This window comes from Quercus suber, unplaced genomic scaffold, assembly GCF_002906115.3.
Source record: "Quercus suber isolate HL8 unplaced genomic scaffold, Cork oak 2.0 scaffold_850, whole genome shotgun sequence".
Lineage (NCBI taxonomy): Eukaryota > Viridiplantae > Streptophyta > Magnoliopsida > Fagales > Fagaceae > Quercus > Quercus suber.
This window is the reverse complement of record NW_027070280.1, coordinates 65,842-210,020: the sequence shown is the minus strand read 5'-3', so window position 1 is coordinate 210,020 and position 144,179 is coordinate 65,842. Positions and strand designations below refer to the sequence as shown.

Sequence of the window (144,179 nt, the reverse complement as noted above, 5' to 3'; positions counted from 1 at the left end):
GAAAAGGTGATCCTATGGAAACTGAAGCAGAAGTTGAAGGACAATTAGTCACACCCAGAAGCAGAAGCAAGAGGAGCAGAGCCTCAACCTCATCAGCTACACCTCCAGATGCACTTCAGATCATTCTGGAGAGGATTGATGGAATTAGAGAAGTTCAGAATGAGCATACTGAAAGGATGTCAGCAATTTAGGATCTACTCAACATTCTTTCAGCCAAGTTTGACAGCCTTATCTCCCAACAGTGACCCTTTGGCCATTTCGATCAAAAAGGGGGAGAATGTTTGAGGGGGCAGCTCTTGAAGGGGGGTGCCATTTTGAGGGGGAGCATGTTACAAACAGTGTTTTACTTTATGTTTAATGCTTTTTGATACACGATGGTTTATATGTTGTTTTTATGGTAGTTTAAAACTCATAGTCTTGTTTGTTTTTGAATCTTTGGTTTATTAGTTAATGATGTTTATTCAGTGTTTATTTACTGGTTTGTACCTGTTGCTTTTGTAAGCTTTTAAGGTTTTTAGGAGTTTGTACCCATTTTGCTTTTGTAATCTTTTAGGGTTTGTTTCCTTGCATTTGTAGGCTTTTATGGTTTGTACCATGCTTATGCAGCCTTTATGCTTTATTGCCTAGTACTTCTAGCTAAATGTCATGCATTTTCTTTAAGTACTCTCACTTTTGTGCCCTATTAGGATTTTATTCTTAGATGCATATACTTCATGTACTGTGCATTGGTTGAGTGTTGGTCATTCAAGTGATTTGCTTTGTACTTGTCAGCTTGAATGCCCGGATGTTCATTCCAAGTGTGAATGAACATTGTGATCACTATCTTACAGTGATTGCTTGTTTGGTCAAGCCATAGTTTATTACTTTATTTCTTTTTGCTTGATTGCATTGTGCTTGCTCCATATGCATTACAAGTTTTCTGCATACAATGAACTTATTGTGTTATTGTGTTTCAGGAGATTTTTTTGGTCTTATGGTTCAAGAGTTAATGGAAGGTTATAAGCAATTTGTGGTAAAAGTTTTTATGATCATATTGATGGCATTCTTAGCTTTTATTGGAAGCATAAAAGGGCAACCAACTTGTTGCTTTCGTGACCCTTGTTGCTACTATACTTGTCCCTTTCCCCTGCCCCCTCCCCCATTCAAATTGGAAAAAAACATATAAAATGTATGAGTGAAGTATGCAATAACATATGAAATGTATAAGAAAAGTATTTTAACATTTGGTTGATTTGCTTCATTTTTATATGTTGCCCCCCCCCCCCCCTTTCTCTCTTGAAGTATCTGTTTCTGTTGTGGTCAGAGAGATTAAACGGTTGGAAGTCAGGTTCATAAATAGATACCACCTTTTTAAAAATTTTGCCCATGGAACTTCATATTCCAGCATTGATGGCATTAAATCAAGAGAAATTATACCGTTCTTAAGATGGAGTACGTCATTTGTCCACCATCCCAATAAAAAACTCTTATATATTTAAAATTGTTGAGTCAACTTATGATAAAAAAAAGTTTGTTAAATAGATTTAGTTAAGAGTTTTTTAGTAGAATGATAGGCAAGTGACATTGTTTGCTATGAAGACTATATACTTTCGAGAGTCTCACTGCTCAAAGCCTGAAACAACTTTTTAAACACATATCAACTGCACATTGCCATCATTTTCTGATCATTGTTCGCGGATTCACTAGGAAAAGCAGAGAAAAAGTTAGACCTTTCGTCAACACACAACAGTTCATGCCAATTTGGACCAAAAACTTACTAATTTGGTCAAATCTTCCTCACCCTGACTGTCATTAACATGAACATGTTTAGTAGAATGAACATCTTTCTTACTTTATCACGTATGGTAATTACTTGCCCCCAAGGCCCTAACAGTCAACAGCTAATAGAAAGCACCTGCACAAATATGGGCACAGGTACGGATAGAGATATAGTATGCCGATATTGTTATTTTTGAAAAAGTAGAACATGGGTACGACAAAAATACGTATATTAATTAATTATTAAATATATTTTTATTTTTATTTTGATATATTTTTAAGCATTTTTTTTTCATATAATATTAAACATATATTAATTTAAGAGAAATAATGAATATTTTATTTCTATATATTATTAATCATTTTTTTTTAATTAAGAGTAACTATATATATGAAAATTTTTATGAAAATTAAGAGGGAAGAGGAATGGTTGTGAAAAGAAAAAGGTTAGGGTGAGATATATAGGGGGAAGAAGAAGAGTTTACAATGAGAGAAAAGGTTAAAAAATAATGTAATTCAAGAATTTAAGAAGTCAAGAAGGTTAAAATTGAAGAAGGCATTAAAAGATAGAATGTGAGAAGCCATATTTTGCCCCAAAAAAGTATTGCTGCTGATGTGGACGATTATGTGGCGCATTAGAAGTATAGCAATATTAAATGTTGCACTTCCATTTTCATATGTTATTAATATAGAGATATAGATATAGATTAATTACGCTACCCACATTATGAATCTTGCCCCCAAGACCCCCAAGCACTTTGTGCTATGAGAGGTATCAACTAGCCCAAGAAGTGTGTTGGTATGATTATGTACTAGTTGATGAATGAAAACATGTTCTTTACAATATTGAGTAATGAAATTAGCATTCAAATTAAATGAAAAAAAAATTAATATTTGTTATAATGGTGTACCATTTGTTATTTATGTTTGATAGAGCTATTATTTTCTACTTTTATTTTTTTGATTTATTAAATAAAAATGAAGTTGGAATTTTTTTTTAGTATAAAAAAGTTGTGAAGAAGAACAATCATTGGACTAAGCAAAAACCATAAACCCCTAGCCTTAGTGTAGTTTTATCACGGGGTTTGATCCATAAGCAACTTCCAATCAACCTAAAGCCCATAAAATGACAAAAAGAAAAAAATTAACAATTTAAAAGAAAACCCAATTCCATGAAAACCCAATTCCATTCAATTCCAGTTTTTATTTTCGCTAAGTTGAAGCTCCAAAATTCCTAATTTGAGACATTTGTTATGTCGACAACTGTTGCTATTGTGGTGTTTCACCATGCTATCCTGTAAGTATCTTTGGGCTTTTAATTTTTTTTTTTTAAATGGTGAATATATATATATATATATATATATATAGAGAGAGAGAGAGAGAGAGAGAGAGAGAGAGAGAGAGAGAGAGAGAGAGATCCCAAAAAAGAAAAGAAAAAAAAAAAAAGAAAAAGAAAAATGGTAGAAGAATGATGTTGGAAATATATTGGCAATTGAGGGCTGAAAGAAACACAGTTGCTCAAAAAACAAACTCATCTGTTAAGGGAAAAATAATTTTAACAAACCATAATTGCCACATCTCTACAACGTCATCAAAGGTGTAGGCAACTCAACTGGCGAGATATGCTACAAAACTATAAATAAAGTGAAAAAGCAATGGTTACATGATATTTCTATCTTGTAATTACACAGCCAAGTGACAAATGAATTTAAACCCTAGATGTCCCAAGCTTCCGTTCAAACAAGCATCGAAGAAGGCAGACTTGGAGAATGCTAGCCCCAGTGAGTGCTGCTGATTCAAACGCTGCCTTATGTATTGCTCTCCGGCTCATTGCATCATTAACTACAACATCAAAATAAAAAAATAAATTAAAATAAAAACCCACTAATTTGAAGATCTTAAGGAGGTGTTTGGTATATGCACTTAAAAATTGAAAATTGTTATTTGAAAACATGTGTAGAAATACGTGTAGATGAAAAAGTGTGTAAAAATACGTGTAATGTTATTTAAAAACTGAAAATTGTTGTTTAAAAACATGTACCAAACGCCCCCAAATTACTAAATACAACTTAACAAGTCCAAACATGATTAACTTTTTGTTTGTGCGTGTGCATACGTGCATGCCTATGAGCTCGGATACATTATTGATTGAGGAGACGCATCGTACATTCAATTTCAACATAGAAAGGAAACCTGGTTCCCCAAACTTTACCTATTGACTTTCAAACTAGATGTTCTGTCTTCCTCCATTTTTGCTATCTGTTCTAGCAAGGGGGAGAAATACTCTGCATAGATCAACAACAATTTCAGAGATCATTCTTCAATGTTGTAAAAAATTTAAAAAGGAAGAGGGATTATTAAGGGGTAAAAAGAAATGAAGCCTCTCACCATCCTCATGCTGATCAAAGTATGTGAAGTGATCAAGGAAAACAAATCAATAAAATAACAGAACAAAAATGTGCAAAAAATTTAAAGTCCAGTAATATCGAGTTTCTAACATGATTAAAAAATATACGTCTTTTATGTATTGCTCTCCGGCTCATTTCATCATTAACTACAACATGAAAAAAAAAAATTAAAAAAAAAAAAAAAAACCCACTAATTTGAAGATCTTAAGGAGGTATTTGGTATATGCACTTAAAAATTGAAAGGCGTAAATGCACTTTTAGTCCCTACATTTTGACGTTTTTCCATTTTAGTCCCTACATTTTATTTTTTCCACTTTTAGTACCTAAAACCAATTTACACATTCCATTTTAGTCCTTTCCGTCAGTCAACCGATAGAAATAGCTGAGGTGGCAGCCAGAGCAATTAAAATATTATAAAAATGTCACGTCACCCATGACACATCAGCATTTAAATTTAAAAAATTAATTTATTAATTTTAACTAAATAATAAAAATAAAAACAAAATTAAAAACTAAAATTCATAGAATTAAAACCGAATTTAAAAATCATATCAAACTCAAACTCTATTCTCTCGTCTCAACCAACTCAAAAAAAAATTTATCATTAGATCATTTTGACTTTAAGTGTATTTACTATTCTTTAAGTGAGCTCACTCTAAAATCATGCTTTGATTTTAGAGAGAGCTCTGCCCAAAAAAAAAAGAGTTTAGAGAGAGGGAGAGAATGAGATGAGATGAGGTTTGGAGCAAATCTAGAGGAAGGGGGTTGGTGGTTTGGAGCAGATCTGAGGAAGGTGGTCGACGGTTTGGAGCAGATCTGAGGAAGGTGGTCGACGGTCTGAGGAAGGTGGTCGACGGTTTGGAGCAGATCTGAGGAAGGGGGCCGGCGGTTTGGAGCAAATCTAGAGGAAAGGGGCCGGCGGTTTGGAGTAGATCTAGAGGAAGGTCTCGGTCTCGACCCTAGTCTCGGCTCCAGCCTCCGTCCTGGTCTCGATCTCGGCCTCCGTTTTGGTCTCGGCCTCCGTCTCGGCCATAATGGAGCTCGCTGGTCTCGGCCTTCGTCCCGATCTTGGCCACAATGGAGCTCGCCGATCTTTGCCACCGTCTTGGCGTGGGTTTGTTGACTGATCGGTGGGGTGGTGGTGGCTTGATTGTGTTGGTCATTGATGGTCGGATCTGGGTTTGGTTGTGTTGGTTTGGGTTTGATTGTGTTGATCTGGGTTTGTTGTGATTGGTTTCTCGATCTGGGTTTAATCTGGGTTGGTTTTTTAACTGGGTTTATGGGTTTGATTTGTTCAGAACTCAGTGTTGATTGTGTTAGAATTTGGGGAAGAACATGAAGAATTCGATGAACTTGATTTGTGGTAGATCTGATGATGTTGGGTTTGACGATCTCTAAGGTGTTAAGTTTGGGTTTTTTCTTCTTGTTTTCATTTATGTCCTAGTGATCTGGGTTTGAGTTCTTAGGTTGCTGGGTTTGTGTTCTTGTGATGGGTTTGAGTTCTTGGTTGCTGGGTTTGATTTGGGAAGAATATGAAGAACAATCTGAAGAACATGAAGAACAATCTTGGTTGCTGGGTTTAATTCTGTTTTTATTTTTATTATTTAGTTAAAATTAATAAATTAATTTTTTAAATTTATATGCTGATGTGTCATGGGTACATGGCATTTTTATAATATTTTAATTGCTCCGGCTGCCACCTCAGCTATTTCCGTCGGTTGACTGACGGAAAGGACTAAAATGGAACGCGTAAATTGGTTTTAGGGACTAAAAGTGGAAAAAATAAAATGTAGGGACTAAAATGGAAAAACGTCAAAATGTAGGGACTAAAAGTGCATTTACGCCAAATTGAAAATTCTTGTTTGAAAACATGTGTAGAAATACGTGTAGATAAAAAAGTGTGTGAAAATACGTGTAATATTGTTTAAAAACTGAAAATTGTTGTTTGAAAACATGTACCAAACGCCCCTAAATTACTAAATACAACTTAACAAGTCCAAACATGATTAACCTTTTGTTTGTGCGTGTGCGTACGTGCACGCCCATGAGCTCGGATACATTGATTGAGGCGACGCATCGTACATTCAATTTCAACATAAAAAGGAAACCTGATTCCCCAAACTTTACCTATTGACTTTCAAACTAGATGTTCTGTCTTCCTCCATATTTGCTATCTGTTCTAGCAAGGGGGAGAAATACTCTGCATAGATCAACAACAATTTCAGAGATCATTCTTCAATGTTGTTAAAAATTTAAAAAGGAAGAGGGATTATTAAGGGGTAAAAAGAAATGAAGCCTCTCACCATCCTCATGCTGATCAAAGTATGTGAAGTGATCAAGGAAAACAAATCAATAAAATAACAGAACAAAAATGTGCAAAAAATTTAAAGTCCAGTAATATCGAGTTTCTAACATGATTAAAAAATATACGTCTTTGTCCATCCAAAAGTGTGCTACAAAAAAAGTCCCAGTCAATCAATTGAATCTTTTGAGCATAAATAAATCATCTGTTAGGCTTCACATAAGTAGGAACTAGTAAGTATGTATATGTAATCAAAGCTCTTGTGAGATTACTATTTACTAGTGGATTTAGTAATCATCAATTCCCCTAAATTCTTGAAAACAAAACTTTAATACCTTTTGTGGACGCCCCAAAAAAAGGGCTGGTGAGGGTTCTTTTCTTGGGTTATCACATGCTAAGTCCTTGGCGATGCGACTCTTTGTGTGCATGTGTTTCTAGGTTGAGTTGTGTAAACTTAAATCTTGAAAGTGCAACCTTTATGGATTTAATGAAGATGCCCAGTGTTATAAAGTATGAATTTTTTATACATTTTCTTGATTTTAACCACAGTTCATGAACTTTGTTTGTTCGGTCATATCATAACTCATAAGAATAGTTTGGTTATAGTGTTTCCTCTATTTCTAAGGATGGTTTGAAATTTTGAATAGAAAAGTTAGTATGATTTTTTTTTTTTTTTTTTGGCAGAGTGCCTAATTCTTCTTCGTACATAGAATTTCAGTAGTAGGGTTATTCGGCCAATAACATGGCCTTTCCGAAATAAAACTGGATTGGTCCCTTTTTCTTGACAAGGAATTGTTATCTTTTCTCTTTATGCCACATTTTGTACCCAGCCGGCTGTCAGTACAGATTGTTTACTCTCCGATGATTTTTTTATAAAATTTTCTTTTTTCTTGAGATTATTAATTTGATTTCATGGTTTTCTTCTTACTTTGTGACACTGTTAATAACACATGAAACTCCAGCCGTTGAGGTACTGTTTTCACTTAAACAAACCAATCATATTGATATGTGTTTCTTACCATATGATGTGATATATAGATCCTGCATATGGAAATTGGTTAAGTATTGGCTGTCACTGTCAACCTATGAATCTTTTTCTTAACAATTGAAAAAAGAAAAAGAAAAAAAGGATGTAGTTTTATGATCAATCTCCCCCTCCCTGTCTCTTTTCCCAATTATAGTAGGCCTCCATTGTCACTACGGTATTGGGTCTTTCTCTCACTTTCCTTGCCTGCCATCATACCAGCTTATCGTCGTCCAAGAAGCTGCTTCTTTTTGTGGTAAGACCTCTTGATTTTTTTTCATCAATGTTCCTGTTTTGTATCCTGTTCCATATGTACATATTTTCTTAGAAGAATTTAATATCACCTTAAGGATCAAAATAGTACAATTATTTTGGTTGCTTCATTAAGTGCATGTGAAGCACCCATCCTTCTACATCTTATTCATTTGTTGTATCATATTTTCCTTTTTATATGATCATGGAAGAAGATTTCATTAATCATGCATATCATACAAATTTTTAATGTCTACAGTAATCATCAACAAGGCTCGGAACGAGAAAAAGACGGGTGGAAAGCCTGACTCACCACCAAAGGATGACTCAAAATATAACCACAGAGCAGTTCTTGGAAAGCCTCACTCTGTAATTTCCAATCTTGCATATTTCTTATATTGGCTTCCACTCTGATTTGTTTAGAGCCTTGTTCAAATTTATGGTTTGAGTCTTTTCATTTCACACAGCCATTCCTTGTTACTTCAATTGAGATCATAAAATATTATTCATCATTTAGTTTGAACTAAGGGTTTTTCTGGGTAAGAAGTAGAGAAAATGCCTTAATCCAATGTTTGAGGGCCTTGATTCCCAATAAAAGTAGGAGGTTTGTGTTAGGTTGACAAAATAAAATATATAGAACCTTCATTATCAGAAGAATGTTCAAGTACTTACAACTGTTTTTGTTCATATATCAGTATCAAAATCAAATTTACACTATTCACTATTTCCTGAGTTGCGGCCAAGATACTGTGATGTTTCTCAAAAAATATGTTGAATTAATGAATACTGCTTGTTCAAACATATATATTACATCTCAAACGATTACTAATCTTGCTCTCAAGATTTTGTTAGAATTACTTTCAATATACCCAATAAAGTTTTTGTCACCTCCCACATTTTCATTATACTCTATAGTTCTGGAGTCCAAAATTTTTCTGTGCTGTTAAATCTTATGGTTGACAATATGTGGAATTCTCTTTACTCAGTGTAAAGAAATGTGGGTGGCCTTAGTTCATCTACAAAGCCATTACTGCTACAACTGGGGTTAAATCTGTTCCACCATTAGACTTCATTTTAAGCCATGTATCATCCAATCAATCCTCAGGATATATTAGTTTTGGTCCTCCTATTGCCTTTCTGCTCTTACTGTTTCAAATCAGTCCATCTTTAGTATTTCTGCACTCATTGTTTCTTCTTGATGCCACGTCTAGTTTACACTACTACTACATTCATGTTATTCTTACATGTATAATCAAATTTCATTTAGGTTTATAGCCCATATTGCCAAATGATTGATGTCCCAAATGATCCATATTTATGCCATTATTTGAGGCTGGTTAATGGTTATGAATGTCAATGAAGATATGCATGAGAAAAAAAGTCTCAGAGTGTATCAATGGGACTACCATGTTGCTTTATAATGACATTTATTGGTTAATATATTGCTATCACTTGATGTTTACAGCAGAAGAAATGGTGTTGTTGCATACAATCTGCTTAGGCAGAATCATGAGGCTGCCCTTAGCCTATAATTGCATGAAGAGGAAACCATTGTTTGTTGATGCCCCAAAATGTATTCCAGAGGACTGGAGCTGTATACAGAAGCAATGATGGATCCTACTGGAATCTGTTTGTTGTGTCCTAAACGTGGTGATGAAATAATGATGTTATATTATGTTCGGTTTTCTGGGGTAATTACTGTGGTGCTTCTCTCCTTTATCTGAATTCAATGATTTGACCCTTCTATATGTGACAATTTGTTTCTATATTGTTTTGAGTGGATTTGGTTTTCTTCTGGTAATTGCATATTTGTACCTAAGTCCTATTTCTTTGATAAGAAATGATGGTTTGTCACTGAATCGATATGAGTGCCTTACTAGATCCGCTGGGTCTGCTAAGTTTGCTATTTAAATATCTGGGCAAAGAACTAGATTGTCTTTACAACTAGCTGATGAACAACAGATATTTCTTTGAGAAGGAAAAATTTTAAACAGAACTTTGTTAACAATATTGAGCATAATGATGATTGTATGTCATCATCTGGTTCACTTGCCATATGGGATAAAGTAAGAAATGTGTTTGATAGGGGTATTTTTTACTAAGGCTCAATAATCCTAGACATGCCATGCAAGGAAACTCACGCGCCTACGGGTTTGTTAGTCCCACAGAAGTGGAGGGAGGATCTAGAATGACGACATGAAAAGCGATGGAGCCACACTAAAACCCAACAAGATGAAAGGCTGATGGGTGAATGAAAGGCCGACAGAGTGGATGAAAAAGCCGAGGGGTCCAGCATGGCCTTGCTTGGTCCTTACGAATGTTCATATAAGGAAACATCTTGCATATCACGCAAGATGAACCTACTACTAATTCATATCTCCCTCATATGGAAAGACACCCTACAATCTTAGGAACCCTAGTACCAGATCTTCTCCATAAGGAAAACTCTCCACTTTCAAGGGATCATGGTTCATCACTCGCCACTATATAAGCACCAGACCCTTTCTTTTCTTAGGTACATAGAAATTCCCTAGCTCTCTGACTATAGAGTCCTTAGAGGTTTCTCGTTGACTGACTTGACTTTCGGAGGGTTGTTGGTCGGTACCACACCAGTGTCTTTTGTTTGATCCTACTGTTCTTATTCCACAGATACCCATTGGAGTGATTTGGAGCCTACAACTCACTAACGATTTTGGCACATCATTAGTGTTGATTCTACTAAACATGTTCATGTCAATTGTATGGGTCATATTATTGTATGTTGGCAATAATATTTTATGAGTTCAAAAAAAATCAAAGCTTAAGTGTGTCATATTTTGTCTAAAAAAGTTCAAATAGCATTGAAAACACTATGAACGTTTAGACCCCTAAACAATAAATTACCAATTCAAGCTTTATATCAAACAATGTATGTGCGGAAAATGATACCAAGCTTGTAACAGAATTGATAAACAATCTAAACCAATCAAAATCACATCTACAATAGAAATTAAATGGTAAAGATTAAGGGAAGAGAGATGCAAATACAAAGACAACACGGCGATGTGTTATCGAAGAGGAAACCGAGGCCCTCAGCGTAAAACCTCTCTGCTGCCCTCCAAGCGGTCAATAATCCACTATAAAATGTAGTTGAGATACATGAATAGTAATAGACCCTCTAAGTCTAATCTACCCAGGTACCTAAGCCCTCCAAGCTTCTAGCTTCTTGCTCCAACGAGGTTGCGCCGAACCTTTTTCTTCTCTAACTTACTGGATTCCACTATAGCCCATAGTATCAACCAATAACTATTGGTCCCTTCCAAACTACTTCCCTTAGCACCAAAAGAACCTTCTCACAGACGTGGGTATGGTGAGAAAAGGATTTGGTCAAGAACCTCTCAAGGATGTATCAATGGAGAGAAAGAGAGTAGAGGAATTTGAAGAGTCTCTTAGGTAAAGATTGTGGATGAATTAATCTTGTTTTTCCCTAGGGTTTCTCTCTCAAAATTCTCTCTGAAAGCTCTCTACTTTTCGTGGGTTTAAGGGGTATTTATACTAGGGTGAGACAGGAATGTGAAGAGTCAGATTTTTCAAAATAGGGCTAGTTGGCAGCTTGGCCTCGCAACTTGGCTGAGTCGCGAGTTCAAGCCGCGAGCTAATGGCCTGATCAGCTTGGGACTTTTGTCTTGTAGTGCAACAGTTGGCGTGATTCTTCAGCTCCCTTGCATACTTCACACATGTGCCAACTTTGGGGGCTTGCCAGTCATGAGTCACCCGCGAGTCTCTGCATCCTTGCATAATCTTGAGCAATTATTCACACTCTCTTACTCACTACCTTACATGATTCTTACCTAAATATAGGGTTACTAATTGCTAAAATACAAGCAAATTTGGCACGGAATAAAGCCAACAAGATGGTTGATTAAATTCAACCTTACAATCTCCCCCTTTGGCTATTCCGTGACAAAACTTACAACAAACTCTAGACTTAACGCGTGAATTGGGAATAGTTGGAAAACTCACTCACACATAACTCTAGAATTTGTGAAGCTCTTGAACCATAAGACCAAAAAAATCTCCTGAAATACAATAACACAATAAGTTCATTGTATGCAGAAAACTTGTAATGCATATGGAGCAAGCACAATGCGATCAAGCAAAAAGGAATAAAGTAATAAACTATGGCTTGACCAAACAAGCAATCATTGTAAGATAGTGATCACAATGTTCATTCACACTTGGAATGAACATCCGGGCATTCAAGCTGACAAGTACAAAGCAAATCACTTGAATGACCAACACTCAACCAATGCACAGTACATGAAGTATATGCATCTAGGAATAAAATCCTAATAGGGCACAAGAGTGAGAGTACTTAAAGAAAATACATAACATTTAGCTAGAAGTACTAGGCAATAAAGCATAAAGGCTGCATAAGCATGGTACAAACCATAAAAGCCTACAAATGCAAGGAAACAAACCCTAAAAGATTACAAAAGCAAAATGGCTACAAACTCCTAAAAACCTTAAAAGCTTACAAAAGCAACAGGTACAAACCAGTAAATAAACACTGAATAAACATCATTAACTAATAAACCAAAGATTCAAAAACAAACAAGACTATGAGTTTTAAACTACCATAAAACAACATATAAACCATAGTGTATCAAAAAGCATTAAACATAAAGTAAAACACTGTTTGTAACATGCTCCCCCTCAAAATGGCACCCCCCCTCAAGAGCTGCCCCCTCAAACATTCTCCCCCTTTTTGATCGAAATGGCTAAAGGGTCACTGTTGGGAGATAAGGCTGTCAAACTTGGCTAAAAGAATGTTGAGTAAATCCTAAATTGCTGACATCCTTTCAGTATGCTCATTCTGAACTTCTCTAATTCCATCAATCCTCTCCAGAATGATCTGAAGTGCATCTGGAGGTGTAGCTGATGAGGTTGAGGCTCTGCTCCTCTTGCTTTTGCTTCTGGATGTGACTAATTGTCCTACAACTTCTACTTCAGTTTCCATAGGATCACCTTCTCCTTGGTCACCCTCTTCTTCATCACATGGGAGACAAACTTGAATTCTGACAATGGTTAGCTTGTTGATGGTTAAAGAAGTAGGCATGAGGCTGATATCTTGAGGGATCTCAACACCTTTTAATCTAAAAAGCCTCACAAGAAGGCTAGGAAAGATTAGCTTGGGCCTAGAAGTGGTTTTAGTCTCATCCACTATAATATCAAAGATGTGAAAGTTGATGTCAATGAAGGTTTTCTCCTTAAGTTCCATGAGGAAGATAGCTTTGGCATTGTTTATTGTAGTCAGTTTCTTTACTGGATACAAATTGAACATCATGATGGTGGTTAGGCACCTCATGTCAGTTGAAAATGCTGTAGTGTTGAGGCATCTCCCTTCTCTTTGACCACCAATGCGAGTTTGGACAGTTTCAATAAAGAGCATCCTGTCCTTGTAGTTGATGAAGTCAGAGTCTTCTAATTCTTCAAGACCTAGCACCTCATCAATGTCATATACATCTATGTTGAATTCCTTTCTTCTAACCCAAAAACTCAAGTCCTTCTCCCTTATCACAGCATTTGCATAAAATTCTCTGATTAAAGGCTCACAGATAGCAGGTAGGTCACTCAACAATTTTTCCCAACCTCTACCCTCAAAACAACTTGGAATGAAGGTGTCCTTCAAATCCCTTAAGTCAACAAATCTTTCTTGAATGATGGTTCCCTTCAAGAGAGAATCCTTATATCTCTCAAAGTGTTGAACATACCTAAATAGGTTAGGGTCCATTTTCAACCTTTTGTCAGATTTCTTAGTAGGAGTCTTCTTCTTTGTAGGAGATGGGGCCATCTGTAAACAAGCAGAAACGGCCACAACAAGACATAGCACAATGGATGAAATTCAAACATTAGCAACAGTTAAGTAATAAGTGTTTTGTTATCACCATTCAGTCCATATACAGTTGAGATTTAGACAGTAAAAGATGTATCACAGATCAGAAAAGGATAGATCACATTATTAACAATATAATGCATATCTTATAATGACAAAGAGCACAGTTTAAACAACCAAGAGCTCTTTAGAGCACATTCCCAACCACATACTTCAACAAGTAGTAAACAGTTGAACAGAAGCAGTGAAAACCAGATTAAATCAAAACAAATCATATGACAATGAGATATAACTTCATGAAAATGAAATGATTAAACCAACTCAGAGCAGACAATAACCACAAGGCAGAAGCAACACACTATATTTATTGATAAAGGAAAATATCAACCATATAAAACCAGCCAAACACACACACACACACAGAAAGACCCAATAAATCCGAACCAATAACAACATGGGTAATATAAAAAAATCACCTCTGATAAACTAAAACATGAAAACACACATGTTTAGAAAACTAGAAACAAAATTTTGCCAAGGCCAAAACACCAAATCTCAACAAACATTAATTCAACCCAAGTTCGAATACATTAAATCTCAAAACTCAAAAACACCTCTCAAAACAAGAAAATTAAGCAAAATCAAGAAATAAAAGGTGAGAATAAGAAAAACCCATACCTTTTTTTGAAGATTGGAGTAAAAATGATGCAAAAAATGGATGCTTTGTGAAGAGATACACGGAGTGTTTGAGAGAGAGAAATGAGGAAGACAATGAACAGTCACAAAAATTCGAGGAAAAACTGTAAAGTTTTTGAAAAACTGACCTTGAAACGTAAAACACGCGTTTTTTGTGACTGGGTCAAGTTGCCAGTCAGTCGCTAGGTAAGCCACAAAACACATTGAAGTAAAGATTCCTGAAAATTTTACTAAGTGTTTTTCGCGACTGGAAGGTCTACCCGCGAGACAGTTGCCAGGGGAGCCGTGAAAATCTCTGTGTATCCCTCGCGACTAGACCTTCCACCCATGAACAAGTCGCTACACTGAGTCGTGAAAATCATAAAAGCTCAAATTTTGAAAAATTTTCTAAGTATTTTTCGTGACTAAGACCTTGACTCGCCAATGAGTTGCGAAAAATCTCAGAGTGAGCTCGCAACTGGGGCATGCGACGGGCATGCGACTGGACCAACTCGCCACTGAGTCGCCAAAATAGGGCAACACTGTTTTTGAAATTTTTGACATTTTTTGTAAAAAAACAAAATACTTTCCAAAAACAAGTTAAAACACTCAAAAAAAAATTTTTTTGTGTTTGATCAACAAAAATTGAGCTTGTGAAAATACATTTAAACAAGTACAATCACACAAATGAATGTGGCATTCATTGAACATAGACTTGTGTGTTGTGTGTGAATATCAAAAATGAAATAGTCTTTAGTCTAATGTGAAGTTTCAATGATCAATTCAATCAAGGCATACACAACTAGCACTAGATAATGTGACTCATCTCAATTATAGAAATATGCATATATGACCTCCCACATAATCTTAAGTACATTTCTTTAAAACTTTTCATTTGGCTCCATATACATCATATCATTTGATCATTTTGAATCAAAACATCTTATTGTGAGATCGATACCTGAAATTTTCAATATTTCAAATTGATGAGTTAGCCTTTGGCTTTTTGGGCATCATACATTTTATTTTGGTCGCTTTCCCTTTTTTCTAGCTAAATACTAATATGTCGACAGGCTTTTGCAGTTCAATACCTCTTTTCATTTGGAGATTTACATTTGGTGAGCTCTTTAATTAAAAGCAATAAAATAAAAGTGGGAAGATACATAGGCACAAGTTTATGCATGTCTCAAGATCAACAAAACCATTCACTAACTATACATGACAAGGTTGAAGATCTATTTACAACAGTCACATAGATTTTAAGATTTCTCCCACAAAAATATAACTGCATATGAGACAAGCTAAGCTCATAGATGCACAAAGCCATTAGTACAAAAGTACAAGGCAAAACATGCTTTGAGACAATGCTCAACAAAGTAGATCAAACTTTTTGGATTTTTTACTTTATATGTGTTTTTGGATTTTTGACGTAAAAGCAAGAAAAGATTGATCAAAAACAATGTAAAAACAATTTTAAAGCGATACAAATACACAAACAACTGTTCAACACTCAAAAGCAAAAAGCATACAACCAAACATAATCACAAAGTATAGGAAGAATTGATGCATGGACATGTTATAATGCTTAGGCATAAGTACCCTTCGTCACCCACACGTCACGTGCGTTTGGGGTCATATCTTTGACGGATTGGGTATGAAAGTTAGGACTGTCAAACTTTCTTATGAAGCTTTCCAAGCAACTTGTAAAGGCATCGATCATCTTCATCATATTTATCATTCCGGGATCACGGTTTTGACTTTTTGGTTGCTCACCACTGCAAGACTTCTTGTCATTTCTTCTTCCTTGTGATCAAGGAGTGCTCGCATTGTTTAACACTCCCAGCTTATGACAGTTGGGTCAGGTATGTCCTTACAAACCGCAATAGTGACAAATATGATTCGTTCTAGGACCCCGTTGTAATCTTGGAAGTGATATTCCTCTAACTTCATGTCTGGATTCTGATAGATTGCGGACTGTATTGAACACCCGTTGATCAACCACATTTTTCATCTTTTCAGTCTTAACTTTATTAGGAATAGACTTTTCTACAATTGGCTCTTTGGCCTTCACAAACCTCACTTCTTTGGTGACATTAGCTGATGAGCTACTCCCTCCGGTATATCCTACTCCAAACTTGTCTAAGACTGATTTTTGATGAGCAAGCATTTCATTGAATTTTTTGGAGGAGACACGGTCTACCTTAGCATTTGCTTGAATCACTTCATGCTCAAGGAATCGAATTTTTGAGTAAGCTTCTAACAGCTCTCCATTCATTTTCTCCACTTCACATTTTGTCTTCTTGTATTGCACTAGAAGAATTCTGTAGTCTTCCTCGGCCCTCTTCATCTTTTTACTGGTTGCATTAGCCACCTTAGCATATTCATTGGTCTTCTCAAGAAGTTAATTGTAGGTCTCTTGCAGTCCCACTACTTCTTCAACTTCCTCATCTTCAGATTCCTCAACTATTCCAATAGACTCCAAATCAGAGTGCTTACCAAGCTCCTTCACAAGTATACCCAAATCATCTGAGGATTCCACATGTGCAATGGTAATAAATGCAGAGTAGTTTCCTTCTCCGTCACAGCTTTCCTCAGAATTAGAATTTGATGTATCTGAGTCACTTAGAGTAGTGGCATAGACCTTCCCCTTTGATTTCAAATAATTTGGACATTCTTTCTTGAAATGTCCGTGTCCGTTGCATTCAAAGCACATGATTCCCTGTGAAGATTAGGATTTTCTACTATCTTTACTTCGGAATTCCTTTTTCTCCTTCCCGAAATTCTGAAATTTCCCTTTGTCACTAGATTTCCCACTGTTCTTAAGTTTTAAGAACTTTCGAAAGTTTTTCACAAGGTACGCCACATCTTTATCTACAGCATCTTCTTCTGAAGAATCATGAGATACTACCCTCTTATCAATTGTCTTAAGAGCAAGAGATTTGCTCTTCTTTTGCGTAGGCAGTGACAATTCATATGTCTGCAATAAACCAACCAGCTCTTGAACTTTAATGTCGTCAAGATCTTTACTCTCTTCAATAGCTGTTACTTTGGTACAAAAGCTTTCAGGCAGTGACTGAAGGATCTTCCTTACAATTTTAGAATCCTCCGTCTTTTCTCCCAAATTAAATTTGCCAACGACCACCTCGTTCAACTTGTTATAAAATAGTCGAAAGACTCATCGTCGCTCATCTTGAGCTCCTCAAAGCGAGTGGTTAACATCTGTACTTTGGTGTCTTTCACTTTCTTTGTTCCTTCATAAGTAGCCCCTAGAATCTCCCATGCTTCCTTAGCAATAGTGATATGTGAAATCTTGTGAAATTCTTCTGAAGAGACACCACAGAAAATGGCATTCAAGGCTTTACTATTAGCATTAGCCGCCGCAAGAGCTGCCTTATCCCAAGTGGATTTGGCAGCTTTCGGCTTAGTCTAACTCACTTCAACTACATCCCACACAACATCATCAATAGAACACAAAAATGGCCTCATACGAACTTTCCAAAAAGCATAATTGTTACCAAAAAAAAATGGTGGCGCATTTAGAGATTGAGACCTATCCATCTCAATATGGGGTCAAGGATCGCACTATGGTGTTTAAACCATAATAAGTGCACCCACTCTGATACTAATTGAAATTTCAAATAGCATTGAAAACACTATGAACGTTTAAACCCTCAAACAACAAATTACCAATTCAAGCTTTATATCAAACAATATATGTGCAGAAAATGATACCAAGCTTATAACATAATTGATAAACAATCTAAACCAATTAAAATCACATCCACAACAGAAATTAAATGGTAAAGATTAAGGGAAGAGAGATGCAAACACAAAGACAACACGGCGATGTGTTATCAAAGAGGAAACCAAAGCCTTCAGCGTAAAACCTCTCCGCCGCTCTCCAAGCAGTCAATAATCCATTAAAAAATGTAGTTGGGATACATGAACAGCAATAGACCTTCCAAGCCTAATCTACCCAAGTACCTAAGCACTCTAAGCTTCTTGCTCCAACGAGGTTGCGCTGAACCTTTTGCTTCTCTAGCTTACTGAATTCCGCTATAGCCCATAACATCAACCAATAACTATTAGTCTCTTCCAAACTGCTTCCCTTAGTACCAAAAGAACTTTCTCACAGATGTGGGTATGGTAAGAAAAGGATTTAGTCAAGAACCTCTCAAGGATGTATTAATGGAGAGGAAGAGAGTAGAAGAATTTGAAGAGTCTCTTAGGTGAAGATTGTAGATGAATCAATCTTGTTTTTCTCTAGGATTTCTCTCTCAAAATTCTTTCTGGAAGCTCTCTACATTTCGTGGGTTTAAGGGGTATTTATACTAGGGTGAGATAGGAATGTGAAGAGTCAGGTTTTTCAAAACAGGGCTGGTTGGCGACTTGGCTGAGTCGCGAGTTCAAGTCGCGAGCTAATGGCCTGGCCAACCTAGGACTTTTGTCCTGTAATGCAATAGCTGGCGTGACTCTTTAGCTCCCTTGCATGCTCCACACGTGTGCCAACTTTGGCGGGTTGCCAGTCGTGAGTCACCCGCGAGTCCAGCCGCGAGTCTCTACATCCTTGCACAATCTTGAGCAATTCTTCACACTCTCTTACTCACTACCCTTACATAATTCCCACCTAAATACAGGGTTACTAATTGCTAAAATACAAGCAAATTTGGCACGGAATAAAGCCAACAAGATGTTTGATTAAATTCAACCTTACAGTCTACAAGTTCTATAAATTGAAGACATAAGATTGCTCTAGAAACTATTGAAACTACTATCTCGATATCTGACTCAATTGCACTCGACTGATAGAGCATTAGTAAATCTTGGTAGTACCTCAATACCTCTCAATCTATTGAGACTCAAGATTTTTGATTTAACAAGCAACATTCTATTTTAAGTGGGATATATTTTATGGGTTTTCATAGACTTAGTTGGAGAACCTATTTTAACGCCCACTAAACCCCTATTTAAATAAGTGGTGGGGACAGAACACCAAAGATTTTTCATATTGAAACACTAACCTCCACCTATTGAACCGGTGAGTTCATAAAATAAAATGAGATATTGGCACCAACAGTTGAAAATCTTATTCGTGTTTTGTGCGAAGCTATTACAAAAATCAACTGCAACAATCAAAAGGGTTTCTATGGTGTGTTAGTCACGAATAGTAGATTTGTGCAAAGGAGAAGTCAATTGCAAGAAGCCAAGAAGTAGTCCAATTGGGGGATTGAAGTTGAATTTCCTTCTAAATCAGTAGGTTATACTATAAGAAGGTACTTCGGAATAGGATAAGATTCCTTACACTCGTAACATCTACTCTTGTTAGAGGATTCTTTGGGAGTGTAGCTTCAAATTCACCAACTGGGATTTTGCTTGCGAGAATTTTCTCTATCGTGATCAAATCGTTATTTCAAACTTATTTCCCATTTCACTTAATTTAGTTTGACGATTTGATTGTACCTTAATTGGTTTTGCATGTGATTTGATCTAATTAATCAACTTAGGTAATTGTTTAATTTAATTAACTGGGTCAATCAAGGTAGTTCTTGGTCCAAATTGGCATGGATTCTTGTGTGTAGACTAAAAGGTTAACTTCTTTTCCGTTTGTCCTAGTGAATCCATGAACAATGATCCCAAAATGTTGGCAATGTGCAATTGATGTGTGATGGAACAAGGAAGGTTCCATGTAAGTTGTTTAAAAAGGTGTTATTGCAGCGAGACTTTTTAATATCATGCTGTTAATGCTGAAACAGACACCGTTGTTAAAAATAAAATAAAATAAAATCACATATTAAGGGAAAAATTCTTTTAACAAACCGTGGTTGCTTCATTATCCAAAACTAAAAAAGAAAAAAGTGAACAAACAATGGTTACATGATTGTAATTACACATCCAATAAATAAGCCACGAACAAATCTAAACCCTGGGTGTGCCAAGCTTCCTTTCAAACAAGCGCAAGGGTAGACTTGGAGGATGCTAGCCCCAATGAAAGCTGTTGATTCAAACACTGCCTTATGTATTGCTATCTAGCTGATTGCATCATTAGCCGCAACATTATATTGAAGAAGAATCACAAGTTTATAGCTATTGAAGAAGAATCACAAGTTTATAGCGAAAGTACAAATTAAAAAGTCTGAACCAGAATGAACCCATCAGCTTTTTTTTTCAAATAAAAAGAGTAAGCATTGTCTGTTTGGAGCCTCAACTCCAACCACCAATAAGAAAATGAAATTTGTCTTTATAATATTCATTGCACATGACTCATTTGGTTGGTTGAATTAAGGGAAGAATTAGAAGGAAAATAAATCCAGAAAACAGCAGGGCAAAGATTTGCAAAAAATCTAAAGTTCATTAATATTAAATTTCCCGCATGAATAAGCAATATACTTTTCTGTCCATCCAAATTGTGTCACAAAAAAGGCCCAGTCAATCAATTGAATCTTTTGAGCATAAATAAGTCATCTGTTGGGCCTCATTTACATAAGTTATGTAATCAGTGTTCTCATGAGATCACTATTTACTTGTAAATTTAGGATTTGTTTGGGATCCACTTATTTTACTGAAACTGAAAACTTTTTGTTAAAAGTACTGTAGATAAAGGTAAATGTTAGTTGAAATAGTACAGTGGAGCCCATGAATAGTACCAAAAAGTGTAGTGAGACCCATGAATAGTATCAAAAATAAGCTGAATAGTCTCAAAAATAAGCTGAATAGTAAAATAAGTTGGCAAAAAATAATCTAGCCAAACAAACACTAATTAGTAATCAACCATTCCCCTCAATTCTTGCAAAAAAAAAATTTTAATACATTCATTGTCAAAGGACATACGTTTTGTTTTGTATTTTTTTTCACCCAATAATCAAAGCACATAAGTTACCTAAGGAGAAAATTAATATTTGAGTTTTTTTTTTTTTTTTTTGATACAAAATAGAAATTTTACTCTAGTCTAATCTAAGAGTATATGTGTGTGAAGCTCCTTTCTAGAGACTTGAGTCCCAACCCTTAAACCCCCCCCTCCCCCCCCAACATCCCACAGGCACTTATATTTGTAAAATGACCATCGCACTAAGGGTGAGCAATGGTTAATATTTGGGTTTCTTAATCACATTTAAACCAGGCATTGCTACCCTAGAAAAATATAAATAAATAATTATTAAATAAGATAATGGCTAGCGTTAAGGGATTTGGAAACGGCAATTAAGTGGAGAGAGAGGAAACATTCGATAGGGGAGAGGGGACAATGGAGGGAAACGACAATTTAATAAATGAGCTCTTTAGTGTTTTCCCAACAGTTTTCATGTCAAAAAATTTTATTTTTCCACCTATTTATGAACACAATCTCTGTCATTCTACAACTCAAGACGACTAACACTTGCCATTTGAAGAACTCCAGGAGCAAGTGTTAATGGAAGGCTACAAGCAATTTGTGGTGAAGGTTTTTATGATTGTATTGATGGTATTCTTAGCTTCTATTGGACGCACACAAGGGACAATGTGTTGTTTTCGTGACCCTTGTTGCTGTCAATTTTGTTCCGACGGAGGCCGTTTCCATTACCATCATATCCCTCATGGCATTGGCCTTCCCACAAACACCCCTATTGAAACTAGCCTTCCCCCAAATAGCCCTATTGAAATTGGCAAAAACATATAAAATGTATTAGTGAATTGGCAAAAAAACATATAAAATGTATTTGTGAAGTATGCAATAACATATAAAATGAATAAGTAAAGTGAGTATATATATATATATATATTCAACCTTATAAAAAAATAAATAAATAAAAGATCAACAATTGTCGACATGGCAAACATCTCAAATAAGGAATCTTAGTGCTCCAATTTAGCAAAAATAACAATTGGAATTGAATGAAACTTGTCTTTATTTTAAAGCGTTATTACTATTATTAACTAGTCACGAACCCGTGCGTTATGCGTGATAATTATTTTTCTGGTGGTTTTATTAAAAGAAATTTTACAATTTAAACTAATATAATAATGAGTAATATATTTCATAATTATATTTTTATTTATTATAGGAACAATCATAAATGTAATATAGGAACAATCCAAAACACCAAAAAGACGTAAACTAAAAAAAATTAATAAAACTTAACAATGATTAATTGAACCAATATTAGGATAAAATTTTGTTTTTGATAATTTATTAAGGTTATTTTCTTTGTAGAAATTATAATTTCGGCCCCCCAAAACATATTTTCAAATAAACAATTATTAGCAAAATATAATAATTAAATTTCTATACATATATTGTTATAAAATAATAATAATTAAAATAAAATTGCAAAAGTTAAAATTTCTCACCTATCCAATTATTTTTGTTTGGCTAACCTTTGCTTTTCTTTAAATGAATGGCATTATAGAGTACTTCTAATACAACTATTAAGAGTGCTTTGTCCACCACAAGGGATTAGAAAATAAACAAAAATTAGTAAAGTCTCATAATTTAACATCTAAATTGAGCACTATAAAAAATCATGCTATGTAACAAAGTAAATACCAAATTATCCAAATCATGCTATATAATAAAATAATATTATATTTTTAGATGCTATATTTAATTCTTTAGAACGTAATAGGATAACATTTAACAATAAAAGAGAATAAAAAATAAAATAAAACAACAACAACAACAATTAAAAAAACAAAACTAAATTGCATTAACGTAAAATAGAGTTTTAAACAACAATAAAAAATTATCAACCTAAAGTAGAGACACAAGAAAAATAAAAAAAAAATCCACCAAAAAATTTAGAGAGAGAGAGAGGGAGGGAGGGAGGGAGAGAGAGAGAGAACCATTTTTTTGTAAGGGAAAACTGTGCATAAAATAGAAGAGATAGTAACAAATTTATAGTAAGAATGTGTGAATAAGAAGAGACAAAAATAAGAAAGATGAAGGGATAGAGGAAGAATGATATTAATGTAGAGGGTAGTGAGGAGATGAAAAGGTAAGGGAAGGAGAAAGATTGAAGAAGTAGTGGGAAGATGAAATGGTAAGGGCGAGAGAAAGGTTTGAGAAGTGTAAATATTAAAAAATAAATGTTAAAAACAAATTTAGGAAAAAAAAAAAAAAAAACCTAAAGCTTGAAAGGCTTCAACGTTTGTTTTTTTTTTTTTTTTTTTTTTACAAGGTATAATTCTACTCTAACCTAATCTAAATGTATATGTGTGTGAAACTCCCTCACACCCCACAAGAACTTATACCTGGAGATTTGGGTTGAGCTTGATAGTGGAACTAAATAAATAAGAGGTAAGCTGAATTAATTATACAAATTTATTATAGGATGATAGTAGAAGTAAATAAATAAGTAGTGGGCTGGATTTATTAGAGGATAATAGTGAAAGTAAATAAATAAGTAGTGGGCTGCATTTATAGGGCTGAAAATTGTAAAAATCATTTTAAAATTGTAGGAAAAATTATATTTAAAAAAAAAATGATGTGGCTGCTGATGTGGCGCAACGTGAGAGCAGCAGCATTAAACACTACGCTTCAGCTTTAGTAATATATATATATATATATATATATGATTTTTGGGTCATTTTATGTGCTTTAGGTTAATTGGAAGTAGCTTAAGGATCAGACACAGTGATGAAACTAAACTAAGGCCAGTAATACCAGGGAGTTATGACTTTTGTTTAGACCAATGATTGTGCTTTTACACAACTTTGTTCGGACTAACAAAAGATGGCTCCAAATTCATTTAATTTGAAAACTAATTTTTTTTTTTTCTTTTTTTTAGAATTCAGTACTTTCATATAACAAAAAAAAACGTTATGCTCTAATCTTACATTTAGCCATTTTAACCTCTTTTCATTAACTCTTTTTAACGGTTACCCAAAATATCACGTCAACTTTTTCTTAGTGTTATCTAAAAGATGAGCTATTGTTGAATATTAAACCAATTCAGACAAAACCTTAAAACTTCTCTCTCTCTCTCTCTCTCTCTCTCTCTCTCTCTCTCTCTCTCTCTCTCTCTCTCTCTCATTGAGTGGTTTATTAGGATTCCCCAAATTGAAGATAATATTCAATCTTACCAATAGGCTACTCATTAAAAGGATTGTCTTCTAAGATTACAAGTACTTCTATTGCTATGTTACAAAAAATGCCAAATGGTATGTGATATGACATGGTCACTGTAGTCATATTACATTCAACTATATTCATATTAAATTTTGAGTTGTCAATGATGCTATGGTACTAGTTATGAAGACCAATTTGTTGATATGACTTTTGATATGCTCCTACAACTGATTAAGAAATTCACAAGTTGGACCAAATTGTTTGTGATGCCTTCAAATTGCAAGTGTTTCTTTTAAAAGCAAATGCATGAAAGTGGTAAGTCTATCATAAGCATATAGATGATCATAAGTTTAGATATTGACAAACAACTGAGATACTGTGGTCATAAATTCTGATAGCATTTTTCCCTTCTGAAAATCTAATCAATTTATAGGATTCTAGCCAAAAATATATGGCATATAATCTATGATGCAATGAAAATTTTGGTATACCACATGGTAGAAACTACAGAGGACTACATAAACTTTTAGTTAAATGTATACCATTTTTTTAAAAAGTCTTCCCGTAGTATTTACATGGTTCGGCATAAAGCAAAATTTCATTGGCAAAATTAATGATACGTTCATTCAATCAAATCCATGAGCAACAAGGGTATGCCATATATGATCTTTTTATTGTAATGTTACTTTAATTATTTAATTATATATGTACTATTTTTTTTTTTGTTAGTTCCTAATTTATATTATTTTTAAAATTTAAAAAAATATATATATTGTGGCTAACAATATGAACTTATTTTACTTATTGTAGCAAATCAATGTTTATTTTGATGTTCATTTCTATGAACCCTCTTCAAACTTTTCTTGCTTACTCAATTCCTATTTATGTAAATAGTGAAGATCAAAATCCTATAGAAATCAAGTTTATTGTTTCAGTTTAAGACCAATATAATTTAATTATACTTCTATGCAAAACTTGAGACCAACATACTTTTTGGCAAAATTTTCTAGTGCATCGCATAGGTTTTCAACTAGTTGGCCATAAGAGCTACTAGCATAAAAGAAATATGCTCAGGTAACAAGGTGCAAGCAGCATGCCCCATATGTGATAGATTGTGGCCCACAAGACCATTTTGCAGAATGTAGGTCTAAAACCTTTTCCCTTTAGATTAGTCACTCCCCATTGGACAATTTCATTCTAAATGATAGGAACATCAATTACTAGGAAAAGCCCCGTCACATGCTTCCAATATCCTCTTGGTAAAGTAGCACACAAAATACAAATGTTCCCTACTCTCTATATTATTTATACATAATGCACAATGACCATCCCTAGAAAAACCCCACTGCATCAGTCTATTTTTTATGGTTAACCTATTTTTCAAAGTAAGTCACCCCATAAAAGCATGTTTTTGTATTGCTAGAGGAAACCATACTAATTTCCACCATACCACTTCCATCTCTTAATTCTTTATCTGGTTCCAAGTAGCAGCAAAAGTGAACTTGCCATTTGGAGAAGCAGTCCAAATAGGTTTGTCTTGGTTACCAATATAAATGAGGTTGAGCATACTTAGAATTCTCACCAAATCTTCTGATCTAGCAGGAGGCCAACACCATTCTCCTTGTTTCAAGACACTATTAACCTTAGCCTCAGTGGAGCTTGCTGCATCATATATATTGGTCTCTACCCATAAGTCTAAATTAGACTACCATCAGGATGCCAATTATCTTGCATAAGAAGACCTGGCTGCCATCCCCAATCTCATGTTTTAGAAATTCTCTTTTTTTAACTCTTTGCTTCGGAAGAGTTCTCCAACCCCATGTACTATTCTGTGGGAGTCTCACAGACCAAAAACTCATGCCCCTTGGTAGATTCTTATGAACCTAAGCAACCCATAATGAACCCGCTTGTGTGAATAAAGCCCAAATATGCTTCACGACAGCAGAAATGTTCCCATCGTCAATCCTTTTTGAGTCCTAAGCCATCCTCTTTTTCTTGGATACATACCTTAGCCCAAGATACCTTGTAATTTCCCCTCCCCTTTTCCAAACCCCTCCACAGAAAGTGGTTAAATTTATGTCTATAGCTTTAATTGCTTTCCTAGGAAGGATAAAAATGCTAGACCAAGATCTTTGAATACTATAGAGTACAGATTGAATAAGGAGTAGTCTACCTGCAAATGAAAGCTTTCTGGCAGTCCAAGAATTGATCCTTGCTGTGATTTTTTCAATAAGAGGGATACAATCTGCCATAGAAAGTTTACCAGTGATCCGAGGCATTGAAATGCAGTGAGGATAGTATTTGCTGCTGCAATACAGGTTTAACAACCAAGCAAGATATTTCACTTTTGCTGTGATTTACTGAAAGGCCTGACGACATTTTAAATTCTTCTAGATCTTCCTGAAATAGTGTCAAGGATGGAATGTCTACTGCTGCAAAGAGCAATAGGTCATCTGCAAAGCATAAGTGAGTGATTTGGAGACTTTCGCATACTGGATGAAATTTAAACTTTCTTTTAGCACTTATTTTCTCCTTAGCTATCTAATTAAATCCTTCCATTGCCAAGACAGAGAGATATGGGGATAGGGTATCCCCTTGTCTAATCCCTTACCACCTTTGAAATACCCTATCAAGCTTCCATTGAAAGCAATCGAGTATCTTGGAGAGGTGATACAGATCCTAACCCAATTTACAAACTTAGGAGGACAGCCCACTGCCAAAAGACACATTAATATGAAATTCCAATTAGTGAAATCATAAGCCTTCCTCAAATCCACCTTTATAGCACATCTACCAAAACCCTTATTTCTATGATATCCCTTTACTAGCTCATGAGCAAGGAGGATATTTTCAGACATGTTTCTGCCTTTTACAAATGCAGTTTGATTAGAGCTAACCATATCCCCAAGATGATCTCGTAGTCTAGAAGCCAGGATTTTTGTCATTGCAGTGAAACTTTTTAATATTGTGCTGTTAATGCTGAAACAGACACCTATGTTTAAAAAAAACAAAGAAAAAAACAACTCATATCTTAAGGGAAATATTCTTCTAACAAACCATGGTTGCTACATTATCCAAAACTAAAAAAGAAAAAAGTGAACAAACAATGGTTACGTGATTGTAATTACACATCCAATAAATAAGCCACAAACAAATCTAAAAACCCTGGATGTCCCAAGCTTCCGTTCAAACAAGCGCAGAAGGTAGACTTGGAGGATGCTAGCCCCAATGAATGCTGCTGATTCAAACACTGCCTTATGTATTGCTATCCGGCTCATTGCGTCATTAACCACAACATTATATAGAAGAACCACGATTTTGTAGCTATTACATCACTAAGTACAAATTAAAAGGTCTAACCCAGGATGACCCCAACGGCTTTTTTTTCAAATAAAAAGAGTACGCATTGTATGTTTGGAGACTTCAACTCCAACTGCTAATAAAAATATGAAAATTTTCTTTATAATGTTCATTGCACATAATTTATTTGGTTGGTTTGGTTAAGTGAAGGATTACACGGAAAATAAATCCAAAAAATAACAGGGCAAAGATGTGCAAAAAATCTAAAGTTCATTAATTATTGAATTTCCCACATAAATAAGCAATGTAATTTTTTGTCCATCCAAAGTGTCACGAAAGAAACGGGTTTTTTTAGAAAATAACCATAAAACCCAAACAATAGCATAAGTTAGGCAACGTACGAAAGTATTTTGGTTTATAGCAATTCAAGTCTAGAGGACTCGTTTTCGCTATTGATATTCTCCTGTTTTGCCCGCAGCTGAGGTGGAAACGTATCCACGTAGGCCAAGAAATCGAGTTCACTGGCCTCGTTTCTTATGTACAAAAATCGAATTCACTGGACTCGATTTTTATACATGGAAATCGAGTCCCGTGAACTCGTTTTCTATGTATGAAAAATCGAGTCCAGTGAACTTGATTTCCTAGTCACATCAGTCCATCTCACAGCATCATCAGTCTCATCCCATAACATCAACGGTCACGTGGGTAGCTGGAAATCGAGTCCAATGGACTCGATTTTCATGAATGGTCCCCAGCCCTCCACGTGTTGCTGTGGGTCCCAGCTGGTTGCTCCTTACCGTGCGGTCTCACACCCCTTCAGTTCCACTCTTCAGAAACTCTTCAGCTCCACCCTTCAGAAACTCTTCAGCTCCATACTCAGAAGCTTATTTCCTAAATTCTCTCACTTGCACTCACAGAACACTCATCTCACACAACACTCTCAGGTAATGTTTTTACAATATTGTGATTATTTGCTAGTTTTTTTTTTTTTTTTTTTTTGGTATCTACACACCCTAGTATCCTAAATACGTTCACAGCACACTGAGTAGGAGCCAGGCGGAAATGCCTAAGGTAATTGAGGGTCACCGGCCTCATAGGGATTCTCATCCCTCCTTCTACAAAAGCGACCATTGGGATCACGACCTCACCCTCTCTCCTCCTAAGGTACCACTCTCCCTCTTCGCAGTACTTCAAGTTCACATTATTGGGTATTCCATAGTCAACAATGAATTTGTTCATCATCTCATCGGACTCGACCAACTTCTTAAACTTACCCATTCCCCAAAGACAACTAAAAGCTCTAAAAGAGAAAAGAAAGAATGAAATCAAGGAAATTTGGGGTCACTAGAAAAAGAAAACTTACAGAAGTATGATGATACCCTTCAGATAGTATGCAAGTCGAACCAGATTCAAACTATATGCATCAATAATTATAAGCGCGAAAATGATGAAACCAGGCGATTCAAACAGGTATTTATACTCTCCCTTAAGTTCCCCAAATGAAACCGTTTGCTCATAAAAGCAAAAGATCATGCCGTTGAAAGTGGGAAACGTGGTGCCGCCAAAATTTAATGTGGGCACCCATTAAGTCTTGAAACGCTAAAAACGCGCATCGGGCAGTCGAAAAGCCGCCAGCATCAGTATAAACCGAAATGGGGCAATTCGTCCAATGGACCCGCATGTATCAAAACCCTCCTCCCCGTTCGAGGGAACGTGCAGTAGAGTTTTGAGGGGCTATTGTGGGGCCCATAGGCCTGATAGCCTCAGCCCATCATGTAGCAGGCCCAAGGCCCATGCCGAGGAGCACAAGCTATTTTGGACTGAAGAGGGGGAAAGCCTATTTTCCCAATCCACGCTGAGGACTACCTTATCCTCGGCCTGACAAAGGTGATTTTGGGGAGAGGCTAACACCAAAGTAAGCTGTCACTCTCGCATTTAATGCACTCAACTAACCCCTCTGGCCGCATTAATGGGGAGGTAACCCCTTGGCAGGATAACGTTGATTAGAGTGAACCACTTGAGTACCGATAAGGCCGCTGATGGGATGGAAGACCAAAAGAAAAGCAAATAGATAATCAACAGATGGAAGCAGGAGAGAGGAAGATGAAAACTATAAAAGAAAAGCTAGTGAAGCAAAAAGAGAGAGAAGGAGGAAGAAGGAACATTAAGGCCTCCTCGGCCACAGGCCGAAGAGCATCCTCCCATTTGTAAAGAAACTCTTAGCATTTTTTATAAAAAAAGTTCATGCATGGTGATTGACGGCCAGCACCTAAACCTGTCAACCCACTCTCTATAAATTTATTGTTTGGGCTTATTGGGCTGAAAACCCATCACTCAGGGTCAATCCAAATTGAGTCCCTATAGTTAGGAATATTTAGTACTTTTTAGGTCTTTATCATGGATATGAAATGGATCATGAGTTTGATACCTAAGATAGTATTTGTAGTCTTTTTACCATAAATTATTTCAAAATATATCTGTTTAAGATTTGTAACAAAGATTTCAATGGAGAACTGGTTGGTATATAATATTTTTGTTTATTATAACTTATTTGAATGGGTTTTGAAAGTCATGCCTCTAGAATGATTTGGAATTTTTAAAGAATATGAAATTGGCAATGACTATTTTTGTAAGATTACTAAAGGTCAGTATATGCAAATTTGGTTGAGGTTAGTACTGTTGGCATTTCATACGCAAAGTTGTGTGACTGATGTTGATTGAACGTTATAAATTTGTCACTAACACAATTGCATTTGATGATTTATAGGTTGACAATGATCCATATAAATATATACTACAGTGGACCCCTTAGCAATGCCAACCCTTATGACGGATGCTCATTTCAAGGTCCGGGTATCCAGTGCTACTATATGATGATACGCCATAAGTTAAAGACCTTGAATGAGCTAAACGTAAAAATTATGGAAGAGTTGCAAGTGAACCCTACTTTACATGACATACATATTACTTTCCGTTCTCCATATGAAGTCCTTAATCAATGCATTAATTACAGAAATATGGCGATAACAGAGGACAAACATGTGAAATTCATGTTTAGTAAGATGCAAAAATGGGAACAAGCAGCAAATTTTGAGTTGTACGTCACTTTGGAGCCACATGCGAAAGTCGGCATATAGGAAGAAATTGTACAAACAACTACATCTCTACAGTTTGCAATCCTAGATGATCGATGCACCACATTGGGAGGCTATACACCCCCTTTTCAAGAGACACTAGCAACAATTGAGAGCGATCCTGGAAATAGATATAAAGATCAATTTTGTACACATTGAGGTAAATCCTCTACAGTTCCAGTAGTTGAAGATGAAGACGAAGACCGTGTTGGGGAAGATGTTGACAATAGAGATGAGTACGAAGAGAGGATTGACAATGGTGATTTTGACAGGGGTCTTGATGACCATGAAATTGCTCCCATTCTTCATGTTGATGATATGGCTGAATGTGATGAAGATGATGTGGACGCTAATGTTAGAGTTCAGCATGTTACAAATATGACCCCTGTTTATGAACCTCCTGCCTCATCATTTTATGAAAATACTTGGGAAAATATGGTTGATCCTAAAGTTGTTTAGCAAGCATTTGGTTCTTCTTGGAATGCAGACATGAATTTTGCGAAAGGGTTGATTTTTGCAAATAAAGAGGCGGTGAAATATGCATTAACAATTTACACCGCAAAGCATAACAAAAACATTATCACTAGTAGGCCAACCAAAAGTAGACTGGCTGTGAAATGCGTCGATGAGTCATGCATATGGTATGTTGGGGCAGTCGAGAAGCCTGAACATGGACTATAGATGGTCACATCTTATAGGGGTCCTCACAGTTGTATACCCCTTACCACGGCCCTTGATGGTAGAATGATGGATTGTAATTTTCTTGCAGCAGAATTTGTTCCATTGTTGCAAGAAAAACACACGACAACAATTTATCACCTCAGAGATTTCATTAAAGGGAAGTATTATGGGCATAAGCTTTCTTACTATAAGATATGAGATGCAAAACAACGAGCTATTGCAAAGATATTTGGGGGAGAAGGTACTGCATCTCCTTGGTGAGGCTCCTTACGTTGCTGCAAAGATGGAGTTACAACCAAACAATGGATTGCATGAATTCTAATACCAACCATAACAAAAATTACTCAATATTCATTACATTAAATAAGTTTTCATACCGTGGGGCCAGCCTTATGTCCTGCTTTGTGACCACCTGTCCCACAAGGAGGTGCTTTTGTTGTGTGTTTATGTCGACCTTGTGGGGGTGACTGTAACCCAACAACTACCTGCTCATTCTCAACATGCACATCTGGTTGTTTTGCTTGACTCCCAACAACTGAAGATCCTACAACTGCGGGGGAGGATGGTGTAGCAAATGAAATGTGAGTGAGGCCCATAGTCATGGGATCTATATGCAGTCCAGGAGTGGGCATGAATGACATGGAGTGACTATGGGGTGGTGCATGCTCTATATGACCAATGCTGTATGAGGGGGATTAAGTGTGCATGACAGGAGGGGTCTGATTGAAATCATAGCCGAGATCAAAGGATGGCAAAGTAAATGAAAGATGAGCGGGGTCAAAAAATGTACGTGGGGTATGTGAAGGGATCTCGGGGTGAGAAGATGCATGAGCAATGGGTAAAGGGATCTCTAGGTCAGGAACTGCATGAGCAGTACGTAGAGGGATCTCTGGGGAAGGAGATGCATGTGGAGGTGGAGGGAACTCTGGCGCAGGAGATGCATGTGGGCATGGAGGGGGATCCGGCTTACTAACAACCTGATAGGGTGCAGCCCGCTGACCATGGTTATGGCTAGCACAAGTTGAGCTCGTGCTTGGTCGTCCAATATCTTCTGGCGCATCTGGATTTGCCCCATCCCAAGGGAAGTTGGGTAGTTATACGGTAAAGGCGTTCCACTGTCTTAATTACAGCTGAAATATGCTTGTACTCAGGACTGCCTACTGTATGACGCATCAACATCTGCTTATGACTGGCAACCTATAAGTAAATGAATACAATTAATACATCCAACACAAAAATGGTGATATGCAAAAAAAATTGAAAAGAAAGGTCGAAACGATTACCATAATAAGAAGTGAAGCGCTAGTGTGGTTGACGAACCTCCAAGTCACCCTACCGTACCAATCGAAGTATGGATAAGCAGGCGACATAGCACCCTCTAGTCGTGCTCCATGACATAGAGATCGTGCTCGACTATTCCATACTTGGATATGGCCATAATGTTTGCTCCTCCAATTCACCGCTATCTTCCCCCTCAGGTCTATGTCATGAAGGGCGTCATCAGTATCAACATATAAGGGGATTTCTTGTACCATCCCAAAATGACGAAGAACATGGTCCGATGTATGTTTCTCTACTAGCCAGAAACATACAAGCGACACCCTCGCCGTCCATACATCCTTTCTTGCGACACAGAACGGAGGCAGGTGGGCTAATTCATCTTGATATGGTTCCCACACCACCTGAAATAGCCAAATAAAAGGGTAGCACATTATGCAATGTTCCTTTATTTTTTAGTATGAGCTATTTTAGAAGCAGTAAATACAATAGTCATAAACAATAGAAGAAACACAATTTCAGTACTTGGTTGGGACACATACAATCTAACAGCTGATGGTACCGGACCAGACAGATTTCATGGGTGCTATTCTTTGTGGTCATGACCCACACAGTCCTACAATTAAGAAAGAGGGAATCAATACTTGGAATTGAGAATTTGAAGTAATCAACAACAATAAATGATGGGCAATCGTAAATTTAACATTACATACTACTAAGTTTATACCAATAAATAATTATCTAAACATATGATTAGTGGTGGAGCTAGAAATTAATAACACTTGTATTATACATCAATAATAACATATGACCTCAGTGGTTGTAAAACAGTATATAAAAATAAATAAAAATCCTATTAATTTTCAAAATTTGGGGAATATCAAGGTTAAAATTTTATTTTCTATTTCTAACAATGTGTCATGTCGTTTAAAATTATGGATCTATTTCCAATAGAGAGAATCAGTCAAGGTAGAGACTTACTTAATGGATAGGGAAGAAGGTGCAAATGGTGGGCCATATGCATCATTTGGTGGGAGCTCCTCCTTCCTTGGGCACAAAAAAGGGAATCTAAACCATGCCTAATACTGAACCAGTAGCAACACCCCACCAATATGACTGGCACCTCTGTTGGTTGCCCTGCATAACTCTCTGTACAACCATGCGAAGCAAGCGCTCCCCCAACTGTACTGAGGTGGATTGCGAAGGTCCCTCAACATCTGCAAATTGTGTCTGCCAGGAGTGCTAGAATATAACACCGTGCATATTGATGCACAACCACCTCTGTTGCATCATTGGGCAACCCATGGTCAATTTTTTCTAGTAGCTTGTTAATTTGGATCCTTTGTCCTTTAAGCACCATTCCATTAGTAGCAATTCCAAGCATACTCTGACATTCAGCCCCCCATTTTCAATTCAGCTGTTCCAACAATTGCCTCACCATCGATTGGAATCCCGAAAAGAATTTCCACATCTTGTAATGTGATTGTTGTCTCACCACATGGTAGGTGGAAGGTGTGGGTTTCAGGCCGCCATCGCTCAACCAAGGCCGTTATCAAGTTATGATCAATCTCTGTACATGGGGTCCTATACAGCCCAATTAATCCAACTCTCTGGACAATGTCGAGGACGCGATCATCCACCACTATGGAGCGCCGTTTTCGCAACTCGTCATTACGACCATGGCATTTCAGTGGCCCCAGATCCTGCACATGATAGAACCATGGTGATGAGATGCAATATGCCATAACCTTTGTATATATGATTGTAGCTATTGATCCCGAAAAACAAAAATAAAGCAGTTATCAAGGGAAATTAAAATATCAAACAACAAACACATTTGATACAGAGTATTCCATCAAACAACAAACACATTTTCATATACCCATAACTTCAAAAATATTACTTAACCCAACTAACGGGTATGACTATGCATTCAAAGCTACTAATATCATTGACAAACTTAGAATTTTAGAAATGGGAAGAAAAAAAAATCAACGTAATCTAAAAGGATAAGAAGAGAATATTCAGCAGGTGGTCGGTTTTAATTTTACCTTGCCTTCCCAAACAACGCACGATCGATGTTCTTTTAGAAACATTAACACCGAATCCTCAATGGGACCATGACCGAACTCATCAAGGATCTAAGCAAGAATAACAGCCATCTTGCATGAAGTTTAGGGAGTCAAGAGTAATATAAGCACATGTTGAAGATAAATTGGCAAGAATCTCAATGTATAGCCTAATTTCTTGCACAAACGACAAGTATGACAATCAACCATAGGGAATAAAGATACATATAAAAAACTCAATATGCTACCAAAAACTTAGTATGAGCTAATTAATTAAGCCTTCTACATTTCTTCATTATAAGCTTTGGGCCTGATGTAAAACAAAATGTAACCTTTTTTTTAAGGCAAGAAAAAGAAAATGTAACTTTGAGACAAATTGGGATAATCCTAATTCTTTGGGATTTGTAGTGTCGAATTGGTTTATTTTTAAGTGGTAATTTAGTATAATTTAATTTATTTCTATTAGTTATTTTGTTAAAAATATAAGCAGAACAAAAATATAACTATCTAAGGTGGCAAGTTGTTAATAGTGGATAATAAAATAGTATTTAATGATGAACTCTTATGAGATTCAATAATAATATGCAAACTCAACAGGTGTGAAATTTGTTGTAAAAAATGTTGTATCAATAACATTGCTCAATTTTATCACACAAGACAAGTTTCTCTATGTAAATTCCTATAATTACACGAGGGTTCAAAATTAAGACAGCCATCATATATATAATTTCTTCATAGAAAGAATCCCTATGGTTTGGGTTTTTTTTTTTTTTTTTCACATCCTAAATTTGAAAATAACATTATTTTCAAAGAAAATAAATAGCCAATGCTCTAACCTAACCCTCACTGATTGGGGTAGCAAAAAATCCATTTTAACTTATCCCAAGAAACAACAACAACAAACAAAAAAAAAAAAAAAAATCCACTCTAAAACCACACACTGAAGTAAACCAAATTGTACTTGGAATTAGACAATGGAAAAACAAATGATTCACAATTTTTCAGGCAACGGAAGAATTAAAATGTACAAGCAAAATCTTTTAGCTTACATAGATTACATTTGACTGAATGAGAAACTTTTTGAATAAATAATACAAGTAAAACATGAAGAAAATTTAGTATAAGTGTAAAAAAAAAAGCTCGAGCACATTTTATTAAAGGCCAGCTAGATGGCCATAATCAAAACCCTACATTTTCCTTGAATTGAACAAATCATTTTCCTTGAATTGAACAAAATCCTACGTGCCAATCATCCATTACCAATAAACCAAAAAAAAAAGAGAGTCCTTACTTTTTGTGAGGTAGTCGGAGCCAACCACTGAGGGAGAAAGACTGAGCGAGGCGAAGACGGAGCGAGGCGAAGACGGAGCGACGGCGATGGAGCAACGGAGCGGAGGGGGCGACGGTGACGAAGCGAGAGGGAATGAGAGTGAGACTGTGAGAGGGAATGAGAGTGAGAGAGCGAGAGGAAATGAGAGTGAGACTAAGGAGACTGAGAGTGAGAGGGCAGTGTCAGAGTGAGGGAATGAGAGTGAGAGTGAGACTGAGGAGAGTGAGAGTGAGAGGGTAGTGTCAGAGTGAGAGGGACTGAGAGTGAGAGTGAGAGTACTGTGTTTTGAACGTTTGAACTTGAGTTTTTTAGGTCTCAAACAAAAAAAGAACTTGAATTTTTTTGTGCGATGATTGACATGTGGATTAAAGGAAACCAAGTACACTGGAATCAATTTCCTTTTAACCAAACCGAGTACACTATAATCAGTTTCTGGGCTTGCAAACCGAGTCCAATTAACTCGGTTTCTTAGCCTACAAACCAAGTCCAACGAACTCGGTTTTTGGGCTTACAAACCAAGTCCAATGAACTCGATTTCTGGCCTACGTGGCCACCACTCTGGCCACCTCAGTTGCTGGCAAAACAGGAAACTTAAATGCAGTATACTCGATTTTATAACCCAAAAATCGACTCCTCTGAACTCAAATTGTTATAAACCAAATATGTTTGAAATGTTTCCTAACTAATGATATTGTTTGGGTTTTATAGTTATTTTCTAAAAAAAATCCCGAAAGAAACAAATTGACCCTGTCAAAACCCCATTTAGCCATTCCCCATTTGATTCTAAGATGCATGAGAGAGAGAGAGAAGGTGGCCTAGTCCTAGATGCCGCTGTGATGCCGCCTTCCTCCACTGAAAACGGTGACCTCCTGCCTCACACTTCCTCCAAGTGACAGCCACTGCCACGTTAACCTCCTCCTTCACACTGCTTGCACAGCCTTACCGGTCCTTCCTTCTCCCATCTTAGGTATTACACTTTTTCCTCTTTGCAACCCAGTTAAGCGCAACCCTTTGCAACCCTTTATGAATTCATACCACAGGAGGTTTTGAACGACATATTGTTTATGTTTAAATCTGTTTTGAGATAAACTCATAAAAGAAGGTTTGGCTTTTTTTTTTTTTTTTTTGGGGGTTGTTTTGCTTGGTGGGAAAGTTGGAGGAAATTGAAAATAACAGAATTTTTATACTTTGCACATAAGCCCAATTACTTTAAGATGAACAGTTCAAAGAAAACAATTTGGTGCTACTCTTCTGGTTGCTGCTTCTTCAAAGTATTTCCAACAATACAAAATATGAACATAATCTGTCTTTCCACCAGCCCTTACAGCCCACACAAAAACAGAATATGTACAATGGACAATGGTGGTAACTACTTCAGTTGTATACTAGTTTTAAGATGGTGGCAAATGCTTACATTAGTAAAAGAGTATCATATGAAACCCTTTAATTACACAATATACATTCCCAAAACCATATGTTATATTAAGCAATAAGCATTGAATGCTTAAATATCATCATGAATTCTAGTATTCCTTTTCCCCTTTCTGCCCTGCACTAGGGGCAGAGGGCACTCTAGTTATATTTTCAGAAAAAACATGTTAGTCAAAGCAGTAAAAAACAACCTATGAGTGATTGTCTCATATGAAAACAAGTACATATTTACTAGTTGTTAATGTACTAAAATGAAAGTATAATGCATTTCAATTTAGGAAAGGGGATGTCACAGCACAAAGTAAGCCATCACCCCAATGTCAAGTAGCACAGACTGGTGGAGTACATCGAAGTCAACCATCACCACAAGTTATTATTTTTTTGATAAGTAACAACAAAATTGCCTTCATTGTTTTTACTAGATTAATATTTTCACGCACTTTCTCAGGTTAGAGACACAAAGAGTTACAAGAAGTTACAGCTTTGGAGTGTTAGCAGAAATAATGGCTGTTGCGAGACATCCAAAAGAATTACAAGTTTTATATGAATGGACAAGAGCATAAATGAATAAGATTTCTTGTGAATTAATGTGCAAAAGTGAAGGCTCTTATGGAGATAGATGTGTATTTTGAAGTGGATGGAATACTTAGATATTTTTTGTTATTTTTTAAACAATTCGAGGGTTACCACTGTTTGGAACAAATTTTCGTTATTGTCTGACACTGTTTGATGATTACTACTATTTGGAACATTTTGAATGGTGGAATTTATTGAGGTTTGTTGAAACCTTGTCAAATGATGCAATTGGCTAGTCTCTCTTTTAAAATTATATTGTTATGTTGTTAAAGGCAAAATCAACATAACACTCTAAAAAAGGCGAAGTAGTGGGACCTTTTGGAGACTTAGTACTGAATCTTATGTGTAGCCATTGTGCTATGCTTTTGCATAAGTTGACGTCACCCTAATTAACATTAAGCTAGGTGCAATAACATGGATGTGAAAAATTTTCCATTAGCTTTGATAGATTAAATGCAGCTGGAGACAATGGTACCAGACTACTAGTGAAGCTACTGCATCTGCCAACTCCATGTCAATAACATTGCATGATTTAAGTATTTCAGTTCGTCGCCTCACACTTTTCCATCCTCCAATTGACAATAAGAATATTTTACACTGTATAACAAAATTACTTTGTTATTGATTTATTTATTGAAAAAAGTAATAATCCAGTAGACAATACATAATTGATTTGAGATGAACCAGATAAATGAGCAACACTTTATTTATAAGACGTTATTATTAAACCTTCTCTCTTGTAAAATTCCTAAGAAGAACAACTTTAAAAATCCATATCTTCAAGCCTTGTAAACTACTCCAGAATAATTTTTTTGTCTTCTTCTTCTACAGACGTCTTCCTCCATAGCCTAATAGCAACAATCCTGGCTTAGCTGCATGACATATACCAATTCGGGTATCCATGTCCTTCCTCTCCACATCATGCTGTAAAGTCATGGAGGCATAATTAAAATTCAATTCAAGAATTGAGTAATATATTGGTCTTAAAGGTTAACAAAGTAAGACTCACAAGACATATTACTTTGGGGGAATTTCTCACCAAACTTCATTTGGCTTTAGCTCCTTATAGATGCCCATTAGGTTAAGTTAATTTTTAGCCTCTTCCATTTCTTGTTCTTGCAATTTATTGATTATTTCCAGGAGCTCTTTCGTGTAATCAATGGTGTCTCCGAGAATAGATGTTCTGTCCATCTGGTAACATTCACATGATTCTATTTAATCTTAAACCATCATTGTTGAAAGCTCGAAAATGTGTTGAAAACACAAGAGCAATTTAGACCCCCAATTAAAATTACGGCTCAATAGATTTTACACTAACTTAATACTAAGTGCGGAATAGTGTAAATACAAGCGGATGAACAAATAAGCTACTCTAATCCATAAACTAAGCAACACAGTAGTATAATGGAATATAAAAGAGTAAGGAAGAAGGATGCAAACACAGAAAACACCGAGACGTGTTTTCGAAGAGAAAACCGAAAAACTCGGTGAAAAACCTCTCCGTCACCCTCCAAGCGGAAATCGATCCACTAGACAATCAGTTGGGATACATGGGTTAGCAAAAGACCCTCCAAGCCTAATCTACCCGATGCACCTAAGTCCTCCAAGCTCCTACTCCAACAAGGCTTCTCGGAACCGTGTCTTGTCCAGCACCCCGGATCCCGCAACAAGCTCCATGTTGCATCTGCCATTCCAGGCTTCTTCCAATGCTTCCCAGCAGCACCAAAATGTCACATAGCACTCTCAAAGGGTGTGGAAAGTGTTTGGGCTATCAACCTCTCAATGGTGTGGAAATGGAGAGGGAAGGGTTGAGGAGATACCACAAGCAAGTGTATAAAGAAAGGTGGGGATGACAATCTCTAATTCACAATGTGTTTGGCTAGAGTTTTTCTCTCTGAAGCATTCCTCAACATTTATGGATAATGAGGATATATATAGGATAGGTACAGAAAGTGTGAGTCATTCAGTACAGGCTGGCAGAACAGATTGCCTTGCGGGTGTCTCGCGGGAAGGCCTTACTCGCGAGATATAGCTATCTCCACCTGGCCTGACTCTTCGCATTCCAGCATGTGCATGGCACATGATTCATTTCGCGGGAAGCTAGGTCGCGACATACCCGTGAGAATTCTTCAGCCTTCAAATGCTTGAGTCTTCACACTCTCTCTCTATCACACATCCCTTACAACAAATCCTACAATAAATACAGGGAATAAACGATTGATAATGATTACAATCAAATTTGGCACGAAATAAAAGCCAACAAAATACATAGTTATAAATAACAACTTTACAATCTCCTCCTTTGGCTATTTTGTGACAAAACCCTAAAACAGACTCTAAACATAAATGTGAGTTTGGGAACAAAGGCAAAACTCACTCACACCTAATTTTAGATTTTGATAAGCTCTTGAAACATATGAACAAGTATCTCCTAAAACACAACAACACAATAACATCATTGTATGCAGAAAAACTTGAAAAGCATATGGAGCAATAAAAGCATGATCAAGCAAATTGAAATAGAAACACTAGATCATGGCAAGATCAAACAAGCAATCACTATACAAAAGCGATCACTATGCTCATTCACACAAGGAATGAACATCCAAACATGCAAGATGATAAGCTCATTTGAAGAGTATCATTTGCAAATCCAACACTCAACCAATGTGAAATACACGAAGTATTTGCATCTGGTAACAATCCTACAAGGGCACAAGAGTGTTATACTGAAGTAAAATGTATGACATTAAATATCAAGTACACAAGCAAAAGGCTGCAAAAATAAGGTACTGCAAATGCATGGCACAAACCATAAAAGCCTACAAACATGCATGGAAACAAACCCTAAAAGCTTACAAAAGCTTCATGGGCACAAACAAGGCATGCTACAAAGCATAAAGAATATCACCAAAAAAAAACTATAGAAATTATACTGAAATAATACTAGAGTATCAAAGCTTTAAACCAAAAGCCGTAAAACAGTTATAAAAACTAAAAGAAACTGAATTAAACTGTCTGTAAGACCAATAACCAATGTTACTATGTTTCTAAGCTATGCTCCCCCTAACGCTGTGCAAGCTCTTCTCCAGCTCTCCCTCAAAATTTTCTCCCCCTTTTTGACCAGAATGGCCAAAGGGCTAGAACTGATCTGACTCTGAATCCGAGCCTTGCTCCATAGACAAGTCTTGTATTTGTGAAGATAGCGCGGTGATCTGTCCTTGAAGATATGCAAACTGGTCCACGGTGTGCTGAACATGAGAATCCAGCACTGTAGACATTTGATCCATTTTAGCTAGTAATAGATCAAGTTTGCTCAAGCCTTGTGGTGGAGCCGAAGATGATGGCTGTGCAAATGGCTCTGGAGTCGAGGTGAACCTATCAATCTCCTCCTCTATATCTCCACCCTTATCTTGCTCAACATGAGGCTGTGGGATGGTATGCACACCAGTCTTGGAACCTTTGATGTGTGTGGTGCTCCTAGTCAGTGTATGACCACCAATGAGGTAGTCCCTCTGAACAACTGTGAGGCCACTGGGTAGCTTGAGCTTTGCTTTGGCAATCAATCCCATGATTAAAGAGGGGAACGGCATTACAGTACGTGTATTCTGCTTTGTAATGCTCTTCTTCAGGACATGCATGATATGGCCACAAATGTCAATCTCCTTATGAGTAAAGAGATCATACAAGAATCTTATTCTTGGAGCAGATACTGTGTTGAGATTGGTGACTAGATACAAATTATGAATCATCACATAACTTAGTGTCCTCATTTTCGGAGAAAATTTGATGGTGTTCATGGATGATTTCTTCGGTTCACCACCAAGAGCTATAATCATCACAGTAGTAGAGCCCAATCTGTCCTCATATGCAACTATGATTGGTTAAGATGGAGGACGAATTTCCAAAAATTCTTGGATGATCTCTCTCGTAATCACAAATTCCTTGTGTCTTACCCAGCACTCAATACAATCTCCGTTAACAGAGGCATTTGAAAAGAACTCCCTGATTATCTCTGAATAAACAACCCCAGTCGGGTTTAGCAGCTTGGTCCAAGTTCTATCTTTGAACACTTCAGGGATGAAAGTGTCCTCAAGAGTTTCTAACTGAGCCACTCTCTCCATGATGATCGTCTTGTCCTTGTAGCAGTCATTGTACTTCATATCTGCTTCCATGGACTTGAAATGATCAGAATCAGTGCATGCACGCTTTGAAGTTGGTTTCTTCTTAGCTGCATGCTTGGTGGGAGACATCTGCACAATTTCACAAAGCAAAAAGGGAACAAGTGCACAAACACCAAAACAGAACACACAAACAGAAACTTGATTAGATTCAAGTTAATCCCAAAGCACATGAAAGCAATCCTAAAGCAGATCATAGCCAACTCAAGGAATATGCAACAACACATAAAACAAGGAAAAATAGGCATAGTGCATGAAAGTAAGTAATTGTGCATATGTGTGCATCTGTGTGCATATGCTAATGCATTTGTGTGCAGCATGAGATGCATGGGGGTGTGCCGAGAGGGTGCCTAGGTGTGTGCCAAGTGAGTGCATCATGAGCAGAGTGTAGGAAACACTTGGTAAAGGACCAAACCAAGTAAAGTAAGGTTAAACATATGGAAACCCATAAATTGGAACTCACATGAATCCAATTAAGCACAAAAATGTCACTCGGACATTTTATCAAACACCTAACATGCACATATGAACTCTAAGCATGAACAATGTATGAACATGAGAAAATTTACCCTCAATACATGTTAAAATGCCACAAGGGGCCCACACAGAAGCACAACCATCAAATGGGACACAGCCCAAACAAAAGATTTGACAAATTTTCACCCAATTTAGAAAACCAACCCAAATTTTCGAAAATCCCCAATTAACAAAACCCTAACAAAAATTCTGCAGAATTTAAGTAAAAACTTAAAAGGAAAAGTTTATAGAACATACCTTAAAGAAAAAATGCAGAAAAGAAGCTTGGATTGAAGGGGTTTGAATGGAATAGTAATTTTGGAAGAAAAGGGTTCGAAGGAGTTTAAGCAACGGAAGAGGTTTTGATTTGAAAAACTGTCACTTCAGCAATATAAAACTGAAAACACGCATCTTTCGCGAGTTAGAGAGTAGCGACACAGTCGCGATACAGCCACGAAAATGGCCACTGAAGCACAAAAGCTTTCGCGAGAAGCTGTAAGTCACAAAACAGTCGCGAGACAGTCGCGATACCTTCTGTCTGATTTTTTGAAAAAAACCCAATTTTTTGCCAAATAGCATTTCGCGAGAAACTGTTGGTCACGAGACAGTCACGAGAGTTTCTGTGTGACATGATGAACAATTATTTCCCTCAAGCCCTTTTCGCGGAAAGCTCTAAGTCGCGAGCTTCTCGCGAAACAGCCCCTGAACCAGTTTATGAAGAAAAACACAAAAATGCATTTTGAACAAAAACAAAAGACACGAAAGTATAAAATCACTTCTAAAAACAAATAAAGCACTCAAAAATATTTTGGGTTTGATCAACCAGTTCTTGAGCATACACATCACATTTGAACATGTACAATCACACAAATGAGATGATTAAACCGGATACTCAAGGATTAAGACGTAGTAATCTTCAAAGTGGCAGTCTATATTTATGACTTTGTATTACTACGAATATTTTAATGAAGGGGTTGTATGTATAATAAAGTCTTGGGATATAATTTATTAATAAGGCCTAGAGTGTAATTGTATTCTTATAGTGGTATTGAATATAATTAATGGTAACTTTGGACTTGTCAAAAGTTGACAAAAAAGCCCAAGACCCATTGGAGCTAGAATCTTATTTGTTCCCTTTGGTCCCATCTCAAGCCACAAAATAAAGCCCAATTGGGTAGGCCCAAAAGGCTAACCCAATTAGATAATCAGTCATTATTTAATAAGAATTATTAAATAAAGAAACAGTGAGAATAGTTTGAATATACGTATGATAAAAAGAAAAGAAATCAGTTTTTCTCCACAAGGAGAAGAAGAAGAATTTTTCTTTGAGAGTCTATGTACAAAAGGACTGATTGAGAGACCACACATCTTGGGCACCGTGTGGAATTGAGATGAAGCTTAAAAGGTATTCTCAAGTCAAGGTTTTGAAATTCACTACATCAAGGTACGCTTTCTATTCTTTATTCTAGAATTCATGGTTACATGTTTATCTTTCATGATTGAAGTAGATCTGTTTTTTGTTGCTTCCACTGCGTGTGTTTTGTATGAGATACGAAACCAGATTTTTCCAACAAATGGTATCAGAGCAGTCTTCAATATCATGCTTGTATAACATGTGATTGAATTTTAGAATTAAAGAAAAATCGTTTTCTTGGTGTTTTTATTTTCTGCAGTAAAATTTCTGCATAACAGTGTTCTTTAATGAAAGACATGGTTTGAGTTTTAAAAATATGAATGTTGTTGAACTACTTTGTTTGTTGGCAATTGGGTTTAGTTGTTGAATTTTATTCAGTAACTATTGTTTATGAATTTATGGTCAGTATACCTATATGCGTCATTCGAAGTGGATCATGTTCATGTTTCTTACTTACAGTGCCGTGCTTTCATAGTATTTGTTTTATTGATGAACACGTTAAGTTCAATTGTTACGATATAGTTATTGAAATAACTATCATGTGCGTGCATTTAGTTATTGCACCGGTTGGATATAGATGTATATCTTGGCATGATTTGTTGTTCATTATAAAGCTTTTTGATTTTGCATGGTTTCGTGGACCCATGTGACATTTTTAATCTGCCATTAACATGCTTTTGTTTACATGTTTATTATAAAGCCTTTTGATTTTGCTAGACATGCATGTATGAATGAATAGCTTTCATTATTGAATGATGTACATGTACAGATGTTAGTCTAGTAATATATTTAGTGATCAAACAATATGTTAATGCTAGGATTATGAAATTTATTCCTAATGAGATTAGGATTGTGTTTTCAAGGTTTCTAGCATTATTATGGTTCTTGATTTTGATATTGAAAATCCTAATGTTTGATCTGAAAATCTTCATTGATAAAATCAAAAAGTGTTTTTGTAAGAAAACAATGAAGATGTCAAAAACGGTTAGTTGTTTGTTCAAGAAAAACCATAGAAAACTGCCTTAGAAAATTTCTGGAAATTCGAGTTTCACGAGTTTCGATCGATCGAAAATCACTTTCAATCGATCCAGTGAAACAGTGATCAGACCTTTTAATTAGATTGATTTTCGATTGATAGTCGATCGATCGAATTTGTTTTTCGATCAATCGAGAGGCAATCGAGTATCGATTAAACAAGTCAGGTGGTCAAGTTCAAATTTTTAATTTTTTCAATTGATCGAGAGGCACATTCAATTGATTGAAAGAAAGAAAATCAGAATTTTTTCTAAGTGTTTTCAAGCTTCTAAGAGCAAGGTTATGTGTGATTAGATTACACATGGTTCTAACAAATAGACTTAATGAGATCAAAGATGTTAGTTAAATAGAACTCTTAGTACTAAATCATTTAGTGATTGAAAGTCCATAATTTATTTTAATTAGAGGTTTTTAATGAGATTAAAATTCTAATTAAAGTTATATAGTTTCTAATTAGAGTAGAATACTTTATCTAGTAAATTAAGGATAGAGTTCTATGTAACTAATTTTTGATTCATTAGTGTTTAAGGAATCCTAAATAGTTTAGGACTTCCATTTTAGTTAGTGATTCTAATAAGATTAGAGTCTTTATCAAGTGCAAGGTTATTAGTTGTGATGTGATCACAATTATTTAAGAAAAATCCAAATAACGAGTGGGAGTGCTAAAATAGCCCTTTTGTTAAGTTTATTGTAATGTGAATAGATACCTTATCTTGACTTCGAGTCTTGCATTCCATGCGGAGGGTATTTACTTCACGGATTACAAGGTTAAACTTCTTTGTGATTGCGCGAATGTTCGTTACGCTATTGTGACATGACATAGTTACATCACATTGAATTTAAACAATTAAACACATTTGATGTGTAGGGTTAAAATTGTGATTAGGTCACAATGTTTTCAAGACGATCCACTTGTTTTAAAATTTCTAGTGGGAGAGAGATTCAAGGGTTGATTCTCATGGCCTCTATTACTGGTTTATAGTAGTGTGATTAAGCACCTCGCCTTGGCGTATATGCCTTGCTCCCTTCGGAGGGTGTTTAACTCATGGTGCTACAGATTAAACTTCTTAATGATAGATGAAGTGTGTTTTTACATTGAGAACGACCACGCTTCCGTGGAGTTACTTGGTGACTCACATTGATTCTAGGCAATGGTGTACATTAGACTAAGTGTAATGTTAACCTCTCTTCGGAGCTATGTCATTATTACTTAGGGGCTAAAGGAAAAGTGGCAAATTATTTTTGTTTGGTAAGAGTTACCATGATAGCATTAATAATGAGAATAATTCCCGCCTAATCATAGTGATTGGTATGACCTCGCTTCCGAGGAATATTAATTGCGGGATTAGGTTGTCGTTGCACCTAGTATAATATGGTTTTCGGGTTCCATATTACATGGTTATGGATGCAAAATGATAATGTCTTGTATTTAAGATCATGGTCTCAATATAAAGTTGTCATAAATTTTTTCCTCAAGCTACTATTTTAGTTGAATCACATTAACTAAGAAATAATTTTGGATATGGTGCTTAAAGGAGCTAAAGTACATATTCATGTTTCAATTCAACATTGTCATAATTTCCTATACATGATGCATTTATGGAAGATAGCTTATGATATGATCATAGTCTCCATTGAAATGCTAATATGTTACCTTGGCTTCTATCTCAATTGTGCTATAGCATGAGATGCAAGAGTTAGTACTAAACTTAGACTTTATATCAAATCTAAATGAGATGTTTGGTATGAATCATATTGAGTGCTAAGAAAATCTTAAGAAGTTCCAATTCTATATCATTTTATGAAATTTTTTAATTTTAAAATGAATTGGAATTCTTGGATGTAGAGATTAAATGTTAATCTCATGTGGATGTGATCCACAAGTCCTTGTTAGAATCATTTGATCAATTCAAATTGTTTTGAAAATAAATTCTTTTTATATTATCTGAATTGATTAGTGAATTCTATGTAACGGAAGACATCCTAAAAGCTAAGACTATGATCAATATGATTTAATTCAAATTCTTAGCCTAAACCGAAAGGTAAGGGTGATAAGAAGAGGAATTATAATACCAAACAGTTGGACAAGTTAGTTGCCCTAGTAATTGCCAAAAGGAAATTAGTCTCAAAAGCATGACCAAAAGGAAATTGTTTCTGTTTTGGTAAAGCTAAGCATTGTCCATGATTGTTTTCTAGATGAAAATTTATATGTTTTACTTTTTAAAGAGAAAGTTTTCATCCTTTGGTTTTGTATGTTTTGGCACTTATGTCTAGATCTTATTAATCTAAATGGTATTCAAGATTGGTGAAAGATGGGCTTTTAGAACCATTATTTTGTTATATTCACAATCTATGAATCCTATTTAGAGGATAATATGATCTAGGGCGTCTTTTCGTAAAGGAATGAAGTTCCAATGACTTCTTTAAGTTAGTGCAAACATAAAGAAGGAATAGGGCTCTTTCAAAGAAAAGGTAGATTGTTCTAGAAGAAAAATGTCAAAATTTGTTATAGGACAACTATAAAGTACATTTGGAAATGAGATGGTTGTATTAGATATACCACAAGACATTATTCTAGATATATAGCTAATACACGGGTACAATTTCGTAGTGGGAGGATTACCAAATAAATTCATACTTTTGGGATAACTTTTGAAGTCATTCCATAAGGATATGAATTTGATCCTCGGTCCTACGTAAAGGCAATAGATGATATGAATATGGATTACTGATTCAAGATTATGTGAATAGAATTAAATTCTTTTTAAAGTCTAGAACTTGTAGAGGCGCTTAATTGCATTAAGCCTATTGTTTTAAAATTGGTCTACAAGAAAATGAGATTGATAGTTTTGAATGTGCAAACCTTCAAAGTCAAGACTAGTGGCGAAAAGATCTATTCAGAAAGAAATGGTTCGATTATAAAAAGATTTTTTCACCAATAGTTAAGTTTGACTTTATCTAGATTCTCTTATTCATTATATTTCATTTGGATGAAATATGGCAATGAATATCAAGAAAGCTTCTTTTAGTAGCAATCTTGAGGAAGACATCTATATGATGTAACTAGATTTGTTCATAGCAAAGAACCAGTAGTATTTAGCATGCAAGTTGCTTAAAGTCCATTTATGGACTAAAGCAAGTATCTAAATCATAAAATATCATATTTGATCAAGCAATCAAATTATTTGATTTTGATCAAGTATTTAAAAGCCTTATGTGTGTAAAAGTTATATAGAATAATAAATTTCTTAATGTATGTTGATGACATTCTAATCATTTAGAATGATGTAGAGTTATTGTCATCAATGAAATTTTTTGTTGTCTAGTCTAGTTTGATATAAAGTACTTAGGAAAAACTAGTCACATCCTAATAATTAAACTTAATTATAATTCAGAAATTAGGATGTTGGGTCTATATCTCAAACTGCTTAAATAGATTAGATTCTAGCCAAGTATAGCATGTAATACTTCAAGAAATGATTCTTTCCTTTTAAGTTTAAAGTTCCTTTATAAAAGGACTATGGTCCTAAGACATATAAAAGGAAGAGCATACTAAGACGGTTCCTTATATCAAATTGATAAGAAGTCTTTATGCTATGCTAGATACTAGACTAAATATTTATTTTGCGGTTGGCATAGTAAGCAAATGTCAATAGAATCAAAGATCACTTAATTTAGTGGGAGTAAAGCATATACTTAAATATCTTAGGAGAATGAGGGATTATATGCTTGTCCAAAAAAGTGAAGTTTTGATGGTTATTGGAACTGACTTGTAGTTTGATTGTGATTCATGAAGTTGGACTTCAAGATATGTGTTCATCCTAGGTGGTAAAGATACACATTAAGCGTAAGTATTATCTCATTAGAGAGATATGAGTACATGAAAAGTAGTAGTAGAAAAGATAATTTATGCAATAAATCTAGTTGTAACTTGTTTCCAAACCTTGTCTTAGAGTGACTATAAATTACTCTAAAGGGAGATAAGTGTCGGATATGTGATAAATTGTTTTTGAGGGCAAGTGGGAGATTGTTAGGGTTTGTGCCCTAAAATCCAATTTATTGGCATGTCATGAATAATTAAGTTTTTTAATTATATGAGACTTTTTATGAATTAATGGGACATTATCTTAGTCCATGAAATGCATAATATGTGATTTATGTGAAAAGTCACAGAAAGATATAAATCACAAGTTCTTTATAAACTCAGAATTTTAGTTCGTATTCGGTGATAAAATTGGGCATTTCATCTGCAAAGACAATAACATATCAACTAAGATGATTTGTCTTAATCATGGAAGTGAAGACTTCTAGTTGGTATGTTGATATGTTTTAAGAATTAAGACATATTGAACTGGACCGCTATGAGATTTATTATTCTCCTAATGACTGTCAAATGAATAATAAATCTCACGACTTCTATTTATATCAACTCTAAATCCTAAGAGAATAATGGAATTGATCATGAGATGTAGGTAGCTTTGATATATCAGGAGTGAGATCTATAAATTATGGTCAAAACCTTAGTATGTTGGGCAACCGCATTTAATGTTGATGGAACATATATTTTCAAGATGGAATTCATAATCTCTTACTGGAAATATAAAATATTCCCTTGAGATAAGTTTAATAGGTTTGGTTATTCAGAGTGTTAGGCCCAACCACTTTAGTAAGGAGTTACTAAAGTATATATTTATGGAATTGGATTTCATAAATATATTATGAATAACATAAATGATTAAATCGGGTACTTAAAGATTAAGATGTAGTAATCTTCAAAGTGGCAGTCTATATTTATGACTTTGTATTACTACGAATATTTTAATGAAAGGGTTGTATGTAAAATAAAGTCTTAGGATATAATTTATTAATAAGGCCTAGAGTGCAATTATATTCTTATAGTGGTATTGAATATAATTAATGGTAACTTTGGACTTGTCAAGAGTTGATAGAAAAGCTCAAGGCCCATTGGAGCTAGAGTCTTATTTGTTCCCTTTGGTCCCATCTCAAGCCACAAAATAAAGCCCAATTGGGTAGGCCCAAAAGGCTAATCCAATTAGATAATCAGTCATTATTTAATAAGAGTTATTAAATAAATAAACAATGAGAATAGTTTGAACGTACGGATGATAAAAAGAAAAGAAATCAGTTTTTCTCCACAAGGAGAAGAAGAAGGATTTTTCTTTGAGAGTCTATGTACAAAAGGATTGATTAAGAGACCACACATCTTAGGCACCATGTGGAATTGAGATGAAGATTAAAGGGTATTCTCAAGTCAAGGTTTTGAAATTCACTGCATCAAGGTACGCTTTCTATTCTTTATTCTAGAATTCAGGGTTACATGTTTGTCTTTCATGATTGAAGTAGATCCGTTTTTTGTTGCTTCCACTGCGTGTCTTTTGTATGAGATACAAAACCAGATTTTTCCAACACATTTTATGTGCTTTAGGTAGCCACAGTGACAAAACTACACTAAGGCCAGGGAGCTATGGTTTTTGTTTAGACATGATTGTGCTTTTACATAAATTTGTTTGTACTAACAAAAAATTGTTCCAACTTCATTTAATTTGAAAACTAATTTTATTTATTTTTTATAATTCAATAATTTCATATAACAAAAAGATAGTAATTATACACACTCTGTTAAAAATAGCCAACTCCTCTAGTAGACTTTAGAACCTGTAGAATCCTGAGAATAACAAAAATACCAACTAGCAATCCTATTACAATCTAACTAAAGAAACTGCTTAATCTATAAGAAAACACTTTTAAACATAACTAGTTGGAAACCTCCGCAATGCACGGTAAAGCTTTGCCTAAAAGTATGTTGGTCTCAAGCTTTGCCTAAAAGTATAATTAAATTATGTTGGTCTCAAGCTAAAATAATAAACTTGGCTTCTATAGGATTTTGATCTTCACTATTTACATCAATAGAAATTGAGTAAGCAAGAAAAGCTTGATGATGACTCATAGAAATGAATATCAAAATAAACATAGATTTGTTTTAATAAGTAAAATAAACACATATTATTAGCCGCAATATTAAAAAAAAAAAAAAAGCAATATAAATCAGCAACTGTGCATCTAACTAAAATTTTATTTTGTCCTCTTTAGTTTCTACCATACAAGATACCAAACGTATTTTTGCATCATAGATTATATGCTGAATATTTATGGCTAGAATCCTATAAATTGTTTAGATTTTTGAAATGGATAAATGCTATCAAAGTCTACGAATATCTCAATTGTTTGTCAATATGTGAACTTAGTATCATCTTTGCTAAGTTATGGTTTTTCACATAACATTTATGTTAGCTTTATTCCATTACAAAAAGTGTTGTAATTACATTATTTCCCTGTATTTCGTGGGATTTATTTGTAATGAGTTTAGTATTAAGTTGGTGAAAATTGCTCAAGATAGTGAAGTTCGCGACTGGCTCGCTCGCAAGTGGACAACTCGTGAAAGGTCACGTGAAGAGCACATGCAGGTAGCTAAAGAGTCAAGTGCCAAGATGGATTTCTCGAGTAACTCGCAACTTGGCTAACCTGCGGGTGACCTGTGACATTCTTTGCCTGGATGATTTTAAGTGTGACTCTTATACCCTTCACCCATACTATATATACCCTCGTTATCCACAAAATTGTGGGTCTATTCAGAAGAAAACCCTAGAAAGGTTTTTACAACATACTCACCTTGTTAGAGAGAGATACACATCCTTAAGTGAGAATTCCTTTATAGTCTCTTCTCCTTCCCCTCTCCCATTGTTATACCTTGAGAGGAGATTTGTACTCAAACACAACCCACACCTATTCAAAGTGTAGAGAGTGTTTTGGAGTTTGGGAAGCATTAGGTATTTGCCAAAAGAAGCCGATAAGGCTTAGCGGTGCAATCGGGTGATATTGCGGGATCCGGGAAGTTAGTGAAAACAAGACTCCGAAAAGCCTATTGGTAGCTGGAGCTTGGAGGGCTCAAGTACTTTGGGTAGATTAGGCTTGGAGGGTCTTTTTGGTATCCTTATACTCCAACTTATTTACTAGTGAATCATTTCAACTTGGAGGGTCGTAGAGAGGTTTTTCGCTAAGTTTTTCAGTTTCCTCTTTGTTAACACGTCACCGTGTTATCTTAGGTTTGCTATTCTTTTACCCATTACCCTTTCTATTTTAGCATTGCACTTATTTGGTCATCCATGCAATTGTTGAATGCTTTGATTAATTAATTTGCTAATCATGTATATTCCGCATCAAGTGTGTTAAGCTTAAAATTAATCAAACCGCAATTAAAATTGGGTCTAAACAAGCTTTGGCTATTTAGTAATATCAAGCTTTCATATCTTTATACTTATGAATTATGATGGACCTACAATTTTCATGCATTTATGTATAAAATAAAATAAAAATACAAAGAGCAATAGGTCTGCTACAAATCATAAGTGAGTGATTTGGAGACTTTCACATCTTGGATGAAATTTAAACTTTCTTTTAGCACTTATTTTCTCCTTAACTATGTAATTAAATCCTTCCATTGCCAAGACAAAGAGATATGGGTCTAATCCCCTTACCACCTTTGAAATACCCAACCAAGCTTCCATTGAAGGTAATAAAGTATCTTGGAGAGTGTAAAGTTGTGATTTACAACTATGTTTTATATTGACTTTATTCCATGACAAAAAGTGATGTAATTGCAATAAATTATTTCCTTGTATTTCGTGGGATTTTATTGTATTGGGTTTAGTATTAAGTTGGTGAAAAATCAAGCATGCAATGAATATTAGTGCAATTTCTCTACTAGCTTGCAAGAAGTTCGCAAGTAAAGATTACCGTGAAGAGGCCACATGAGAAGAACATGCTGGAAGCTGAAGAGTCAAGTGACAAGCTGCATTTCACGAGTACTTTGCGAGACAGGCCATCTCGCGAGGTACTCGCGAAACTCTCTACCTAAAAGATTTTAAGTGCGACTTTCTTATCTTTCACCCATACTATATATACCCTCATTACCCACAAAAGTTTAAAAAAAAATGTTATTCAAAGAGAAAACCCTAAATAGGTTTCTACAACACAACACACCCACCATTTTAGAGAGAGAGCTACTCATCCTTTAGTGAGAAATCATTGTAGTCTCTTCTCCTTCCCTCTCCCATTATTATACCTTGAGAGGAGATTTGTACCTAAACACAACCCACACCTAATCAGAGTGTAGAAAGTGATTTGGAGCTTGGGAAGTTTTGGGGATTTGCCAAAAGAAGCCGGTGAGACTTGGCGGATGCAATCGGGCGGTATTGCAGGATTAGGAAAGCTAGTGAAGACAAGACTTTGAGAAGTTTGTTGGTAGCAGGAGTTTAGAGGGCTCAAGTACATTGGGTAGACTAGGCTTAGAGGGTCTTTTGTTATTCGTATATTCCAATTTATTCACTAGTGGATTGATTTCGACTTTGAGGGTCACAGAGAGGTTTTTTGCTGAGTTCTTCGGTTTCCTCTTCGATAACACGTCTTGGTGTTAGCTTCTGCTTGCATCTCTCTTTCCTTACTCTTTAAGCATTATATTTATTGTTGCTTGCTTGCTTATGGCTTAGAGAGTAGTTCCGATGATTGCACTTCATTTACTCTTGTTCCACACTTAAATAAGTTCAAGTAAAAGCATTCTAGCCGTAATTATAAAATTGAGGTCTGAATGAGGTTTAGTGTTTTCACACTAATTTGAGCTTTCAGAGAGATTACAAATCCTAACCCAATGTACAAACTTAGAAGGACAGCCCACTGCCAAAAGACACATTAATATGAAATTCCAATTAATAGAATCGTAAGCCTTCCTCAAATTTACATTTATAGCACATCTACCAAAACCCTTATTTCTATGATATCCCTTTACTAGCTCATGAGCAAGGAGGATATTTTCAGACATGTTTCTACCTTTCACAAATGCAGTTTGATTAGAGCTAACCATATCCCCAAGATATTCTTTAAGTCTAGAAGCCAGGATTTTTGTTATACACTTATAAATGACTTTGCAACAAGCAATGGGCCTAAAGTCAGTGACTCTTGATGGATTTGCTGTTTTTGGTACCAAGGTAATGATTATAGAGTTCACTTCTCCAAGCAATATTCCTGACAGGAAAAAGGATTGGATAGCCTTAACAACATCACACCCCACTATATTCCAAGCCTTCTTAAAAAATATGTAGAAAAATCATCTGGACTAGGGGCTTTTTCACTTCCAAGAGAGAGCGTAGACTTTTGAATTTCTATCTCAGTTAGAACCTATTGTTGGGAACATTTTGTAGCTGCATTAGTTTGATCAATGAATAATTCAGTCACCCTTCATATTATTAAGGCTTCATCTACCTCATTTGGTTTGCCCCACAACTCTCGTAGAAATTGAAATTGTCAGTATTCATAAATAAATAAATAAAAATGGTGATGCTTCTCTCCTTTATTGGAATTCTATAATTTGAAACTACTATTTGTGACAATTTGTTTCTACATTGTTTTGGGTGGATTTGATTTTCTTCTGGTAATTGCATACTTTTACCTGACGAGGCCTTCCTATTTCTCTAATAAGATATGATGGTTTGTCACTGAATCAATGGGAGTTGCGTCAATGCCTTACTTGATCTGATGGGTCTTCTATGTTTGCTAGTTAAGTAGCTGGGCAAAGAACTAGATTGGCTTTACAACAAACTGATGATAAGCATATATTTCTTTAGAAGAAAAAAATTTAAGCAGAACTTTGTTGAGCATGATACTGATTGTATATCAGCATCTGGTTCACTCGGGAGGTTATCAGCTGTTGACGGTTAGGGATTTAGGGGCAAGTAATTGCCATATCGGATAAAGAAAAATGTTGAATCTACTAAATATGCCCATGTTATTGACAATCAGTGTGAGGAAGCTTTGACTAAATTAGTTAGTTTTTGGTCCAAATTGGCATGAATTCTTGTGTGTAGGCTAAAAGGTTAACTTCTTTTCCATTTTTTCTAGTCAATCCGAGAACAATGATCCCAAAATGATGGAAATGTGCAGTTGATGTGTGGAACATGGAAAATTCTACGTTAAGGTTTGTTAAAAAAGCGTTATTGCAGTGAGACTTTCTAATATATATAGTGTTCTTAATGCTTGAAAGCTCAATTAGTGTGAAAACACTAATAGTTGTTTAGACCCCCAATTTTAAATTACATCTTACTTGCTTTTACTCTAACTTAACTAAGTGCGGAACAAAAGTAAAGCACGCGTTATAAATTAGTAACACTACTCTAAGCCATAAGCAACCACAATGAGCAATAATTGTAAAGGTTAAAGAGTAGGGAAGAGAGATGCAAACACAAAATAACACTGAAATATGTTATTGAAGAGGAAACCAAAGTACTTGGTGAAAAACCTCTCCGCGACCTTCCAAGTTGAAATCAATCCATTAGTGAATAAGTTGGAGTACACGAATATCAAGAAGACCCTCCAAGCCTAATCTACCTAATGTACTTGAGCCCTCCAAACTCCTGCTACCAACGGGACTTCTCGGAGTCTTATCTTCACTAACTTTTCGCATCCTACAATTCCGCTCGATTATCCGCCACTCAATGGCTTCTTCCAATGCTTCCCCAAGGTACCAAAACTCCTATCAACACTCAGAATAAGTGAAGTAAGTGTTTGGGCTAAGAAACTCTTAACGATGTATAAATGGAGAGGTAAGAGTAGAGAAAAACCAAGATAATTTGTGTAGATGATTATAGGTATGACAATCTCTAACTCTCAAGTGTTTTGCTAGGGTTTTCTCTTTGAAAAGAACTTCTTTCAATTTCGTGAGTAATGAGGGCATATATAGTGTGTGTGTGTGTAAAGGATATAGAAAAGCACTTTTCATTTTCGCCAAACAGAGAGTTTTGTGGGTACCTCACGAGATGGCCTTTCTTGCGAAGTACTCACGAAATGATAGGCTGGCATGACTCTTTAGCTTCTAGTCATGTACTTCACACGTGGCCTTTTTGCGAGTTCCTTTACTAGTGAGCTTCTCGCGAGCTAGTCTTGAAATTGCATTGATCTTCATTGCATGCTTGATTCTTCACCAAACTCTCACACTCATCCCTTACAATTAAACCCACATAAATACAAGGAAATGATTGACTAAATTACAACCAAATTTGAAACGGAATTAAAGCCAACAAAGGCTAGTTGGAAATCAGAACTTTACAATCTCCCCCTCTGGCTATTCCATGACAAAACTCCTAAACAAACTCTAGACTTAAACGTGAGTTTGGGAATAGAGGCAAAACTCACTCACACCTAAATTTAAAACCTGTGAAGCACTTGAACCATATACACTTGTATCCTAAAACACTTGCACATAACAAATAACTTAATTAAGCACGAGACAAGTAGAATACAATGCATGTATAAAGAACAAGTGAAAAGTAATCAAGATAAACAAGAGATATGAGAACATGTAGCATAACTTGATCATACAAGAACAAACATTAAGAAATGACCATAATGAACATTTATCAAGTAAATGATCATCCGAACATGCAAGCAATTAAGAGCAGTGCAAAAATTAATTGCATGTCCAACAAGCACATGATGCATTAAAAAAACTAAAGCAAAAAGCAATAGATAACTAAAATCATCAAGAAAAAGCTATAAAAACCAAGGTACACAAAGTACTAAAGAAAAACTAAGTTTTAAACTAAAGTATTGAAAGCTTTAAAATAAAGCACTATAAATAAAACATGAACCACCAAAAATAAACCAATGAACCAATGGTTTTCTACTGCCCCTTAAGCTGTACTCCTCTTCAAGCTAATCTACTCCCCCTTTTTGACCGGAATATCCAAAGACCCTAGAATGTATTGGATTCTGAATCTAATTTTTCCAAATCTTGGATCTGAGAAGATAGGGAGGTGATTTGCTCATTGAGGTATGCAAATTGGCTCTTGGAGTAGGCAATGTGCTTACTCAATAGACTATGCATTTGTTCTACCCTATCTAGTAGATAATCAAGGTGGTCGGGAGCTTTAGCTGGTGCTTGAGAAGATGACTGTAGAATTTCCTCTGGTCCATGTGTGAACCGATCAATCTCATCTTTGATATTGCCACCTTCAGCTTTAGCTTCTTCCCTTTGAGCTTACGCTTCACCATCTTCTCTCTCTTGACTCGAAAAGTGAGCTTTACTCTTGTTCATAGTGTGAGCACTAATTAGGTCTTCCCTTGATAGCATAGGAAGTCCACTGGGAAGTTTCACCCTTGCCTTTGAGATTAATGACATGATGAGGCTCAAGAATGGTAGAGTCATCCTTGTCTTTCTCCTCCGAACACACTTGACAAGAAGGTGGTAGATGTGACCACATATATCAATCTCCTTGTGAGAGAAGAGATCATGAAGAAAAATGGTCCTTGGCTATGACAATGTTGTCAAATTCTTCATCAGATAGAGGTTGAAAATCATGATATACGCCAATGCTCTCATCTGAGGAGAGAAGTCTATTGTGTGCAAGGACTTCTTCTTGAGTTGGCCTCCAAGGATTGGCACAAAAGGCTCAATTTTATCATTTTTCTCATCATAGTGCAGAGAGGACTCCAGAGTCATGGGATGTATCTTTTGAAGCTCTTGGATTGACTCCCTAGATACAGTGAAGTCTTTCCCCTAGACCCAGTAGTTGAGATGGTCATCTTCCACAAAGGCATTTGCATAGAACTCCTTGATGATATAGTCATACACATCCTTGGATGGATTCAACAATTTGGTCCATGTCCTCTCCTTGAACACCTCCAAAATGAATGTGTTTTCCAAGGATTCAAGGTCCACATCCCTTTCCACAATGATCACAGCATTCTTGTAGTATTCAGTGTAAACGGTAATAGCATCTTCATTTCTGAATGAATTAGAGGAATGGCAATGACGCTTTGATGATTTCTTGGAAACTATCCTATGAGGAGACATCTACAATAATGAGCAAACACACAAAACATACTCAGACATGGTAACAAACTTGATTAGATACAAGTTAGTCCAAAAACAAGAAAAACTAGAAGAAAATGCCCTAAAATAGAAACAAACGAGCATAACATATTCACAAGAACATGTTATATGTGCTAAAAGGTCTAAAAAGACTTAACTAGCATAAATGAATGCAAAACGTGTCAAGTGAAAGAGTGTGTGCATCAAGGGTGCATCAAGTGTGCATGTGAGATGCATGATCAATGCATGAGCAAGCACTCATGGGGCAAAGTGTGTAAAATACACACCAATGATCAAAATATAATGAACATGAATAATTATGGCAATCCCCAAAAATATATACTCATCAAAGTCCAAAAGAGTGAAAAAATACTATAGAGGTATTTTATCAAACACTTAGAGTGCACACACTACACATATATGATGAACAATGCATGAACATGTGAAAATTTTGCCTTAATACATGTTAAAATGCCACAAGGGGCCAACATTATCATCAATAAGACAAATGGGACACAGCCCAAACAAGAAAAAATGAAAGGATTTGACATAAAATAAATTTTCCCAACCCTATTCAAAATAACCCCAACCCTAGAAATTTTAGAAATCTAGCACATAATCTAAGGATTTAAAAGGTAAAGACTGTTAAAACATACCTTAGAGAAGTCTTAGAGATGAAATCCAAGAATATTTGGTTAAGTTTTGAGAGAAAATGATGTTTTGGGTTGAGAGAGATACAAGGGAGGCAAAACACAATTTTTGAAAAACTGTCATTGTGAGCCCCTTTAAAAACTAAAAATCTACTCATTTCGCAAGATAGTGACTCATGAGGGACTCACGAGTTACTTGCGAAAAGACTCATTTACACAAGGCAAGATTCGTGGGTAGGCATATCTTGCAAAGGACTTACGAGGGAGTCGCGAGACTCTTTGTGTAAAATTGTGAAAGAATTGGAAATTCACTTCCACATTTTCGTGACTTAGGTATGGGAAACCTTACTCATGAAGCACTTGAGAAAATGCTAACAAAGAAGTTTTTCAACAAAACAAATTTGGCTTTTTGGAAAAACTTTCAAAAAACAAGTGACAAACAAAAGCACTTCTAAAAACAAATAAAATACTAAAAAATATTTTTGGGTTTGATTGTCAAAAAATTGAGCATATAGAAATCACCAAAGTCTTCCTACTTCTCCATTTCAATCAAAAGTCGGTGGACCTGAATTGAATCACATTTAAACATGTACAATCACACAAATGAAATAGACATTTATTGAACATTAGACCTGTGTGTTGTGTGTGTGAATCAAGTATGAACTAGTCCATAGTCTAGTATGAAACTTCAATGATCAATTCAATCAAGTCATACACAAATAGCACGAAGTCAAGTGACCTGTCTCACTAGTAGAAATGAACATATATGACCCCTCACCAAAGTGTTTACATTGATTGAAAGCTTTTCATTTGGCTTTCATTTTTCATACTTTTTGATCAATACAACTCAATTTTTAAGCAACGATGCCATGAAATTTTTTATATTTCTTTGAAGAACAAGTCTTTGGCTTTGGCATCATACAATTTGAATGCATTTTACTCCACCTTTTCCTAGTCAAACTAGGTTTGAAGCAAGGCATTTTTAACTCTTTCTCCTTTTAAAGATTGACGTTTGAAGAGATTTTTGACAAAAAATAAAATAAAATAAATGTGAGAAAATATATAGGATCAAGTTTACACATATATCAAGATCAAACAAAACTATTGACTAAACATTCATAACAAGCATGAAGATCTATTTACAACAATCAAACATAGATTTCTAGATTTCACTCACACTTAAAAATGTGCATACATAACAAGCTAAGCTCATAAATGCACTACGCCATTAGTACAGAGGTACTGACCTAAACTCACATGTGATATGTGCTCAAACAAACATGATCAAACTTTTTGGATTTTTCACTTTTATGCATTTTTGGATTTTTACTCACACAAAAACAAAGCAATAAAGTAAGATCAACAAAACAAAACAAAACAAAAACAATGTATATAAAGAGATGCATGATGCACAAATGCATGATAATGAAACATCTAATGCATGAAGAATCTTACAAAGAATGAAAGAATTAGATCAAAGACCAAAAGAGCAAAAGCTCTGTAAAGTTGTGATTTCCAACTAGCCTTTGTTGACTTTAATTCTGTGCCAAATTTGATTATAATTTCTTCAATCATTTCCTTGTATTTATGTGGGTTTATTTGTAAGGGATGAGTGTGAGAGATTGGTGAAGAATCAAGCGTCAAAGATGAATCAGTACAAATATGCGACTAGCTCATGAGAAGCTCATGAGAAAGCAACCTGTGAAAATGCCACGTGTGAAGCACATAACTAAAAGCTGAAGAGTTATGCCAACCTGACATTTCGCGAATACTTCGTGAGAAGGGCTATCTCATGAGGTACCTACGAAACATTCTGTTTGGTAAAAAGATAAGTTGCTTTACCAAATTCTTTATCCACACTATAAATACCCTCATTACCCACGAATTGTTGGGAGTTCTTTTCAGAGAGAAAACCCTAGCAAATACACTTGAGAATTAGAGATTGTTATACTCACAATCATCTACACATTTCCTCTTGGTTTTCCTCTACTTTTACCTCTCCATCTCTACATCCTTGAGATGTTCTTAGCTTAAACACTTACCACACCCAATTTGAGTGTTAAGTGAGGTTTTGGTGCTGTTGAGAAGCATTGGAAGGAGCCATTTGGTGGCAGATGCAATCGAGCTAAATTGTGAGATCCAAAAAGCTAGAGAAGACAAGACTCCAAGAAGTCCGTTGGTAGCAGGAGCTTGGAGGGCTCAAGTACATGGGGCAGACTAGGCTTGGAGGGTCTTTTGTTATTCGTGTACTCCAACTTTCTTCTCTAATGGGTCAATTTCAACTTGGAGGGTCGTGAAGAGGTTTTTCGTTGAGTTCTTCGGTTTCCTTTTCGATAACATATCTTGATGTTATTTTGTGTTTGCATCTCTTTTTCTTAATCTTTAACCTTTCATTATATTATTCATTGTTGTTGGATATGGCTTAGAGTAGTGTTATCAGTTTGTTGTGCATATTTACTATTGTTCCACACTTTGTTAAGTTAGAGTAAAAGCAATCTAATTGTAATTTTTAATTTGGGATCTGAAGAAGCTCTAGTGCTTTGACACTAATTTGAGCTTTCAAGCTCAACCATAGGAATCATTTCTCATCCAAAATGAACGATTGTTTGGAATGAGTGTCTCATGAGAAGTGAGACGAGAGTTGGAAGAATAAGAACCGAAAATGCACATAGTTAAGGAGATAAGAGCATTAACAACTTGTTTCAACAACATACAATTTTCTCCCAAATCTAATTTTGCTTTCATAGCACAACTTCCAGGAAACTCAAGTTTCTTTTATCTTTTGATTCCTTCAAGAGCTTGAAACTTAGAGCAATGAGGTCTTAAATGACCAAAAGCACCACAATGGTGACAAACAATGTGTTTAGGTTCACTAGGCTTTTTAAGGCGGGATCTAGCTACATGGTTCTGTGCTCTCTTCAAAATGGAATATTGAGGTCTTATGTAACCAATCACACCACAATGGTAGCAAGTGGGAACAAACTTAGATCCATTCAAATCCCTAGGATGAAACCTAAATGAAGGCTTTGGCTTAAGAGCTTTTCTCTCCACCTTTTGATTTATTTTGTGTGAAAGAATGTACACTGATTTGTCTTTAGATATAGAACTCACAATAGGCACAAAATCGGGTCTCACAACATAATTGCAACAAATAATATTTTCCTTTTTAGCAATAGGTTTAGCAATCAAACACTTGGCATGCATCTTAAGAGATTCATTTTCACATTTAAGATCATCAACAAGTTTTTTAGATAAAACAAGTTTAGCATCTGAGTCCACATTCAAACATTCAAACTCCTTTAGTTTTTCAAGAGAATGTCCAGTAGGTTTTTTATACTTTTCAATCAATTTGTTGGATTTATTGAGCTTAGCAATCAAATCATTATTTTCACAAATGAACTTGCTCAAATTCTCATTAAACTTCTTAGTCATTTTCTTCAAGAGTTTGACATTTGGAATTTCAACACCACCCAAAGTTTCATGTAACATGTCATCACAAGCATGAGGACAAATACTCATAGAGGCATTTTCACAAACACATGGCATGTTACAATCAACAACATCCAAAATATGCAAAGAAGCACACAAAGCACTATCCATGGCAATAAACACAAAGGGTCAAAGATCACACTTAGGTAATTAAACCAAAAAAAATTGTACCCGCTTTGATACCAATTGAAAGCTCAATTAGTGTGAAAACACTAATAGTTGTTTAGACCCCCAATTTTAAATTACGTCTTACTTGCTTTTACTCTAACTTAACTAAATGCGAAACAAGAGTAAAGCACGTGTTAAACTGGTAACACTACTCTAAGCCATAAGCAACCATAATGAGCAATAAATTTAAAGCTTAAAGAATAAGGAAGAGAGATGCAAACACAAGATAACACCGAGACGTGTCATCCAAGAGGAAACCGAAGTACTTGACGAAAAACCTCTCCGTGATCCTCCAAGTCAAAATCGATTCACTAGTGAATAAATTGGAATACACAAATATCAAAAAGACCCTTCAAGCCTAATCTACCCAATGTACTTAACCCCTCCAAGCTCCTGCTACTAACAGACTTCTCAGAATCTTGTCTTCACTAGCTTTCCGAATCCCACAATTCTGCCCAATTGCATCCGCCACTCAATAGCTCCTTCCAATACTTCCCAAAAGCACCAAAAGTTCTCTCAACACTCAGAATGGGTGAGGTAAGTGCTTGGGCTAAGAACCTCTCAAGGATGTATAGATGGAGAGGTAGGAATAGAAGAAAAACAAGAGAACTTGTGTAGATGATTGTGTATATAACAATCTCTAACTCTCAAGTGTTTTGCAAGGGTTATCTCTTTAAAAAGGACTCATTTCAATTTTGTAGGTAATGAGGGTATATATTGTGTGTAAAGAATATAAAAAAGCACTTTTTATTTTTTGCCAAAAAGAAAGTTTTGTGGGTACCTTGCAAGATGGCCTTTCTTGCAAAGTACTTGTGAAATAATAGGTTGGCATGACTCTTTAGTTTCTAGTCATGTGCTTCACATGTGGCCTTTTTGCGGGTTCCTTTTTCCACGAGCTTCTCGCAAGCTAGTTGGGAAATTGCACTGATCTTCACTGCTTGATTCTTCACCAATCTCTCACACTCATCTCTTACAATTAAACCCACATAAATACAGGGAAATAATTGACTGAATTACAACCAAATTTGGCACATAATTAAAGCTAACAAAAGTTATTTGGAAATCAAAATACTGAAATAGAAACCTTTGTTAAAAAAAATAAAAATAAAAACTAATAAATTAAGGGAAAATTTCTTTTAACAAACCATGGTTGCCATATCATTGAGGGTGTAGGCAACTTAACTGGAGAGATAAGTTACATGATATCTCAACCTTGTAATTACACATCCAATATATTAGCCCTGAACAAATCTAAAGCCTGGATGTCCCGAGTTTTCATTCAAATAAGTGACGCAGAAGGTAGACTTGGAGGATGCTAGTCCCAATGAATGTTGTTGATTCAAACACTGCCTTATGTACTACTCTCCAGCTCATTGCATCATTAACTGGAACATTATATAGAAACAGAACCACAAGTTTGTAGCTATTACACCAAGTACAAATTAGAAAGTCTAATCCAGAATGACCTTTGCATGTATGTGTGCTCGCGCTCACCCATGAGCTTGGATTCATTATTGAGCAGACACATCATACATTCAAATTTTGACACACAAAAGAAACTAGTTCCTCAGATAGTACCAATTGCCTTGCAATCAGTCTGAGTCTCTAACCAATGTTGTTCAAATTGGATGTTGTAAAGGGCGTCCTCCAACTTTGCTATCTGTTCCAGCAAAGGGGCGAAATGCTCTGCAGAGATCAACAACAAATCCAAAGATCATTCTTCAAAAGAGCTTGGTAAAAAATAAAAAGGAAGAGGGATTATTAAGGAGTAAAAAGAAGCGAAGCCTCTCACCATCTTTTGCTTGCTGATCAAAATAATTGAAGTGATCAACATGTACATCAAAGTCAATAGTTCCATGGCAGGGAGACTTGTTAGAGAAACGGAATTGGTAAAGCCCTTTCCTTTTGAAGAGGGTAAAGCTCTATGAAATGGGCCTTACAATTCCACATCCGTGGGCCGATAGAGGACGAGCCCAACAAGTGCGTGGTCTATTATGGACGGATCTTGCGTGAACAAATGCAACAGGGACGGATTGAGCACCCACGTGGCAGTCAAAAACCCTAGATGGGAAATACTTGCGACACACATTTAGCCACCATAGAATCCTAAGGTAAATGGAATCCTAGCACAAAGAGGATTCCGAAAGACACGCATATTAATGAAGATCTTCTCTATAAGCAAATGTCTTGTCCATCATGTTTGGGACTGTTCAAAGAGGATTCCTATAAGGAAAAGACTTTTATGCCAAGGAAAAGAGGTCAACCTTCTACTACTATAAAAGCCCCAATACCCTCATTGATCAAGGATCGCATAATTGACCCCTCTCTAGCACTCTAGAGTTGTGAGAAGTTCTTACTTAACCTTCGGAGGGTATTTGGCTGGCACCACACCGGTGCTCTCTATTAGGTCTTCTCCTTTGGTTGTGCAGGTGTTGTTTTAAGCGTGCAAGTATCTTATGGTTCAGTGGTAGTTTTTTCAGCATCATCAGTTGGCACCGTTTGTGAGAAAGTTACGTCGATTGGCCATAATATCGCTTCCCAGACATAGAGTTGCATGGTACTCACTCGCTCAATGGCGACAACTAACAATGTTCAAGGAGACGAATTGCAACCCACCGCAATGAAGAGACAAGTACAAACCCTCATGGCTGCAGTGAAACATCTCACCAAACAGAATCATGATCTGGAAGAACAGCTACACCAAAAGAATGTGAGGCACGACACTTAGGAGGAGGACCAAGAAGGTACCCGTGCCGAGCAAAGAGACCAAGAGGGGCCCGAAGGTAGTAACGCCCTAAGCAGGCCAAAGCGACAAAATATGAGCCTCCCATCCCTCACGAATATGACTCCACCACCTATTGTCATGGAGATCTAGGCGATGAAGGAATAGATGGAAGTCATGACGAATTCCCTCAAGGGATGAGTGTCCAGCGATCTTGATGAACTAGTCAACCAAACCAACTCAATATTCACTGCCTCCGTCAATTCCTTCCCCCTACCACATAAGTTTCGCATACCGCAAATAGATTGCTACGACGAAGTTAAGGACCCTCTAGATCACCTAGAGACCTTCAAGACCTTGATGCATCTTCAAGGGGTAGTAGATGAAATCATGTGTAGGGTCTTCCCTACAATGCTGAAGGGCCCTGCAAGGGTATGGTTCAGTCGACTGACGCTGAACTCCATCAGCACTTTCAAGGAGCTAAGCACTCAGTTTACTGCACATTTTATTGGGGGACATAGGTATAAGAAGTCCACGGCATGCTTGATGAGCATCAGGCAACGAGAGGACAAGATGCTGAGATCCTACATAATTGGCTTCAATAAGGAAGTGCTCTTGATCGATGAAGCCAACAACAAGATACTTGTAGCAGCCTTCACGAATGGGTTATGAAAGGGTAAGTTTTTGTTCTCTTTATACAAGAACGACCTAAAGACCATGTCAGAAGTACTCTACAGGGCCACCAATTACATGAATGCTGGAGACGCATTACTGGCTCGGGAGAAAAAGCCTAGGAAAAGGGAGCAACAAGAAGACATACGGCAGGACCAATGGCGGAAGATGCCAAGAACAAGAGACCGAAGGGATGAAAGGCGCTCTAAGCCCCCGGGAGGGAGGTTTACAAGTTTCACCCTATTAACTGCCCCAATAGACCAAGTCCTAATGCAAATCAAGGATGAGAGGGCCCTAACCTTTCCCAAAAAACTGAAGGGAGATCCCAATAAGCAATCTAGAGATAAATATTGCCGCTTCCACCGTGACCACGGTCATGACACAGCCAATTGCTACGACTTGAAGCAACAGATTGAGGCCTTTATCAGGCAAGGAAAATTGCAAAAGTTCATCAGCAAGGAGAGAGCAGATCCACCTCCTCAAGAGCAACCCCCCGACAGGATAACGAGTGTCTTAGACCCCCCATCGGAGACATAAGGATGATTGTAAGGGGAACAGCAACTATTGGGTCATCCAAAAGGGCCCGAAAGACTTACCTTAGGATGGTCTAGAACATCTAGTTGACGAGATCCATGCCAAAGATAGCATGGAAAGAAAGCCCTATCATTGGGTTCTCAACATAAGATGCACGACATCTTCACCACCCGCATGACGATGCGCTTGTTGTCAACATACGTGAGGGAGACTACAACATGCACCGAGTGTTGTTCGACAATGGAAACTTGGCAGACATCCAATACTACCCAACGTTCCAGCAAATGAGGGTTGACAAAGAACAGTTGATACCGACGAACGCTCCACTGGTTGGTTTCGAAGGAACAAGGGTATTCCCATTAGGAGTGGTCACATTTTCAGTAACAATAGGCAATTATCTCCAACAGATCACTAAGGATATGACATTCCTTGTGGTCAACTGCTCGTCTGCTTTTAATGCTATCCTCGGACGACCCACCTTTAACTCATGGAAGGCGGCGACATCAACATAGCACCTAATGATCAAGTTCCCTATGAATTATGGGGTCGACGAGTTACGAGGAAATCAGGTGTCCGCACGCGAATGCTACATTACTATGCTGGAGATGGAAGATCACCAGTAGACCATGTGCATAGAAGAGCAACGGACCATAGCAAAGCTGATTGAAGAACTAGAAAAGGTAACCCTTGATGAATCAAGACCTAAACGGACGACTAGAATGGAGACATTGGCCAGCTAGCCAATACGTCAAGCCCTCGCAGCATTCCTTTGGATAAATCAAGACATGTTTGTGTGCAGTCACAAAGACATGCCCGGGATTGATCCCTCAGTCATAGTTCACAAGTTGAATATGAACCCCGCATCCTCACCCGTCCGACAAAAAAAATGGGTGTTCACTCCGGAGTGAGACAAAGTGATAGCAGAAGAGGTCAAGAAGCTACTGGAAGCAAGTTTCATTCGAGAAGTATACTACCCTGACTGGTTAGTAAACGTAGTTATGGTCAAGAAGGCTAATGGGAAGTGGAAAATGTGTGTCGATTTCACGGACCTTAACAGGGCATGCCCGAAGGACAGCTATACACTCCCTCGAATAGATACCTTGGTAAACTCGACGGCAAGACACCAACTCCTAAGCTTCATGGATGCCTTTTCGGGCTACAATCAAATCAAGATGAATGAGGATGATCAAGAGAAAACCTCCTTTGTCACTAGCCAAGGACTCTTTTGCTACAAGGTGATGTCGTTTGGGCTCAAGAACGCAGGGGCGACGTACCAAAGACTGATGAGCAAAATGTTCATGCACCAGATTGGGAGGAACATACAAGTTTATGTTGATGACATGTTAGTAAAGAGCCTGCGCGAAGATGACCACCTAGACGACCTCCGGGAGACCTTCTACACTCTCCGGTCATATAACATGAAGCTGAATCCAAACAAGTACGCGTTCGGAGTAACAACAAGGAAATTCTTGGGCTTCATGGTATCCCAAAGAGGTATAAAGGTTAACCTGGAGAAGATATGGGCCATAATGGAGTTAGAACCACCAAGGACAGTCAAAGAGGTGCAAAGCTTGAATGGCAAAATTGCAACTCTAAACAGGTTCGTCTCGAAAGCGACGGACAAATGCCTACACTTCTTCCGCAATTTAAAAAAATCCTTTGAGTGGACAGTCGAGTGCTAGAAGGCCTTTGAAGATTTGAAGAAATACCTTTTATCTCTGCCATTACTTAGCCCGTCCAAACCAGGGGAAAAACTCTACCTCTACTTAGCAATTTCACAAGCAATGGTCAGCGCAACCTTAGTAAGAGAAGAAGATGAATCTCAAAGACTCGTCTACTTTGTAAGACGAGCATTCTGAGAAAAAGAAGAGAGGTACACCCAAATGGAAAAATTGGCCTTCGCGCTAGTAACTGTGACACGAAAGCTCAAGCCGTACTTCCAGTCACATACCATCGTAGTCTTGACGAATCAGCCCTTAAGAAGAGCCATAAGTAGACCTAAGGCTATTGGACGGATGGCTTTATAGGCAGTAGAGCTGAGTGAATTTGATATACAGTACCACCCGCAAACTGCGATAAAAGGGCAAGTTATGGTTGACTTCATCGCCGAATTTGCTCAATCGTAAGGCAAGGAGGTAGAAATCGCCATACAATGGAGCATCCACACAGACGGATCTTCCAATAGACGAGCAAGAGGGGCCGATATGGTAATCCAAATGCCAGAGAGGGATAAGATCGAGTGCATGATCCGATTGGACTTCCCCACAACCAACAACGAGGCCGAGTATGAAGCCCTAATGGCGGGGCTAGACCTCGGAAAGGCAGCAGGTGCTGAAAACGTGGTCGTGCATTGCGATTCCCAGGTGGTAACAAGTCAGATTAATGGCAGCTACGAGTACAAGAATGAAAGGATGAAGAGGTATCTGGAAGAGGTGAAGAATCAAATCAACAGCCTCGAAGTCAGATTCATTCAAATCCTAAGGGAGGAAAATGAATGTGTCGACTGTCTAGCAAAAGTGGCCTTAGCAGAATCTATACTTGTCCCCGAGCAAGTATTGTCATTTTTTCAAGTCTCCTCACTTATTGATGATGGAACAAATGTGTAGGAAGTAGATTCTGAAAGCAATTGGACTACGCCATTGATATCCTACCTGAGAGCTGGTGTGTTACCAGACGGGAAAGATGCCGCTAGGAGGTTGAAGGTCCAATCATCATGATTTATACTGATAAGAGATGTCTTATACAAAAGAGGATTCTCTCGACCGTACCTAAGGTGTTTAAGCCATGAGGAAGCAGATTACGTAATGAGAGAAGTCCACGAGGGTATCTGCGAAAACCATTCAGAGGCACGGTCATTAGTGCACAAGTTGATCCGAGCATGATACTATTGGCCTACAATGCTGAAGGACACACAAGCTTATGTCAAGGCCTGTGACAAATGTCAAAGGTTCAATAATTTCATCAGGCAACCATCCGAAGAGCTGATCCCCATGACGGCCTCTTGGCTATTCGCTCAATGGGGACTAGATATCATGGGCCCTTTCCCGACAGCAATTAGGCAAATAAAATTTCTGGTAGTTGGCATCGACTACTTCACTAAGTGGATGGAAGCAGAAGCCTTAACCACTATCACAGAGAAGAACATTCGAAGTTTTGTTTAGAGAAATATCATCTACAAGTATGAGATACCCAGAGTGCTTGTCTCCGACCACGAAAAGCAATTCGACAGCAGGGCATTTAAGGGCTTCTATTTAGAGCTAGGTATCAAGAATCACTACTCGTCGCCTGCACACCCATAGGCCGATGGGCAAGTTGAAGTCACGAACCGATCCTTGCTCAAGATCATCAAGACCCGGCTCAAAGGGGCAAAGGGTATCTGGCTGGATGAGCTACCAAGCTTCCTGTGGGCATGCCGAACTACAGCAAGAACACCCACTGGAGAAATGCCGTTTCGACTAGCATACAGAAGTGACGCTGTCATCCCAGCAGAAGTAGGGCTCACAAGCTATCGGGTGGAGAACTACGACGAGGATAAGAATGAAAAGGCCATGCGACTTCAACTCGACCTAGTGGACAAAGTCTGGTTGACAACGGAGCAAAGGTTGGCACAGTATCAGAATCTCATGGCGAAACACTACAACTCTAATGTCAGGCATAGAGACTTTCAGGTTTGAGATCTTGTACTACAGAAGGTAATGGGCACTACTAGAGATCCTTCGCAAGGAAAGCTCGGCCCCAACTGGGAAGGACCCTACAGGATCGCATCATGGCAGAGGAAGGGCACCTACCACCTCGAGACACTGGACATTCGAAAGTTGCAACACCTATAGAACACAAAGCACCTACGGAAATACTACTAGTAGAGATAATATGAAGAACAATGACGCTGACCAATTTTCCAATTTATTTAGTTTTACTACGATTACTAGTTTTACTTAGACAATTTTTTGCTACAATATGTATCTCTTTAAGCCCAATGGGGCAGGTACTTTTCTACAAATGCATGGTTTTTTAATTAATAAGAGGAATATTCAAACACAACTATGTTTTTCTACCTGAAAATTCTTACAAAGTCCAAAAAGTGGACGGGTATAAACTGAAGTCCACAAACAAGACGGATCATCCCAAGAGGATGAAAATTCTTACAAAGTCCAAAAAGTGGACGAGTATAAACTAAAGTCCACAAACTGGATGGATCATCCCAAGATGATGAAAATTCTTACAAAGTCCAAAAAAGTGGACGGGTATAAACTAAAGTCCACAAACTAGACGGATCATCCCAAGAGGATGAAAATTCTTACTGAACGGTTTTAGACCCCTTAACCTAACCAGATTAACCTAGTTAATTAGCCAAGTGATTAACTTAGTCAAATTATGCAAATCTAGGTTAACACAATCAAATAATCATATCAAGATATAAAGCAGCGGAAATATAAAGAATACAAAGATATGATTACCCAAGAAAACCAAACCGGTAAAAAACCTGGAGAGGATTTAACCTAGCTACCTTAAGGTAAACTTGAATCCACTATATGAAAGAATCAAAGTTCATACAAAAGGACTTATAAGCACCCACACTCGACTTCCTAATGCTACCCACCAGTAGAACTTACTGACACGACCATGTGTAAGCTCCGAATCCACGGACTCCTTCTTTCTTAGATTCTCCACAAGATACAAGCACTCTCGCTTGTGTTTCTTTAAACTCCAATGGCAGCAGCTGAGTTGATCATCAAGGTGTTGATAATATCTCTACCTTGAAAACCCTAAGTTTATATGAAGGAAAGCTCTTCAATGATCTCACAAGAGATTCACACAAACAGCAAAAATATGAGCAATAATACAACCAGAGCAACTCGGACTGCCCTCCAAAATGTGGCTAGGGCTTTCTTTATATACTAGGAGAATTAGATTTGAAACCCTAATCCTTAATGGGCTTGGGCTGAGTTGGAAATTCTGTAGAAAAAACTTTTTGCCCGATATTCGATCGATCGAGTCTATCCTTCAATCAATCGAGCCAGGCTGAAATGTACCAGTACATCTGCAGCCACTCGATTCCAACTTTACATGAATTACACAACTTTAAGCAAGCCTAAATAAGACTAAACATATTGTTTTGATCATGATTTGCCAACATTACACATTAGAGTTCTAAATACATCAAATCCTAAGTTTTTAGAACCTAACACTTACAAAGTCCAAAAAAGTGGACAGGTATAAACTAAAATACACAAACTGGACGAATCATCCCAAGATGATGAAAATTCTTACAAAGTCCAAAAAGTGGACAGGTATAAACTAAAGTCCGCAAACTGGACGGATCATCCCAAAAGGATGAAAATTCTTACAAAGTCCAAAAAGTGGACGGGTATGAACTAAAGTCCACAAAGTGGACGGATCATCCAGAGAGGATGAAAATTCTTATCAAGTCCACAAAAGGGACAAACTAAGTCTACAAAATGGACGGATCTTCCCAAAAAGGTGAAAATAAGAGTCCAATAGTGAACGGATATAAACTAATGTTCAATAAGGTGGACGGCTATCTCAGGAGGACAAGACGAACTTAACTAAAAGCCCGTTAAAAAAAGTGGACGGATCCATTCCACAAACAAAATATACAAAAAGGTCTCATAGTAGACGAACTAAGCCAAAACAGCAAGAAAGTTAAACAAAGATACTAAAAAGCCCTTGTAGGGAAATTATCCAAAAAATATGACGAAGGGATCATAAATTGTTCTCCAAATATTCTTACATACCAAAAAAAAAAAAAAAGCCTACTCCTTTTGAGGGTCGTCATTCTTCTCTATCTCATCGACAAGCACAAGCTGACGGGTTTCACCCTGGACAGTCTAAGCTTGGCCTTGAGGAGCTGACTCTCCATCACTAGTTGCGTCATCAACAAAGAGGCCTCCATGCTGTCAGAGGCGACGAGTTGTGCGGTGGTTTGGGCTTGGTAGTCAATATTTAGCATTGAGAAGTCAAGGTCAGGGTAAGCATTCTTGGTTTGATGGACGGCATCCTCAAATCTATTTGCATAAGAACCAACAAGCTCCTTAATAAGGGTGTCAGAATCACGGTACTCTTGCACAGCAACTTCCTTCGCCAAAAATAGCCGGTCCTTAGCATCATCGATCTCCTTCTCCTTATCCTTCAAGACTTGCTTCAGCTCCTCCGTTTGTTTATAAAACTCATCCCTAGCCTACTCCACCATGATGAGCTTCTTTTCCTGGACCACCTTTCAGGCCTTCAGCTCAATCAGCTCGTCCTCCGTTGACCTGGCCATTGCACGGACACGATCCATGCCATCTCATAATTTAGACACCGTCCCATTAACCCCTTCATCATAACCATGGCCTGAAAAATGGGAATGAAGTAGTTTCAAACAAACAAAGAGATATGGAAGAATGAAATGATGATAGGAAAATTACTTGGGCGATGCTAAAAAGCCCCGTCTCCCCCATCGCCTCCGTTGAATGATTGCTTAAGTCCTCATAATCTTTAGAAGTTATGATGGACGAAAGCCTCACCAACGCATGTTTAGGGTCTTCCCGGAGAAGGACGAGTGGCTTCTACTGACTAGCGGACGGAGCCTTCATTAGGCCTTTACCAGCCCCATGCTTCGCTGGGGTGACCGTCTTCACACCCTCAGCCATTAGCCCTACAACGGGCTCCAAAGGGACTTTGAGCTTCTTGGGAGAAACGTCCCTTTTGGACGACTGCTTCCTTTTTGTGGACGGGTTGCTTAAGCTCGCCCCCTTTAGATCCACATTGTCAATCTCCTTTTTCTTAGCAACCTGTGCCTTAATCATTGTCCTCCTCTTAGCGTCGTCCATTTCTGTAGAGGTGGACGGGTGAAGTTAATTACTAAGATAAAAATCAAAACTGTTCAAACAGAATGAGGACTACAGACTTACGTTGGTGAATTCTGGCGTCATATTTAATAGCTACTGGCGTTGGTTCAAGTCCGTCACAATACCAATGGATGGTTTCAAGTGTGACTAGTTTGGCCCAAGTTCTTTCCTCTAGCTTGGTCTTGGCAAAAAATTTCTCAAGAAAACTAAACTCCTCGAGTTCAACTTGTGGACGCCGATGAACTGCGAAAAAGAAGACAGTTAAAAGTATTGAAGAAATTATAATAAACTAAACGGTTATGTAAAGGGTTCACACACTAGGACTGGTGCATACCGGACGGAGGCAATATGCCCCAAGTCATGTCGACGAGCATGTGTTCTGTGTCCCCTAGACGACACATGCACTCGTCACCCTCTAGGAAGAAATAACGACTTTTCCAATTCCCATTAGAGTCTGGGGTTTCAAATATAACTTTCAACAACAGACTCCTAGGTACAAAACTATATATCCCCTTTGATTTGTCTATTTCATCTGGACGGTAACAGTGAAGGAATTCTCGCACCATCAGCCTCTTAGCACCATTTGACATAGTACCATACAGGACCTCTATGGCTATGAAGACCCTCCAGGCGTTTGGGGATATTTGGTTGACGAACAGGCCCAGGTATCGGAGAAGCTCACGGTGAAGGGAGCTTAGTGGAAACCTAAGTCCTACCTTCAGCACCTGTTCGTACACCCCGACACCTTTTACCCTTTCATAGTAGCATTTTTCTGACTTATAAGGTAGACGGATGGGGATGTTGTATGGAATTTGGTAGTTGGCCCTAAGAGTGTTAAAGTGTTTCTCCTTGATGGTGGACGTAAAAACATTCACCATCTACTCCGGTAGCATGATGAACTCCCTAAACCCATTAGCACCTTCGACGGACTTTATTGGTTGTTCCTCGCCGTCATTAGAACCCTTCTCTAGGTCAGCCATCTCCATATCCTTATTTGTTGAGGACGGGGAAGAGGCAGACGGACTCCTCTCTTTGCTTAGACTGTCTTGGCCTTTCTAACCTGACGAGTATACTTCCTCGTAATCCACCCCGTCACGAACGACTGACTGATTACTTAACGCACTAGACATTACCTACACGTGACGACAAAACCTAAGACTCTAACGAGTCTAGAAAGAGTGACAGGTGTATAAAGTGTAGAAAAATAAAAAGAGTATATGTGAAGGTAAAAGAGACTTGTGAAAAAGAGAGTACTTACCAAGTTAGTAAGTGAACGGAGGAAGGGCGTTAATGACAGATACAGCAACTGAATGGAGTGGTCTCTGAAAAGGATGACGGAAGCGCTCTGGCAATGTGTTTCAGCATAGAATAGAGAAATGAGAGAAGAAGAGTATGATACTTATAGAGGAAGTGCACGGAAGACAAAGCGATGCTTCGATCCAAGATAATATCCAGTGGAAGAGCGACACATGTCATGCAGAGTAAATGTCTTCCAAACAACCTATCAGGGGTGGGCATAATTCACAAAGTCCGTATTGAAACCATCATCCCATGAACCTTGAACTGTCACCCCACAGGTTCTTCCGCTAAAAGATGACGAACCCATGGAGTGCGGGGGCAACTAAAGAAGTTGAAAATCTAGGCTGACGGATCTCTATGAAATGGGCCTGACGATTCCACATCCGTGGGCCAATAGAGGACGGGCCTAACGAGTGCGTGGTCTGTTATGGACGGATCTTACAAGAACAAATGCAACAGGGACGGATTGAGCACCCACGTGGCAGTCAGAAACCCTAGATGGGAAATACTTGCGACAAACATTTAGCCACCATAGAATCCCAAGGTAAATGGAATCCTAGCACAAAGAGAATTCTGGAAGACACGCGTATTAATGAAGATCTTCTCTATAAGAAAATGTCTTGTCCATCACGTTTGGGACTGTTCAAAGAGGATTTCTATAAGGAAAAGACTTCTACGCCAAGGAAAAGATGTCAACCTTCTACTACAATAAAAGCCACAATAACTTCATTGATCAAGGTATGCATAATTGACCCCTCTCTAGCACTCTAGAGTTATGAGAAATTCTAACTTGACTTTGGTCAATCAGGATAAATTACTGATTGTCCCAAAAGCTTAAGTTAATAGAAAATGATAAATTTTGTCATTTAATCATTATTCTAACACTTCTTTCTTATTTAGCGGGATAAAATCAAAAGTATTAGGATTGTATCCTTTTCCACTCATCCCACAATTTCACATCTCTCTTGCACATTCTAGCATTCCCACAATAAGCATGAAATATTATGTTCAAGACACTCAACTCCAAACTGAACCCCATCTCAAGAGGCTCATTACTTCCCCACCAAATATTACCCTCCTTACAATGCCCTACAATCAACTAGGACCATAACAAGGCACAACTCATTTCTTTTTGCTTGGACCAATAATTGTGCTTCTTCACAACTACTGTTCATGTGCGCACCCAGAATAGGCTAAAAGGACTAACTCGTTCTTGGGCTCACAATATATTTGTAATGTGTTTCGGTTTCCCACTTTGGGTGGTTCTAGCCTACCGACCCAACCATACCTCTCAAACCTCTATTTTGTTTCCCTCTCACTCTGATAACTCTGTTACCCTCAGCTCTCAACTTTCATTAGATCTCTTTTTTCACCAACCCCTTTTCTCTCCTTAGCTTCTCATATTTATAGCCCAAAATTAGTGGAGGGATTATGATTGCCTTCAAGGTTAGTGCAATAGGAGGTCCAATATCGTTAATTGTAAGTGGGTGTTTAGGTGGGAGTGGGGCGTGGTGCGAGTGGCATTGGAACTGGCTCCCCACTTCAGGAGAGATGTTCAGCAACGTTTCGCCAAATAACCGGGTGCATCTTCCTCCGAGCAATCATGTTTCTGCCCAAGGTGTATTTTGCCGGGCAATTCCCAGACGATAGGCGGTGGCGTATATGTATTGTAATGACTAGCTTGACAGGTTTTGGGTCGAGCTTAATGTCGTGAGGCCTAGTTTTAGACAAGTAAGTTGGGCCCATGGGCCAAGTTGTAAAGCTAAAATTCAAGGCGCAAGGCCCAAACGGGCTCGGGGGAGCCTCGTGTCGTACAGTTCATACTAATATAAAATTGTTCCAACTTCATATATTTGATGAATCAAAAAATAAATTAAAATAACAGCTCCATCGAACAAAACAACAAAGGGTGCACCATTCAGTATTGTCTCCTTTTTGTTCATTTAACTTAACAACTAATATCATTTTACTCAATATGTCAAAGTGCATATTTTCAATTGCCAACTAGTACTACATAACCATAAAAACAGAAATAAAATAAAAAATAAAAAATAAAAAAGAAGTATATGTCAGCATTCATTGAAAAAAAAAATCCAGCACCAGTGACTCACTAAACATGTCAGAAAATAATCTAAAAGCACAAGAATCTTCAAAAACAGGGACATATGGTAAATTATCATTAGTAAACAAAGTTTAAGCTATTAAAAAATTATGAATTTAATCATTTAACCATAATAAGATCATGTATAAACAAATACATACCACAAGATCAACTCTGCTGTGATTGTAATGCCAAAATGAATTGACCTTAATGACAACGAAAGAAACATGAACTGTCCCCATCATACTGTACATTATGTGACAAGCAATCTTCTGTGTCTATCACAAACCTTATGCCTTCTGTTCCTTTTGTTGTGAATAAACACAGCACCACTATGATCACCACTGCATACCTCAGAGCCCACCATTCCATTTCTACTAAATATCTAGTTTCTAAGCTCTGGTTACTGATTTTATTACAGATAGAGAGACAGACAGACACGAATGTTATGTTAGAATGTGTTTCTTTTGTATGAGAGTGAGTGACGATGAGTTCTGAGAAAACTATGTGGTCGAACCGTACAATGTTGTTTTCCTTGGCTTTGTTTAAATCCGGCGTGGCATTTTATGATTGGGTGAGGAAACAGCCTTGACCAATGGAAATATCCCATGTTGAGATCGTTACGTCTAATTAGTTGTCTTTTAGATTTTTTTTTTTTTTTTTTTTTTTTTTTAAGGAGTGACCTTATACACTTGTTAAGGAAAATTGAAAAGAATCTCATCTATATTAAAAAATAGCAAAAGTTAATAAAAATTGTAGCGGTACAGTCCACGACTGTGTGGTGATCGTTGTGCTTGGTCTCCCAATTATTATGTGTAATACTTTAGGAATAGCTCACACTTGGAGGTTCCAAGAAGAATTGGGCTTATAATTGGTGGTTAGGAATAGTTATGTATTTTCAATTGGGCTGCCTGAGGAGCTTCTCAGGTGGCCAAGATGCCCTCGAAGTATCTCAAGCTGGACTACTTCTTCCCAAATATAATATGATACCCTCTTGTTCACTCATGTTTCTCTCTCCAAAAAAAGTTCCAACCCCCTCTCTAATAAGCTTCTTCGTTAATAGATTGGTAATGATGAGAATATTCCACCTGTGTGTGGGCCCTGCTATTTGCAAGATACGTTTGGCCTTTTGAGTCTGGGACTAGACTATTGTTCCAACATGTCTAATCTCACATCAAGGAGTGGTTTCCCTAACTCCATCACTATAATGATTCTCAAATAACTTGAACCTAACATCAAAGTTCGTGCTCTGATGGCAAACTTTCCTAAGGCATTATTTCTCATCGGCGTTATTTCACCTCCAAAGGAAGGAGGTGGGGTCTATTCAAATTCTAACATAGTCACTTGGTAACTAACGTGATGGTCTAGTTCAAACCTTGTACATGTGTATTGGGCTAAAGGTGATGGGCCTCGGCCCGAGTTCGGTTTGGGCCAAACTTTGTCCACCCACAAAAATATTTATTTTACTGCTTTAAGCTAAAATCGACTTGACTCCATATAAAAAGTGACTCACTATGATATAAAATTTTACCTTAATTTGTGCTCAAATAGCCTTTAATTTATCCATTTTTTGATGAACAACTTAGGATATTTGACCATTTGGATATGGAGGGTGCTCAGTGCAAGGGATAATTGCGTCGTTTATCTTTTTGTGTTTTGTTTTTAGAGCAATGATAGGGATAATATAAAATTTGATGTAATAGTATATAAAATCATCCATGTTTATTAATGTTGCAATTCACTAAATCATTTAACCAAAGTTACATGACTATTAAGCACATCATATGACTAAAAGTACAAATTTATAATCTTTTGAGTTGTCACATAGTACAGGATTAACTTTCCACTAATTTGGTTTGGAGAAAAAACTTTGACTATTTTTTTAACATCTCTTAAACAAGACAAATTCTAAAATTTTAGCTCCAAGTTGCTTGAAAATTTTCATATAACTAGGTGAGCTCTAATTTACATATGATTAAATCAATTTGGAGGAAAATTCCTCCAATCCATACGCGATAATTTGAAAATCTATCAACTTATATTTTAGGTTATGTTACTTGTTTAAATAATGGAAAATGTTAAAGATACTATAAATTTTACTATATAAAACTTACAAACTAATATGACAATAGATATGATTAATGGGCCTTAACTATCTTATAACTAAATATTTAAATTGCCTCTATATGGTGGATGACACATCAAATAATTTATTAGTTTAATGATGTAGTAAATCCTATAGTACATGTAGCACTACTCATAAATAATTAAATGAATTTTATGATTTAATACACGTAGATGGTCTTATAATAGTCATGTAATGAGTTAGAGAGTATTCCACCAACCCAATTTGAAGATGGAGTTTTTCCATATCTGCATGTACACAAAATTATGTAGTTTGAAGCATAGTGACTTCAATGCTCAATTATGAACCAGTGCAGAGCATTTACACTCTGAAACAACGCTCCTATAGAGAGGTCTAATTATTGATTTTTCCCCTGCAGATGCCAACCAGAGAAAGCAAAGTTAATGGTAACAGAACCAAATGCACTTCTAAGCGAATAGAGACCAGCACAATATATTCGACAGAATAATCCTGAGATAAAGACAGCTATGTATGTCACAGGAGTGCAAACAAAGATCAAATACATGAGACCAATTCCTTAAAATTAGGTGTTTGCGAGAAGAACTCCCATGCAGGCAGTTGCCACAACAGAAGGGCAGTGATCTAAACAGACGTTTACAAAGCATCCTTGATTCTTACCTCAGGCATACAAGCTGTACTAACTACTGCTATGACAGATTTGTTTCACATGAAACTCCAGATTTCTTTCCCTTCCTATCCTCTACAAAAATATGCACCTGGGGTTGGGGAACACAGCTCAGATTAGTTCGTAAAACCTGGAAAACCTTTTCTCTTTCCACCACGTACAGTTTAGTCAATTGCAAACATTCATTTTGCAAAAGGGAATACCAAGTGATCATAGACATATTCGAACTCCATTATAAGTTCAGCCAAAAGATTCCAGCTATTAGCAATAGACAACTAAAAACAAATATATCAATGCACATCTTTGGATAGAAAATTGCTGAGTACATTTAGTTTCAAAAATTTGTACGCCAAAAACCCCATTTGTGAACAAGTACATTGGAGTCCGAAGGCAACTACATGTGCATAAGAGATGGTGCATGACAAACTAAGTGACTCATTTACATTGATGCCAGCCTAATCCTAAGCATATGAACAAAAAACTGAATTTTAGCTCAGCAGTTACAATGCTTGATGTAGCCGCAAGATATTTTCAACATCCAAATCTAGCTTCTCACGCAGTCGTTTTTGATGCTTAAAAAATTCCACAAATAAATCCTTTAGCAGCTTAGCCATCTTGTGTTCTTCAGTTCCAACATGGACAACCTTTATTCCGTTGCTACTTCCAAAGCTCATATTCTGTAATGTTCTCTGCAAATTGTAAATGCCAAATTAACTACTAATCTGAACAGCCCCCCACCCCACACACACACACACACACACACAATAATATAATGTTAAGTAGAGAATTAAATTTTGTATTTACTGTTAAATTTAATCTTGCTTTTGTTGTTGGGGTGAGGAATCATTGTTAAGAACTAAGAGGTCATGTAGCACAAATATGTACTCAAACCAACAAAAGGCTTGTAATTATGTACTCAAACCAAGTGTTCTTGCAGGTACAAGGTGAGATTATATCCAGAGATTAGTCAAACATGCTATTGTACAACTAATTAATAATGGGGCTGTATGCCACACGCATGCTGCAACCCTCTAGTGCTTCAGAGTGCAGCATATCTTTCAATACCAATATAACTGAATATGATCTATCACTTAGCAATAACATATTCTACTATATAGGCCAAAATGCTGAAATGCAGTGCTTGCCTGTGATTGGATCCCAGTTGATGCTCTCCGTGGATTATGCCTTGTCATTTTCTCAACTATCACCCATGGCCTGAGATTAAGTAACGAATACTAACTCTATAGTGATTATACTAAATAAAATTAACCCAAAAAGCACGATAACGGAAAACAGAAAAGGGAAAGGGATCAACAATGAACCATTTGACTAGCACAGGGCATTTATTTATTTGAAGCATGGTGTAGAGCACACTGTTATCATTTAATGAGCCAAAAAAATGTGTCAATTAGATACAAAACAGTGCCTATGGGAAAAGAATTCAAGGAAGAAACAAAAAGAGGTACCAACCTTGAAGCTACAAAGGTGCAACTATAATGCTTATGACATTACATACCTTCCCCCTGATGACATGATGATGTGCTTGGGACTATCCAGGAAATCAGTTAACTTTTGAAATTCCTTTTTACTATCCAATGAAAGCACTCCCCGTGTTGATTTCTCTGAAGAAATATTTGGGAAAATGTAAACTTCAGGTGATACAGAAGTTGCTCTTTGTATGAACTCTGCAATCATTGAGGGAGACAATCCTTTATCCAGATTCTCAAGTAGTATCACATACTCATTTCCTCCACCCCCAAAATCCATATCCAGTATACTACTATCTGAATGACTGCCAATCCTCTCTGCTTCAGACACACATACACACAAAAGAAAAATACAGAAAGAATCAAAATGGGGAACCTGTTTCTAAAACACTATTGCATACAATGTTAAACCAATGCAATTGACAAAAGGCAATTAATACTAAGGGACATTCATCTTAGACAGAATAGTCATATAAAAACAATGAGCATCCTAGGAAAAATTCATAATTTAACTCATTTCAGTGTTATTAAAATATTTGGAATGCCAAAGATGCAAGTTAAAAAAGTCCTCTGTTTAAAGGAGGATATTGCCCTAGCTAAAGCTGAATAACGGGAAAAGACAAGACCAACGGAGCCCAAATATTTGGGATTTAGGACTCTTGAGATGAGTCTAGTTGAATCTCCACGGTGCAAAAGGACAAACCTTCAGATGAGCAGATTTTACTCACAGACCGCTTGGCACACCTTGTGTCCTACAAACAAGCATGTATTATGTCAATACTAAAAGATCATCCAAGCAATTGACTATGCCGTACAATTCTAAGTTGTCTCATTAGTCATTTACCAGGTTAACAAAGATAAGAGTGCTTTCTACACAAAATGAAAGAACTCCATACATAAAGTAACCTACCTGGTTGGCAAATTGAGGAAAACTTCGCTTGAGCTTGACATTTGGGCTACTGTCACCTTTAGAAATTGAATCATGGTCAGATGTCATTACAAATCTCTCCCCAGCTCTTTTAAGAAAACAATCCAACTTGGGATCTATTTGTTTACATGACTGGACTTGACAAATGTTTTCAATAGTAGTAGAAGTCAAGTTCTCAGCATTTGGACCATGCATCCACATGAGGAAAAAGTTACATAAGCACTCTTCTTCTCCTCCTTCTTTACGAGCATGTGCATGATTTTCAACCTACCAAAACATGCCCATCAGATCACTTGTAAAATGACAACCCAAATCTATAATTTGAGATGCAGAGAATAGGATAACCTTAACTGATACAGGAAACTCAGTTCTCAACAATGACATGTTGCAACTGATAAAAGACAGCAAAATTGAATTGATATTTGTAGTACAATACTGTACATCAGAAACTATGTGTAGGGAACCTAGCCTAACCCTATTATGATTTTAATAAAACTAGGCAACTTGTCCCACAAGTAAAGGTTTACAAAGATGAGTTGACCTGCAAGTACAGGCTTGCAGATGGGATTGCAACAGATTTGGACCCAAGCGCCCTAATATATCTAATAGTAACCAACCAGCTATAGAGACCCCAAGGGGCACAATTTAACCAAAAATGAACTACTAATATGCACTAATCAAGAGAAAACTCCCAGGAAAACTCTTTTGGAAAGTAATTGATTAAGAAATACATATAACCAATACAAACAGTAAGTAAAGTTAAACCCCGAATTATGCAAATTCACCAGCCCAACTCTATAGGTGAAAGAACAACAGTGTGATGAAACATGATCAATATAACAAAATAGATTAAAAGGCAATCCAACCGCATCTGATATATGACCCACATGACATAATCTGAGATTGTTATACCATCAAACCACATGTTCATTGCAAGTAAATTAATATTTACATACCAGCCACAAACTAATCAAATGGATTAACCCTTTACTATTGAGGCTAAGAGGAAAGAGCAATCTTTTCTTTGCCTATAATTCAAACCAATTTTTTTACAAAATACAATAGAACCTTGAAACTTATAGTGTCCATTTTATGATAATTGCTCTTACCTTCATTCTAAGACACCAATTGGTTTCTTTTTTGTACATACGGGATTCAAATCTAATCACCTATTCAAGGTTCATTCCAAGACACCAATTGGTTTCTTTTTTTGTATACAGGATTCGAACCTAGTTCCTTATTCAACGACAAGAAACTTTAATAGTTGAACTATGTGGAATCCATCAAACCAAAGTTGTATCACAATAAAGAGGTAAACATTCTCAAACTTGAATGCCGCAAAGACAAAGACCACAAAGAATACAAAGCTTCCTATCCATTAACTTTCTAAAAAATATGTGGGTTCCAATTAGCTCAACTGGTAAAATCTCTGATGGTTATATAAGAGATCTGGGGTTCAATCCCCGCCTAGACCAAAAACTGATTGGTGTCTTGATTTAATGATAAAGATCTATCATCAGGAGCGAACGCCATAGGTTGAAACTCTTTAAAAAAAAATCCTAAAAAATATAAATTACTAGTTAAGTTACCAAAGTTATATCACAGTAAAATGGTAAACTTTCTCAAAATTGGAATGTAAAAAAGACAAAGACCACACAAAACTTAATTATTTCTACCCATTACTTTCCTAAAAAAGCCACACACAGGCACGCATGCACACACACACACACACAAAAAAAAAAAGGGGGTAATTTCCCCATTTCCAAAAATCCCATATACAAGCTCAGTTAAGTTTCCATGGACTCATCTTTAAAAAGTAAATTCAAATATTCCAACCCATACTTCCCTTGGGAAAAAAAGGTGATTTACAAGCCCCATTTCAAAAATCATATATTTAACAAAGTTCTATCACAAAAAAGAAGTTAACTTTCTCAAAATTGAAGTCAGGAAAGACAAATACTACACCAAATTCAAATATTCCTTCCCATTACTCTCCTTAAAAAAAGTGTAATTCCCAAAACTTGATTTCCATAATCATAAATAAAAGCTCAGTTAAGTTTCCATGCATTCATCTTCAAAGTGTAAACAAATATTTTTCTACCCATTACTTGACTAGTTGACCTACCAAAGTTATATCACAATAAAGAAATAAAATTTCTCAAAATCGAATACAGAAAAGAAAGAGACCACACAAAATTCAAATATTCCTACCCATTAATTTCCCATTACTTTACTAGTTGAGCTACCAAAGTTGTATCACAATAAATTTTCTCAAAAATGAATGCGTGAAAGACAAAGAAATACCCATTAATTTCCTAAAAAAGCACCCCAAAAAAAAAAAAACGTAATTTCCAAACCCCATTTCAAAAGTCATATCTACAAGCTCATTTCATGCATTCATCTTTAAAAAGTGGAAACAAATATTCCTACACATTACTTTCCTAAAAAAAAAAAAAAAGTAATTTTCAAACCCCATTTCATAAAATCATATAATTCAACTACCCCAGCTAACTTTCCATGCAATCATTCTTATTTAAAATGTGAAATCAAATATCACAAGCCATTACTTTCCCAAAAAAGCACCCAAAAAAAAAAGTAATTTCCAAACCCCATTTCAAAAATCATACATTACAGCAATCTCAGTTAAGTTTCCATACATTCATCGTTAAAAACTGAAATCAAACACTCATTCCCATTACTTTCCTTAAAAAAAAACCCAAAAAAAAAATAAATAAATAAATAAGTAATTCCCAAACCCCATTTCAAAAAATCATATAATACAACTACCCCAGCTAACTTTCCATGCAATCATTCATATTTAAAGAAGTGAAATCAAATATCACAACCCATTACTTTCCCAAAAAAGCACCCAAAAAAAAAAAAAAGTAATTTCCAAATCCCATTTCAAAAATCATACATTACAGCAATCTCAGTTAACTTTCCAATCATTCATCAATGAAAACTGATAGCAAACATTCCATCCCATTAGTTTCCTTTTAAAAAAAAAAAAAAAAAAAGTAATTCCCAAACCCCATTTCAAAAAATCACAAAACACAACAATCCCAGCTAGAGAGAGAGAGAGAGAAGAAGACCCCATCAACGAGAGCATCATAGAAGCGAACATCGTCTTCACGGAAAGCAAAGGAGGCGCAAACGATGTCGCCTACGGAGACTTTAGAGCAATCAGAGTCTTGGAGCTGTACGGAAATGGGTCTGAAGCGCTCGCTCAAGTTGTGAATGTCTCTCTTGCTCTTCAACTCGCTTCCTCTCACAACCTTGTCGTACTCCTCCGAGAACCCACAGAACTTCACCCTCAATACCTCGCCGTTTTCCTCCGCCACCACCCTCACGCTGTACCACGCGTCGTCCACGTCCGCTCTGTACTCCATCTCCGCCTCCTCCAACCACGACGACATGTCGTTTTTCGACCCTTTCGTGTTTTTTTTTTTTTTTTTTTTCGAATTTTGACACCAACCAAATTGAAAAAAAAAAAAAATGACTGCACCACATAAAAAAATGCACAGTTTTTACTACAATTTTCCAAGTAAATGTGATTAGGAGAGAAAAGGAAATGATCGGCAGACAACTATACTTTTGTGTAAAAGTTGTGAGTTTACTACCAAAAAAAAAAAAAAATGTACGATCTTTAGTACAATTTTCCAAGTGGCTAAATGTGATTAGGAGAGAGAAAGTAATGAATGACAGACCACTATATTTTTGTATAAAAGATGCATTATTAATAATAGTTCTTATCAACCATAAAAATTTTACCAATTAAATTAATTTGAACTCACTATTAATACGAGACTGTTACTCTTACTCTGAAATTTTTCTTATTCCACGTGGCATGTGTGGTACTCTCTCATTTATGGCACATTGGCATATATCTATTCATCAATGGAAAATGACCACATTAGGCTATTCTTTACTGGCCTTGAATGCTGGAAAAAAAAAGTGATAACTCAATGTGGAAAAAACAAGATTATTACATAAAATAGTTGTAAGAAAAAATATGGTAAAGATTGTGGTCACCAATTTATATCCTCCTCCCTCTCAAATCTAATCTTTAAAGTAAGATCATTTAATTCATGTCTTTGTCAATAGGTTTAGATGAAGAATTTATTTGTTAAATACATTGATTTTTATAAGGGTCATGCTAATCAGTACTTTAAAGGCACTTGTTAATAATCCATTTTAGAAAATTTTGATACTACTTTTATAGGAAGTGAAAAAAGCTGTCAAAATATTAGTTACTTTTTTTTTCATTTTCCATAAAAATTTTCTTTAAATAAATTATTAACTAGTGCCCTAAGGGAGCATTTCCCTTTTATAAAGAGTAATGCACGTTTACAATAAATCATAGATGACAAGTTGTTATAGTGTTCTAATTTGAACAACTAAATCCATTAGTGATTTTTTTTTTTTTTTTTTTTTTTGGTTTACCAGTAACAACTGATAATAGCTTGCCACTTAGGATATTTTGTGAAATTATTATAAAAATTTACTTAAAATTTGTTGTCAACATATTTCTCTTTTATAAATTACAGACTTTATTATTTTCACTCCCATCATTTAAAAAAAAAAAATTGGAAATAAATTTTTAAAAGATGGAATCAAGCCCAGGCCTAATGGAAATCAACTATTCCAAAGATTCTAATTACAATTGGACCATGAAATGAAAATAAGAAATGTTAAGGTAGCAGGTGGCAGCCACAAGAAATTTTCATGGGAAAATTAGACTCAACTCACATGTGGTTAGGTCAGTTTTAACAGTTTCTACTTATGTTTTATGGTTTGTCACTTTACCCACCTATAAACCTCTTTATTAGGCTTCCGTAACCCACTTCACCTTATTTCGTTTATAAACCTCATTTACTATATAAGCCAACTTTTAGAACAACATTTTAAGACACAAAATGTACAAATGAAGATTATACTGGATGACACCATTTGGTTTCTTGTGATCAATGATTCAATATATAAGAATACTTCCCAACAGTTGATATCATGTCAAAGGATTGTTATTTGTTTCGATGGCAGTGTATTGAAGGCATTATTTGATTCCAGCACCACGTGTCGTAATCAGTTTAGAGACTTAGTAATTACTTAATTCAGAGCTGCACCTTCATTGTTAATAAATTTCTTTCAATGTAAAAATTTTGGAAAAATGGGGAATCTTTTTTTTGTGTTTGAAATTATTTGAAAGAAGCAACTGAAAATGATTTCCTTGATCATGGAAAAGGAATTACAAGGGGCTCAACCATCTTCTTCACTGAGTTAGTGTCATGTTTGGAAAGTTAAGCTTATACCCAGATTTTAACTTCCATTTTGATGACTTTATAACTCTTATTCTTCCCTTTTGGTGGCTTCATTGTTTGATTCCTTTCCCACACTTTCGATGCCTATTTACCAATCCAAGGCTTGAGGTATACTCTATATGTACATGTATTTTGATACCTAACACATACTGAATTTGACTACATTTTTTGCCTTCTTTCGTGAGACTCCCTCTTTTGAACGACGTTCTATCATTTTTGTAAAATATCATGCTAGAGTATCACTGTAGTGATCACACAAGCACCTATCAATTTCTGTGATATTCACATGCATTGGTGGTACTACTACTATTCTTTTTCTGTGATTTTGGTCAGGATATTGTATGTCAATTTGCTACAGATGAAATTGTTCAGAATTCCTTCTTAATTAGTGTGTCTGTTAGTTTATAACCATGACGAAAACAACAAGCAACCAAATACTATATCAATTTGGTGTATATAATTATTAAATTCTTTTTATCAATTTGGTTGGTGTAGGGCTTAGTATTTCAACATAACTATAGGAGCTAAGATTTAGAAATTTGGTTACAAGGAAGTATCTTGTACATGGGCATATTCATCATCTCTCTTGTAACACATTTTAAGTTTACATATTGTAAGAGAAATATTGTATGTAATGAATGCATAAGATAATTATTGTCTTACAAGGGCCATCAATATGATTGGAGCCAAGTCTGCCAAGAGGTTTTACTCTCTTGGTCTTGGATAAACATTGTCTATATTATATATTTAGTAAGGGTTTTGTTAAAGAGTATCTTTATTTACATATTAAAATAGAATTTTATAATGTAGATGAGCCAATTTTGTAAGAAGTCAAGCTAGTTTCAACTTAAAGTCTATGTTATTATTAGCTTTCACTGTTTCTCAACATAGGTGGGATCCTTTAGAGCCTTCTAAATGAGTGCACAAAGGGTCATGTTAATAATTGCTCTTAAGACAATTGTTAACAAATCATTTTAGAAAAATTTTAACACAACTTTTATAGAAAATAGGCAAATTTGTCAAAACTTCTTTTTTTTTTTTTTTTTTGCCATAAAACATTTTTTAAAATGGTTCACTAACAAATTCCCTTAAGGCATTCATTAATATTTCCCTAAATTTAATTGCCACAAAGATGTAATAGCATGATTGCCACGAAGGAGATGTAGCAGCATGATTAAATTTCAATCAGCCAACCTAAGGTATAACAACTTAGGAATCACCCACAATACAAGGCAGACTTGATGTGTAATTTAAAAATATTGGGCATATCAAAGGCTGACTAGCCAAAGGGTAGACACGACATGATATTATGGGTCTGTATGACTTCCTAGTGAATATTGATGATGAGTATTTGGCAATTATGCTTGAGATAAGTTCTTGGTTGATTATAATAACGTGACTGTGACTCTGTGACATGTTGAAAATGCACTCAAGAGCATGTTTTGTACCATCAAAATGCTCTAAAAAATAATATAAAGACATTCCTTAAACAAACAAAACACACTAAACATATTCATGTTCACTGATTTTCATTACATTTTAGCTTTTTCATTACACAAACGCAACTTCAAGCAAAATTTATAGGACACCTAGATCACACATTCTTGCTTTATGCATAATCAACTTTAGTATCGCAAATGACTAGCATTCGTTAGAGATGCACGTTATTCTACTACATTGTTGGAAACTACATGGGGATACAGCCATGTGGGGGCAGGCAGAGACACACAAACTTATGGTCGCAAATGAATCTGCCACTTACAAAAAAGGGGTGTATAAAACATTCTAATTTGGACTCAAAGAAATATCTTTGCCAAAAAGTCCAGCTATTCCCTTCCCAGGGTCGCTTTGTTTCACGATTGACTCTCCAACCAAAACCTGCAAAGGAACAATACCAATTTTCATCTAATTTACCCAAGAGGGTTGTAGGATGAGGCATATTCGGCTAAATTAATGCATAAACGAGCTGTTACGTAGGTCAGAAGCCTTGTGGCTTAGTGACACCATCTGGTCTTCCCATGAAGAGAACCTGGGTTCAAATTCCCACCACTCTCCACTTGTTAGCAAAAAACAAAAACAAAAATTTTGAAACTTACTGCTCTAACACCAGATTCTTGTACAAAAGCGATATCATCAGGAGTAAACAATCCAGATTCCCCAACTACCTGAAGAATCCAAAAAAGAAAAGATGTCAATGAAATAATACAAAGTTAACTTATATGTTTTAGTGAGTTGCCGTGAATGGTAAATAGGGCACTTACCATTATGCCTTTGTCACGGATCCTTTGACCACGCTCTCCTTCGATAAGCCTCTTTGTAATACTTATATCAACCTCAAAAGTTTCTGCAGATAGGCAAAAATAAGAGTTGTTGGTCATTGGTCTTGTGAGAATGTTTGAATAGTTATGCATGTAGGTCTGATTCTATAACCCCAAGTCTTACATATATGGCCAAGATGTCCTAGTGCCAATCAAATAACTAAACCTATAGCATATTAACCCTATCAGTTACTGCAGTTTTACAATGCTGATTCCCCAGGCAGAAAACCGACATATAGTGGAAGCACTCACACAGCCTTAGGCTATCATGACAATAGCTAGCAATATAAATAATGTGTTTTACTTAATAATTGAAAACGTGTTAACTCTAACGTAACTGATGCAGACATAAGTGGTTCATTAGAAAAGCAGCAAAACAATTAATGTGTTTCTTGAAAATGAGGCCCAAAGCTATGGAACTTGGGTGTGGGTCTCTTGGGTGTGGGTCTTTTGTCGAAATGTAATGGAAGGAATAAGGGGGCAGAGGCAGTGACTCTTATCATGGAAAGTGACTCAACTGAAAGTTCAAGCACAAGTTCAAAATGACTTTATTCCCCCATATTTTGAGAAGCTAAAATTCAAATTAAACTTTAAAATAGTCATAGATTGACTTTCACTAAAAAAGAAAATGGGGGTAGATTACACTAACCTCTTTCAGATATACATATATAACCCCTTAAGACTAGTTTGAATATTGATGAAATGATTAAATTCATCATTTTCTAATAGCTTAAGGTGGTCCTAAATTCGAACCTTGTCTTTGCTCTACCTCCTACTTCAGAAAATTTCATGTGTTGGGTCCCATTTATTAAGAGGAATTCTAGACACACACCTAAGGGGAGTATTAGAATATTGATTAAATGATTAAATTTATCATTCTCTAATGGTTTAAGTTTTTTGGAGAATTGGTAATTTATTAGGACCATTTGCGTGTTATTACAAATTGAGTTTATTCAAATTGAAATCTCATTCAAAAATGTGTTTACTAACCAGCCTGGTAAAATGACAAGGAAAATCATAAAAAATAAAATAAAAGTAATAACCTTAGGTGGTTAAGGGTCCATTTGGATACAGCTGAAAACTAAAAATTGAAAATTGAAAAACATTGTAGCAAAATAATTTTTAAATGTGTGAATAGTACTGTAGGACTTATTTTTAAGGAAAAGTGGCTAAAAAGTGAAATTTGTGGATCTGTGAACAGTGCACACTGTGTACTGTTCACGGGAAAAGTCAAAGAACGCAGCTCCAAAAAAATAAATAAATAAAAAGAAAAAATAAAAAACAGCTGAAACGCAAACGTGCATTTCAGCCCAATCCAAACGGGCACTAAGTGTCATTTCTAAGAACTGGAGGAGGTTTCTAACATTTCCCCAAATCTCAAAAAGGTGAGTGTAATTTACCCAGAAAAGAGACTAGTATCAGATGTCATATATAACTTACAGAAGAAAAAAGTTAGTCATGATATGTTTAACTAACAATTATATTAAAAACTGAGGAAAAAAAAAGAGAAAGAAAAAAGAATAAGAATAAGAGAAAGAGTATGCCAAGTCACAATAGCTGAAACAATTTACCGAGATTCCGGTTGTTGATGCCAATAAGCTCAATTCCTTCAATTTCAATAACGCGATCAATTTCTCTCTCATTGTGCACCTACAACAGGAGCAACAATAGCATGTTCAATAATCTAATTTGTGAGGAAAAATGTTATCTTTATCACTTCAACAAAACTAATAAACTCAAAGTACTAGGAAGAAAAGAAAATAGGAAAACCGAAAACCGTCCCATTCCATAAATTCTTGCATTCAAGATAACGACAAAGACAACTAACAGCATAAAAAAACTTTGTGAAACCAAAACTATATTACAGTGACATTTATTTTTAGAGTAAGCTTTAGCACCAAGGGGAGTGAGATGAGAAGATTTGACCTAGTGACCTCCACTTCATGAGGTCCAAAGCCGATTGTGCTACCCATTGGGAACAAACATTTAAACCAACAGTCAAGCATATGCAAAAGTTTGCCAAATCACGTTCATATGAGAACTAGTCTGGAATGGGTGTTACTTTCAAATAAAAAAATTGGTCATAAAAGAGCTGCCTAGTCACAACTTGAATCGCATCTCTTTTCATATAAATAAACCTTTATGTGATATAGAAGCTCATTATTAAGTCAGAGATTATGGTAATCATAAGTTTTACCACATGAAAGGAGAAGACTGCATCAAACATCTTCAACTACAAGAAAATTTGCAAAAATATAACAAAGAATAAGAAAGCACCATCTGTACCTCAACAAGTGTTGCCAAACCAAGCATCTTGCAAATCTTAGTCATGTATTTGATATCAAGATCAGGCAAAACAGCAGCAATTAAAAGGATGGCATCTGCGCCTTTTGCTCGAGCATTGTAGATCTGCCATGCATCTACAACAAATTCTTTGCACAATAGAGGGCACTGCGTATTTTGCTAGTATTAGACACATAACTCATACCAATTACTAAATAACAGCTTGCACCCTATTTTAGACTAAGCAAAACAATTCTGGGAGCAAACCTTTACTCCAGCATTCCTTATCAACTCCAGATTTTCAAAGCTTCCCTACATTGAAAATTCAAACGAAAGTATGAGGGTTTTTAAAAAATAATAATAATTCTTTTAGCTTCAAGAATACAAACTTCAAAAAAATAAATTTATTCTGGACACTTTCAAGTCATAAGAATTCCCAGAAAGATTAAAATAGATTTATTTACCTTAAAAAACTTTTCATCTGTCAAAACACTGAGACATGCTGCTCCACCTCGCTCATAAGATTGGGCAATTTCAACCTATCATGAGAAAATTTCAGAAAAAGATATAAAATTTGACAATCACAGAAAGATAGAAATAAATATAACCTCGAATTCTGCACTGGTACAGTTCTTGAAGGACTTATCAGGCTAAGAGATGGAAGAACTATAAGACTAATTAATCTTACTCAGATAAATCAAGAATCTGGCCATCTCTCTAGTGCCTTAGTTTCAAATAATTCATTCTCTCCTAGAACTAATACCATTTTACATTTACAGATATAGGACTTACCTAATCAGGAACTGCTGTCCCAAAGCAGCACTGTTTACTGATTTAAGATAATGTATTCAAATTCCTAGACAAGTAAACTTTTAGTACGTGATCAAGGGATGGCTCTTTATCACTTGAACCAAGCTAGCAGAAACTCTTAACCATTTTAAATAGCATTCAGTGAGTACAGGTGTGAAGTTCAATAACAATAAAAATGCAAGCAATATATTCGTTAGAAATGTCATGTATGGTAAAATCCTAGCAAAACAACTGTGGCCTTCAACAGTACCATTTCAAACAACTTGGGTGGAACAGATGATGATGATGATGATAAAAAAGGGACCAAAAAAAAATCTGGAGTTGTACTCTTACAAACATGACATCAACAAAGGATCTTGTAACAGATACATCCAAGCACATTGATAAAATTCAAGAAAAGACAAAGAAAGAATGTAGGCTCACTGGATTAAAGTCCTCTCTTAGAATTCCTCTGCTTGGAGAAGCCTTTTTCACTTCAGCAATCAATCCAGGCAGTCCAGTTCGTAGATTTGCTTCTCTAAGAGCTCCAATAAAGTCTCTAGGAGGAGGAGCATTCTCAAGTTCTTTCTTCAGTGCTAAGAGAGGCCTTCTCTCTCTTAACTGAAAAATGTTAGCTATTGACATTAGAGGGAACTCATCAAAATATTAAAAAAAAAAAAAATTTAAAAATTAATAAAACATTTTATATACAAGTCAAGGAAATTACTCTTGCAACTTCCGTGTCCTTGTGCCAAATGATTTCTTCCAAAATGTTGCGAGGAGTATTGCCCTCATTCTGCAACCGAAACTCGAAAGGTCCCACATAGTGCAAAGGGGGTCCAGTTGGTGGCCTCCTCCTAATCCTTATACCCTGACTAGCAGCTACTTCATTTTGGAACATCCCCACTTCCCACTCCTTGACTTTAAGAGCTTCTTCAGGTACAGGTACTGGTGCAACTGTAGCAGAACCATCCTTGGACTCTATCTAAACAACATTAAGAACATAATTCAATCCCAAAAGAATTGTACATTAAATATCCAAATACAAAAGGACTTCAACAATCACAAAGATCTTTTTCAATCCCAAATATTTGCAGGTTCAAGGAATTCTCTATTGCTCAGATACAGTTACTGGTGCAACTGTAGCAGAACCAATCCTTGGACTCCTATCTAAACAACATTAAGAAAATAATTCAATCCCAAAAGAATTGTACATTTTAATATCCAAATACAAAAGGACTTCAACAATCACAAAGATCTTTTTCAATCCCAAAAATTTGCAGGTGCTCAAGTAATTCTCTATTGCTCAGCATATAATATCCAAAGAAGCTAACATATTAAACACAATCCAAGTATATTCTAACTTGCCCAAATTTTCTCAAAAAACAAACGAAACTATTCACGTTCTTGAACTCAGAACTAAAAAAAAGACTCACTATAAAGAAGATAACTTTAGAAACCCATTACAGAAAACTCAAACACCCACATGAAAACAAGCTTATATACCACACGCATTTCACTATAAACATTGAATTATCCAAAACCCAGAAAGGAATTGAAGGGAAAAGCTAACTATAATGAAAACAAACAAACAAAAAAGCATAAATTCACAGAGAAATTGAAATATAATCCAACCCCATTACTCAGAATTGAAGCATTTACACAAAACCAGTTTTAAAAAAAATCAAAATAAAAACTTTTGAAAACCTGCTGAGCTCTAATGGAGGAGGAAGAAGAAGAAGCAACAGAAACCGAATTTCTTGTTGGCAAGTCCATTGAAATGGACTTTCTCACAGATAATTTGTTGGGTCTGTGAGTTAGAGAAGGAACCGTTGCTCTCAGAGAAACCAAAGCCTCCATTTGTGTTTTGGTTGAATTTTCAGATTGATTGAATTGAAAGCTGCCGATCTAAATTCTAGTTGCGTGTGTAATTTTTTTTTTTTTTTATAGGATTTATAAGGTCGAGACTATGGGTTTATTACGTCGAAAAAAGAGTGCAGATTGTTGTTATAAGTTATGCGTTACGAAAGATATTTGTTGCGGCGCCTATGAGATTTGTAGAGACTATTATGTTAAACTTCTGTAACCCATTTCAGGGATTTCCGACGTATATCACTTATTTTTATGTAACAAAAAGTGTCTGACGTATTGATGTTTGAATTTTTTATTTTTTTTATTTTTTTTAAGGGAATCTTTTGATTTAATTTTTTTTTTAATTGAGGAAGTAACACCCAGAACATTAGATTTGACAAATTAAACTTTTTTTATTAGTCATTTTATTTTTTAAATCTAAGAGATTTTAAAGTGTATTTAATTTTTTTTCACACCATCATTCAAGAGAAGTTCTGGTGCCACAAACTAGTGCATAACTCTACCCACAATTCGTCTATATGGTGAGTTATGGTTGGTAGAGAGGTGGGTTGGTGGAGAGGTGATTTCTCCACCAACTATAACTCGCCACATGCGCGAGTTGTGAGAAAAGTTGTGCACTAATTTGTGACACCAGAATTTTTATCATCTAACAGTCACCTCTCCACCAACTATAACTTGCCACATGGGCGAGTTGTGGGCAAAATTATGTACTAGTTTGTGGCACCAGAATTTTTATCATCTAATTATTATAATATATGTCTTCTCAAAAAAAAATTATTATAATATATGCATATCATAATATCATATGACTAAATCAGTTAGATTTTAATAAATAAAAAAAACTCTAACAAAATGTTTGATTTGTTGCATACCTCGTGTTCAAATGACAAAGTGTACATTTGGAAATAGCTTTTAAATTGGCATTTAGCTTATTTTATGCATTATTTGAGAGTCTTTCCGTGAGTGCTTTAAAAAAAAAGATTTATTTCAAATTTGAGTTAGCTTATTTCTACCCTCTATTGTGGATTGCACTTAAGCTTGTTTTTATCAAAAAGATACTATTTTGCAGTGTGATTAGATAAGACTTGTATTATTTGGTGACATTATGCAATTATCAAGGCAAACAACACATTTATCAAAAAAGCATACAACACAACATTCAACATTTATATTGTTATGGTAAAGTTTTTTTTATGATTAAATAAGAGACTAAAAAGATTTCTTTCATCTCAATTTATACTAAAAATTTATTGATATCTTGATTTAATAATAAAGTTATCATTAAGTGCATCATAAATTAAAACTCTAAAAAAAATATTATTATGATTGTTATGTTGATGACATCAGAGATGGTATAAAGTTGTAATGGCCCAAACTTCTGATTTGACAATTGTCAACACGTGTGAGCTCTATAATGAACTTATTGTAAAAGAAAAAATTAAGAAGAAATGTTAAAACCTGTTGAGCTCTAATTGAGGAAGAAGCAAAAGACACTGACTTCCTCGTATGCAAGTCCATTGTGGGTCCTGGAACTGACCTTCTGATTGAGAATTTGTTGGGTCTATGAGTGAAAGATGGCAGTGTTGCTTTCAGAGAAACCAAACCCTCCATTTTTATTTTTATTTTAACTGAAGTTCAGATTGTTAGAGGCCTTCACAGTCTGATTTTGATGAGAGAAAAGGCAGACTGAGAGCCTGTTATATGGGAGGGTAAAAATATATATGTGAGTGTGGTAAAACTGATGTACAGAATAGTTTTTGGTTGTGCTTCAACACAATCTTCCATACTAGGCAAGAATTTCATAGTTGGTTCTCTTTATTGGATTGTGGTAGGTGGTCAATATTTTGCTCTTATATATATGATTAAAGGAAAGTCATAATATTAGACATGGCAACTACTTGTCCCAATAAGACTACAATCATGTATAAAAAATAAAAATAAAAAATTTAAAAATGTAATCTGTATGCCGCATCTGTTAGGTAATGAAAATGTGATTTTTGGTGGATTGGACCACTCAAATGAAATTTAGAATCCATGTGACTTTCATTTATCACATGCAGATGTATGTGCTGATTGTTTGGCCAAAGAAAATGAATCTTCTGAAAGGGACAAGTTGTATTATGATTTTTATGGGGTGGTATAGCTCAGCTTCTTTGTATAACTTTCTATTATAACGAACTTCCTCAAAAAGAAAGAAATTAAAAAAGAGAAATGGGGGAGGGGGAGGGGGAGGGAAGTGTCAAAGAATACAGGGAAAAAATTATATATGGAAACGAATCTATCTCCCTCAATGCACCCCTTTTTTTTTTTTTTTTTTTTTGCGGAAGAAAATGTACCTACCCTTTGAAACATGGAATTTGAAAATTTAAAAATCCTTTATTTTGCAAAGGTTGTCCTATGTGGAAAACATGCCTCACTACTTCAGCAACTACTAAAGTCTTTTGGACAAATACAATAAAATTTCAACTTCTAGCGTCATCTCTATGATCATTACTTTTTATTATCAAACTAAGACATCAATTAGTTTTTGGTGTAGGTAGGGTTTGAAAATCAAATCTCTTATTCGATAACAAGAGATTTTACCTATTGAATTAATTGGAATTCATGGAATGAAGAAGCTATTCTTTTCGTTCGCTGCAAGTGGGCTTTATACAATGATCGATGCAATTCAAATTGCATACTAAATGTAGGAAGAGATTAAAAAGAAAGCCTTAATAAGAGCTCCAACGCCAAGCAATGTTACAAGTAGGAGAAAAATTGTGGTTTCAAATTGGGAGAAGTCTGTTGATAATTCAAGGTCATTCTTACAACCACCCCCCCCCCCCCAAAACAGAGAAAAAAAAAAAAAATAAACCTTCTTTATAACAAGGAAGTGGTAGTCCAATCGCATGCTAAGTCAAATACCAAGCTTGATGCTCTAATTTAAGTAATTTCTCAAACTTTGAACAGTGGAAGTTGGCTGTGCAACATCAAATAGATTTTACATGAGAAAATTAACTGAAACATTAGGCTCCAGGGGTTTTTTTACCTTATATTTTGGCAGCACATATAAAATACATAATCTCATTTAAACATAGTTAATAGCCCCTTCCAAAAATGTGCCGGTCTTTGAAACTGTTGCCTGAGGTAACATGAGAAACCTGCCAGGTATTAATTGAGCCAAATCCCATTGCCACATGGTCCCAAAAACATTCATCAGAACAGCCGGAACAGACTGCATTCAGAAATTCCCTCATTTGAATAGCTTCCTCAACCCATCAAAGAGTCTTAGAGCTCTCAATTCACCACTCCTTATATCCCTCAATCTCCTCCTCAGTATCTGGATCCAGAAATAAAAAACCAAAGTTAAACAGGAACCTCATATAAGTAATGCACCATAATTGAGTTATTAGGGCAGATGAATGGTATTGTACTCATATGAAACCATATCAATTCGTAAAATGTTTGTTCAATGGGCATTGTGTTACTCAAGGATTCTTCTCTTCTTTTCCATTGGTTCAAAGGGATTAGAGAAACCATACAACATGCAAATTCTCATAAACCACATATCATCAAAACATGAGGCTTATATCAATGTCCTAGCTTCATTAATCCAACTTATCCCCATACTTCGATGTCTGATTACCAACATCAGAGCACAACACCAGAATGAACAAATTAACTTCTTGAGCTAGAGGATTGCCCATAGACTCCCTCACTTTTGTTGAAGTGCCATGGCTTATATACTATTACATGAGCATTGTTATTGAAAATTCAGGCAAAACAAGAGAATCATTAACAAGAGAGAAGCTATGGCCTAACTTCTTTATATGTCTCCAATAGCAAACTGTTGATGGAGCTTCAAGTGGAATGAATGTTAGACAAAGCTTTAGCCAATAATTGACAATGTGCTTCATACTTTTTGTGTACAATGAAAAACATTTGGCAGAAGGTGAAAGGGGTTTTCTCTTACATATTGTGCACGAAATAGTATTCTCCGCTCACTAGTACACAAGTCCACTGCTAACTGTTTCAGAAACAGTCGTCGGTTAAGTTGCTTTGGAGATGTCACATCCAAATCCATTGATCCACTTGCCTGTCAGGATATATATAATGTATATATAGGATGATTCATAAGGACTCATAACAAACTTTGGTAACCATACTAAACATTATTGAACAAAATAATCCTCACCTGCAAGAATCTGTTGTACTTTGATATGCTAGATTCACAAGAGTCCAATATGAATTGCAGTGCTTGTTCCTCTATTTCAGGGAATCTTAGATCCTTCTTGGTGGTATTTTTATTTGATGCTGCAGCAGCCATCTGGAATAAATATGTTTGAGACAGGTTATGCAAAACTGAAATTTTGATTTATAATTAAGAAAGTTAAACAGTCAAACCTCTTCAAACTGTCTGCTCATACTTGGAGGGCTGACTGCTAAAAAGGCATATGCCATTAACTCCATTGGCCAACCAGTTATTTGTATAGGAAAACACTGAGATCTGTTAAAAACATATACACTTTATTGAAGTAAGAAGAATATCATAAACATAAGTAGGAACTAGAAGTTGAGTAATCATGCCCAAGAATTCAAATGTTATCATTATATTAGAAGAGGGAACAATCACTTACAAATGTCTAATTTCAGTTGTAACAGAAGATTACCAAATAAACATGACAAAAAGGTTCTCAATAATCATGTCAAAATTTGACAAATTTTTTTATGTTATCTAAACTGATAAATCAGGTATTCCGGCAACATAATTCCATTAGGTGAGTCCCACTGCCATTAGCATCTCTTTTAGTACTTGAGCTAATCCCTCATTGTTTTCGTCCATCAAGCTTAGGAAATACTTGAGAATGACTAAACTAAAGAAAGATTTTTTTTTTTTTTTTTTTAAAAGGACTGGAAACGTTGCCATTGACCTACCCTGATAATTCATACTTCCTCAGAGCTTCCAGCTTCTCCTTATAACATTTTTCTGATTTTTTAAGTGACAGTGACAATTCAACTGAATCACTTGGGTTGGTACCCTCTTTTGGCACAAATCCATATGATAGCAATAGCTCTCCATTAGACTTCTTGCCATATGAAATGAATACCTGCAGAAAGTGATTGAAGGATTCAAACATATGATTCCTGCTTTTGATGGCATATATCAACTATTACAGCTCTAATAGATTATTCAGAAATTCACAACTAACACTGCGCTTGGTCTATGTGAACACATTTGCCCATGAGAGAATTCATTTGACTTTGTGGCAGATAACATACTGCTACTGTGATTATTTTCAATGAACAAAAACTGACATAATCCATTTGGTTGGTTTTTTCCCCCCTTGATGTCCCAGAGTGAATCCAGTAACCAAAAAAAAAAAAAAGTCCGAAACTTTCTTATCAAGTCATTAAACAAAACCAAAAAACAGCAGGACTTATTTTTCTTCTAACCTTCCCCTCATATGGACATTACGAGAGGATTCTTAATTACAAATGCATCAGAATTTTTGGTTTATGGTCCAAGCAATTCCTACCTAAGAGAGGGTTTGCCATTGGTGGGATTACATAAAGCTTGTTTACCTGCTCACCTGGCTGATATGGCCGATCTGTTGTGAAGACAACTCCCTTTGACGACTTATCGTAATCTAAAAAGGTTTCCACCTAGAACAGTCAATAAAAGATGCACTTGATTAGAGTTTAAATCAAGAAAGTTATATATCTAATAACAATGTCTCACAAAGTGGCAGCTTTGTGCGATGGGTACAACCTTTTAACATTACTTCACAAAGTGGTAGATTAGTGTTTTCTGTGTAAGAAGGGTGGAGAGATTGTAGATCATATACTGCTGCACTGTGATTACACTAGGGAGTTATGGTCTCTTATTGTGTGTTTATTTGAAGTGCACCGGATCGTGCCTCACTGGGTTGTTGATTTATTGGCATGTTGGACAGGGCAGTCTGCAAAGTATTGGATTGGAAATAGTTGGAAGGCTGTCCCGTTGTATCTCATGTGGACCATTTCACATGAGCATAAATAGCAGAGAATTTGAGGGCCTCAAAAGATTTACAACAGAGCTTAACAAGCTTATATTATGTTCTTTCTATGATTGGATGGCAATTTTACCAGGTCATCCTAGTCCCATCTTTTAGAGTTTTTTAGACTCTTGTAATTTCTCATGATTTTGCTATTCTAGTACACACCTTGCATAGTGGCTGATGTCTTTTCTTCTTAATAAAAATTTTTCTCAATTATCAAAAAATCATACCTCACAACTGTGATTCAGCATATCTGCCCACGGAACCAAGGCAACCCTTCCATCCATTGAGGGTAACCGTACCTGTGCTTCAGAGAATAATGAAGTCTAAGAGATTCATTCATATAAACCACTGCATGCCTTTCGAGCTTCATAAGGAAGATCAAAATATCCAGCTTCGATCTCAATGACATTTATTTACCAAAGATATGGTAAAAATACAAGACAATCATTGAAAGGTGTTTGGACAACATAAACAAAAAAATTGAATATGTCCATACACCTTGTCAGAGTCTTCTTTCAGTGGATTAGGCAGAAAATTTCAAAGGTCTCATAATTAAATTTACTTACCAAGCGTGAGAAAAGAATGCCAAATGACCATTTGAAGGTTTCAATATTGAATACCTGTAAAATCATTCATGTTGATAGGTCAGGCAACATGCTGGAAAGTCAAAATAAGTTATATGGTAAATATACAGTAACAATAAATATGCATATAAGGAGATCCAGATACAACTGGTAGTTTGGAATGTTCTTATCTTTTATGCCCAACTTAATAACAAAGAAAGTTTTACTTAAATCCTGATTCTTTATGAAAATGGAAATATTGAAGTACAAGTAAACTAGTCAATCATTAGAGCTATAAGAAGGAAAAGGCCAGATAAAATGAAAAGATGAATAAGTCTTCACACATGCTTACAATGAAATCATCAGGCCATTAAATTAGATGTCAAATTTCACATAGAGATTCAGCAATATGAAATGAATACCTCCTCAGGGAATAGATGAGGGTATTTGGAAAATATCCTGAGTCTTAAGTCATTGTATCTGCACAAGAGATGGAATAAATATTCGACTTTGTACAGCCCAAATTGTTTACTCAGCAAAACATAGGCACTAGATTAAAAAAATATATCAACAAAGGCAAATGAAAGAAAAACCAAGTTTAGCAGAAGCATCATACGTTCCAATGACATTTGTAACCCTCTCAATTGCCCGCTCTCTAATCTGTGATGCTTCCAAATATCGATCCAGCTCTTCACGTGTCCTGAAATAATACAGAGAAGCTGTAGGGAAAAAAACTGAGAGTAGACCCTTTCCATAATAGAAGAAAGACTCGTAAAGACTCCACTTGGTACAAGTAATTGAGAGTAGAATATACCAGTACAGAAGTGAATAGGGCTGTCGAGGTAAGGCTGAAATATAATTGCTCCATCTCGAAGATTCCATGAAGTTTGCTTCACTGATCAGGTAAGTTGCAATCAGTGGCCAATCTGGTACAGAATTCTGTTTTAGCACTTCACCAGCTTCTGTGCAGCTCCACTCCTAGCATCCAAAACACACATATACACAGACAAGAATAAATATTGCAGGTAAATATGACAGTTAAATGAATTTAGTGAAGAAAAATTACAGGTCTCATAGAAGACCAGAAGATAACAATAATTCGGAAGTGCAGATCGAAGAAGCATGAAAAAGGCTGATATATATATATATATATACAGAATTTGGCATTCCAAAAAATTTATGCACGGGACAACAAGCTAGCCAAGTTAAATGCTGCAATCTGCAATGGCACAAAAAGAATTTGGTCTCTTCTTTTTGACTGTTTCCTTCATTGATTTGTCTGATTGTCAACATTTGTGGTTTGTGAGCTAGCTTATGTTTTGGATTAAGCACGGGATTCCTCTCGGTGGTCAATGAATTCTATCATTCACTCAACCTTCAAATTTAGATAAACTTAAGAACTTTGATGTAGAATGAACAACACAGACTTTTCTTGAATAGAAAAGTACTAGCATAAATCGTCAGAGCCAAAGACAGAATCGCATGAAATTTGGTGGCTTGAAGGGAATCATAGTGAAGATCAAAAACCATCTTCATTGGCGGCGACCTACACTGCTTCGGGAAAATTCCTTTGTTTAGGCTCTTGTTTAGTTTAGTTTGTTATATATGATAAATTTTCCTTTTATTTTAGTTATCCATTTAAAAGTTAGACTAAGGTCCCATCAGTTTTGGGACGTTTGCTAAAGCCCGTAGAATTTGATTTTGTAATGTTGTAAAATTTTCCTTTCGTTTTTTTAGCCTTATTTTGTTCTTAACAAGAATTAAGGTTTTCTAGGATTTCCCAAGGGTCTCTTACCCACCCTAGGATTTCTTTCATATAAATTAGTGGTTGTTGAATACTGAGTATTCTTACTTTTCTTATTAAAATTGATAAATTACAAGTTGTCCCAAAAGCTAAAGTTTTTAGAAAACAGTGAATTTAATTATTTAACCATTATTCCAATATAAGTTTTTCAGAGAGGTTTTCTCCTTTACTTTTTCCAGTGAATTCTGGGAATTCTCTTTCGTTTATTTAAGGAAGCCCTAATGGATTCAAGGGTTATGTTTTTACTTTTTAGAAAGACGTTTCTGTTTTTTGTGGCTTTTTAATTTTCATCTGTCAAAATTTTTCTCCTCTCAGCCTTGTATAAAAGCATACATTTGGACTAATCAAACAAATGTAGCAGACACCCACATAATGAATATATGTTCCAATTCCAACTAAGTCCAAAAACATTATGGAAGCACTCGTATCACTTGGTTTTCAACAACATGCATAAAAGTTCAAGCTTATACAGTTATACTAATAAAACGCAGAAAATTTAACAGAAACACACAATTAAGCAACTTTCCTACAAACTTTCTGTCAAGGAAATCTTACCGAGTCTGCAGTGATGCACAGTGAAGGAGGCACAAAGAGCAAATTCTCACCCTTCCTTATATTCTTCAAAGCAACAAGTCCTCTTTCTCCAACTTCCACTCTTTGTATGGCCATTTTCTGGGGTGGGAGACCTGACTCAGACAACCATTTCTGCAAAGCTGACGCATTTTCCAAAGAATCGATATCACAACCCCAAGGGACTTTCTTGGTCACTGTGGCTTTTGTAGTGTCACTTGTAGAAACTGAGCAGTTAATTGGGCGCTTATGAAAGATTATTGGGGGAGACTGAGAGTATGAGTAAGGCTTGGTTTTGTGGAGTGGATTGAAACTTGGTATCAGTGTGGTGTGAAAGAGTCTTGTAGCTTCAGCCATGGCTGTGCAGAGAGACAGAGAGAGAGAGAGAGAGCTACCTTATCTGCTGTCTGTTAAGGTTGTGGATGGGTTATGGTGGTTGTGGCAGTTGTACAACGCAGTGTTTGGTTAGTTTTATTATATTATTTTATTTTATGGTGGTAAATAGTCTTTATATTTTTTGCCGATTTCCATTTAGGTAAATACATATTTTTCCACTTTTTCCCACTTTTGGTCTCAAAATAATATATATATATATATATATATTAAAAAAAAAAAAAACTATTCTCGTTTTAGTGTCTAGCGTCTCACTAACGAAAATAGTATACGAGATAGATGAAGTGCATAGTTGGCACAAAGTGTCTATATTGTTATTAAAATAATAATAAATTTTTTTAATTAACATTAAAAAATCCAATGTCAGCATTTAAAATGAATTTAGAATCAAAACTTTTAAAAAATAGAAAAAAAAAATAAATATGAACATTCTTAGATTTTTCTTGCACTTTCTTAACAACCAAACAAAATCACGAATATTTTTTCCACCGTCTCTTTTATTTTTCGGGTTTAGTTTACCTCCAGTACTTTTTTAAAAGAAATCTCTTTTTTTTTAAATGAGAGACTATCATATCACTTACTAATTAAATATAAAGTAGAGATTAAAACTCACTATCACTTATCATTGTATATTTAAAACAAAAAGACATGTCTTGTTAAAAATATATTGAAGGTAAGTCAAACATTTATTTCTCTCTCTCTCTCTCTCGATTGAACCCCATGGCCAAAGCTCCCCCATTTCCACCATTCATCCTACGAAACCCCCCTCTCAACATTCACCTATTTGCCGTTTATCTTTGTTGTTATATTTGATTTTTCTGAAGTAGGTGTCTTTCTTTCTTTCTTCTAAGGTTGTCGGTGTAACATGAGTCCATAGCTAGTGATGGAGGTTGCTGATTGCTATCATTGGAGTTGTGTGGGATCAGCAATTAGGTTCGTAGGTGGTGGGTCGGTATTTTTGCTATGGTCGTTCTCACCTAAGTAGGTGGGGTATTTGGGTTTCGGCCAAGTAGATCTGAAGCCGATCTGAAGGCCATATTTTCCTCTCCCTCCTCACTTTCTCATCTCACTCTCTCTATCTTTAGATTGAATTTGAGATGGGTGGATTTGCTGTATTTATTTTGGGATTTTGACAAATTTGAAAAACTCGTTAATTAAAGCCCCTCATTTTTTGTGTTTAAGATTAATTTTCTATGCGTTGAGAATGGATATTATGGGTTTGTGAAAGTGAATTTTTTGGGTTTGTGAAAGGGGATTTTCTGGATTACCAATTAGGTGAGATGAATGTTTAGGCCTTGAGATTGATATACGTTTGGGTGCCAAGAAAATGCTCAATAAAATGTTATTTTTTTTAACTGTTATTGATTTGATTTTTGATGTGTTTGGTTATAAAGAAAGTACAAGAAAGACGAAGAAAAGAAAAGAAAATGTGGATTAATTATGAAAAACATGAACACGAACAGTCGTGTTCTAGGGAAGAACACGGAGAATATAAACATGTTTTTCTAAAAAAATAATAAAGGAAGGTTTCCTTCCAAACTAGTATGGAGAGAAACCCTCTAAACTTGTCTTATATCTTTTTATTAAATGTGAATTTTGAAAATTTAAGAATTACATATTCTTTATGTTCTTAACATGCGTATCAAATTTCGTTTAAATCAAATTTTATTTACTATTCGATTAATAAACTTATTTTTTATGCATAATTATTTACTACAAAAACTTAAAATTTAAATTTTGATGTTTGATCTTCTTGAAGTTTTGGAAACATGAAAAATATAATAATAACATGTATCAAGATTAGATTTGAGAACCTCTACTCAGACTGACATCGTGGGTAGTGTCGATAACACCAAGATATTAGTGGTACATCCACGAATTGGCAACCCTTCTTAAAATGGTTAATGCATTCAAGATAGTAGCACTAGCACCACTTAAGTTGAAGTATTTATTATTATTATTATTTTTTGTATTGCTTTTTTTAGAAGGAGTCGAACTTAATTGTTAAGAGGGAATTATGAAGAAGTATAACTCTTGAAATTTTTAACACCAAATTTAAACTATATTTACCATAAACAAATTAACTACATTTTTGTTAAAAAAATTATGAACCAATGGCACACCCCCCCCCCCCCACCCCCCTCTTCCTCTTGTCCACAAGTAATTTCAACCCTAAATTTATTAATAATTTCCCATTTTCCTCTACTCTGATACTAGTTAGAATATAAATACTCCCGGACAAAGGTTTCAAATAAAACCATTTCACAAATATGATAGTTTAACTGACAAAATAACATAACTTAATTTAAAATATAATATAGGCTTTGGGTCCTAGGTCGCCTTGTCTATTTTTGTATGGAAGTGATTGTTTCAGGTCCAGTAGTGTTTATATTATCTTACATCATGTTCGCATTCTTTTATATCATGTATAAAAAATGAACATCTATATCTATATATTATTTTACATCATGTTCGCATTCTTTTATTGCTACTAAGTTCTTGTTATGCTACCTCATCGCCACATCATTCGCTACATAATTATAATTTATTATTTATTTCTTTAATAATATATATATATATATATATATGTATAAGATTATTGACTTTACCTATACATCTTTGTCGGTTTTAACATCTATATATATTTCTTTTTTATTTCCAATTTTTATATAATTTTTTTACATTCACTTATTTTTTAAATATTTACATTTTCTTCAACCTTTCTTCTTAATTCCCTTACCTTTTCATCTCCTCACTATCCCCTACTTTAATATTTCTATTCATATTTCCCTTCATCTTCCTTTATTTGTCTCTTCTTATCCCTTTCTTCTTACTATAAATTTGTCACTCTTTTCCATTCTTTGTATAGTTTTCTTTCACAAAAAAGTTCTCTCTCTCTCTCTCTCTCTCTCTCCTCTAATGTTTTGGTGGATTTTTATTTTTTATTGCATCTCCGCTTTAGGTTGATAAATTTTTGTGTTTTTAAGAAGTCTAATTTAGGTTGATATGATTTAGTTTTGTGTTTTAAGTTATTATTATCATTATTTTACTCTTTGATTGTTAAATTTTATCCGATTACATTATAAAAAAAAAAATAGTATTCCATTACATAGCATAATTTGGATAATTTAGTGTTTATTGTTATATCTTTTAATTTTTCTTAATTTTTCTTCTCTTCTATTTTACTCAATATTGAAATTCAACCATATCCTCCTTATCATTAAATTATTTATATTTTCTCTCTCTTTTGTTTTAAAAATAAAAAAATGTAATATTTTACGTAAATTAAAGAAAATTGTGCTCATCAAATTGTACTCATTTTTTTTTTAATATTTACACTTTCTCCAACCTTTCTCCTTCTCTTTACCTTTTCATCTCCCCAAACATTCTACCTTGATATCACTCTTCCTCTTTCCTTTTATCTTCCTTTATTTTGTTTCTTTTTATTATCATTCTCTTAGTATAAATTTGTCATTCACTCTTCCATTCTTTACATAATTTTTTCTCACAAAAAAGTGGTTATTTTCCACTCTTTCTCCCTCAATTTTTTGGTGGATTTTTATTTTTATTTCTCTTGCATCTCTATTCTAGTTTCATAAAGTTTTGTATTCTTTAGAACTCTATTTTGGTTGATGAGATTTAGTTTTGTGTTTTAAGTGGTTTTTTTATTATTTATTATTTATTTTATGACTTTGATTGTTAAATATTATCATATTGCATTATAAATAATTAAAAATAGTATATAAGAATGTACTATTATTATATTATATAGAATTATTTGGATAAGTTAGTGTTTATTTTATGTATTTTTTTTTTTTTCTCATATCATTTTATTTAACATTTAAATCAGCCACATCCCCATATATCATTAATATTTTCCACTCCTTTTTTTTAAAAATTTAATATATATTTTGCCAAATTTAAAAAATAAAATTGTTCATTAGTGAGTAATCTAGGAAACACTCATCACACCAAGCTAATAAGAATGAATCAAACATAGTTAAAAACTAATTAATAATATATATGCATATGTCAAGTCATCATAATTTGAAATGATAGGCCAATGGAAGGAGGTGATAGAAAACAATCGATATAAGTAAAAACAACTCAATTAGTAATGTTGAATGAAAAGTTTAAAATAAAAAACTTGAGAACATTAAACTTAAGTAGAATATACCTAAATCACTTAAAATCATAAAATATTGTACTAATTTAAATTAAAACTAATCAAATCTAACTATGAAACCATATTAATCATAACTAAAAAGAGATGTTCTCTAATAGTAGTAGAAATTACATAAAAAATAAAGTTAGAAAATTTAAAAATTCATTTTTTGACATTTCATTTAACCTTATATATATATATATATATATAATTTTCATACACTATTACTTTTGAAAATTTAATGAACAATGTTACCTCTCATTTATTGTCTTTCTTATGCAAATCATCAATTAGTAAATATATGATAATGGTAAGAAGTGTTACAAATGAGATCACTAAATATATATATATATATATATTATGTATATATATATTAAGTCAATATCATTATGAAGTAATAATCTATAATTTAACAAATCCAAAAAAGTGGAATATATAGAGCCTTCTTAAAGGTATGTGTAAAGATTCACTATATATATGCGCGTGTGTGTGTGTATAAAGGTATATTTAAGGTTTTTATTAATTTAAAAACTAATGAAAAACCAATGGTTAATAACTAAAATTATAGTATTAATAAAATATTTAATGAGACCATCCTAAAACAATTATAGTATTAATGGGTATGTGTGACTAGTGTATTATAAACCCGGTTTAAAACACTACTATTACTATTTTTGTATGTGTTCTAATAAGTATTATTGTTTACTAAAAAGAAAAAAAAAATTGAGAATATATGCATTCCTTCAATTTTTTTTTTTAATAGATTATCTTTGGAGTTATTTTGAAACTTTTAATGAAGGTTGATTTTTTTTTTCAACATTTAAGTAGGTATCTTGCATTAATTAACCACAACTATAAAGCTTTATAATGATACAATTGACTATTGAGAATCATAGTTTTCTCCTTTCTGATGTCATCTGAATGATATATGTAAAGATGGTTTACATGAATTTCATACTAAATTACATTAGTATAGGAATTTGAATGTAAAGATGTTAGCATTATTGCTAATAGCTTAAACTTTTCAGATGATGGGTAAATTAACATGGTACTAAAATAAGAGAGTCTTGAGTTCAATTCACTGTTTTACTCTACAATCAGTAATTTCTCAAAAGAGATGTCACTTTTAATTTCTTCATTTTTTAGATGCAAAACAGTTTGTCTTGGTTACGTACCTTATCTTATTATTTTATCCAAAAATGCAAGCAACCATTATCAAGCCTATTCTACATATGTACTTAATTAATGATAATTTTTACGTAATTCATATCTTTGGGAGTGAAGAGTTTGATTAAACACTATGACTTCATTCACCAAACAGTGATAGTGATCTTAGTGTTAATGATACGTATAAGTTACCTATCAAAGATTGGAAAGTTTGGAAAGTGTCAATGAAACTTTTCCCTTAATTAAGGGAAAAGTTTCATTCGCCAACTAGCTAGTTTGATGTAAAAACGTGGACATTATGTAAAACACTTCACATCCAAAGTATGAAACCTTATTTTCCCTTTTTGTCTTGGTGTGGAGAAGCATTTTGTAAAATTGTATCTTGTGCCTCACATGTACATTGGTTGGGTTAGGTGGTTTTTACTTAATATGCTTAAATTATAATAATAATGCAAAATTCTAAATTTATCAACAATAATTCATAAATTAAAAAAATAAATCAAACTAAAAAATTTAAAAAAGTAATAAAATTCAAACCCAACCCAATCCCACCACACGAAAATTCAACTTAAGGCAATGGATTGAATTGGGTGGAGTCAATTTTATCGGGTTGATAGATTGAATGTACACCTTTAGAGAAAATTATCTTAAAAGATTTCTCTTTCACAACATATGTAGGTCTCAACAATCTCACAAGATACCTTGTCATCAGATTCATATTTGTTATGTATAGTTTATTTATTTATTTATTTATTATTATTATTATTATTTGTTTTTGTTTTCTAGGCGAGTTCTATTCTATTTCTATAGCTCACTTTAAAAGCTACAGACAGTCCCCGGTTCGATTGGAATATCTTTCAAATAGCCTCATATCTTCAACATGTTAGCTAATGCCAACATTATCTCCTGCAACTTTTCTTCCTTCACATCTTCTACTCTCAATGACCCAAAACTCAGAACTTCACTGCAAAGCCAAAACCTTAAACCCAGAATCTCATTTCTCAAAACAACCTTAAAATTTTCAGCTTTTCTCAAACCCCATAATCATACAAGTTCCATCTTGGGATTTCAGAGAAAGGGTCTTGTTCAAATTTGTCATGGTAACTTAACAAATCAGAACTCAGAAGACCCAGCTGTTGAAAAAGGAGATTCCTTGGAAGGTGGGGTTGGTGGGAGTGGAAATGGAGGAGAGGGATGGAACTGGTCAACCTCAATTTTGCTCTTGGTTTTGTGGGAGCACTCATGTACTATGTTTTCAATCTCACACCAAATCAGACCCCGGTATTATTGAAAAAAAAATTATTTTTATTTTTTATTTTATCAAATTCATAATATTTGGTTTGCCTTGTTAAAATATCTTCGTTGCTTGTGTACATGTGGTTCATTCCAATTAGTCTCTTGAGGATGCATAGCCAACTCCAAAGTTTTGGGACTAAGGCTTTCTCTTCTTATGCTTGGTGTTGATGACTGCATTTCTAGTGTTGATTTTGTATGTTTTCGATAATTATGTGTAAAATGCTAATGCCCATTTCTTACAAGTGTTTTCCAATCATATCTTCCACCGGATTGAAACGAAAATAGAATTTAAAAAATGAAGTGATATGTATTCAAATTCAGCATAGTGAAGTCCCTATTTGTATCTTTCAATCTTTTTTAAACAATCTTAATCTAAATAACCCGTTTCTGTTTGTCCATATTGTTGTTGTAAGCAAAGTAGCCATTTTCATTTTATTCTTAACATATTGTCTTTTAACTGTATTCAGTCTAGGGACATGTATTTCTTGCAAANTTTTTGTATTGCTTTTTTTAGAAGGAGGTATAGGTATTAATTAATTGGTTATTTCTATTTTTTAAGATCTCTCCTTTTTTTTTTTTCTTTTTTTGTCGAGAAACAAACACGCACACACACAAGAGAGAGGAAAAGATGTTCTAATACAAAAGCACACCACAACTTCATTCAAAAGTCATGATAACTTTTAAGGGAAGGTGGAGCAAGTTATACTACACATAACACACTCTCTTAAGTAATGTGGAACAATTAAAATCTTTGTGTCGACTTAATTGTTAAGAGGGAATTATGAAGAAGTATAACTCTTGAAATTTTTAATACCAAATTTAAACTATATTTACCATAAACAAATTAACTACATTTTTGTTAAAAAAATTATGAACCAATGGCACACCCCCCCCCCCCCCCCCCTCTTCCTCTTGTCCACAAGTAATTTCAACCCTAAATTTATTAATAATTTCCCATTTTCCTCTACTCTGATACTAGTTAGAATATAAATACTCCCGGACAAAGGTTTCAAATAAAACCATTTCACAAATATGATAGTTTAACTGACAAAATAACATAACTTAATTTAAAATATAATATAGGCTTTGGGTCCTAGGTCGCCTTGTCTATTTTTGTATGGAAGTGATTGTTTCAGGTCCAGTAGTGTTTATATTATCTTACATCATGTTCGCATTCTTTTATATCATGTATAAAAAATGAACATCTATATCTATATATTATTTTACATCATGTTCGCATTCTTTTATTGCTACTAAGTTCTTGTTATGCTACCTCATCGCCAATCATTCGCTACATAATTATAATTTATTATTTATTTCTTTTAAAATATATATATATATATATATGTATAAGATTATTGACTTTACCTATACATCTTTTTCGGTTTTAACATCTATATATATTTCTTTTTTATTTCCAATTTTTATATAATTTTTTTACATTCACTTATTTTTTAAATATTTACATTTTCTTCAACCTTTCTTCTTAATTCCCTACCTTTTCATCTCCTCACTATCCTCTACTTTAATATTTCTATTCATATTTCCCTTCATCTTCCTTTATTTGTCTCTTCTTATCCCTTTCTTCTTACTATAAATTTGTCACTCTTTTCCATTCTTTGTATAGTTTTCTTTCACAAAAAAGTTCTCTCTCTCTCTCTCTCTCTCTCTCTCTCAATGTTTTGGTGGATTTTTATTTTTTATTGCATCTCCGCTTTAGGTTGATAAATTTTTGTGTTTTTAAGAAGTCTAATTTAGGTTGATATGATTTAGTTTTGTGTTTTAAGTTATTATTATCATTATTTTACTCTTTGATTGTTAAATTTTATCCGATTACATTATAAAAAAAAAAAAAAGTATTCCATTACATAGCATAATTTGGATAATTTAGTGTTTATTGTTATATCTTTTAATTTTTCTTAATTTTTCTTCTCTTCTATTTTACTCAATATTGAAATTCAACCATATCCTCCTTATCATTAAATTTTATATTTTTTCTCTTTTTTGTTTTAAAAAAAATAAAAAATGTAATATTTTACGTAAATTAAAGAAAATTGTGCTCATCAAATTGTACTCATTTTTTTTTAATATTTACACTTTCTCCAACCTTTCTCCTTCTCTTTACCTTTTCATCTCCCCAAACATTCTACCTTTATATCACTCTTCCTCTTTCCTTTTATCTTCCTTTATTTTGTTTCTTTTATTATCATTCTCTTAGTATAAATTTGTCATTCACTCTTCCATTCTTTACATAATTTTTTCTCACAAAAAAGTGGTTATTTTCCACTCTTTCTCCCTCAATTTTTTGGTGGATTTTTATTTTATTTCTCTTGCATCTCTATTTTAGTTTCATAAAGTTTTGTATTCTTTAGAACTCTATTTTGGTTGATGAGATTTAGTTTTGTGTTTTAAGTGGTTTTTTTATTATTTATTATTTATTTTATGACTTTGATTGTTAAATATTATCATATTGCATTATAAATAATTAAAAATAGTATATAAGAATGTACTATTATTATATTATATAGAATTATTTGGAGAACATTAAAAACTTTACAGTGTAGTAACATAAACCGTTAAATTCACTTAAAAAATTAAATCAACAATAAAAAATTAAATACAATCATAGTACTAAATTTAAATTTAAAACTAATCAAAATCTAACTATGGAAACCATATTAATCATAACTAAAAAAGAGATGTTCTCTAATAGTAGTAGAAATTACATAAAAAATAAAGTTAGAAAATTTAAAAATTCATTTTTTGACATTTCATTTAACCTTATATATATATATATATATATATAATTTTCATACACTATTACTTTTGAAAATTTAATGAACAATGTTACCTCTCATTTATTGTCTTTCTTATGCAAATCATCATTAGTAAATATATGATAATGGTAAGAAGTGTTACAAATGAGATCACTAAATATATATATATATATATATATATAATTAGTCAATATCATTATGAGTAATAATCTATAATTTAACAAATCCAAAAAAGTGGAATATATAGAGCCTTCTTAAAGGTATGTGTAAAGATTCACTATATATATGCGTGTGTGTGTGTGTGTGTGTATAAAGGTATATTTAAGGTTTTTATTAATTTAAAAACTAATGAAAAACCAATGGTTAATAACTAAAATTATAGTATTAATAAAATATTTAATGAGACCATCCTAAAACAATTATAGTATTAATGGGTATGTGTGACTAGTGTATTATAAACCCGGTTTAAAACACTACTATTACTATTTTTGTATGTGTTCTAATAAGTATTATTGTTTACTAAAAAGAAAAAAAATTGAGAATATATGCATTCCTTCAATTTTAATAGATTATCTTTGGAGTTATTTTGAAACTTTTAATGAAGGTTGATTTTTTTTTTCAACATTTAAGTAGGTATCTTGCATTAATTAACCACAACTATAAAGCTTTATAATGATACAATTGACTATTGAGAATCATAGTTTTCTCCTTTCTGATGTCATCTGAATGATATATGTAAAGATGGTTTACATGAATTTCATACTAAATTACATTAGTATAGGAATTTGAATGTAAAGATGTTAGCATTATTGCTAATAGCTTAAACTTTTCAGATGATGGGTAAATTAACATGGTACTAAAATAAGAAAGTCTTGAGTTCAATTCACTGTTTTACTCTACAATCAGTAATTTCTCAAAAGAGATGTCACTTTTAATTTCTTCATTTTTTAGATGCAAAACAGTTTGTCTTGGTTACTACCTTATCTTATTATTTTATCCAAAAATGCAAGCAACCATTATCAAGCCTATTCTACATATGTACTTAATTAATGATAAACTACTGAATTTGAAGGGAGATGATGGCTTCAGGATGAATGAAGTGCTTGTGTCTCTGTGGTACATAATGGGTCTGTGGCCTTTGGTTTATAGCATGCTGCTGCTCCCAACAGGTAGAAGGTACCTGCCATTCCTTAGCTTAGTCAATCAATGATCTCAAGTACCTTTTTTCCTGCACATACTTTTTCTTATGTGTTACTAGAAACAGTAAGGTTGGTTAGAAACTTAGAATAGGCCAATATCTAGCCAATGAGTCCACCAATGCTTATTCCTCAAATTATTTTTATTCCTGTAGAAAAAGAATTCTGTGACCAATATGACAAAGTGACTCATAAGTAATTAAAATTCTACTTGGTTGCATTCTTTGTCATAGATTTTGGTTTTGCCAAATGATCCAAATAAATGGAATAATAGAAGTGTTAACATATCAAGTATATCTGATGATTCATGCAAGCTAGTAAGCTACATTTAAGGTGGCCTGAATGCTAGCATCTACATGCACAGCAGTGGTTGAGATGAAGGGAACTCACAAGCATCTAGCTATGTTTTTAAATTTCTTGATCATTAGTGTTTTGCAGCTGAAATATTTTTTCTTTTTTGTATCTGCAGCTCAAAAAGCAAAATTCCAGTCTGGCCATTCCTAATACTTTCATGCTTTGGTGGGGCATATGCTCTTCTTCCCTATTTTGTACTTTGGAAACCACCACCACCTCCTGTTGAAGAAACCGAGATCAGAAGATGGCCTCTGAATTTTCTGGAATCAAAATTAACTGCAGGGGTGAGAAATCTGTTTAACTTTTAAAAACTCAAACTAACTCTCTTGATAACATGTCTGAAAATATATTTATATAATTGTTTTGTGAGCTTTTGAAATTTGTTACAGATAGCTAACAAGAAGAATAAAGATATAAGACTAAAACATGCACATATCAAAACCATAGTCCTGTTATGAATGTGATACCAAAATATTAAACAGTCTTTGGGAGCCAAAAAAAAAATAGTGGATGCTGCTTCAAATCTGCACAGTATCCTATAAATATCTGAATTATTTGATTGAAGATTACCTGTAGATATTGACCTCTAAATCTTTCTCCTGATAAAGGCATGGAAGCAAAACAAGTGAATATGAATTCTACCCTTTTTTTTTTTTTTTTGAGGGGGTTATTTGATGCAGGATGGAATCACTTAACAGGCTTTGATACCAATTTTGATGTAGGATCTTTAATAATTCAGAACTAAATTAGATTTCTTAATCAGATCTTGAAGGTTCTTAAATAAGGATTGATTTTTAAGGGGTTATGTAAATAAAATACTAAATCTTGAATATGTTGATGGCTGTTTGGAGTTAAAATAAGAATAGAACAAGAATAATATTAGATAAAACAGTAGCTTAAAATAAGCTGCTTTAATTTTATTTGAATCTCTCACAATCCATTTTATTGACTACAATAAACCGTTATATAGGCTATTTTTAAATCATTTCCTAGGACTAGAACTCTAAATAACCTATTCCTAGAATGATTAGGATTATAAATAACAAACAAAAAGTACTTAAGAACTTCTAAACTAAATAGGGAGAGGACTCAAAATATAAGATAAGATTCATGACCCCTAGGGCAGCCCATTCCATAAAATTTGAAAATTACCAAACTACTCCTATTTTATTAAAACTTTATTATAATTAAACCAGCAACTTTCCAACCTAAGAACTTATACTAACACTCAACAATAACTAAAATAATGTATGAAATGTTCTAATAAAGCCCCACATCAAAACTAGACCAAAAATATTGAATCTTTTGGTATTTAATCTTGTTTTTCCTCAAACTCTCTGTTATCCACATCAGTAGTTTTAACCTTGTTAATTTCAATTTGATTTTAATTGAATCAGGCAGCCATTTTACTGACAGCTTTTAAAGATTAAGCCTATAGGTTGGTTGAGAGCAAAGCATTGTCTTGAACTCAAATAAAAGTCATTTTTGTTTTCCCACATTTTTTTTTCTTCAAAAATTAAAATGGTTATTATATACTGACTTTTGGTCTAGTGGTGGCACCTCTTCCTTGTAAGTAGGACATGCCTTGATCAATCCTGTGTATGAAGTGTTACCCTTTTATTGAGAACAGAAGTTGGCAATTAGATTAGTTTCTTAATTTTATATTGGAATTGCAAGTTAACTCCATTACACATCAGATATCACTTGCTGCAGGACTAGGTATAATTGTTTATGCAGGTTTGGCTAATTGGGACGACTGGAAGGAATTCGCCCAGTATTTCAGGGAAAGCAAATTTGTAAGTGTTGTGTGAAGCATTTATCCATGCATATCATCAATATTCCTATAGTTTGGAAAACATAATGCCCATTTTGATAATTGGATACCAAGTCATGTTGAATAGTGAGTTGGTTTTCCATGACAACGACTTTCAGTGGAGCTTTTGAACCTTCAGTAGCAGTCTCAAAATTTCTAATCATAAAAGTTTTGCCCATTGATGAAATTGATTCAAGCCCAGAATGCAAGTCCTGGTGTCATGTGCACCTTCCTCTTCTTCTTTTTTCTTTTCCTTGAGGAAGTACCTTATGTATGATATATTAGGTCAATTTTAGACAAAAACTTATCATATACTTTTTTTCATTGGTAATTTTGTATGGTTGTTTAGTCGTGAATTGTGATATTTGCAATCTTATAAACCTACAAAAACTTACCAGCAGCACTGGACCTTTATGCTGCAGATCCATGTCACGTCCCTTGATTTCACTCTACTATCTGCATTTGCTCCATTTTGGGTCTACAACGATATGACTGCCAGGAAATGGTGAGCTTTTGGAAACTCTTGAGTGCTTCTTTCTCATTTTAAGCTTTGAAATCCTCTTTTGGAAGAATTTATGTAGCATAACATTCATATGCTTATCACAGGTTTGACAAAGGTTCTTGGCTTCTTCCCTTATCAGCAGTACCATTTTTAGGTCCGGCGTTGTATCTTGTCCTAAGGCCATCACTAACAACAATGCCTATTTCACTCAACCCCACTACATCCAAGTCTGAATGAGAATCACATTCTTTGATTCACATAAGATATTCACATTCTTTGTGCTAATGTCAATCGCTTTGCTTGGCGACTTTATCATTGTATGGAGAATGAAGCATAACCTGTGTTTAAAATGTAAAATCAGCCTTTATGTAAAAAAAAATTGAAATGCCATGATTGATACGTGCCTGAAATGTCTACAACTTGTTTGGGAGGGAGGAATGGAATAAAATGGATTCATAAAGAATATTTCGTGTGAGTGTGAGAGTTGTGTGAGAAGGAATGGAATCCCTAATCTATTTTGCATTTTCCCTATGTTTCTTTGTTCCTCCCAAAAGTAAATGAAATGATCAAATCCCCAAATTTATTGAGATGAAATTATATTTTTATTTAAAACGTCAATAAAATTTAATTAACGTAAGAGAAAAAGAAAATATATTTGCTTTGTTTCCTTTACTTCTTTTAGTTTTTAATGCTCAATGATGAATTATTTTCCACATTGTTGACTGCTAGATGTTTTCAAGTAAGGGTGAGTTTGGTTCAGCTTTTTGTTAAAGTGTATAATTAAAAAGTTGAGTTTTCAAAAAGTGCATAATGAAAAAGTGGAGTTTTAAAATGCTGAGTGTTTAATAAAAATTGTTAAAAGTGTTTTTTGAAAAAGCTGAGTGTTTGGCTAGTATTTATAAAAATGGCAGTTTGAGAAATAAATTACCAAAAAGGACAATGTATATATAAGAGTATCTTCAGCAGGTTAGACAAATTTTTGTATTGTTTGGACAATTAACAATGACATTTACCTTTTAATTATCCACTTTTTTAATCTTTATTTTTTAATCAAATTTATTCTTTTTTAATATTTATTTTTTCTTTTTCTATTCATTCTCAACAATTATATTTTTCAACAAAAAGTGTTACATCTACAATATTTTTTGCAATACTTTCACAAGAATCATAACAAAATTTTATATAGAAAGTTGTTACTAGTTCTAATTTAAACCCACTACTAAAATTATATTTTTACTTATCAATATTAGCTAATTACTTAAAATTTATTTTGAAAATATTGTAAAAATATTGTGGTAGTATTTTTAAATTGTGATTTCTAATTCTTTGACTTTCTTTCATCCATACGTTTACTCTTTTCTTTTTCTTTTATTCTTCTTTTTTTTTTTTCTTGCATTTTGTCCACTACACACATATACCCATAGGATTCCTTCATCTCTTTTTTTCCTTTATATTCCAGAGCCTTCTTTCTCTTTATTTTCCCACTTGATTCAAGAGCCTTCCTTTCTCGGCTCTCTCATTCGCTGCTCTCTCCTTTTTTTTTTTTTTTTACTTGATTCCATAAATTCTCTAGCTCTCTTTGTGATACTTGATTCCATAATCTTGCTTGCCTTTTGGTGTCATTATATTTAAACACACATAGACACGCATGGAGAGAAAGGAGAAATCGTCTTTGCTCCAACACACCGCCACCGTTGCTCCTCCTCCTCACTGCGGACTGCATGCAACCAGGGATCAGATCGACTGCTATTTTTTTTTTTCTTGATCATTTATTGTTCTAATTTTTTTTTTCATGTTCTTAATCTTCTGTTGTTGTTGTTGTTGTTTTGATTTTAGATTTGTTGTTTAAATTATATCAATTTTATGAGAGCAAGAATTTTTTTGCTTTTATTGTTGTGGTTTGATTAATTTTATTGCGTGAGTGAGCTTCAAGGCAAAGGGAGAGTAGAGAGATGAGATGAGAGGAAAATGTGCTGAGGCTGTGCGTGATCTGAAGAAGACTCCTTGCCCTTTATTGAAGGGTAATTTTGGTAATTGCACTCACTCCAACGGATACATTATAAACGCCCACTCCAGCTTTTAGTTTATGGACCGAAACATGTCCATAAACTGAAATGCGCATTCCTTCGTAAATGTAAAACGCAACTTTTGTCAAAAAGTTGCGTTTTGTACTCACCAAACACTGAAGTTGGGCTGGCTTTTTTAAAAAGCCAACTTTTGGGCTCAAAACGCCCAAACAAATGGGCACTAAGGATGGTTACAAAACACAATAACTCTAATAACAAAACAAATTTCACTATGTTTTTCATGTTAATTTTTGTTGCACAAATTGAGTTATACACTGCTGAACGCGCACGAGCTAAAATCGTGTTTCACAATTTCAGTTATCTGTATAGTGTAATTTCATCACTTTTTATTTTTCATAATGTTTGAGGTGACAGATTATGATAGATGTACAATAAAAGTGATGTTAGTTGTGGTTACATGAAGTGAAGTTGCACAAGTTATTCAATAATAATAATAATAATAAAAATTCACTAATCATTGTTTATCACCTTAACAAAATGTAACAAAAAAGAAAGTGAAATATATTATGTCTATGACAAAAATTAAAAAAAAAAAAATAGTTAGCTTCTCATTAAGGCACACAGCCTTTATAACTTCAGAAGCCTTTAATAAAAGAGCTATGCTAGTGACATATAAAATGGCACAACTTGACTACAACTCACCCATGTGGCGAGTTATGAGTGGTTGAGAGGTGTCCTCACATGGACTCACTATCACCCTTATCACTTTCAACTTGCCATGTGGGCGGGTTGTGGCACAAGTTTTGCCACTTTATGTGGCACAAGCATCTTTCCTTTTTTTTTTTTTTTTTTTTTTTTTTAAAAAAAAAAAAAAAAGAAAAAAAAAAAAAAAACCACAGACACACAAACCTCAGTATCCAAACGGATGCTAAGTACAGATGAAAACTTAATGAAATTTAGCTTATAGAGTAGAGTTTAGCTTATAGAGTAGAGTGTGCTTTTTTTTCCTCTCTCTCTCTCTCTCTCTCTCTCTCTCTCTCTCTCTCTCTCTCTCCATCAAGTAGACTGTACTTACGTTGAGATTGTCAATATGTTTTAGTTTATCAATTTATCCTTTTTACTTGCTATTCTTGTCCTTTACCCCTTTAGTTAACTTATTGGAAATTGGGTACTTAGTAATTATCAACTTAATTTTTGTCAAATTTACTTATTTTTTTTAATGGTCTTAACATATATCATCATTATTGATGATTTTTCACTTTATTCTTTTACAAAAACTAGAATCTTACGATCCTTGCTCTAATCCTATGATTTGATCTTCAGGATCCTCTCAACGATCTGTTTAGGATCCCAAACTAGATATTCTCCAACTAATTAACAAAAATAAGAGTGGTAGGTAGCAACAAGCTCATAGCCCTTGTGTGCTTCCAATAAAAGCTCAGAATGCCATCAATACAATCATAAAAAACTTGATCACAAATTTCTGGTAGCCTTAGAATAACACTTATTCTTGAAATTCTTAGATATCATGTGTAGTAGTCTCCAGATTAGAATGAAAGAGATCCTAAGTATTTGGAGGAATTTTTTTTTTTTGGGCCAAATTCCAAAACCCACCCTCTAAGTTTCACTACTTTTCATTTCAATCCTCTAAATTTGCATTATTTCATTTTATACTCTAGTTTCAAAACAGAAAATTACACTATTGGCCCCTAAAGTTTACCTATTGAGCGCTTTTAGTCCCTGAAATTTCAATGGAGCTTTATTAATCCCTAAAGTTTTAAAACTAAACATAATTGCTCACTTCACTAACTTCCTTAGTTTCTTTGCTTACTTGTTTAACGGAAGAATGAGTAGGCATATTTTTAATGATGTGGCAACCCTGTCATATCACTGCAATGTCTAAAAGTATAATCGTTGCAATGTAACTTAAGTGGCCAATCAAAATTTGTAACTTCATTTAAAAATACAACCCAGAACCAAGTACCAAAATTCTAACAGAACCTTAAAATCTCTTTTCCTCTCTGGACTCCTTTCTCTCTCCATAAATTTTAGCCAGACATGAAACATCAGATAGATACGAGAGACAAGGAGGACTCTAGGAGCAGCCACTTGATTTGGATCAAAGTCTCCAAAGACCTTAAGATCTTCAAAGAGAGGCAGCACACACGAAGTCTTATAAGATCCTAAACTAAAACATTCAAAGCCCAATTTTTACCATATAAATCCCAGGAAAGCAACGCTCAAAAATTCAACTGAAGCTAAATTTTTGTGCAGAATTAGACAATGATCAAGTCAAATACAGACAAATTATATAATATTAAAAAAAGAGAAATAGATGGAGAAAATCAAAGGGTCCTATTGGGTTATTGAGAAATTTAATTTTAGATGTTCACAGCAAGAGATCTGCTCAGGTATTGCATATATGTAGGCTATGACTGATGTACGAACTCTTGCTTGGGATCTCCTTGTCTTGCTGTCTTTGAAGATTTTTGACATGGATTTCATGGAAGTTACACACAGAGAGAATGAGAGGTAACGGAGAGAGAGAGAGAGAGAGAGAGAGGGGAAGGAGAGGAGAGAAAAGGAGAGGAGAGATTTTGAGATTTTTTTTTTTTTAAATAAGAAATATTGCCATGTCATTAAAAGCATGCCTCTCATTTTTCCATTAGACACTAAGCACAAAACTAACATAGTTAATAGAGAAACCAATTGTGTTTAGTTTTGAAATTTTAAGGACTAATAGCCTCAATTAAAACTTTAAGAACTAAATGCGCTAAGCAGTAAACTTCAAGGACTAATAATGTAGTTTCGTCTTTCAAAACTCCTTAATTCAGTCATCCGTTATGCCATTAAATCCCCAAAACAACACCATTTAGCCATTAATTTAAGATTTAATTTTTTTATTTCTTAAATTAAAAAAAAAAATCCAGATTAAAAAAAAAAAAAAATGCCTATATGTTGTAGTCCCTTCCCCTAAAAAAAAAAAAGAACCCACCACCAAAATCCCTACCCTAACCTGAAAATTGAGAGAGAGAGAGAGAGAGAGAGAGAGAGAGAGCTATTTTCGTTGCTCTAGGAAACCCAAAACAAATTGAGATTGGCGGCTCCAGCCACTAGCAACTTTGGTCATGGTTGATAACTAGAATCGAGGTTGCACACTCTTTACGTGAGAAGAAAAGCCTATCATGGTTGTTGAATCATAGGAACTCCAAATTATGTCATATGCCTTGCAATCTCCTCATAGTTGTTGTAATCCCTTTAATTAGTTAGTTGAGATTATAATAGTTAGTTAAGATTTGAGCACATGTAGCTCATTTAACACATGACTTAATTTATAGAGCACATGTTGAATTAACTAACCAATTATCTTGGCCATGTGGGGCAATGGAATTAGAGCTAGTCTCTTATAAATACATAATTGTAATTCAACATTAGATATCAATAAAGAATAATCATCTCATTCTTAGTGCATTTCCTCTCTGTTAATATTTCTTTAAGTTAATTTCCCTACACTTCCTACCCATCTCCACTAAGAACCACTACGTTGCTAACATTGAGAGGTTATGTTAAAGGAGGACATTACAATGATGCTGCCAAACACTAATTAAAATGCTTGATCTGGGCTTTAATCCAGATTATTTGGACAGGGCTGCTTGTTAAGGGTCGTAAAATGCTTTGAGTATTTTTAATTCAGCACAAATATGTTTGAAAGAAATGGTTTAGTGGTGAAGATTGTATATAATAGCACAATCACTTTTTCGGTGCCTTTTTACAAGTTAATACAAGCACCATTGTTAATTTTTATAGTTTTGGATAGATTTGAACTGCACAAAAATGTTGGATGGACCAGTTTTTTACAAGCCAATCAATTGTGAAATATAGGAATATCTCAAGTCATTAATTCATTAGCTACGTAAGTTTGACACAACGGAGTTAATAGAATGATTAGTAGCGCTCATTTTTTAACTAGAAATTAATAGTGCTCACTTAAAACTTGAGACCAATTGCATTCATAAGATAAACTCCAAGAATCAATAGTGTAGCTTCACCTTTTAATTATGGCTTAATCAGCTTTGGTTAATCTATCAAATAACACCCAATTTAATGAATTAACCAATATATAAGCATGGACATCTATACAAGCATGCATAAACATATAAAACATGTATAATGAAAATCCATAGAAAATCAAGCACAAGATAACACACCTATGACCTATGTGTTATCGACGAGGGACAAGGAAAACCCAAGTCCTAGGGTAAAAACCTCTATGATCTTATTGCTAGAAAAATCTCACTAAAATAAATAGTTGCAGTACAATTTACTCACAGAATCCTCCAAGTAATGTAGCAAATCACACTTGAGTTTCCAAACCTTGCTAGTAATCAACTCCTAAGTCTTTTCTCTATTCTAGCATCAAGATCTGCAAGTTTAGCGGTCAATCACATGATCAAGTTCCTTAACCACTCAAAGGCTCTTGGAGATTTACACTCTCCAATGAATCCTAAGAGCCAAACAACAGTAAGAATTTGAAGGTTTCTTTGTGTGTGTATTGGATTTAATCTCCTCTCACAGATTTGGCAATTGGAGAGGGAAAAGTAAAGAGAATGAGAAGGTTTTAGTCTTTCTCTAGCTCTTCATTATGGGGACTAGGTTACAATTTTGTGGGAAATGAGAATTATATAGGAGACAAAAGAGCATTATTGCAGACAAAAACATAAATGAATTGTCTCAGGTTCTGCAAAATTCAAGGGCGAGAAGGAGGTGAGCATGAGGCGAACTACTGACCAACATTTTTTCAAACTTAAACTTTGTACCATCTTCCCTCATACACATGCAATTGTAGGGAGAGCTCCACTGCATCAGACTTTCCACTTTTTTTGCACTTTTTCTTTAATTTTGATACGAATGCATTCATTAAACCAAAAAAAGAGATACAAATAGGACACAAACAGCCATGCCAAACTACAAACAATCCAAGCGCAACAAGTTCCTCACCACAGGAGGAGTAACACCCCTCCACATTTGACAAACACTATTACAACGAGCAAACCGGGCAAGCCCATGTGCGACCCTGTTGAAGTCTCTCTTCAGATGCTGAATCTGCCAACTATCAAAGCCATCAAGGAAGCCCACAATCACATTAACAATATGACCAAAACCCCCACTGAGATCCTTGGACTGAATGCACTGAACAATGGACAAAGAGTCTAATTAATAATGATCCGGTGCAGGTCTAATTCCTTTGCAAGGAGGATTCCAGCCTCAATAGCCAAAGCCTCAGTCTTATCCACTGTAAAACAGCCAGGAAGTGCATGGCAAAAAGCAGCAACTTCCTCCCCCTACAGTCCCTTATAATAACACCTACACTAGACAACCTCCCATCCTCAACCGTCGCTCCATCAGTATTTATTTTGAAGACTCCTTCATGAGGTTTTTTCCAACTAACCTCACAAGACGCAGGGCCCAAGGAGCAAAACTTAGCAGCTTCTTTGAAATCAGCAATCAAGCTAAAGGAAAAATTCCAAATCTGTTCAGCCCCCTGACTGACCAACTCAAACACCTTCAAATTTCTGTTATGCCAAATAGCCCACGCTACCACAACCAAAATCTCCAAGTCTTTAGGATTACTTGCATCTAACAGCTTCATAGTTAAATAAGGGAAGTCCAAAGATTCAGCCCCAATAACAGTTGGACAATCCTTCCACAATTTCCAAATTTCCTTCACAGCACTACAACTGCAAAGAGCATGCAAGATAGTTTCATCCTCCAAACCACACACAGGACACAACCCATTCGTGCTCACCCCTCTGTTCCTTAAATTTGACATTGTTGGCAAGGCATTAACACAAGCTTTCCATGTAAAAAGTCTTATTTTAGGGGGGGTTTTTAGTTGCCATATCCACCTCCAAAGGGGAGTTCTAGGATCACCATGAGAGCATTCACCCCTATTTGAAGGGTTTATAACAGAGAGTGCCACATAATTCGCACTTTTCACTGTAAAATCCCCCCTTTTGTTTCCCACCCAAATTACTTTGTCCTCAGGAAGACTATAGCTTAGTGGAATATTGAGGATTGTTTCAACCTCAAAAGGGAGAAATAAAGATTTCAAGGTATCAACCTTCCATCTTCTAGTATCCTCATCAATTAAAGCCGATACCATAGGAAAATCATCAAAAGGCTGAGGAGGAGAAATTACCTTATAAGTTGTTGGTGTGGGGAGCTATTTGTCCTCCCAAATATGGATGAGTCTCCCGTTGCCTACTCTCCACCGAGAGCTCTTCCGAACCACTTCAAGACCTTTAAATATGCTCCTCCATGTTTATGAAGGGCTACAACCCCGTTTTGAGTTCAGAATGTCTCCATTTGGATAGTATCTAGCTTTATAGACTTTGGCACAAAGGGACTCCAGATTTGACAAGAGTTTCCAACCCTACTTAGCAAGCATCGCTAGATTAAAGGCTTGGAGGTTACGGAAGCCCAAACCACCATCTGACTTNAGAAACCCAAAACAAATTGAGATTGGCGGCTCCAGCCACTCAGCAACTTTGGTCATGGTTGATAACTAGAATCGAGGATGCACACTCTTTACGTGAGAAGAAAAGCCTATCATGGTTGTTGAATCATAGGAACTCCAAATTATGTCATATGCCTTGCAATCTCCTCATAGTTGTTGTAATCCCTTTAATTAGTTAGTTGAGATTATAATAAGTTAGTTAAGATTTGAGCACATGTAGCTCATTTAACACATGACTTAATTTATAGAGCACATGTTGAATTAACTAACCAATTATCTTGCGCCATGTGGGGCAATGGAATTAGAGCTAGTCTCTTATAAATACATAATTGTAATTCAACATTAGATATCAATGAAGAATAATCATCTCATTGCTTAGTGCATTTCCTCTCTGTTAATATTTCTTTAAGTTAATTTCCCTACACTTCCTACCCATCTCCACTAAGAACCACTACGTTGCTAACATTGAGAGGTTATGTTAAAGGAGGACATTACAATGATGCTGCACAAACACTAATTAAAATGCTTGATCTGGGCTTTAATCCAGATTATTTGGACAGGGCAACTGTGTTGCAGGGTCGTAAAATGCTTTGAGTATTTTTAATTCAGGCACAAATATGTTTGAAAGAAATGGTTTAGTGGTGAAGATTGTATATAATAGCACAATCACTTTTTCGGTGCCTTTTTACAAGTTAATACAAGCACCATTGTTAATTTTGTATAGTTTTGGATAGATTTGAACTGCACAAAAATGTTGGATGGACCAGTTTTTTACAAGCCGATCAATTGTGAAATATAGGAATATCTCAAGTCATTAATTCATTAGCTACGTAAGTGTTGACACTAACGGCAGTTAATAGAATGATTAGTAGCGCTCATTTTTTAAACTCAAGAAACTAATAGTGCTCACTTGAAACTTGAGACCAATTGCATTCATAAGATAAACTCCAAGAATCAATAGTGTAGCTTCACCTTTTAATTATGGCTTAATCAGCTTTTGGTTAATCTATCAAATAACACCCAATTTAATGTGATTAACCAATGAATATAAGCATGGACATCTATACAAGCATGCATAAACATATAAAACATGTATAATGAATAATCCATAGAAAATCAAGCACAAGATAACACACCTATGACCTATGTGTTATCGACGAGGGACAAGGAAAACCCAAGTCCTAGGTGTAAAAACCTCTATGATCTTATTGCTAGAAAAAATCCACTAAAATAAATAGTTGCAGTACAATTTACTCACAGAATCCTCCAAGTAATGTAGCAAACTCACACTTGAGTTTCCAAACCTTGCTAGTAATCAACTCCTAAGTCTTTTCTCTATTCTAGCATCAAGATCTGCAAGTTTAGCGGTCAATCACATGATCAAGTCTCCTTAACCACTCAAAGGCTCTTGGAGATTTACCACTGCTCCAATGAATCCTAAGAGCCAAACAACAGTAAGAAATTTGAAGGTTTCTTTGTGTGTGTATTGGATTTAATCTCCTCTCACAGAGTTTGGCAATTGGAGAGGGAAAAGGTAAAGAGAATGAGAAGGTTTTAGGTCTCTCTCTAGCTCTTCAATATGGGGACTAGGGTTACAATTTTGTGGGAAATGAGAATTATATAGGCAGACAAAAGAGCCATTACTGCAGACAAAAACATAAATGAATTGTCTCAGGTTCTGCAAAATTCAAGGGCGAGAAGGAGGTGAGCATGAGGCGAACTTACTGACCAACATTTTTTCAAACTTAAACTTTGTACCATCTTCGCCTCATACACATGCAATTCGTAGGGACGAGCTCCACTGCATCAGACTTTCCACTTTTTTTGCACTTTATACCTCTTTAAATCACAAGCCCAATACAATTAAAGTTCACAAAATTACATACACATGATGGAAGTTAGAAACCAAAAATATAATTAAATTTGTCATGAAATTACCCAACACTATAAACCTAACAAATTTCTAGGAAAATATTAAAAATAAAAAAAAAAACCTATACTTTTATAGTTGTGACAAATTAAATTACATATTTAAGTATTTTTAATTGTGCCAATTTAAACACCACATTTTTATTAGTGTGACGATTGATTTTTTTTTTTTTTTTAATCCTTGCTTTTCTTTTAATATCATTATAAATGGCAAAGTGAAGTTGTTAAGATGATATTGTCATCTCAAAACATTTAATCAGGAAAGATGCTTGATTCTCTTTTTTTTTTTTTTTTTTTTTTTTTAAGAAGCATGTTTCTCAAACTTTATGTCACACCAGTTGATTCCATGTACTGTTCATGGGACTCACAAATATCTTTTTTTGCAACTTTTTCATTAAAAATGGGTTTCACGGTACTATTCACACATTTAAAAATTATTTTATTACAACGTTTCAGTTTTCAATTTTCAATTTTTAGCAGTATCTAAATGGACCCTTAGAGTCAAAGCCAAACCTATAACAACAAAATAGCTTGAAAAGAAACTAAAATGTTTCAACTTGAAAGAGTCTTTCTTTTTTAGATGTAATTTGCATGCCCATCAACAATAAATATTTGAAAACTTCGCTCATTGGACAATTAAAAGAAGGGGAATCATCAATCAAAGGTAAGTTTGATCTATATTTTCACCGTTAATATAAAAGTTAAAGCTCAAATATACTTACATAAGGCATGTATGAATTCTAGTTTCTCTGTGCCTAAGAAAGCTCTCCATCTAGCTTTTCTTATACAATAGAATAGAGGTCCCTTCTCTAGGAAGGAGTGATAGTATTCTTTGGGATAACAAGGTTATTCTAAGGCTTGTTGGGTTCTTTTCCAGGGATATTGGGAAACAGTGAAGTTTTTAATCCTTTCATGCATCAGTGTTTTTTTCATCACTATGGATGATTTGACCACTAATTGGAATCGACTTACTCTGTCAGACAAAGAAGGTCCGGGTTGTTGTCTAGATGAGGAGTTGAGCTCACTTGAGTTCAATATTGCCACAAAATTTCTCACAAAAAGAACATTGAACATTGACGCTATTGCCAAAACCTTCACTCCACTTTGGCGCTCTAAGAACGGATTCAGGGTACGTAATCTGGGGGACCATAGAGTGTTATTCGTGTTTGATAACAAATTGGTGGTGGACAGAGTGCTCCAAAGTGAACCATTGACCTTTGATAAACACCTGATAGTTATGGAAGGGTTCGATACTAACTCCTCTATTGATGACCTCAAACTGGATAGGATTTCGTTTTGGGTGCAAGTACATGGCCTCCTTATCAAGCTTATGAATGTGAGGGCAGCGGAGAAGATTTGCGAGGTTCTGGGAAGAGTCATACTAACTGCTGACCCGAGTGAATCAGAGGGAGGGAACTTCATTCGTGTTAGAGTTTCAATTGGACAAGAGAAGCAGGTTTGGATTAGCTTCAAATATGAGAGATTACCAAATATATGCTATTGGTGTGGCTGCTTTGATCATGACGATAAGGATTACAAAGTTTGGCTGAATAGCGAAGGCTCACTTACTCAAGAGCAGAAGCAATTCGGGCCAAGTCTTAGGGTAGCTCCGTTCTTTTACTCTCGCAAACAATTCATCTCAGTCCCTAGGTTCTACAAGTCCAGACCATCTAAAACTCAGGGCTCAGCAGAGAAGGCTATGATGGGGAATAGAAAATATGTGGAAAGGAAGGAGCAAATGGAGGTTTAGGCTGAGGAATAATGTGCACCACCATCGAGTAATGGTGAAACCGGTGAGCAACAGAGCCGATTGGTTTAGTTGACATGGACAATCATGAGTTAAGGCAGTTCATTACACACGTTCATTCCTTAATGACAAACACGTCCAATGGTGCCCAAGTATTAAAGTGCAATGATTTCCCTCCCCCAAACACCCGATGCCCTGATTTTCACCTTAATGAGATTGGTGCGGCATTAAAGGAGTTTGACTCCTTAGAGAATCCCACACAAATAGGAAACTCCTCAGCCCACCCTTGTATAGAATCACGTCCACATTCATCCATTGAAGAAAACCATACAAACTTAAAACCAAAAGAAAATATTACCTCAGCATTTATTTTGGAATTAATTCCGGAATTAAGTCCTAATGAGGCTAGCAACCTTGTAAGCACCCAAGCCTAAGAGTTGGACACTCAAAAAATCCCTAGGGTTTCCATGCAAGCACCCAATCCATGTTGGACTAGGGTTGTACATGTCAACAATGGCTGTATCACATGGCAAGCCAAGCAATGGGAAGAGAATAGCGGCACTCAATGATGATCATTCCAAGTTACCCAATAAATGCTACTAGGTTTCAAAGAGTGAGGAGGATGCCGGTATTGAATTGGTGAAGGCTAACACCCAGCCTCGCCAGTCGCCATAAATTGCTTAGTTTGGAACTGTCGTAGGCTTGGGAACCTACATACAAGGAAAAAGCATGGAGAAATAATCCGGGCTAAAGACCCCTTTATCATGTTCATTGCCGAGACACTGGCAGACGAAGCAAGGCTAGACATGATCCAACAAAATATAGACTTTGAACAAAAGGGGGTGGTTCCAAGGGTGAGGCACGGTGGTGGTTTAGTTCTTTTTTAGAAGTCCTTAGTCAACTTGGTGGTAATAGATTTATCCAAATATTATATTGATACCTGGATTGACAAAGGCTCCCCTAACGAATGGAGATTCACAAGGTTTTATGAAGAACCAGACACTTCAAGGCAAGGTGAGGCGTGGGATAGTATGAGAATTTTAAATCACCACCCCGATGTACCATGGTTGTGTGCAGATGACTTCAATAAGATAGTCCGACAAGAAAAGAAACTTGGGGGGTGCAACTAGACACTAAGGTTAGATGCAACTATTTAGGGATGTGATGTGTTGGATGAGTGTGGGTTCTTGGATCTTGGCTTTGTGGGAAACAGATTCACATGGAGTAAGCACTTTGCAAATGGACATTCTATTTGGGAGAGACTTGTTCAAGTTGTGGTCAATGAAAATTGGTTTATTTAGTTCCTAGGTACAATTATGCATCACCTCCATTATACTTCATTAGACCATATGCCTCTATACCAAGGAAGTCGATACCGTACCGATACCGGCCGTACTGGTTGCATACCAGTATCGAAACATTAACGTTTCGTACCAGTTTAAATACCGGCCGTACCGATCATGTACCGGCCAATTTTGAGTAATACCGGCCGGTACCGGGCGTACTGGCCGGTACAAAAAAAAGTTTTTTTTTTATTTTATTTTATTTTATTATTTTTTTTTAAAGTTTTGTAATTTTTGAATTTTTGTTATGGTAGAATGGTAACTTATTTGCATTAACTTATTAGTATTATTTGTTTTCTTAGTATGCAATGGTAACTTTTAAGCTTTCTATTTTTTATATTGTGTGTTTTTTTTTTTCTTTTAATTGATACTAAAGTCTAAAATTATGAATAATTAGTTTTGAATTGAGGAAATGTTTTATGGTAAACTTTTATATTTATTATAATATATATACACACACATACATATATATATTTATTTAAAAATATAAAAAATAGCGGTAAACCCGAAACGGTACACCGGTATTGACCGGTATCCGAAATATACCGTACCNGTTGGCAAAGAAGAAGGAGCTTTTTATACAAGCCAAAAAAGAAGCACAAGAAACTGGGAAAAACACATGGGATAGGGTGCTTAAAGAAGAAATAAACATTCTCTTGGATAGGGAAGCATGCATGTGGAACCAAAGATCACGCACACTATGGCTAAGGAATGGAGGTAAAAATACGAGATTTTTTCACTGCCAAGCCACTCAAAGATTCAGGAAAAATTTCATCTGTGGGATCATGGATGAAGCAAATAATTGGAAAGTGGATCCGAATGAGATTGCAGCCCTTTTGATAAAGTACTATCAGGATCTCTTCGCCTCTTCAAAGCCGAATTCACAAGGGGCATCCTTGGTACATATTCCTAATGTAATCACCGACCACATGAATGTAGCCTTAATTGTACCCTTTAGAGAAGATGAAGTTAAGGAAGCTCTCAAGCAAATGGCCCCCCTTAAAGCCCCAGGACCCGATGGCATGCCACCATTATTTTATCAATACTTTTGGGGGGGGGGGGGGGAGGGGGGATGGTTGATAATGATATAACAAATTCAGTCCTATCTTGGCTCAATTTAAGTACAATCCCTTATCCAATAAATCACACATTCATTACACTTATTCCTAAAATAAAAAACCCTGAATTTGTCACTCAATATTGTCCCATTAGTTTGTGCAATGTCCTCTACAAAATTTTCTCTAAAGTTCTAACAAATAGACTTAAACATATTTTACCCACCATCATCACTCACCAATTAGCTTTTGCCAAGAATAGGTTGATTTTTGATAATGTTCTTGTGGCATTTGAATCTTTACATAGCATGAAAAACATGAGTGTAAGAAAAACAGGGTACAGGGCTATTAAGGAATGTTATGACACAAGTTGAGATATTAATGGAGGACATTAGATTCAATGCTACTTTGTTTAATCAATTACTTTACTCTCATACAAAGAGAGAGGGTAATAAGGTAGCACATAATTTAGCAAGACATTCAATTTGTATTTCTGATTTTTCGATGTGGATGGAGACTGTTCCACCACCCCTTGTTTCTCTTATCCTAGCTGATATTGCTAGGTTTTCTTCATAAAGTTTAACGTCTTCCTTCTCAAAATATATATATATACACACACACTTACATAATAGCATGGTATCTACACCATAATAGATACGGTTTTCGACACAACACATGCCTTAAATGAAAATTTTTTAGTGCTCCAACTTAGCAAAAATAGATTGAGAATTGACAACAATGGGGGTTTCTTTTAAAGCATTTAAATTCATTTTATGGGCTTTAGGCCAATTGGTGCTTGATTTTATTTATTTATTTACTTATATTTATTATTATTATTTTTTAATGAACAATGCTTGCTTTTGTATGAGACAAAAAATTCCTTTTATTTTGGGCTTATATTAAAGGACTAATAACAAAAATAAGCATAATTAAAGTAGATGTGGTAAAATTGTGTAAAATCATTGTGGGACCGCAATTTTGTATGATCCTGTGATCTAACTCGCGATCCTATTCTGATTTTTCTTTACAAATGATCCCAATACAATCCAAATCAAATTCTATATAATAGGATTGTAGGATTTTACAATCCTACTATCTTAGATTGTGCTCTTGACAACCATGGACCAAAGTGAAAGTATAAACTATAATGTATGTTGCTCCTCCACAAGAAGAATGAGTTTGGTTATAGCCTCGTCATTGACAATAGCATATGAAATGCATGAATAGAGTATTTTAATGTACTAATAATTGGAGGTCATTAATGTTCAATGTTTTGGTTGATTTGCTCTCTCTCTCTCTCTCTCTCTCTCCAAAATCAACACTGAATGGGACGAAAATACCTCTACCATTACTGAGACATAACTCCCATATCTCGATGAGAGTAAGGTTAACGAAAGGGGAATAATAGATTAGCTAGCATGGGAAGGTCAACCACACAATTGTCGTCATCGATGGTTGCCCATCTCTCTTTGAAACCAAGTCAAACACCCAATACCCATCGAGAATCATGAAATTAAAACTACTTGAAAACTGTTGGCCCACTTGCCTAGAACAAAGGGGTTTGAGTTGGGATAGCCTTAGAACTCTCCCAGTCTCCCCCACTTTCAAAATGGCTCAAGATTGCAAGGTGTGGGGGCAAGAGTCAGGGTTCAAGTTTCTATAAGAGAGCTTCTTTACACATATATACACTTAAATTATGTTAGAGTAAAATTATATCATAGAGCAACCAAAAAAAAAAAAAAAAAAAATAAAAACAATCACATATACTCAATAAAAATCACTACACAACAAAGATCATCACATGTTCTATCTTATTAAAAACTAGAAAAAAATTATCATAATTAGTATTAAATTTAGTTAAGCATTTTAATATGTGACTAATTACATTTACTTAAAAAATGATTAATTGTTTATATTTTTGTGATAAAAATTGTGTTTATTTTATTTTTTATTTTTTGGAAACTGAAATAGGATTCATTTATTCATTAAAAAACTAGAATCCAAATACAAAGCCATAAGGGCCAGTGGTGGTGACTCTTCCATCCATACAATGTCATTATCTATTGACTAGCATAACAAGCTAAAAGTGGGCAATTGAGTTGGCACTACGACGAACACAACTAATAGCTACACTCCAAAGACCTACTGCAATGCAGCAAATGTCCTCATAAACTAGTCCCAGCCAAGACAAATTTAAAATTAAAATTTTGTTTAATTTAAATATATCTATACATATAAATGTTTTATATGCTATTTTTTATAAATAATTTGACTAATTATTTATAATTTTGTAATAAAAATTGTGTTTAATTTTAAATGAATTCATGCGTTTGCATGGATTACATGTTTGTTTTGTGTTAATAAGGGGTGCATATGATTCAGGGAAAAAAGAAAAAAAGAAAAAAAAAAGTATGGTAGACTTTAGCTATCGACCTAATAATCTCTCAAATCTAATGGAGGATTTGTGGCAATGCTGGATAAGAACAATAATATGTTCAACATACTCTAACTTAGATACAGTATTATAGGTATAATATGTAAACTTAATTCTTTATGTTGTTAAAGCATTCAACAAAAACTTTTAACTTCAGTATGTAGAACTTACTCTAGATTTCACACCGATATAAAACACAATAAAATGACCATAATAAAATCGTCATGAGACTTACCTAGATCCATTGATGCAATTCTCTTGAGATCCAGTAAATAATAATAATTCCCTATAGGATAGGTTTTTCTCTCTTCACCCTATATACGCTCAGTTTAGTCAGATTCAGTCTATGATGAGAAAAAAACTGAATACCTTAATATATATACGCTCAGTTTAGTCAGATTCAGTCTATGATGAGAAAAAAACTGAATACCTTAATGGTAGAGAAAGTACCAATTTTCTAGTTTACTTTAATCCCCACTTCACCATCAAAGTTGGAGTCACATTTAGGAAAACATTTCTCTAATTAACCAATCAGATAAGACACTAATCCTATATAAATAATAAAAAAAAAAAAAAGATAAGACACTAACGAATATGCGTTTATATCCCCATTAAACCTCTAACTTATCACACGTGCCTTATCATGTGGACCACTAAATTAAATTAATAAATTAATTTAGTCTTACATAGTATATTAATGTTTTGCATTAATAAATCAAAAAAATTCCAACTATTGTTAGTTTTTCCATTCAATTTTTGAGAGGGGCATGAGATCCATGTTTTTTTTTTGGGACAGGAAGCTAGCATTGTGATTGTTAAGCAATATTGGTGAGGTAGTATTAAAAGCCATTCCAAATAGTTTGCTATGTTCAGAACGGATGATATGGCATACACATTTCAATAGATTCAAATAGCTTTGGTTAGTATTAAATATACGGAATGGGTGCCACATGCTAGCAAAGGGATCCAGATTAGATCTAGTGCTTCTAGTACACTAGACCCGGTTGAATGGTGACACGTGTCCAAAAATGGACACGTGTCACAATCCTAACAAGTCCAGTGCCACTGGACATTGAACCCAAACCTCCCCCTAGCCAAGTGGTAAGTAATTTTAATAATCAAAATGATGACCCATTGGGCTAGCCTGGTGATGGAAATATCTTGGACCTAAATGTGTTTCAATCTAACCTTCTGGTTTGCATGAAAAATATAANTGAGTATATGTGATTGGTTTTTTTTATTTTTTTATTTTATTTTATTTTTTATTATTATATATTTTATAGTTTATTAATATTAGATTCTTAGTATTTTGCACTTATTAACTCACTTGGCACAAAGATTAAAAAATTTAAGTAGACACATGGCACAAACTTCAGTGGATAATTATGGTGTGGTTCCCACATAAATTTAGACACGTGATGCAAAATTGGACTCTAATTTTAAATTCTAATTGAATTTTCTCTAAGTTTTTACCTATTAATACCCCTGAAACTAAAAAATGACCAAAATATTCTCGAAACCTAAAAAATTACCAAAATACCATCTAAACCTAAAAAATGACCGAAATACCTCTAAACCTATAAAATGACCAAAAAACCCTCGAAACCTATAAGATGACTAAAACCCTCAAACCTATAAAATGATGAAAGTACCCTTTGATGGTGCAAGAAAAACGCCAAGCTGATTACTCGTCCATATGGCCGTCCATAACAACGTACAAAGTGGAGAATGAAGGGCTGATACGCTTGTCCCTTTCTTACCGTCCTCTTACACTCGTCCTTCATTCACTCATCCAATGAAGGACGTACTAGCAGTGAACCTCGTCTGTCCTAAGTGATGGACGACAGTGAACCTCGTCCGTCCTTAGTGATGGACGAGTGAGGTTCACCGTGAGGTTCACCGAGAGTCATGACACTCTTCCAAAAGCCAAGAGTCATGTTGTTTGAATCAAAACACAAGTCCCGATGAGGTAACTCCCATGACAGTTATGGAAGTTACCCTCTGAATCCTCCAAACTCTACGACGATAGGAGAAATAACTGTCAAGCTAACACTATATAAAGACCCTTCTACGCAGAGGTATGGACACTTTTTTGATTCTAGAGAAAAATTGGTGAAGTCTTTGAAGTGCTTTCTTTTCTACTTCAATCCACTAACTTTACCATCGAAGGATTCAAGACCGGCCTCCACCGGTCTTCTCTGATCTTCTTTGGTTTTTCAGGACTCACTCTTCAAGATCATCAACATCCGAAGACCTTTCAGCCCACTGATTTCTAAGGACTCATCAGTTGGTGCCGTCTGTGGGGAAAGTAAGAAATTTGATGTCTTTTGAACTTAGTTTATTAAGTTCTGTAATTTCTTTCTCCAATAAGGGGTTGAAATGGTTCGGACAAGATCTAGGGCTACTAGTCTAGACCCTCAACAAAGCAGGGACGCTTCCAGTAACCCTTATCGCGACCGTCAATCAGCACCCACCATGCAACCATCTTCATTCCAACATATGCAATCCATGGCCGCTGCTATGGCGGAGTTAACTCGTCAGAACCAGGAGTTAGTCAAACAACTTGAGTTAAGGAAGCAGCATCATGAATGGAACACCGAAAAATGGGCCCAAAGTCAAGAAGAGGAAAGGAATATTGAACCTGAAAACCAGTCAAGGGGTACCGCTTCACGGAGGGTACCTCATTTGGAAAGGGAAATGGATCAAATGAGAAGGGTTACGGACAAGATGAGGGAAAATATGAGGAAAACAAACCCTGTGGAAGACTTAGTTCATAGGACTGATTCCCCCTTTGTGGCATCCATCAATGCTCATCCTTTGCCACCTAAGTTCAAGATGCCTCCTTTAGATTCGTATGATGGGACGGGAGATCCTTTTGACCATATTGCCACCTTCAAAACTACTATGCATCTTCAAGGAGTTCCAGATGAAATAATGTGCAGAGCTTTTCCTACTACCCTCAAAGGACCTACACAAGTGTGGTTCAGCAAAATACCTTCTAACACAGTAACGTCCTTCGAAGAGTTAAGCAAGTTGTTTGTTAACAATTTCATTGGAGGGCAGAGGCATAAATGTTCTTCGTCTAGCTTGCTAACCATAGAGCAAGGAGAGAATGAAAGTTTGCGGTCCTTCATCCCGCGGTTCAACAGGGATGCCTTGGCGATGGACAAGGTGGATGATAAGCTCCTTCTGGCAGCATTTTATAATGGAGTTCATTCTGATTTGTTCATCCATAAGTTATATGAACAAGCGCCTTAAACCATGGCTGAACTAGTTCATTCAGCCCAGAACTTTATGAATGCAGAGGATGCTATCATAGCCAAGAAGAGGAAGAGAGTTGAGAAAGTTAAAGCCAACCCAATGCATCAGTCGGAGCAAGGCCCTCGTCCTAAGAAGGGACGAACAGAGGATAAGAGGGATCGAGAGAAGAAAGCAGGTCCTTCAGCGCGAAATCAACAGTACACCCCCTTGAACGTGCCACTTGAGCAAGTCCTTATGCAAATCAAGGACGAGCCTTCTTTGAAGTGGCCAGAGAAGATGAAGGGAGATCTTAACAAGCGCAATAGGAATAAGTATTGTCGCTTCCATAGGGATCATGGGCATGATATGGACGAATGCTTTGATTTGAAGCAACAGATTGAGAATCTTATCAGGCAAGGAAAGTTGAGAAATTTCCTTGGATGAGACCACAAGGACTAGAAATTGAAAGGGAAGGTAGAGGAATCATCACCTCCACCGCTCGGAGAAATAAGGATAATCCTAGGGGGAAACCCTACAGGACAGTTGTCCAAGTCAAAGAAAGCATACTTGAAAGCAGTATAGAACGTTCAACTCTCTAGACGATTACCGAGCGAGAGAACTACGGATGAGCAGGCGATCACCTTCACGGACGAGGATGCAGAGAGAATTCACCATCCTCATGACGATGCTATTGTCATCACCCTCCTTATTACTGACTACAAGACTAGAAAGGTGTTGATAGATAACGAAAGCTCGGCTGATATTTTGTATTATCCAGCCTTTCAGCAGATGAGGTTAGGACGAGATTGGCTCTAACAAGCGAGCTCCCCCCCTAGTGGGTTTTGGTGGAATGAAGGTACAACCTGTGGGCAATATTTCATTGCCAGTGACAGTGGGAGCATACCCGCAGCAAGTTACCAAGGAGGTAAACTTCCTTGTGGTAGATTGTTCATCCTCCTACAATGCCATAATTGGAAGGCCAACTTTGAATAGTTGGAAAGCTGTAACATCCACTTATCACCTGTCGGTTAAGTTTCCAACAGAGCAAGGAATAGGACAAGTGCATGGTGACCAACTACCAGCGAGAGAGTGTTACTTGGCAATGTTGGCCATGGACGAACAAGTCTAGGCCATGAGTATTGAAGAAAAGAGAGTTGTAGTAGAACCTGCTGAAGTGTTAGAAGATGTTTCTTTAAATGAGACAAACCCAGAGAGATGCACCAGAATTGGGGTAGATCTAGAAGAAAAAATTAAAGAGGACCTCGTCCAGTTTTTGAGGAAAAACACTAATGTATTTGCTTGGACTCATGAGGACATGCCGGGTATAGATCCTAGCGTCATCACCCACTGTCTAAATGTATGTCCTTCCTCAAAGCCAGTGCGACAAAAGAAAAGGGTGTTTGCCCCGGAGAGAGACGATGCAATTAGAGACAAGGTTCAGAAGTTAATAACGACAAAATTCATAAGAGAAGTATACTATCCAGATTGGTTGGCCAATGTGGTGATGGTAAAAAAGGCAAATGGCAAATGAAGGATGTGTGTGGATTTTACTGATCTTAATAAAGTCTGCCCCAAGGATAGTTATCCATTGCCGCGCATTGACCAACTGGTGGACTCTACTGTAGGCCATAGATTACTCAGCTTTATGGATGCTTTTTCAGGGTACAACCAAATAAGGATGAATGAGGCCGACCAAGAGAAGACATCCTTCGTCACTAGTCAGGGACTATTCTATTATAAAGTAATGCCCTTCGGATTGAAAAATGTTGGAGCGACATACCAACGACTAGTCAACCATATGTTTCATCCACAGATCGGGCAGAATGTTGAAGTTTATGTGGATGACATGCTGGTGAAAACTCAGGATGAGGGAAGGCATCTAGACGAGCTACAGGAGATGTTTGACACCCTAAGACAGTATCACATGAAATTGAACCCAAGCAAATGTGCTTTCGGAGTCTCATCGGGGAAATTTCTTGGTTTCATGGTTTCGCACAGAGGGATTGAGGCGAACCCGAAAAAAATAAAAGCAATTCTAGATATGAAGCCTCCTCAGAGTATCAAAGAAGTCCAGTCTCTTACCGGACGAGTTGTTGCCCTTAACAGGTTTGTTTCTAAAGCTACTGACAAGTGCTTACTATTTTTCAAGGTTCTAAAGGAAGCATTTGAGTGGACGGACGAGTGCCAGAGAGCTTTCGAAGACTTGAAAATGTACCTCGTTATGGCTCCGTTGCTGAGTTCGTCCGTGGTAGGAGAAGAGCTGTTTTTATACTTGGCAGTAACCCCGCATGCCGTAAGTTCGACATTGATAAGAGAGGAAGGGAAAGTACAAAAGCCAGTGTACTATACGAGCAGAGCACTGAGGGGAGCGGAAGAACGATATCCTCTAATGGAGAAGTTGGCTTTCGCATTAATAACGGCCTCAAGAAAACTAAGGCATTACTTCCAGGCTCATATCATCAATGTCATGACGGACCACCCACTCAAAAAAGCAATGAACAGATTGGAGGCTGCAGGACGATTGATTCAATGGGTTGTCGAGCTTAATGAATTCGACATAAGGTACCAACCCAGACATTCTATAAAAGTTCAAGCACTGGCAGACTTCATTGCAGAGTTCACCCCAAGTCATAATGATGTAAGTAAAATGGAAGGCAACCAGAAATGGATCGTCCATGTAGATGGATCGTTTACGCAGCACGCCGGAGGAATAGGTGTGGTTTTGCAATCTCCAGAATGTGATAAGCTGAAATACAAAGTTCGCCTATAGTACCAAGCAACCAATAATGAAGTTGAGTATGAAGCTCTTCTCAAAGGGCTAAAATTGGCCAAGTCCGTGGAAGCTAAGTCAATACTCGTCTTGGGAGATTCTCAGCTAATCATGGGCCAAGTGAATGGGGTGTACGAGGCTAAGGAAGAACGAATGAGGAAGTATCTTAGCAGGGTTATGCGACTTACGAAAAAATTTGAGGAAACTAACTTCGTTCAAATCCCAAGGGAGGAGAACATGGAAGCAGATACATTAGCAAAAGAAGCTTCGGCGAGTGAACCCGTCGACAAGTTTGATGAGATTCAGTACATGCCGAGTATAGACATCCCAGAAGTGCAACAGGTGCAGAGCGAAGGAAATTGGATGGCTCCCATTGTATCGTACTTGAAAGAGGGGCGACTTCCAGAAGAAAAGGACGAAGCAAGAAAGCTGAGGGTAAGGTCAGCCAGGTACATTCTTATGGATGAGGTTCTATACAAAAGAGGCTTTTCCCACCGGTGTCTGGCTCCGGACGAAGCGAACTATATACTCAGGGAAATTCATGAGGGAGCATGTGTCAATCACTCAAAGGCCAGATCACTCGTCCACAAAGTCGTCCGTGCAGGATATTACTGGCCAAACATGCAAGCTGATGCTAAGGCCTATGTCAAGATCTGCGATCAATGTCAATGGTTTAGTAACGTCCCCAGACAGCCATCAGAATACCTAACCCCAATGATGGCCCCATGGCCCTTCGCGCAATGGGGACTAGACATCTTGGGTCCTTTCCCAATAGGTGTAAGGTAAATGAAGTTTCTTGTGGTTGTTATCGACTATTTCACCAAGTGGGTGGAAGCAGAACCTTTAGCTAATATCACACAACAAAATGTCAAGAACTTTGTGTGGAAGAACATTGTGTGCAGGTTTGGCGTGCCCAGGGTGTTGGTATCTGATAACGGACGACAATTTGACAACGCACTTTTCAGAGATTTTTGCACGCACTTTGGGATTCAGAATCACCACTCCTCACCTGCCCACCCATAAGCAAATGGACAAGCTGAAGTTGCAAACCGATCCTTGTTAAAATAATCAAGACTCGGCTTGAGGAAGCAAAGGGAGTATGGCCAGATGAAGTACTAGATGTTCTGTGGGCATATAGGACGACAGTGAGAACTCCTATAGGAGAAACTCCTTTCAAGCTAGCCTATGGGACTGACGCAGTCATACCTGCAGAAGTGCACATGGCCAATCATAGAGTGGCAGCCTATCAGGACAAAGATAATGAGGAGCAACTCCGTTTGAATCTCGATCTAATAGACGAGGCGAGGATGGATGCTGAACAAAGGATGGCAAGATACAAAAACCTTATGGCTAGGCAATATGATGCGACGGTAAAGCCAAGGCGGTTTGACATAGGCAACCTCGTCCTGAAAAGGGTCTCCTTAGCCACAAAGAACCCAGCTCATGGAAAACTGGGACCTAATTGGGAAGGCCCCTACAGAGTTGTCAACTGCAAGAGAAAAGGATCCTATTACTTGGAGGCCTTAGATGGGAGGAAGTTGGAACATCCTTGGAATGTGGAGCACCTGAGGAGATAATACCAGTAAAATGCCAGCTTAGATGAACATAACTTTGGACGAGTCTGGAGGCTGTCTATCTACATATAAGACTTGTTTATTTATATTTGTCTTATTATTATGTTAAGGACAAAATTATGGTTTGGCTTGTGTTTGTTTTTCTTTAAAGGCAGGCATTAGTTTCTTAAGACATGCCTCGTCTATGAACAATATCTGTGTTGTGAACAGTATTTGTGGAATGTACATAATATTGTGTGAATCCATGATTTCAGTACCGTTTTTTGTTCATATTGACTTGAAAAAAGCTAAAAAGCTCAACACGAGAAAATTCTCTGGACGCGGAGATGTAATCTCAAGATTTCCTAGTAAGTGAAATCGAGACATGCTCGTCCAAAGCAAAGGACGAGATAAAGCTCGTGCCTAAGATCACATTACAAGCGAAACCAAGGCATGCTCGTCCATAAAATGGGGCAAGGTAAAACATAATACCTAACCATACCATGGACGAGGAAAAGCATGGGCGTTTTGAACTTGTTTAAGTCACCTACTAAAAGACTGTCCACAGACGAGCAAAACGCAAAGACAAGTCTAAGGACAAGAAAAGAACACAGACAAGTCTAAGGACGAGTAATGCTTTTACTTAGCCATTTCAAGTGATGCTTTTGCTTACCATTTCACATGGACAAATCACACTCAAGTGGAATTCCAATAAAAATGGTTTAAGTATGTATATGAAATGTAGACGAGCAAAACAGGAAATCTAGTATATAAAATAAACACTCTTGTCCATGCATATATAAGACAAACAATATTTATTTGATTGTTTCAAGGGCGGACGAGAAACGTCCTAAACACCCTTACTAAACTGTTTTATCAAAATTCATCCTTAAACATGGACAAGCTAAATGTACTCAAATTACATATATAAAAAAAAAAAAAACCTAAGTCATCAGGGTATTTTTTAAGCTGAGGCATCTAAGTTGGGGTCGTCCTGAGGTTGGGTCATGGCATCGTCCTCTATGTTGGCATCCTCAGAGTCGAGACCAAGGAGAGAGCTAGTGGTGGCAGCATTCAAATTGAGCACGATGGAGGTAAAGTCCATATCAGGAAACTTCTCAACAGTGTCCATCCTAAAGTCTTCAAACCCTGCTGCATAGTTGGTATCCATAGCATCAGTATATTGTTTAGATGCTTTGAATTCAGCCACTGCATCTTCCTTGGCTTTGGAGAGGAGAATGTTGTTCTCGTCGCTTTTTTTCTACAAGTCTTCAAGACGAGCATCTTTTTCTGCAGCACTAGCCTTCAAATCCTCAACCAAAGCTTTCAAGTCCCTCGCCTCGTTCGTCGTCTTAGCGGCCACCTCAGCCCATTGTTTAGCTTCTTCCTTTAACTCCTGTATCCTCGTCTCTAGCAAGATCCTCGTCTTGTCCAACCCGGTGGCCTGTCTGGACGCTGTTATAAACTTGGACATGCCTTATAAAAGTTAACCAAAAAAAAATATAAGTTAAAAAAAAAAAAAAAAAAAAGAAGGAAAAATGTACATTTGGTCAAGACGAAGAAAAATATTACCTTGAAAAGGTCATGGACACCTGAGTGTTCAAAGTCCTTGAGGGACATGTCGTAGCAGACGTTTATATCCTCGTCCAAAACAGCGTTCTTGAAGCGTTCCCAGGCCAGATCCTCGTTTTCAATAATTTTGAAGGGGCCCTTTGGGACGGTTGAGACGAGGTGGGCGCAGTTCTGGACGGTGGAGTCTTGGACGGGGTGGACTCAACAGGAGTGGACGAGTCGATATCATAGACTTTGGCTGGCTGATGGGACGACGGAGTAGGCTTAACTATTTGAGACGAGCCATGCTTGACCTTTTTACCACGTCTGCTAGGGAGGTTTTCCAAATCCAAGTGTTTGGATATGGTCTTCCTCTTATCTCCAGCTATAGGACAAGCTTGGCGATCAAGCTCAGGACGGGTCCCCTCAGCACTTACCTCCTCTCCCTTATTGCCTCTCATGGTTGCCATTCCTATAAAGAGACAAAGAGAATTCACTTAGGAAAATGAAAATAAAAGATACAAGGAATGCAGAAATCTAATACTTACTTTTTCTTACTGTAATCTCGTGTGCAAGTGCAATGTCAGACGGATGAGGACCTAACCCCCACTTGGCTAGTCGTCTGAGATTGACCAAGGAATGGAAATCCCTATCTGTGTGTAGACGAGACCTGTGGACGCGATCACGGTGCAACTTGCTCAAAGTGGGTCATCCAACGGTTGTAATGAAATAAATTGGAGTTAAATGAGATAATAATAAATAAAAGGAAAAAGAGAGAGAAGATGGGGAAAGCTAAGGGACTTACCCTCAGGACGAAGGTTCCCTAGGTCCCCAGTAAAACGACCAAAGGTATCCCGTCCAACGTCTACAGGATTTCCAGCCCAGAATCCAGAGACGAAGAAAAACTCCGTATTCCATTTTCT

At 35.7% G+C, this 144,179-nt stretch overlaps 4 protein-coding genes and 1 long non-coding RNA gene across 9 annotated transcripts; 1 reads left to right on the top strand and 4 right to left on the bottom strand.

The window, feature by feature from the left end:
- Nucleotides 1-79,751: 79,751 nt before the first annotated feature.
- Nucleotides 79,752-85,478, bottom strand: LOC112029610 (uncharacterized). Of its 4 annotated transcripts, none has more exons than XM_024062292.2 (7): nucleotides 84,983-85,475; nucleotides 81,873-82,157; nucleotides 81,666-81,714; nucleotides 80,992-81,283; nucleotides 80,798-80,848; nucleotides 80,621-80,690; nucleotides 79,752-80,164 (listed from the first exon to the last, which is right to left on the bottom strand). In XM_024062292.2, exons 1-7 carry the CDS (start codon nucleotides 85,304-85,306, stop codon nucleotides 79,976-79,978), a joined length of 1,260 nt encoding a protein of 419 aa, XP_023918060.2. In that variant the 5' UTR covers nucleotides 85,307-85,475; the 3' UTR covers nucleotides 79,752-79,975. The 4 variants fall into 4 exon arrangements, 3 of the variants coding, with proteins under 3 accessions (XP_023918060.2, XP_023918061.2, XP_023918062.2); XM_024062293.2 differs by having other exon boundaries at nucleotides 80,992-81,280; nucleotides 84,983-85,407; XR_010626756.1 differs by having other exon boundaries at nucleotides 80,053-80,164; nucleotides 80,791-80,848; nucleotides 84,983-85,478.
- Nucleotides 85,479-88,693: 3,215 nt separating this feature from the next.
- Nucleotides 88,694-94,533, bottom strand: LOC112029600 (indole-3-glycerol phosphate synthase, chloroplastic). The gene is made up of 10 exons (XM_024062281.2): nucleotides 94,306-94,533; nucleotides 93,326-93,583; nucleotides 93,043-93,219; nucleotides 92,274-92,348; nucleotides 92,077-92,121; nucleotides 91,813-91,977; nucleotides 91,098-91,176; nucleotides 89,470-89,552; nucleotides 89,305-89,373; nucleotides 88,694-89,086 (listed from the first exon to the last, which is right to left on the bottom strand). The coding sequence occupies exons 1-10, from the start codon at nucleotides 94,456-94,458 to the stop codon at nucleotides 88,994-88,996; spliced, it is 1,197 nt and encodes a 398-aa protein (XP_023918049.2). The 5' UTR covers nucleotides 94,459-94,533; the 3' UTR covers nucleotides 88,694-88,993.
- Nucleotides 94,534-97,362: 2,829 nt separating this feature from the next.
- On the bottom strand, nucleotides 97,363-103,885 carry LOC112010469 (ribulose-1,5 bisphosphate carboxylase/oxygenase large subunit N-methyltransferase, chloroplastic). Its single transcript, XM_065767812.1, has 12 exons — nucleotides 103,413-103,885; nucleotides 101,868-102,031; nucleotides 101,670-101,753; nucleotides 101,476-101,533; nucleotides 101,057-101,110; nucleotides 100,718-100,789; nucleotides 100,033-100,113; nucleotides 99,385-99,557; nucleotides 98,854-98,956; nucleotides 98,645-98,776; nucleotides 98,423-98,545; nucleotides 97,363-97,789 (listed from the first exon to the last, which is right to left on the bottom strand). Exons 1-12 carry the CDS (start codon nucleotides 103,782-103,784, stop codon nucleotides 97,703-97,705), a joined length of 1,503 nt encoding a protein of 500 aa, XP_065623884.1. The 5' UTR covers nucleotides 103,785-103,885; the 3' UTR covers nucleotides 97,363-97,702.
- A 6,353-nt stretch (nucleotides 103,886-110,238) lies between these two features.
- Nucleotides 110,239-117,553, top strand: LOC112029595 (uncharacterized). 2 transcript variants are annotated; one of them, XM_024062275.2, is made up of 7 exons: nucleotides 110,239-110,433; nucleotides 110,916-110,940; nucleotides 114,281-114,401; nucleotides 114,891-115,059; nucleotides 116,473-116,571; nucleotides 117,011-117,093; nucleotides 117,195-117,553. In XM_024062275.2, the coding sequence occupies exons 1-7, from the start codon at nucleotides 110,347-110,349 to the stop codon at nucleotides 117,325-117,327; spliced, it is 717 nt and encodes a 238-aa protein (XP_023918043.2). In that variant the 5' UTR covers nucleotides 110,239-110,346; the 3' UTR covers nucleotides 117,328-117,553. The 2 variants fall into 2 exon arrangements, with proteins under 2 accessions (XP_023918043.2, XP_023918042.2); XM_024062274.2 differs by having other exon boundaries at nucleotides 116,987-117,093.
- A 25,007-nt stretch (nucleotides 117,554-142,560) lies between these two features.
- Nucleotides 142,561-144,171, bottom strand: LOC136065110 (uncharacterized). Its single transcript, XR_010626757.1, has 3 exons — nucleotides 143,805-144,171; nucleotides 143,278-143,728; nucleotides 142,561-143,181 (listed from the first exon to the last, which is right to left on the bottom strand). It is a non-coding gene; the product is annotated as an uncharacterized LOC136065110 (long non-coding RNA).
- Between the last annotated feature and the right edge of the window lie 8 nt (nucleotides 144,172-144,179).

Excerpts from the sequence above, each read along its gene's own strand:
- LOC112029595 (XM_024062274.2), top strand. The coding sequence starts at position 110,347 with ATGGAACTGGTCAACCTCAATTTTGCTCTTGGTTTTGTGGGAGCACTC. Across the intron at positions 110,434-110,915 it reads TCACACCAAATCAGACCCCG|TCTAGGGACATGTATTTCTT; the intron begins GTATTATTGAAA and ends AACTGTATTCAG. Across the intron at positions 117,094-117,194 it reads GATATGACTGCCAGGAAATG|GTTTGACAAAGGTTCTTGGC; the intron begins GTGAGCTTTTGG and ends TGCTTATCACAG.
- LOC112029610 (XM_024062292.2), bottom strand. The coding sequence starts at position 85,306 with ATGTCGTCGTGGTTGGAGGAGGCGGAGATGGAGTACAGAGCGGACGTG. Across the intron at positions 82,158-84,982 it reads ATGATGCTCTCGTTGATGGG|GTTGAAAATCATGCACATGC; the intron begins GTCTTCTTCTCT and ends ATGTTTTGGTAG. Across the intron at positions 80,691-80,797 it reads TGCCCTGTGCTAGTCAAATG|GCCATGGGTGATAGTTGAGA; the intron begins GTTCATTGTTGA and ends ACTTAATCTCAG.
- LOC112029600 (XM_024062281.2), bottom strand. The coding sequence starts at position 94,458 with ATGGAGGCTTTGGTTTCTCTGAGAGCAACGGTTCCTTCTCTAACTCAC. Across the intron at positions 92,122-92,273 it reads CAGATGAAAAGTTTTTTAAG|GGAAGCTTTGAAAATCTGGA; the intron begins GTAAATAAATCT and ends TTTTCAATGTAG. Across the intron at positions 89,553-91,097 it reads CATCAACAACCGGAATCTCG|AAACTTTTGAGGTTGATATA; the intron begins GTAAATTGTTTC and ends GCCTATCTGCAG.
- LOC112010469 (XM_065767812.1), bottom strand. The coding sequence starts at position 103,784 with ATGGCTGAAGCTACAAGACTCTTTCACACCACACTGATACCAAGTTTC. Across the intron at positions 101,534-101,669 it reads GTTACAAATGTCATTGGAAC|ATACAATGACTTAAGACTCA; the intron begins GTATGATGCTTC and ends TCTCTTGTGCAG. Across the intron at positions 98,777-98,853 it reads TGAGCAGACAGTTTGAAGAG|ATGGCTGCTGCAGCATCAAA; the intron begins GTTTGACTGTTT and ends TATTTATTCCAG.